The sequence below is a fragment of the Marmota flaviventris genome, chromosome 13, assembly GCF_047511675.1.
Source record: "Marmota flaviventris isolate mMarFla1 chromosome 13, mMarFla1.hap1, whole genome shotgun sequence".
NCBI classification, from domain to species: Eukaryota; Metazoa; Chordata; class Mammalia; order Rodentia; family Sciuridae; genus Marmota; species Marmota flaviventris.
The window spans coordinates 53,884,771-54,028,949 of record NC_092510.1 but is presented as its reverse complement, the minus strand read 5'-3'; the positions used below and the strand labels follow the sequence as shown (position 1 = coordinate 54,028,949).

The window sequence follows — 144,179 nt, the reverse complement described above, 5'->3', positions numbered from 1 at the left end:
GGTAGGATTATTATGATATTTCTAGGGAATAATTTGGTCATCTCCTTGCAAAGGCAAACTAATTATAAAAGAGTCATGGATTTTCAGAATGCCCACTTTTCTGACCAATTAGGAACAAGAAGTGGATGGGGCCCTGTTGTCTCTGAGCGTCAATTTTCTCTGCCCTACTTTGCACCTGGCTTCTGTGTAGGTTCTTGCAAGGAGACAAGCTCAACCAGATTAAATCCCACTCACAGCTTCACTTGTATAAAGAATCTGCTGAAACCCCAGGACCAATTACTGCTAAAATTATAATCTGATTGTCAGGCCCCAAAGGGTCTTACCTTAATAATAGTAGCCTTAATTCTCTCAAGAGGATCAGACCATTTGCATGATTAAGATGTCTATAATTTTGTCATTTCTTATGTGTTATATTAACAGAATCATATAGACTAGACTACAACCTTTGGGAGTTAGCTTTCGTCACTAAGCATATTCTCTGGACATTTATTCTGGTCATTATATTTATCACTATTTTTCTTTTTTGTTGCTGAATAAGTATTACTTGATATGAATGTACCACTGTTTGTTTATCCATTCATCCACTGAAAAGAACATGTGGGTTTTTTTTTTCCCCAGAGTTTGACTATTACAAATAAAGCTGATATCAATGTTCATGTACAGGTTTTTATGTAAATATAAGTCATCATTCTCTAAGATAAATGCCCAGGTGTGCAATTGTTGGTTCACATGGTAATTCCATGTTTAGTTTTTTAACTTACAAAGTTTCCAGAGTGGCTATCCCATTTTACATTTCTACCAGCAGTGAATGGGTGAGCCGGTTTCTCCATATTCTCACCGGTTTTTGGTGTTAAAAAAAAAAAAAATTGTTGTTTTAGCATCCTGATAGTTGTGTAGTAATATCTCATTATGTTTCAAAGATACTTTTTCAGTCACTAATGTTGTTGAATATGTTTTCATGTACTTATCTACCTTCTAGATATTTCCTTCAGTGAAAATGTCTCTTCGTAACTTTTGTTCATGTTCTAATTTTAAGCAAAAGAAAAAAATTATTTTGCTTTCACTTATTATTTATGTAATCTTTTTCTTTTATGTGAAAATGAGTTTCTGATCTATATACTTTTCTTTCTCTCTGAAGAATTTAACATTTCTTTTAAAATAGGTATACTGAAAAATTCCCTCAGTTTAAAATTAAAAAGTCTGTATTTTTTCACTTTTTGAAGGATAATTTTGCTAAATACAGAACTCTTAAGTTGGTATGTTTTACTTTCAACAATTTAAATGTTAGAGTAATTCTCTTCTTGAGAATCATGTCTGATATGATGATTCTTACTTCATTTATAGGTAAGATTATTGTTACCTTTTTTTTGTATGTACAATCTAGAAACTAGTCCTTTATTGGATATATGCTTTGCAAATATTTTCTCCCACTTTATAGCTTGTCTGTGCATTCTTTTAACAAGTCTTTTATGAGTAAAAAATGTTAATTTTTATGAGATTCAATGTATCAGTTTTTCCTTTTATAACGCACACTTTTAAAATCAAGAAAAAAACTCTTTTCCTACCCCTATATCTAGAGTTTTCTCCCATGCTTTTTCTAAGTTTAGGTAGCCTTAGTAAAGATGTAAATTTTTAAGTTTAACTTTAAGTTTGTGACCCATTTTGATTTAATTTTTGTATAATGTGTAAGATGTGTGAGGCTTAGTTTGAAGTTCAGCCCTCTCTCTAGCTCACTGTCTCTCTCTCTCTCTCTTTTGACCTATGAATGCCCAGTTACTCTAGCATCATTTATTGAAAGACTATCTTTCCTCCATTGAATTGCTTTGCAGCTTATAAAACATGAGGTGGACATATTCATCTGGAGCTTTTTCTGGGTTATTTTTATCCATTTACTTAAGTATTTGTCTCTCTCTCTACCAGTAACAGTCTTTATTACTGAAGCTATAATAAGGTCTTGTTTTGCTTTGTTTTTTTATGTACTGGGAATTGAACCATGGATACTCTATCACTGATATACACCTCCAGTCCTTTTACTTTTTGAGACAGGATCTCACTAAATTGCAGAGGCTGGCCTCAAACTTGGCAATCCTCTTGCCTCAGCCTTGTGTATAGCTGGGATTACATCCATGTACCACCACACTAGTTTAAGCCTTTTTTTTTTTTTTTTTTTTGTACCAGGGATTGAAACCAGAAGAGCTTAACCTTTGGGCCACATCCCAACCCTTTTTATTTGGAGATAGGGTCTCACTAAGTTGCTTACAACCTCACTAAATTCCTGAAGCTGACTTCCAATTTGTGATCCTTCTGCCTCAGCCTCCAGAGCCACTAGAATTACAGACATGCACCACAGTGTCTACCTAGATTGTTTCTTCCTATTTTATTCTTTTTTTTTTTTTATAATTATAAGCTATTAGTTTTTTTACCTTTCCATATAAATTTTAGAAAAATATTTTCTAGGGGCTGGGGATGTGGCTCAAGCGGTAGCACGCTCGCCTGGGATGCGTGTGGCCTGGGTTTGATCCTCAGCACCACATACAAAGATGTTGTGTCCGCTGATAACTAAAAAATAAATATTAAAAAATTCTCTCTCTCTCTCTAAAAAAAAAAGAAAAATATTTTCTACATCTATAAACAAATCTTTCTGGGATTTTACTATAAATTAGAGAAAACTGACATCTACCAGTTTTTTTTGTGTGTGTGTGGTGCTAGGGATTGAATCCAGTGCCTCATGCATACTAGCTCTACCACTGAGTTGTAGCTCCACCTTGAAAATTTACATCTTTACTAAAGCTACCTAAGATTAGGCTTTCAGTCTATGAATTTAGATTTTTTATTTCTTTTGTTAACATTGCATGATTTTTAAAATTTAAGTATTGTACATATTTTATTAGATTTAATTTTATTTTTCTTGAGTAATTACGATACTACATTTTTAGTTTCAGTGTTCACATTTATTACCAATACATAAAAATACAATTGAGTTTTATATTTTACTTTGTATTTTGTGATCTTCTTGAATTAATTCATATGTTATTTATAAAAGTTTGGAAATGTTGTATTTTGTGGTCTTCCTGAATTAATTCACTTATTATTTATGGGAGTTTGTAAATGTCTTGAAATTTTCATAGTAGATGATCGTGAGTGGTGACAGAAGACACTGTGGCCTTGTTCCTGATCTTAGGTAGAAAGTATTCAGTAAGCATAATATTAAGAAGGTCCCCCACCATTCCTATTTTTCTGAAAATTTTTATCATGAATAGGTAGTTTAACTGTGAAATGTTTTGTCTGCATTGAGTGACACGATTTTTCTTCTTTAACCTGTTAACATAATGGATTACATTCACTGGCTTAAAAAATATTAAAACAGCTTTTCATCCCTGAAATAAAACCTATCTAGTCATGGTATATAATTATTTACATATATTGCTCACTTATATATGTTAATATTTTGTTAAAGTTTTCTGTGTCTTCCTGATGTTCCAAGATTCATTCTTTTATCATTTACTTACATTCTGTTTAGGGAAAAACTTCATTAGCCATTTTTTTTAGAGTAGATCTGTTAGCAATAAATTATTTTAATTTTTCTTCATCTGATAATATAATAGTTTTCCCTTCAAACACAAGGATGTTTTCATTGAGTATTGGATCCTGGAGTTCTTTTTTTGTTTGTTTTGTTTTGTTTTTTCAGCACTTGAAAAAATACCATGCTACTTCCTTGTAGTTTCCATGTTTGCTGACCAAAAAACTATTCTTCCTGGGCATAGTGGCACATGCCTGTAATCCCAGCAACTGGGGAGACTAAGGCAAGAGAATCACCAGGTTCAAAGCTAGCCTCAGCAATTTAGCAAGGCCCTAAGCAACTTAGCAAGACCTAGTCTCAAAATAAAATAAAAAAGGGCAGGGGATGTGGTTCAGTGGTTAAGCATTCCTGGCTCAATCCCCAGTACCAAAAAATAAAAATCTATTGTATTTGAAATTGCCTTCCCTTTCTATTTATTTATTTATTTTTATTTTTTTATTTTTATCTTTGTATATCTTTTTATTATTATTATTAGTTGTTCAAAACATTACAAAGCTCTTGACATATCATATTTCATACAGTTGATTCAAGCAGATTATGAACTCCCATTTTTACCCCATATACATATTGCAGATTCACATCGGTTCCACATTCACTTTTTTACATATTGCCATACTAGTGTCTGTTGTATTCTGCTGGCTTTCCTATCCTCTACTATCCCCCCTCCCCTCCCCTCCCCTCCCCTCCCATCTTTTCTCTCTACCCCATCTACTGTAATTCATTTCTCTGTCTTGTTTTTTTTCCCCTTTCCCCTCAATTCCTCTTATATGTAATTTTGTATAACAATGAGGGTCTGCTTCCTTTACCATGCAATTTCCCTTCTCTCTCTCTTTCCCTCCCCCCTCTCGACCCTGTTTAATGGTGATCTTCTTCTCATGTTCTTCTTCCCTATTCTGTTCTTAGTTGCTCTCCTTATATCAAAGATGACATTTGGCATTTGTTTTTTTAGGGATTGGCTAGCTTCACTTAGCATAATCTGCTCTAGTGCCATCCATTTCCCTAAAAATTCCATGATTTTGTCATTTTTTAGTGCAGAGTAATACTCCATTGTGTATAAATGCCACATTTTTTATCCATTCATCTATTGAAGGGCATCTAGGTTAGTTCCACAGAATAGCTATTGTGAATTGTGCTGCTATGAACATCGATGTAGCAGAATCCCTATAGTACGCTCTTTTAAGGTCTTCAGGGAATAGTCCGAGAAGGGGAATAGGTGGGTCAAATGGTGGTTCCATTCCCAGCTTTCCCAGGAATCTCCATACTGCTTTCCAAATTGGCTGCACCGATTTGCAGTCCCACCAGCAATGTACAAGTGTACCCTTTTCCCCACATCCTCGCCAGCGCTTGTTGTTGTTCGACTTCATAATGGCTTCCAATCTTACTGGAGTGAGATGGTATCTTAGGGTGGTTTTGATTTGCATTTCTCTGACTGCTAGACATGATGAGCATTTTTTCATGTACTTGTTGATTGATTGTATGTCCTCCTCGGAGAAGTGTCTGTTCAGGTCCTTGGCCCATTTGTTGATTGGGTTATTTGTTATCTTATTGTTTAATTTTTTGAGTTCTTTGTATACTCTGGATATTAGGGCTCTATCTGAAGTGTGAGGAGTAAAAATTTGTTCCCATGATGTAGGCTCCCTATTTACTTCTCTTATTGTTTCTCTTGCTGAGAAATAACTTTTTAGTTTAAGTAAGTCCCATTTGTTGATTCTTGTTATTAACTCTTATGCTATGGGTGTCCTATTAAGGAATTTGGAGCCCGACCCCACAATATGTAGATTGGAGCCAACTTTTTCTTCTATCAGACGCAGAGTCTCTGATTTGATATCAAGCTCCTTGATCCATTTTGAGTTTTGTGCATGGAGAGAGAAGGGGATTCAGTTTCATTTTGTTGCATATGGATTTCCAGTTTTCCCAGCACCATTTGTTGAAGATGCTATCCTTCCTCCATTGCATGCTTTTAGCCCCTTTATCAAATATAAGATAGTTGTAATTTTGTGGATTAGTCTCTGTGTCCTCTATTCTGTACCATTGGTCCATCTGCCTTTTTTGGTACCAGTACCATGCTGTTTTTGTTACTATTGCTCTGTAGTATAGTTTGAAATCTGGTATCGCTATGCCGCCTGATTCACACTTCCTGCTTAGAGTTGCTTTTGCTATTCTGGGTCTTTTATTTTTCCATATGAATTTCATGATTGCTTTATCTATTTCTACAAGAAATGCCGTTGGGATTTTGATTGGCATTGCATTAAACCTATAGAGAACTTTCGGTAATATCGCCATTTTGATGATGTTAGTTCTGCCTATCCATGAACAGGGTATATTTTTCCATCTTCTAAGATCTTCTATTTCTCTCTTTAGGGTTCTGTAGTTTTCATTGTATGAATCTTTCACCTCTTTTGTTAGGTTGATTCCCAAGTATTTTATTTTTTTTTTTGAGGATATTGTGAATGGGGTGGTTGTCCTCATTTCCATTTCAGAAGATTGTCACTGATATATAGAAATGCCTTTGATTTATGCGTGTTGATTTTATATCCTGCAACTTTGCTGAATTCATTTATTAGTTCTGGTAGTTTCATTGTAGACCCTACTGGGTCTTCTAAGTATAGAATCATGTCGCCCACAAATAGTGATAATTTAAGTTCTTCTTTTCCTATGTTTATGCCTTTAATTTCTTTCGTCTGTCTAATTGCTCTGGCCAGTGTTTCGAGAACTATATTGAATAGAAGTGGTGAGAGAGGGCATCCCTGTCTTGTTCCAGATTTTAGAGGGAATGCCTTCAATTTTTCTCCATTCAGAATGATGCTAGCCTGAGGCTTAGCATAGATAGCTTTTACAATGTTGAAGTAAGTTCCTATTATCCCTAGTTTTTCTAATGTTTTGAACATAAAGGGATGCTGTACTTTGTCAAATGCTTTTTCTGCGTCTATCGAGATGATCATATGGTTCTTATCTTTAAGTCTATTGATGTGGTGAATAACATTTATTTATTTCCGTATATTGAACCAGCCTTGCATCCCAGGGATGAATCCTATTTGATCATGGTGCACAATTTTTTTGATGTGTTTTTGTATCCAATTTGCCAGAATTTTATTGAGGATTTTTGCATCTAGGTTCATTAGAGATATTGGTCTGTAGTTTTCTTTCTTTGAGGTATCTTTGTCTGGTTTCGGAATCAGAGTGATGTTGGCCTCATAGAATGAATTTGGAAGAGCTCCCTCTTTTTCTATTTCCTGAAATAACTTGAAAAGTATTGGTATTAATTCTTCTTTAAAGGTTTTGTAAAACTCTGCTGTATACCCATCCGGTCCTGGGCTTTTCTTGGTTGGTAGTCTTTTGATTGCTTCTTCTACTTCATCCATTGATATTGGTCTGTTCAAATTGTGTGTATCCTCCTGACTCAGTCTGGGCAAATCATATGACTTAAGAAATTTATCGGTGTCTTCACTATCTTCTATTTTATTGGAATATAGGGTTTCAAAATAATGTCTAATTGTCTTCTGTATTTCTGTAGCATCTGTTGTGATATTGCCTTTTTCATCCCGTATGTTAGTAATTTGAGTTCTCTCTCTTCTTCTCTTCGTTAGCATGGCTAAGGGTCTGTCGATCTTATTTATTTATTCGAAGAACCAACTTTTAGTTTTGTCAATTTTTTCAATAGTTTCTTTTGTTTCAATTTTGTTGATTTCCGCTCTGATTTTAATTATTTCTTGCCTTCTGCTACATTTGCTGTTGTTTTGCTCTTCCTTTTCTAGGGCTTTGAGATGAAGTGTGAGCTCATTTATTTGTTGGTTTTTTCTTTTTTTGAGGAATGACCTCCAGGCGATGAATTTCCCTCTTAAAACTGCTTTCATTGTGTCCCATAGATTCCAATATGTTGTGTCTGTATTTTCATTTATCTCTAAGAATTTTTTGATTTCCTTCTTTATGTCTTCTGTAACCCATTGATCATTCAGTAACATATTGTTCATTTTCCATGTGATGTAGGATTTTTCCTTCCTTCTTTTATCATTGATTTCCAGTTTCATTCCATTATGATCAGATAAAATGCATGGTATTTTCTCCACCCCTTTATATTTACTGAGGGTTTCCCTATGGCATAATACATGGTCTATTTTTGAGAAGGATCCATGTGCTACTGAGAAAAAAGTATATCCACTTGATGATGGTTGATATATTCTATATATGTCAGTTAAGTCTAGGTTATTGATTGTGATATTGAGTTCTATAGTTTCTTTATTCAACTTTTGTTTGGAGGATCTGTCCAATGGTGAGAGAGGTGTGTTGAAGTCACCCATAAGTATTGTGTTGTGGTCTATTTGATTCTTGAACTTAAGGAGAGTTTGTTTTATGAACGTCACAGCACCATTATTTGGTGCATAAATATTGATAATTGTTATGTCTTGTTGGTGAATGGTTCCTTTTATCAGTATATAATGTCCTTCCTTATCCCTTTTGATTAACTTAGTCTTGAAGTTGATTTTATTCGATATGAGGATGGCCACCCCTGCTTGCTTACAAGGACCATGTGTGTGGTATATTTTTTCCCAACCTTTCACCTTCAGCCTGTGTATGTCTTTTCCTATCAGATGTGTCTCCTGGAGGCAGCATATTGTTGGATTTGTTTTTTTAATCCATGTTACCAGCCTATGTCGCTTTATTGGAGAGTTTAAGCCATTAACATTTAGAGTTACTATTGATATATAGTTTTTACTTCCAGCCATGTTTGATTATTTATCTTTTTTTTTTTTTACTTTGGTTTGTTTCTCCATGATTAGCTATCCCCCCACCCTCTGGCTTTACTGAGGTACTTCCCACTGTTGGTTTTGGTTATTGTTTTTCATTTCTTCCTCGTATAGTGTTTTGTTCAAGATGCTTTGCAATGCTGGTTTTCTGGCTGCAAATTCTTTTAACTTTTGTTTATCATGAAAGATTTTTATTTCGTTGTCATACCTGAAGCTTAATTTTGCTGGATACAAAATTCTTGGTTGGCATCCATTGTCTTTCAGTGTTTGAAATACATTGTTCCAGGATCTTCTCACTTTCAGTGTCTGTGATAATAAATCCGTTGTTAACCTTATTGGTTTACCCCTGAATGTAATCTGCCTCCTTTCTCTTGTAGCTTTTAATATTTTCTCTTTGTTCTGTATATTGGATATCTTCATAACAATGTGTCTTGGCGTTGGTCTACTGTGATTTTGTATGCTCGGTGTCCTGTATGCATCTACAATTTGTACATCCATTTCCTTTTTTATTTCTGGAAAGTTTTCTATAATTATTTCATTCAGCAGGTTGCTCATTCCCTTGGTTTGAACCTCTATACCTTCCTCTATCCCAATGACTCTTAAAAAAGTTTGGTTTTTTTATGTTATCCCATATCTCTTGGATGTTTTTCTCGTGATTTTTTACCAGCCTTTCTGAGTTGGCTAGACTCTTTTCAAGATGATATATTTTGTCTTCATTATCTGACGTTCTGGCTTCTACTTGCTCCACTCTGTTAGTGATACTCTCATTTGAGTTTTTAATTTGGTTTATAGTTTCCTTCATTTCTAGAATTATTGTTTGATTTTTTTTATAATCTCTATCTCCTGATAAAGATGCTTATTTGCTTCTTTTATCTGTTTATGTAATTCATTTTCAATGTGTTCTTTCATTGCTTGAATTTGCTGTCTCATATCCTTTTTAAGATTCCATTCCATCTGTCTAAGGTATTCCTTGAGTTCTTTATTTGACCATTTTTCTGATGCCTCTAAGTCCTCCTGAATATTTAGGCTGTCCTGCATTGTTTGTACTCCTTTTCTTCCTTGCTTTTTCATGCTGCTCATGTTACTTCTTGTTCTGTTTGACTGCTGAGTTACTGTTTACTCCTATAAATTTATTTGATGCTTGGGAGGAAAGGTATTAGAAGGGAAGGGAAGAAATCACTAAAGAGAATGAGAGTAAACAGGTAGAATTCAAGGAAGGGGGAATAAGGAAATTGAAAAGAAATGAAAAGACAAAAGAAAAAAATAGAAAATAAAAAAGAAAAAAATTTAAAAAAATAATCAAAAAAATAAAAAAATATTTAAAAAAATAAAAAAAATTAAAAAATTTTTTTAAATGAAAATGAAAAAAAAAAAAAAACCCAAATAAAAAAAATTTAATAAATGCAGTCTTAGAGTTTGATTAACTTCTCTTCCAGTAGGTGGAGCTGTGCCCACCGGGCCAAGCTTCTCCTCTCAATACGCGGGAACCAATCACTGTGCAGCAGCTCCTCCTCCCAGACTGGGTGGGTCTCCAATCCTGAGTGCCTAGGGCCTTTTCTTGTGTCTAGTCACTTCCCCACTTTTCCTCAAGCCAGGCCCCGCTCATGGGTGACGCTCACCACAATACTGGCTACACGCCAGGTCTGCTGTTCCCGGAAGCCCTATTTTCTTGAACGACTGGGCACACTCTCCCTGTTTGCCATTCCCTCAGGCCCTAAGTTTGTGGAGCTTGGGGCTGAGAACCCTCAGCGTATTTTGCTTGCCCTCCGGTAGCCATGCCCCCAGTAGCTGGTGCAGGAGACCTCAGTTGTCAGCACTGGTGGGAGCGGTAGCCGGGGGTCCTGTGCCACTCCTGATTCCCTCGGTCTATCGCACTCACAGGAGAGCTGGGAGAGGCCCTTAAGTTTTCCCCGCTGTGTGGAGAGGGAAGGCTAGGGGGTTACACATCTGTCGCCGCTGGTTTCAATGAAGTTATCTCCTCCACCACATTCTGGTGACGTCAGTTCTCTGCCATGGTGGTATCCCATGCAAATGGCGACAGTTCGTTCCCTTTGCTGGGTGACCAATGCAACGGGTGGGTCCTGACTGGCTCTCCCAAGCCCTGTCTCAATCCTGTGGCCACTGCCTATGAAGGCTCGGTTGGTATTAACCTCCGCAGGTTCAGAAGGGCTGACCAGTTGTTTCAGCGGGATCATTTAGTGCTGAGTCACAGCGGTTTGTCTGCGAGACGCAGGCGAACGGGAGCTTGAATTCAGCCGATCCAGGCTCGGTGTGTGTTCTGAGAGGCACAGACTGTTCGCCCCAGATCCACGTCAGCTTAGAATTGCCTAGTGATCCAGAGCAAACAGCATTTAGACGGTTTAAGACTCCCTATGCCCGTGCAGCTGAAGAGGTCAGAGACTTGATCTCTCCCTTCCCTTTCTATTTAAAATATCAATTTACTCTGGCTGCTTTCAATTTTTTTTTCTCTTTGGTTTTCAGAAGTTTAGTTATGGGAGTGTAACTCAGTGGCAAAGTAAGTGCTGATCATGTTGTGAGACCCTGGGTTAAATCCCCAGCACTAAAACAGAAAAAACAAGTTTAATTATGATATTTTTATATCTTAATGTGAAGTTTTTTAGGTTATCCTATTTGTGTTTGCTCAACTTCTAGAACTGCAAGTTTATTTCTCTTGCCAAATTTGAGAAGTTTTCAGCTATTATTTCTCTGAGTATCGTATTTGATTTCTTCTCTTTCTAGAACTCTAATGACATAAACTTTAGATATTCTTTTGTGGTCCCATTCCCTTAGGCTCTCTTCATTTAAAAAGAAATTTTGTAGTTGTAGATGGACAACATGTCTTTATTTTATTTGTTTATTTTTAGGCAGTGCTAAGGATCAAACGCAGTACAGTACCTCACATGTGCTAGGCAAGTGCTCTGCCACAGAGCTACAGCCCCAGGCTCTCTCTTCATTTCTTTAAAATCTGTTTTCTCTGTTGTTCAGATTAGGATATATCTATTATTCTATCTTCTAGTTCACTGACTCTTCATCTATCCCCTCCATTCTACTGTTGAGCCTGTCACTGTGTTTTTTATTATGGTTAGTGTATTTTTCAAGTCTAAAAGCAAGAAACATATAGCTTAATGACCATTCAGTTCTCCTTTATAGTTTGTAACTTTCTATTTCTTGCTAAGTCACTTATTTCAAACATATTCTTAGTTGCTCATTAAAGCATTTTTAATTATGGTTGCTTTAAAAATAATTATCAGGTAGTGCTAACATTAGTCATCTCCAAGTTGGCCAGCCTTCCTGCCTTCCTTTCTTTCTTTTTTCTTCCAGTAGTGGATTGAACCCAGGGATCTTCTAAGACTGAGTTACATCCCCAGCCCACCCCACCCCCCCGCCTTTTTTTGAGAAAGGTCTAAGTTGCCAAGGCTGGCCTCAGACTTTTGATCCTCCTGCCTCACCTTCCAGAATCACTGGGATTACAGGCATGTGCCACATACCCAGCTTTTTGGCATCTGTTGATTTCGCTTTTTTCATTTTAGAGATCTTCCTGGATTTTGGAATGACAGGCAATTTTCTATTGCAACTTGGAATTTTCATTTGTTACACAATACTGAATCTCATTTAAACCTTCTGTTTTAGCTGACTTCCCCCTGACACTGCTCTAGTAAGGAAAGGGGAGTGGGGCACCACCTCATGACTGCCTAATGCAGATTGACATCAAAGTTACTCACCTGATACTCAAGGGGGGAATCCTCTCAACTAACAGGAAGGGGAGGAAGTCCCTCCTTCCATGGAGTGTCCATCAACATCATAGGGAATAATGGGAAGCTCAGTACTGCAAACCAGAATGAAAGTTCAGTACTCTGCTTGGCTTCCTTTAACACCACCCTGGCAAGATTGAGAGTCTTTTTTTTTTTTTAATGTATATATATTTTTAGTTGTAGATGGACACATACCTTTATTTCTATATGGTGCTGAGGATCGAACCCAGTGCCTCACACATGCTAGGTAGGCCACAACCCCAGCCCCTTGAGACACTTTTTAACAGCCTCATAAGGGTAGAAGCAGGTATCCACTCAGTCTTTGCTTATATGGTTATGTTTGACACCATAATTTTTGTTTTCTGAAGTGTTTGGCTGAAGCAGATGGTTATTATCTAAAAGTTTTCTGTCTTTCTAGGCTGCCCCCTTTCTGGTTCTGAGATTTAAAAAAAAAAAAAAAAAGATTTTTACATGTTTTAGTCTATGCCTGCTGTCATTTTGGGTTGCTGGACTATTCAGTTCTAAGTCTCCTCTCCACCTTTCAAATGTTTTTCTATATATAATGGCCAGGGTTTTAGTTGTACTCAGCTGAAAGAATAAGAAAAGTAGGGTTGGGGTTGTGGCTCAGTGGTAGAGCACTCGTCTTGCACATGCGACCCTGGGTTGGATCCTCAGCATCACAGAAAGATAAATGAATAAAATAAAGGTATTGTGTCCAACTACATCTAAAAAATAAATATTAAAAAAAAAGAAAAGTATGTCTACTTCGTATTCCTGGAAACATAATTTTATAGGAGCAGAGTTTTTATAGCCAGCTAGTAGTCTTTCCAATACCAAAGGATCTGCTGAGTGGGTGAGAGGTGCAGACAGAAAAGAGGAACAATAACTGAGTCCTGGGGCTGTAATGCCAGATTCGTGGGACCCCAATTGAACTCCAGGGGCCGAATCCGATGCAATCACACAAGAGTCTTTATTGCAAGCTCGAGCCTGGACTCACAACCATTCCTGATGCAGCGGTCCCAAAGTCCCTGTCCTTTGTCCAGTGAGATTTTATAGGTTTTGGGGGGATACTCTATGCGTCACAACATCACACAGCAAATCATTCCATACTGCGGGAAAATCAAACAACAACTCTTAACCTTGATTAGCACATTCACTGGCAGGAACAAGTTGGGTAGGGGTGATTGGTTAGTACAAGAGGTGGATTCGTTTGAACTGATCGGTTTAAGCCAAGAGGGGTGTACGTGCTGAACTACATAGTTTCCCAACATGTTATCAACCACCATAAACTATTGGGGGGTCATCTGGCATCCCAGGTATTTTCCCTATCTCATGCTGATTGGTGGTTGCTAGGGGGTTGCTATGGGTCCGCACCTAGTCTAACTGAATCAGGGACACCTGGTGCTGCAGATCTCTCCTGTTATTTGTAGACAAACAACTCAGCAAGGTGGGCATGTGGGTTTTTCCAAGGACAAGGGTCACGCTTTGCTCTGAGGTAGAGTCTGGTTTCTCAAAAATGGAGTCACATAAATTTCTCAGGGGCTCCCATTTCTAGAGGAGCTAGCAAGGAAGATTGAGAAGGCCAGGTAGGTGAGATAGAAGGAAAAACAGAATAAAGCAAGAAACATATAGCTCAATGACATTTGAAAGGACAGTTTAAGTGGGGACAAAACCCTTACTAGAACAGATTGAATTAAGAATGGGAACAAAGTGAGTTAGTTACCCAAGACCACATGTGTGTGATTCCATTTTGATGAAGTGACCAAAACAGATATATATATATATATATATATATATATATATATATATATATATATGGATTGCTTGTTGTTTGAGGCTGGGAATTACAGTTGGAATGACAATAGGAATGAGTGCTAATGGGTACACAATCCCTTTTAGGGATGATAAAAATGTTCTACAATTGAATTACAGTAAGAGCTGCAGAGCTCTGAGATATATTTTACAATAGTGAATTTTTACTCTATAAGGGTCAACTGTACGTCAATCACATTTCAATAAAACTGTTAAAGACACACTAGGAAAAATGTGAAATTTTTATGCAAGGCTAATTTTCCTTAGACAATGTGTTAACAGTCCAAAATTTTTAAAAAATGGGTAAAAGATAGGAACAGGGCTGGGGTTGTGGCTTAGCGGTAGAGCGCTTGCCTAGCACGTGCGAGGCCCTGGGTTCCATCCTCAGCACCACATAAAAATAAATAAATAAAGGTATTGTGTCCAACTACAACTAAAAAATAAATATTAAAAAAAAGATAGGAACAAAAAATACATGAAAATATCCTTAAGTCACAGGTATAGAATTCTAAAACTGGGGCTGAGGTTGCGGCTCAGAGGTAGTGTGGAGAGCCATTCTCACGCGTGACTGGGTGACTCCCGGTTTGGGTCTGAGGCTTCTGGCTGTGTCGGAACTTTCCCGGCCCTCTCCTGATGAGAGAACCCGTCCGTGTGGGGATGTGACTGACCACTGACCCCGGGGGCCCAATCACTGACCCTGACCTTGGAGTGCGGCCCCCCCCCTCAACCTTCATTGGATGGAATTCTCCCCTGAATTTCTTGTTCCCCAATAAAAGGCTACTCCCTGGCGTGCTCGCTCTCTCTCTCTCCTGCTAGCCCTGAGTAATCCTTGCTGCCCTACGGGTCGTTCGAGGTTGGAGCCAGAGAGGGGAGCCGTCTCGGACCTGGTCATAGAAAAAGGTAACTGAGTCTGTGTGTTTTATTTCGATCTCTGCTAGCTAACTTTTATGCCAAGAACCTCATTAATGAAACCAATGCGCAGGCCGCATGGTGGAAGGTAGAGCATTCGGCTAGCATGCATGAGGCACTGGGTTTGATCCTCAGTACCACATAAAATAAAGATATTGTGTCTACCTATAACTAAAAAATAAATATTAAGAAAATTATAAAACCACATTGAAATAACTTTTATTTCCTCTAACAAATAAATAAATTATAAAGTCCCAAAGTTTGATAACATTTGGCAAGACTTCAGGGAAACAGGTACTCTCACTCATTGCTAATGGGGATGTAAATTGGAACAACTCTATGAAAAATGATTTCACATACTATCAAAGTTACAACTGTGCACACACTTTGATCAGGTTATTTCTACTTCTAGTAATTGTATTACATTTATACTCCCAAACATGGGAAATGACTTACAGGAAGGGTCATTTTCATAATTGTAGCTTTATTTATAAGTGGAAATAACTGAAGACAACCTAAATGTCTGTTAGGAAGAGACCAATAATAGGCAACAAGGAAGTTTTTCATATGTTAAAGGACAAAGTTATCCCTGATATATTGTTGATGCAACAATAACCAGGAGCAGCTTAACATATATATAGAGAGGGGGTGGATATTTACCTAAAAGGAGGGTAGAAAGAATACATTTGTACCATCAAAAATTGCTGAATCTACAAACAAGAAGCTAATAAGACTATGTGGCATGAAAGGTGGATTTACTATAAATGAGAGTGAGAACCATTATCCAAGTAACCAGAGGATGCTGTGGGATCACAATGGAATTTTTGAAGATAGGAGATATTCCAGTATATTTTTAGGCTGATGGGAAGCAATCCAGACATTTAGGTTATTTTCCGACTTTTGCTATATTATTGTACCCCCCATACCCATACTGCTGGGGACCAAACCTGGGGTCTCACACATACTATGCAGGTGCTCTAACCACTGAGAAACACACCTAAATTCCTCTGTTGTATCTATCGCTTATATGTTTCCTATTCCATTAGATAAAACATTCCTTGAAAGCAAAGACCATTACTTTTCATTTCCATTTCTTGCTCCTAGCTTGGTATTGACATAAAGTAGGTGTTCAGCACATGTCGGTGGAATAGCATTGTTGAGGACTCTCTCCATGGCTGTCCACCATCCTAACGAATCCAGAACACCTCAGCATCAGGTTCAGGCTTTCATCCCCTCCCTGCAGCAAGGTCAATGTGGGTTGAAATCCTCAGAAGCTGCATAATTTAAACCAGGCAAATGTAGAGGTGAAAGGGAAGGAAGGCACTGCCAACAGAGACAGCATGAGCAAAGTCACGGCACTGAGGCAATGACAATGATGATGGCAGTGGTAGTAGTAGTGATAATGAAGATAATTCATATTCATTGAGAGTCTCCTATGTACTAGGAACTTTTTCACTTTTTTCAGGTATTGGTTCATTGATCCCTGACAAGAGTTCTATGAAGAAGGTATCGTCTTCATTTACCAATGGAGGTGATAAGGCACAAAGAAAGAAATAAGTTGACCAAGATCACATAACAGTTAAGAAATAAAAATACATGGAGCCTGTTGCAGTGGCTCACACTTGTAATCCCAGTGGCTCAGGAAGCTGAGACAGGAGGATCACAATTTCAAAGCTAGCCCCAGCAAACTCAGTGAGTCCCTCTCTCTAAATAAAATACAAAATAGGGCTGCGGATGTGGCTCAGTGGCCAAGTGCCCCTGAGTTCAAGCCCTGTTATGCACCCCCCCCCAAAAAAAAATACATGGGGCAGAAGATTGTCATGATATAGTGACTTGATATGATAAAAAAAATTTCATTCTTGCACTTCCCTGTCATCCCTTCCTCCTGCCCACTACCAAATCTTCAATAAATATATGCCAGATCTTGTTTACCACAACTCTGCAAAAACATCCCTTAGTCTCTGATCCAAGGTTAAAAAATCCATTGTAACTGTTGCTCCTGGAGATAGCTGCAGAAATAAGCCAAGAGTTTTCCTAGCTTCATTTCTTTAACTTCCGTTTCCAAAACAGTGTGGCATATTTTAAAATGTTTCTTCCTTACAAGTAGAAATTGTCCTTAAAACTTAGTTTTTTGTCTGTGTAAAATGATTTTTTCTTCCTGTTTCCTTGACTTGGGCCAGAAAGGAAACAGCTTTCTGAAACTCAAATTCATTTCTTCCCTTAGTACTTGTCTTCCTTTCTGTATTTCTACCTCTCCTTGAAGCACTGATTGCTTTTAAGACTATTCTAGGGCTGGGGTTGTGGCTCAGTGGCAGAGCACTTACCTAGCATGTATGAAGCACTGGGTTCGATTCTCAGCACCACATATCAATTAAATAAATAAATAAAGGTCCATCAACAACTAAAAAAAAAAAATTTAAAAAAAGACTATTTTAACAACACGATTTAATACAGAAAAGTGTTTTGTTTAGTCAAGATCCTGTGACTAAGAGACTTTGCCCTTAGGCCCTCTTATGGGCTGAATTATGTCCCCCCAAGAATTTACATGGGGAAGTTCTAACCCTCAGTACCCCAGTTTGCCCCTGTATTTGGAGATGAGGTCTTTTTTTTTTTAAGATTTTTTTCTAGTTGTTGATAGACCTTTATTTTATTTTTTTATATGCAGTGCTGAGAATCGAACACAGTCCCTCACACATGTCAGGCAACTGCACTACCGCTGAGCCACAACCCCAGCCCCTGGAGATGAGGTCTTTAAAGAGGTAATTAAGTTAAAATGAGGGGGCAGGGTGTAGCTTAATGATAGAGTGCACACATGAGGCCCCTAATTCATTCCCCAACACCATGTACACACAAACAGAAGTTAAAATGAGGCCATGGGAAAAATAAACAAATAAATAAAACGAGGCCATGGGGTGGGCTTAATCCACTATGACTGGTGTCCTTATTTTATTTTATTATTTAAATATTTTTTTTAGGTGTAATTGGACACAATGCCTTTATTTTATTCACTTTTTTTTTTTTATGTGGTGCTGAGGATCGAACCCAGGGCCTCTCACGTGCTAGGCGAGTGCCTACCACTTAACCCCAGCCCCAGCCCCTGGTGTCCTTACTTTAAATAAAAAAGGAGGTTAGGATGCACACAGAATAAGAACCATAAACAAAAAGACACAGAGAAGATAACCACTGACAAGCTAAGAGAGGCCTCAGAAGAAACCAACCTTGCTGACATCTTAATCTTGGAATACTAGTCTTCCGAATTGTGAGAAAATAAAATTTCAGTTGTCTCACCCACCCAACCTGTGGTACATTATCATCGTAGCCCTAGAAAACTAACATAGGCTCTTGCTTATACCACCTCATTCATTGTGTCAAACACCCAACCTCGAAACCTTAAAACCAACAGTCTACTGGGTGTCTCTACTTTATCCCCTGACCCTTCAGAGTCAGTGTGTCCAAAACAAACTTTCACTGCTCTCTGTAAGCCTGCTCTTCTTTCAGGGTTCCCCACCCATATCAGTGATGGCACCTTGGTGACAAGCCAGAATCTAGTTGTCATTCTGGACCTTATCCTCTCTCCATTCCCTTTCCTATTATAAAGTGTTATCCATTCCATCTCTTAAATCTTTATTTCTTAATTTTTTGACTGAAAAATTCATATCCAAAGAAAAGTGTAAAGAACATAATGAACACTTCTGCACTATGTTGATGATTTTCTATTTATGGTTAGCTCTCCATATCACTGGAATCTACATGTCTGGATACAACTACCTTGAATATGTGAAAAACAGTGCATCTATACTGAACATGTCATTATTTATTAAATATAGTAGAACAACTATTTACATAGCATTTACATTGTATTAGATCATTAAGAGCAAACTAGAGATGATTTAAAGTATACAGGTTACATGCAAACACAATCCCACTTTGTGTAAGGAACTTGAGCATCCATGGATTTTGTTATCCACAGGGGATCCTGGAACCAGTCCCCCACATATACTGAGGGGCAACTGTATATCTTTATTTTTTCCTGAACCATTTGAAAGCAAATTGCAAACACGATATTTCATTTCTAAATACTTAAGTATGAATCCCCTAAAAATAAAGAGATTCTAAACATAACCTCAAAATCATAATTGCACCTAAAAATTAAATTTATTTTGATAATATAAACTATTATACTATTTTAATTTTTACCAATTGTCCCTAAAATGTCTTTTTTTTCCTTTTTAGTTGTAGTTGGACACAATACCTTTATTTTATTATTATGTGGTGCTGAGGATTGAACCCAGCACCTCACATATGCTAGGCGACTGAGCCACAACCCTAGTGCCCCCTAAAATGTCTTTTTAAGCTTTCTTTCCCATCCTTACACTATCCATAATCTAATAAAAATTAATGTCTTTCACTGATTAAGTCCCTTTAGATATTTTAAATTTAGGACAGTCCCATCCCTTCTTTACCTTTTATGATACTAATTTTTAAGATCCAGTCAGTTTTCTTGGGTTGAGGATGTAGCTCAGTAGTATAGAGCATGTATGAGGCCTGGGTTCAATCACCTGTACTATAAAATAATTTATAATAATAATGTTAGTTGTTTTGTAGAAGAATGCATATCCTGGATTCGTTTGATGAGTTTTCTTGTATTTAGAGTCTAAATACCTGTACCTATTTGTTCTTTTGATATCAGTCATTGGTCTTTGAGATATTTATTTCTTTCCCACACAAATATTCTAGATTTTTTATTTTATTTTTTTGGTTGCCCCAGTCAACCAAATTATCTAAAGTACTCTTATTCTTTGAGGCATGGTATTTAAAAAACAAGATTTGGGTCCTACATGTGCTTATTGTTAGGGCATAACTGCTACTAGGCCCTATCAAACAAGCTATGAACAATATAATCTTTTATTTTTTAAAATATGAATATTGACTGACATTTCTGATTCAAAAACAACACGATGGGACTTCTATAGTATTGTCTATATATTTATATACCACAGTAGAAATCCTGGGTCTAAGACAACAATTATTTGCGCTATCTTATAATATACCAAAAATTCAGAATTGTGAGACTAACACAGCTAAATTAATAAAATTACTAAGTAACATTCATGATACCCTTGCAGTTCTTTTGGTTATTACAACATATCCCCCACTAGGGAAGTATAATTAAAATATTATATTCTTGGGTGTGGGTTGTAGCTCAGTGGTAGAATGCTTGCCTAGCACATGTGAGGTACTGGGTTTGATACTCAGCACCACATAAAAATAACTAAAATAAAAGTATTGTGTCCATTTACAACTAATTTTTTTAATTTCTTAAAATTTATTTTCATCTGATTGTTGTTCCAACTTTATACACATTGTTAGACAAACTTGTTTCTTTTTATACTTACTTTTATGCTTTTATCTTTTACCTTTTTAATTTGCAAAAAAAAAAGTTTTACAACAATTTACACAGAAGTCATAAAAAAGGAGTACTCAGGGAAGTCTTATCTCTATCCTTATCTACTGAACTCACTAAAGGTAAATAATTTAGTTTCTTTTATCCTTCTTTTGAAACAAATACATCCCTGATTAACCCCTTTCTTTCTTTCTTTCTTAAAAAAAGGGTAGCTTGGCTTTTTTCACTCAACAATATACCTGGAAAATAACTACATATTTATTCATAGAGACCTTCATCTTTCTTTTTGATTATGTTAGTATGTGTGTATATATATATGTATGTATGTATATGTATATATATATATATATATATATATATATATATATATATATATATATATATATTTCACTGTGTTGCCCCCAGGCTGGCCTTGAACTCCTGGGCTCAGGTGAGCTAACCTCCAGAGTAGCTAGGACTATAGGTGCACATTAATACACCCAGCCTGTTCTCATTTCTTACTGCAACATACCATGTTTTCTCAATCTAAGACTCAAATTCCTTTATTTTTGGTATTTTAAAAAGCAAAGCAAAGCTTAAAGCAGTGTCAAGTGAATTTCTCAACCATAAAGCAGAGAGGTAAGTTGTGACATAGTTGTTTACTGTATTGTTCTAATCGTTTGCTATTAATGCAATTAAGTTACTTGAAAGAGCAGTACCACAAGAGGTAAATTTTACATAATCTGTAGTTATTCCTTGATGAACATATGTTCAAAATTATTAAGTTGTGATGCATTTTTAAGTAAAACGTTGTCATATATGCACAAGATTGCCTGTCACACACTACAAAGCAATTAAATATGGTACACATGGCCAAGTCTCTTGGGAGTAATGGCAATTTTCAAGACAAAGTTTGGTGTAAGCCACTTATGTATCAGAAAGTACACAGATACCAAATATCCATCAGTTAAAAACTTTCAGTAGGGCTGGGGTTGTAGCTCAGTGGTAGAGTGCACACCTAGCACGTACAATCCTCAGCACCACATAATAATAAATAAATTAAATAAAGGTATTTTGTCCAACTACAAATAAAAAATAAATATTAAAAAAGCTTTCAATGGATTTGTAAATGCAGTTTTTATTTAAAAAATTCCAGTTATATTAATGAAAAGACAATACAGACAATGGAAGTGAAATCCCAGCTATTGTTTATATTCTTTAAAAGTTTTCAGATAATTCTAAAATGTATAATCAAACTACATATACAGGATTCTCACTTTCACCACTGTTATTCCACCTTGTACTATAAGTTCTAGCCACAACTAGGAAAGAAAGATAAATAAAAGCCTACAAATTGAGAAGCAAAATGTAAAACTAATTTCTATTTGCAGATGACATGATTTTATATGTAGAAAATCTCAAGCCCTAATAAAGCTATTAGAGCTGATTAAAAAATTCAACAAACTTTTAGGGTATAAAATCAACATGTTAAAAATCAGTTGTTTATATTGCTTAATTTTTTCAATACTGGGGATGGAACCCCACTTTACCATGCAGCTACATCCCAGCCCATTTTATTTTTTTAGGGAGGGTCTCAATAAGTAACCAATGCTGGAGAGATATCCTGTGTTCTTGGTTTGGAAGACTTAATATTTAAAGATGGCAATACTCCCCCAAATGATCTACCGATTTAATGTAATCCTCATCAAAATTCCAACTCCATGTTTGCATAAATGGACAGGCTGATCCTAAGACTCTTATAGACCTGCAGGGGATCCTGAAGAGCTATACCCACCTTGTAAAAGGACAAAGTTGAAGAACTCACACTACCTTATTTTAAAACTTACTACAAAACTAATCAGTACAACAGAAGCTGAGCATGATGGCATGTGCCTGTATTCACTGCTACTCAGGAGGCTGAGGAAGGAGTATTACAAATTCTTTATGTTAGCCTGGGCAACATAAAGAGACCTCAAGTAAATACAATGAGAAAGAGAGAAACCAGTATGGAACTGGCATAGGATAGACATAGAGCAATGAAACAGAGCTGATAATCCAGAAATAACCCCCTACCACTATGGCAATTGATTTTCAACAAGAGTGCCAAAATCATTCAGTGAGGGAGAGTCTCTTCCACAAATGATGCTGGAATAAGTAGATATCGACATGCAAAAGAATGAAACTGGACGCCCTAACTCACACCATATTAAAAAAATTAACTCAGCTGGGTATAATGGTACATGCCTGTAGTTCATTTGGAAGTCTAAGACAGGAGGATTGCTTGAATACAGGAGTTTAAGGCAAGCCTAAGCAACATGATAAGATTCCTTATCAAAAACAAAACCAAAAGCACACTCAAAATCCATAAGGGACCTAATGTAAGAACTAAAACCATAAGATAGAGATACATTTTAATTAGATTAGAGCTGAGCATGGTGGCTTATGCCTATAATCTCAGCAAATCAGGCTCAGTAATTTAGTCAGGCCCTAAGCAATCAGTACCAAAAGAAAAAGAAAAGAAATTGTAGGGATAAATTTTTATGATTATGAATTTGGCAATGTACTTTATAAGTTGACACATAAAATTATACATATTTATGGTATTATGTGATGCTTCTTAATACATGTGCACATTTTATGATGTTCAAATCAAGTAAGCATTTTATTGCCTCAAACATCATTTCTCTGTGGTGAAAGCATTCAATATCCTTTCTTCTAGCTTCTCTGAAATATATAGTACATTAGACAATGTATTATTAAATGACACCAAAGCATGATCCATAATAAAAATTAGAAAAAAAGAACATCAAAATTAAAAAACATTTGGCATCAAGAAAGCAAAAAGACAACTTAAAGAATGGGAAAAATTATTTGCACTTCATATATCTAGGGCCTAGTATAAAGAACTCTTATGATTCAATAAGACAAACACTCCAAATTTTAAAATGGGCAAAGACCCCTGTATGGTTTAGATATGAGGTGTCCTCTAGAAGCTAATGTGAGAAAATATAAGAATTTTCAGAGGTGAAATGATTTGAGTCATGTGAGGCTTAATCTTATCAGTGGTGGATTAAATGGGTGGGGTAACTGTAGACAGGTAGGGTTTGGCTGGAAGAGGTAGGTAACTAAGGGCATGCCTTTGGGGTATTTTGTTCCTGCAGAGCAGAGTTTGCTCTTCGCTGTCTGTTTGCTGTGTCCTGAGCTGCTTTCTTCCTCCACACCCTTCTACCATATTTTGGCTTACCTTGAGCCCAGAGCAGAGGAATTGGCCATTCATGGACTGAGACCTTTGAAAATGTGTGCGTCAAATAAACTTTTCCTCCTCTAAAATTGTTCTTGTCAGGTCTTTTGGTCTCAGCAGCAAAAGAGCTAACTAAAACAATTTCTTACATACTTTTGGTAGGATAGTAAATTGATAAAGCCATTGTGGAAAACATGGAGGCTCCTCCAAAGGTTAAAAATAGAACTACCATTTAATCCAGTAATCACACTTCTGGGCATATATACAAAAGAAATGAAAGCAGAGTCTCAAATAGATAGTTTCACACCCAGTTTCACAACAGCATTATCCACAGTACTAACAATAGCTAGGAGGTAAATGGAAGTAACCCAAATGTCCACTGACAAATGAATTACTACACCAGAATTTATTCAGCCTTAAAAAGGAAGAAAATTCTGTCATGTGGATAAACCTTGGAGACTTCATGCTCAATGAAATGTGCTAGGCATAAAAAGACAACTATTGTTTAATTCCACTTATATGAAGTATTCAGAGTAATCATAATTGTAGACAGAAAGGAGAATGGTTACCAAGGGCTGCAAGGGAGGCAGGGACAGGGGGAGGTGTTTAAAGCATACAGTTTCCCTTTGGCAAGATGAAAATGTTCTGGAGGACTGTTCCACAACAATGTGAATATATTTAACATTACTGATGTGTACACTTATAAATGATTTAGATGATAAATTTTATGTTAAGAGCCACATGTGCACACCTGTAATCCTAATGAATGAGAAGGTTAAGGTAGGAGGATCACAAATTCCAGTCCAGCAACTTAATGATACACTGTCTCAAAAAAGGGTTGGGGGATGCAGCTCAGATGTAGAAAGCTCCTGGGTTCAATCCCCAGTACTGAAGAAAATAAAAATTTAAAAATAAATAAAGGTTTGATCTTCAGCACCACAAAAAAAGATAAAAGAAATCAAGGCATAGTCGTAGACTTTGCTCTTTGCCTTACATTAACTAAACTACTTCAATAAAAATAACTAGAGCTAAGCTGCTGCATAGCTGTACACACCTATAACCCCAGCTACTCTGGAGGCCACAAGTTTGAGGCCAGACCAAGCAATTTAGTCAGACCCTGTCTTAAAATTTAAAGGGTGGGGGTGGGGGGTGGGGGGATGAGGGGGTGGGGTGGGGTGCTAGGACCTAGTTCAGTGGTAAAGTGCCCCTGGGTTCAATTAAAAACAAAGAAACAACAAAACCTAGAGCCAAAAGGGAGAATAGTTAGAGCTTGAGTAGGCATTTTTTCAAAGAATATATACAAATGGCTAACATATGAAAAAAACAACATATTAGTCATTAAGGAAATGCAAATTAAAATCACAATGAGGTATCATTATTTCACCCATTAGGATGAATATGATTAAAACAAAAACAAAATATCAAGTGTTGGCCCTGAGTTAGAGAAAATAGAATCCCTCTTACATGGCTGGTGGGAATATAAAATGGTTCAGGTGTGGTGGAATACAGTTTATACAGTTTTGCAGTTCCCTCTGAGAGTTAAAACACAGAATTACTATATGATCCCGCAATTTCACTCCTAAGTTATGTACCCAAAAGTACTGAAAACAGGTACACAATCATAGCAACCTAATTCACAATAGTCAAGAAGAAAACAGTCCAAATGTACATTGATGTATAAATGGATAAACTGCAGTCTATACATACAGTAGAATATTATTTAGCCACAAAAAGGACTGTGAAATTGATACATGCTACAACATGGATGAACCTCAAAAACATTAGAAGGTATGTACAAATGGTTAAATATTGTATGATTCTAGTAACAGGGAATATACAGAATAGGCAAATCCATAATCCATACAGGCAGAAAATCCACTAGTGGTTACCAGAGGCTGGTGAAAATGGTAAATGGAGAGTAACTGCTTAATGAGGTATAGAGTTTCCTTATAGGGTGAAGAAAATATTTTGGAACTAGATAGAGGTAGGGGTTGCACAACATCATAAACGTAGTAAATGCCACTGAATTTTTCACTTTAAAATGATTTTGTTGGGCTGGGGATGTGGCTCAAGTGGTAGCGTGCTCGCCTGGCATACGCGAGGCACTGGGTTTGATCCTCAGCACCACATAAAAATAAGATAAAAATATTGTGCCACCTAAAACTAAAGAATAAATATTAAAAAATAAATAAATAATGATTTTGTCCAGGCTGGGGTTGTGCCTAGCATGCGTCAGGCACTGGGTTCAATCCCTGGCACCACATAAAAATAAAAACAAATAAAATAAAGGTATTGTGTCCATCTACAACTAAAAACAACAAAAAAATTTTTTTAAATGATTTTGTCCACCTGGGGGTGTAACCTAGCATTTGTGAAGCCCTGCACAGCAAAAAAAAAAAAAGTAAAAATATGAAAATTTGTCATGTCAATTTTGTCACCTCAAAACCAAAAAGATTACTTACCTAAATCGGTTTTAAAATGCACAATTTCACAAAAATTCTTTACATTAATGTCAATGACAAAATAGGATTTCATAGAATCTTTCCACTTTGAATCTGAATCAGGCCTACACTCAAAAACTTTGTGATATGGAAGAAGACAATGTGTAAAAATCTTGGAAAACAAAAATTATTTTTGTTTACTTAAAATGCAGTTTTTTTTTTGTTTGTTTTTTTCATTGAAGAACACAGTACAGAGGTTCAATGTAATAAACAATAAATGGTATTTCCTTCAGGGAACTGATTAGAAGTGTGGGCTTCAGAGTTAAATCACCTGGGTTCCCAGCCTTATTCTCCTAGGAATGTTTCTGGAAGACTAATCAAACGTACAATATTTTTCTCTACATTCTTTCTGTACTACTGAGTTACACCATTGCTTTTTGAAGATTTACTTCATTTATTCTCCCTCTGCTGGCTCGTTCCATAATACCACATCCCATGAAACTAATGCACACCTGAGGCGGGATTATAAGCATTTAATAAATATTTACTGAATTAGCTGCGTCTTGAGTGTATCAGAATGAAGAAAAGACATGAGTACAGAGGACAGATCATAAACAAATCGTTTATGGGGAACCATGTTAAGTATTATAAAAGAAAATAGTTCTATACTAGAGAATAAGGGTGAGTTCTATTTCAAGTAGTGTGGTTAGGATTCTCATAAAAGGTACCTTTAATCTGAGAATCCTCCATAGCATTAGCTGGTGACAAAAGGCAAGTTTGAGACGGGAAAGTCTATGAGGTCACGGTAAGGAGTTTGACAGTATTTAAGTACAGTGGGTAAGCAAAAGCGAACACTTCCAGCAGAGAAGTCAAGCAATTTTACGACTGGAAAAGATCGCAGAGGCTGTTAAATGTTGCTCAGTGGAAGAGACTGTTTAGCTATCATGGAAGCCCTGGGTTCAACTCCCACCCCCACTCCCAAAAAAGAAAATGATCAGCGGCAGGAGAGAAAGCAGGGAAACTTCTGGAGGTATCCGACGGTTGTCTGGACTTGGGGTAATCGTGCCTGCTGATTATGCGACAGAGGGACTGGGATGTCATTCTATCATAGGAAAGAGAAGATTACAGAGCAGTTAGAGAAGACAAGCGGATGACCCAGTGTTTCAAGGAATAACAAAGCGCTGCTTTCAGAATTTCTTGCTGTGATTCGAGGTATCAGCACAAGAGTACGCCCGGAACTGGAAACCTTCCAGTCAGAGCCCGAAAGACAACACAGTTCAAGAGGAGTCAAGTTCTGGTCCAGCCTTTGGTAGCACCAGATAAAGACTGTCAGAGGCGGAGCTGGGCCTCCGCAGTGACCCAGCTACAAAGTGCAGGCGAGAGCAGAAAATTAGGCAGTGAAGGGTCTCTCACAAGAGGTTGCGCCTCATCGGACAAGCAGGCCCGCGAGTTCACCTTCCCGGCGCTGATTAACCTCGCCCCGGAAGTGCATGTTCACTTCCGCTCACTCAGGCATCTGCTAATCTCGCGAGTGCTGAAAGCGCTATGTGACCTGGGTTAAGCGGAAGCCGGGCCTCTTTTTCGTGGCGCCTTGTGGGCGATCAGCTGCTCCAAGATGAAGGTAGGTTGTTGTGGCGGGTGTTGATCTAGGCTTCGGGAACTTGGATCAAACCTTGGAACACTTCGTCAGTCCCAGCACACCAAGGTCCAGGCTCCAGGTGGAGAAGGGTGTAAGGCAGGATAACGTGTGCACTTCTTGGGCCAGAGCTCTTTGGGAAAGCGGATGGCGGACGATTACGACCGGAGTTGTGTAGTTCTGAGAGCGCCATGGTGGCGTTCCCGCGCCCAGCCGGGACAGATGCTGGCGGCGTGCTCGACCTATCCTGCTATTTTTAACTCTCTTTTACTTAAGTCGGGCTCCCTGTACGGTGGCGGTAATGACGGGAGCCTTAGGCCTCGCAGTCATTCCTCAGGGCCGCAGGGAAAACGTGCCCTGTTAGTGTTTTGCTTGGCTTGCATCATTAACATGGGGTTATGATGAGTAAAATCACCAAATATTACTGATTGAGATTGGCTTGAATGGCTTGTGGTGTTATTGCCGTTGTGGGGAGTTCTGCAGTTACCTGTTTAATTTTTCCTTCTACTTTTAATCCTAGCTGAATATCTCCTTCCCAGCCACTGGCTGTCAGAAACTCATTGAAGTGGACGATGAACGCAAACTTCGTACTTTTTATGAGAAGCGTATGGCCACAGAAGTTGCTGCGGATGCTCTGGGTGAAGAATGGAAGGTAACAGTTAACTGTGGCATTGTCACGACTGTTTTAAGAGAGTAAACGCTCTGGGAATTGGTGTTTGGAATGGGGTTTGCTTTAGTTTTCTGACTTGGGTTATCACTTTGTGAAGTAGAGTTATCACCTGATGGGGTTCTGTAGTATGTAAATGAGTTTGCCAATGCACTTACTTGACAAGTTGGAAATACAGACAAAACTTTGATCAGAAGTTTAAATTGGTCTTATTGAATTACACTTCTGTAGAAAAGAGGTGTGGGTCACTAAAGGCCATAACACTGAATTTAATAAATTTGGAATAGAAATGTTACATGTGTGGTGTTTTCCTGCAGGGTTATGTGGTCCGAATCAGTGGTGGGAATGACAAACAAGGTTTCCCCATGAAGCAGGGTGTCTTGACCCATGGCCGTGTTCGCCTACTACTGAGTAAGGGGCACTCATGTTATAGACCCAGGCGAACTGGAGAGAGAAAGCGCAAATCTGTTCGAGGTTGCATTGTGGATGCCAATCTGAGCGTTCTCAACTTGGTTATTGTAAAAAAAGGTAAGGTTTATGTTTGCTTTTTATTGAAATTGACTTAAAGCTGTTTGTCCAAATACTTTTTCATTTGCAGTATAAGGAGGTTGTTGGATTAAGATGTTTCTGTTAATTTTCTCTTTGAAGGAGAGAAGGATATTCCTGGACTTACTGATACTACTGTACCTCGAAGACTGGGACCCAAAAGAGCTAGTAGAATCCGCAAACTTTTCAATCTCTCTAAGGAAGATGATGTCCGCCAATATGTTGTCAGAAAACCCTTAAACAAGGAAGGTAGGAGATATTATGCAATTTGGACCTGCTTAATTTTTAGGAATTTGTCACTGGTATTTTGCATGCATGTAGAAAGTAGAATTTGTTCCTTTGAAGTGTAAGCATTAACTGGAGTCTGATTTAAAATAACATACTTTAAATTCATTGCTTTTGGGCTTAGGAATGATGTGAAAGTTGAAAAATTATGGGATTCTGAAGGTACTCTCACCTTAACACCCATTTGATATGTTAGAGATTCTGAGGGATTTTTTTTTTTTGGCCTATAGAAAAAATAGATGCTTTTTTTTTTTAAATCTACTGAAATTGATTAAATTTCTGGTCCTCTGACTCCTTCTTTGAAATGTGAAGAACAATAATAAAATTGTGAAAATTAGAAAAATACTTATTCCTAAATATAAAGGAACAAGCGTTTGCAATTGGTAATTCTAAGAATACATATACATATTATATGTTGGGCAACATAGCCATCACCACTGAGGTCCACATCAGTGATACATACATAACATTATTGTTTCTTCAGTCAAAGGTATAATATTTTCATTGGATAGAATTATCCCGTTGTCTTCTTGACATCTGGAAAAAGAATAATTTGGATTTTGGTTTTCAGGATATCTGTACTTAGTGTATAGTTCCAACTATTTAGGCACCTACCCTGTGCTAGGTACTATGTTAAGTGCTGGGGATGTGGTATGAATTGACAGTCTACCTTTAGGAAGCTTATGTTGCAGAAAATGTAATTGGCAAATGTGGCACTTTTCCACGATCACACCTCTGGAAACCCAATCTGTAGAAACCGATCTAGTTGACAGACGTGTTTTTAAGATGGCACCTGTCTTTTGTGGAAGGTATGGGCTTAACTATTTAGCAGAGCCTGAATAATTGAACATTTACTCTAAGATACTGAGGTGTCACTTCCACAAAGCGACTGTGAACTAAAACTACGTTTGAGAAGCTTTATGTATGTTGGGGGTGGAACCCAGGGCCTTGTGCATGTTGACCATGCCTTCTAAGTTATACTCTGACTCAATAAAGTATTCTTGAGGAATTATTTCAGTCATTTGAATTTTTAGGTAAAAAACCCAGGACCAAAGCACCAAAGATTCAGCGTCTTGTTACTCCACGTGTCCTGCAACACAAGCGCCGGCGTATTGCTCTGAAGAAACAGCGTACTAAGAAGAATAAAGAAGAGGCTGCAGAATATGCCAAACTTTTGGCCAAGAGAATGAAAGTAAGTCTTAATAAGATTTGGGGGTAGGGTGAAGCAGGACTGGCTTTTTCTATCTGTGTTTTTCACCTAGACAAAGTTTTAATTGTGTGTGTGTTTTTTTTTTTTTTAATTTTCTTTAGGAAGCCAAAGAAAAACGCCAGGAACAGATTGCCAAGAGACGTAGGCTGTCTTCTCTGAGAGCTTCTACTTCTAAGTCTGAGTCCAGTCAAAAATAAGAATTTTTATCAGTAACAAATAAATAAGATCAGACCTTCAAACTTTGACTTGTCATTACTGATTTGACATGAGTAGAAAATGGATGGAAAAACACGTCAGAAAGGGAAGCAGTGGAAAAAGTCTGCTTACAGGAGATGCATGAAATGATGTTCTTTAAATTCAGAGACTGACATGACACTAGTTGACCAGCAAAGGTTTCTTTTTGAAGATGAGTGGCTCAGGAAAGGATTCTTAATATAATAAAATATTACCTTTGCAGAAAGTCATAACTTAAGGTAAATAAAAAACTACCACCATTAAGTTGTTTTGAGTAATAAGGAGTTGACTCCCAATATAAGGAACGCTTGCAGGATCGCATACTGTGGCCCACTAGAGCACTGGCCTAGCATGCAGCAGGCCCTTATATCAGTCTCCTGCACCACACATGAAAGCTAAACTGGTTCAGTTTCCACAGTAACTGACCTGTTTAGTTCTAGTATTTATTTTTGGTAGTAGGGTTTAAATCCAGGGTCAGTTACTACTGAGCCACATTGCCAACCCTTTTTTGAGACAGGGTATCAGCTGATTAGGGCTTCACTTAGTTGAGCCTTGAACTTTGAGTTGTGCATCCTCGTCTTCCAGTGTTGCTAAAAATTAACAGATGTGTGCCACTACATCCAGCTTGGGGTAGCAGTATCTTAAGAAGGCACAAGAGGTGTATTTTCCTATAGTACAATACATTGAATCAGCTAAGTGAATCCAATAACTCATTTCTGGTTTCCTATGACTTGCTCAAAGAATTTAAAGTTTCCTAAAAGGACAATAATGGGATAATCACAAGGTGATACTCTGTTACTAAGAGTTCTGCTGTGTTGAGAGTACCTGGTTGTGATGCATAGAACATTAAAAAAAAAAAAAAAAAAAAACAGGATATTTCTTTTTTGTGTGTGCTGGGGATTGAACCCAAGGGCGTTTTACCACTGAGCTATATCTAGCCCTTTTTTTGTGTGTTTAGCCTCAGACTTCCAAGTCTGCCTCAGTTTCCTGAGTCACCTGAGATTACAGGACTGTACCATCACACCAGGCAATAACCAGCTTTCTTTAAGGAACACAAATAACCATGAAAAAACATTTGGCTCCTCTATAGTTTTCTAGGTAATTAGTTGGGTATTTCTGATTAGAATCTACAGGTATTTTGTTTAAAAAATAGTGTTAAATTTGTGTACCAAGAATTATATTAGCTACCCTATTTATGCTTATACATCAACCATGCATGTTGCTATGATCAACATAAATAAAGATAAATCATATCAAAACATAAGACTTTGCTCAACAACTAATTTTGAAAGATTATTTCTAGCGATCACTAGGATTAAGTTAAAGTGCTCCAAAAGTATATTTCTAAAATTTTCCATACTTCAGATATCTGATAGCTTTTTTTTTTCCCTGTAAATTTTTTTTTGGGGTATCAGGAATTGAGCTCAGAGATACTTAATGACTGAGCCATATCCATTTTTAGGTGCTCTTTTTGTGTAGGTGCTGAACAAAGCCTTTTAGAGATTTGGTACTAGAAACTAGTCCCTGTAGATTTAAATTGAAGGAGTTAGACTGGTTCTAAGATATAGCTAAATTATGTTATAAAGCCAGATACAGCAGTGCAGACCAAGGCAGGAGGATTGCAAGTTCAAGTCCAGTAGAGGCAATTTAGCAAAACCTGGTCATAATTTAGGGGAAAAAGGGTAGGGGTTGTAGCTCAGCGGAGAGGCATGTGTGGGGCACTGGATTTGATCCTGAGCACCATGTTAAAAAAAAAAAAAAAAAAGATATTGTGTCCCTCTGCAACTAAAAAAATTTAAAAAAAAAATGATGGAAGAGGTACACTGGGCATATATAACTCAGTGGAAAAGCCCACCTGAATTCAATCCCCAGTACTGTAAAATAATGTTATTTTTTTTTTTTTTTAAAGTTATAATTTGATCTGGTTATATATAAATGTAAAGATATCTTCAGCATACTTTAAAACATGAAGTGCACTTTGGTAATGATTTAGTTCAAACTAATAAAACAGCAAAACGATATTGGAATTCTAATGATCACAAAGATTCATACTAAACAGATTCCAAGAGCCTTAAAAACATAACAGACAAGTTAGCAAATTTAAGAATATTTTTTATTTTATTCAGCCTGTTATTTTTATATGCAAGGTAATGAAAAGATTTATTCAGTCCATAAGTGTTAAGTTGTAAGTTGCAAAAATTTACACTCGAGATAGTGCAAAAGATGCATTTTTGAAAATAATGTAGATTTACATAATGTCTGATTAGTTTTTTCACTTAGCCCTTTCATAATAAATTCAGACTAAAAGTTTTGTGTACGTCAAATTCACCCTTAAATGGTGCAAGATAGTTAATATTTTTAAGGTTATACCATTTTAGAAGGGAAATCTGTGCTCTTTAGTATATGAAAGTAAATTTTTTGTGTGTGTATCAAATGATTTAGTCTGCATAATTATAAAAGCACACATAAAACCACTTGCTTTTTAAACTATGCAGAGTTAAGGCAAACTTACTGTAATGGGCATTTTTAACAACAACAAAAAAAACATGATAAATGTCAAAGTGAGGCCATAATTTACTTAAAACTAGTGACAACAAACTCAAGCTTTAAAGTTATAAGACTTAATTTGATTCAACCTAAAAAATTATTTACAAATGCACATTTTTACTCACAGGCATATAAATCTAAATATTGTACAAGAATAAAACTTTAGTGTGCAGTGCAAGTTTATCCCACAGGTTTCAAAAGGTGATCAACAGCAACAATTTACATGCCTGAACAAAGACTTCAGGACCTAAGACAATATACACTTGCATTTTCAGCATAACTCAAAACTTACAAATAGCTTCATAAGTTATGAACTTTAGTTAATTTCATTTTGACTGTTTGACTTCTAATTTTAAAGCCCTTGCAAATTAACATGGGAAGAGGATGAAGGAAGTACCTGGATATTCAACATATCCATTAAGCAAGGTAATACATAATTAAAAAGATGAAGGCATATATTAAATTTAAAGTCAGATCAGGTAATTTTGACTACAAATGAGATTAGTAGTAGTCATTTATTTAACAATGAGACCCCTTTCAGAAAACTATTGCAACATGCAATCTAAGTTTTAATAAATACACACTTATAATATACACATACCTACACAACCCTACACATTTACAGTCATACACAAGTAGTAGCTCTTATAATTAAGATATTTCATTTGTTCGGGGGTTAGGCAAGTTTCATTTCCCATTCCCCAAACCCAACAGCTTCAAATATTAACAAATGCCTGGGATGAATGGTTTCTCGTTTCTATAAAACTACCACAAATACAGAGAAATCCAAAACAGTTCCAGCAGAAGCAGAGAAACAGTTCAGGAGTTGAAAATCTTCAATATCAATAAACTTCAGGGCATTTAAATGAGATTTTACACTTTGATATAATTCAATATTATTTACAATTCATTGTATATTGTCCCCAAGAGTTATTTCAGTTTTCACCAATTCCTAGGATGTGGAAAAACCTTGGATATTTTCAATTTATTCTCCAGCACTATATCAAAATTCTAATGAATCTCTTTAAATGAGAGGTGCTCCAAAACATTTTCTGCACCATTCCACACTAACACTTGGTGGAGCATCAATTTTCTGTAACTTTTCAAGAACCTCTGAAGGTAGACTATTGTATGCGAGTCCATATTCATTGTCAAAAGCCTCTGAAAGACATTTTCAAAAATGTTAATTTGTTAACAAAGCAAAAATTATGCATTTTGAAATGGTACTGAGTCATATTTATGTTTAAACTACATATTTTAAGGTAGAAATCACTTAAAGGCAAGTATTTACTTTTTTTTTTTTTTTTAACAGCACTATTGACCCAAGACCTCATGCACACTATGCAAGTGTGATCTCTCACTAGGCTACACCCCCCAGCCCAACAATAAATTTTTAAAAAATCATTTTAGTAAATAAAATTAAGACTGAGGAATCCCTCATTAACCAACTTACCAATATCAATATTTTCTCTTCCAAGAGACACTAATGATAAGAAGAGTATTTCTCTGTATAAACTCCTATAAAACAAATATATTTTAAAAGTGAATGGCAAATAGCATTTAAAAATATATACAGAAATACGATTTTATTTCTTAATAGTGAAAACATTAATTTCCAAATATCTAGTTATGTACCCACTCATATAAATATCCTGGCTTGGATATGCTACAGGTATATGAGATCTTTGAAGGATGCTGAGTGAAAGGTACTCTGAATTCTTTGTGTTAATATTGCAGTGTCCAGTAAGTATTTCAAACTGTGCAAGTCTTTGGGATGGGTTGTAGTTCAGTGGTACAGTGTTTATCTAACATGCACAAGGCCCTGGTTCAGTTCCTAGCACCACACACAGACCCACACACACCCATAGGAAAAAAAAGGGTGGGGGGAGGTAATGGACTTAAAGCTTCACTCCATACACAATTAAAAACAGCTGATTGGAGAAAAAAAAATGGCTGGGCATGGTGGCACAAGTGAGTTTGAGGCCAGCCTGAGCAATTTAGCAAAATCAAAATAAAAATAGAAGGGGCTGAATATATAGTGTGGTGCTACAGAACTCCCAGATTCCACTCTCAGTACTGTAAACAAAACAAAAAACCCTACCCACAAACAAAAATGGCTTTTATTTGCTTATTATTATCTTTTATACTAGGGATTGAACCCAGAGGTGATTAACCAGTAAGCCATATCCCTAGCCCCTTTCTTATTTTTTATTTGAGACAGGGTCTCACTAAATTGCTGAAGTTGGCCTCAAACTTGTGATCCTCCTGCCTCAGACTCTCAAGTCACTGGGATTACAGGCATGTGAAACCATGCCCAGCTGATTTATTTTTTTGATGCTAGAGACTGAACCCAATACCTTGAGCATGCTAGGCAAGTGCTTTACACAGTTACATTCACAGTCCACAATTTTTAAAAAACATTTTAAGTAATATTAAAACAATTTAATTTCTAACTAAAACTTTTAAAAAACAGAGTTTTTTTCTGATATTTTGCCACTCAATAAAGTAAGAAGTTAATTTTCCAAGTCAGACATGGGTCTAAAACCCTTGGACACAATGTGAAAGAGAGAGAGAATTTTTTTAATATTTATTTTTTAGCTTTTCGGCGGACACAACATCTTCGTTTGTATGTGGTGCTGAGGATCGAACCCGGGCCGCACGCATGCCAGACGAGCGCGCTACCGCTTGAGCCACATCCTCAGCCCCCACAATGTGAAAGAAAGGTGGTATAGTCTCCTATTTAATCCAATAGAAAAGGATATATCACCTAAAAATATCAAAAAATGAAACATTAAAAATAAGCTTCATGTTGGGCGCAGTAGTGCAAGCCTGAGGCTCTGGAGGCTGAGGCAGGAGGATCCTGAGTTCAAAGACAGCCTAAGCAATGATGAGGTGCTAAGCAACTGGTAAGACCCTATCTCTTAAAAAAAAAAAAAATACAAAATAGGAATGGGGATGTGGCTCAGTGGTGAAGTACCCCTCAGTTTGATCCCCAGTATACAAAATAAAAATTTTTTAAAAAAAAAGCTTCATGAAGCAATTAAAAGCAAAGATGAGGGGGAAACTAATGAACTAAACTGATTTACAAAAGGAAAAAATTAGGAGGTAATGCTAATTCTAATTTCATCTCACACAGCTTTCTTTAGAACCTTCAGAAACTATAACATGACATTTCTAGTATTAATTTCTTGCTGTAAACTACTGATGCATGAAGCAAGCTCCTCCTTAGACTGAGGAGGACATCTCTTAACAGTTGAGATTACAAGTGGATCCATCCATTTTCATGATCAAATCTTTCTCTATAACTTCTGAGATACATTGAGTAAGGAGACTTTAAGAGGACTCTGGAAACATTAGTAATACTCCATATAATTGTGTCCCCTTTCCCAAAACTTCCTCTGCAAAATTCACTTACGCTGAGATGGGAATGAGTATTGATTGAAGCACATTAGCCATCAGTAATACTTGGAAATCCGTACAGATGACATTTCAAAGGAGATACCCTGTTGGTTTTGACTGGATATTCTTATAAACTTTCTAAAGAAATGAGTGATAGAGCTAACCCTTATCCGTAAGTTTTGAATTTATATTTTTCCATCCCATGTACAAAATTGTTTTTTCCCTAAAAAAAAAAAAAAAGGGCTGGGGATGTGGTTCAAGCGGTAGCGCGCTCGCCTGGCATGCGTGCGACCCGGGTTCGATCCTCAGCACCACATACAAAAACAAAGATGTTGTGGCCGCCGAATACTAAAAAATAAATATTAAAAATTCTCTCTCTCTCTCTTAAAAAAAAAAAAAAAAAAAAAGGTTTTTACTCTTAACCCCTTTAGGTTCAATGAGAAAATATATGTGGGTATCACAGGGCCTAACCAAGCAGTACCTATATATATCAATGTTAATAAATTCACAGAAGTCTCTGTTGACGATCAGTAATGCTTCCGAAACACAACAGTACATTTTAGACATCAATAAGTTCCTAAAATTCAATCAATTCTATCAGAAATTTTTATTATGTATTTGTGCTCAATTATGAATATATATATTCAGGTAGCACTTATCAAAACAATCAGATATCTGGCAATAAGCATTTCTTTTACAACTCAAGGTATTTTTAGAAATAAGGCATATTTTTTAAAACAGAAAATCAAGGGCACCAAGTAAAAAATTTTGGATATTACCTTTGTCTTTTCATTTCTGGCTTCATTTGCTCAGACAGCAGATTGATAGGCTTAAGAACATCATTATGCTGAATACTCTGCCTAATAGTTTCAACTAAAGTGCTTGTTGCTTGTTGTTCCTCTGACAGGAGGGATAATTTCTTTTCAGAATCTAAAAAGGACACAATAAACAAGAATAAGTTTTTCCCAATTAGTAATGAATTTTTTTCCCCCAGAATTCTGTCACTATTTGTCTACCCAGTATGAACTCCCTCTTTATTAATAACATTATGTAATTCCAAAAATAAAAATTGTACATATTATACAAATAAAATTATATATTATGTTTATTATGGCATAATTCATAATATCTTTATGTAAGAGAATAATCTTTACCTGACTAAGCCTGGTATTTTCTATTCAAAATAGCAATCTAATCTTAATATATATAACTATATATTATACTTAATATATATAACTATATATATAACTATATAACATCCAGAACTATTAAGAACATTAATACAATTGGGTGCAGTGTTGCACACCTGTAATTCAGCAACCTGGGAGGCTAACACAGGAGAACAGCAAGTCCAAGACCATCCTGGGCAACTCAGTGAGACATTCTCAAAATAAAAACCAAATAGCTAGGGATATAACTCAACAGTAGAGTGTTCCTGGGTTCCATCTCTAGTACCACAAGAAAAAGAAAAAAAATTACAGATCTTATATTTCATAGATGATAAAAAGTTTTTCAGTAGTAGAAATGGAATTGAATCATATACTAATATCAAGTATATACAAATTCAAAATGTGTACTTGACCTGGAAAAGGGGAATACTTTAATGATACAGGCAATTCCAGGAATCCTACAATTTTATTTATACCCATATTAGCATAAGATGGGGATATGTATCTAATATAGCTCCTTGAACTCATTCTGAGTGCTATCATAAAGTGATACTGCATTTTTCATACAATACAGCTCTAAAATAAATTAGGTTTTTTAAAAATTTTTTTAGTTATAGGTGGACACAATGTCTTTATTTTATATTCATGTGGTGCTGAGGATCGAACCCAGTGCCTCACGCATGCTAGGCGAGCACACTACCTCTGAGCCACAATCCCAGCCCTAAAATAAATTAGTTTTTGTTGTTTTTATTGTTTTCTGTATCAGAAATTGAACCCAAGGGTGCTTAACCACTGAACTACATCCCCAGCCCTTTCTATTTTTTAATTTTGAGACAGGGTCTCTCTAAGTTGCTCAGGACCTTGCTAAGTTGCTGAAGCTGGCTTTGAACTCTGGATCCTCCTGCCTCAGCCTCTGCAGTCACGGGGATTACAGGGATATGCCACCATTCCTGGCCCAAAATAGTAATACTTCTAAGAATTAGCACCTTTCTCTAATATGACAACAAAAGGAAATCCTGGCTTCTATGGTTTTCTATCTTAGCTCTTTTCCCACTAAGTGATGACCTTTGACAGTTTTCATGCTATACTGTGACTTTGGAACCCAATCCAAATATAATAAGCAACACTACCATTTCCCCCATTAACTCAATATTTTAAATAACAGGTTTATTGAGAAATAATTTTTAAATCATACAATCTGATTTTTTAGTACACTCACAGAGTTATAACCATAAGAAACCACTAATCTATTTTTTGTCTCTACAAATTTGCTTATTCTGGAAATTTCATTTCAGTGAATCATACTATCTAGGCTCTTTTGTGACTTGTTTCTTCTATTATATTTTCAAGATTCACCCATGTTGTAGCACATATCAGTAATTTATTCTTTCTGTTGCCAAAAAATTCCATAGTATAGGGTGGGGCATGGTGGCACTTGCCTGTAATCCCACTGACTCAGAAGTTTGAGACAGCAGGATAGCAAGTTCAAGGCCAGCCTCAGCAACTTAGCAAGGCCCTAAGCACTTAGAAAGACCCTATCTCAAAATAAAAATTAAAAGGGGCTGGAGGATGTAGGTCAGTGATAAAAACACTCCTGGATTAAATCCCCAGTCCCACCCCACCAAAAAAAAAAAAAAAAAAGTGGGGGAGTTATTGTGTGGATATACCATACTTTATCCATTTATAAGATGAAAATTTAAGTTGTTTCCATTTGTTAGCTGTTATGAAAAATGCTACTACTAACATTTGTGTATAAGTTTTTGTGCATGGAATATGGTAACTCTGCTTACCATTTTGAAGGCTGTGAAATGTTGTCCACCATTTTTATAGCCTAATCAGTATGTATGCCAGTTCCAATTTCTCCACATCCTCACCAACTCTTGTTATTTTTGTGTGTGTGTGTTTTTATTATAGCCATCCTAGAAAGTATGAACTCATCTTTTTATGTTTTTTTGTTTTGTTTTGGGTACTGGGATTTGAACTCAGGGGCACTCAACCACTGAGCCATATCCTGAACCCTATTTCGTATTTTATGTAAAGACAGGGTAGGATGTCTCACTGAGTTGCTTAGTACCTCATTTTTGCTGAGGCTGGCTTTGAACTCGTGATCCTCCTGCCTCAGCCTCCCGAGCTGCTAGGATTACAGGCATGCACCCCCACACCCGGCCTCCTGCTGAATATTTATAGTAAAGTTTTTCATTATAACAAATAATCCCACAGTAAACATTATTGTGCATTGTATTTCTATAACAGAGTTGTCTCACTAAAATTCCTGAGTAGTTAAAACACATTCACATATTAAATTTAGACAATGTTTGCCATACTGTTCTTCAGAAATAAATCATTTTAGAATTTTAACAGTTTATCAGTGTTCTTTTCCTCAGCATTTGGGTGGAGTAGGTACTGGGGCTTGAACTCATGGGTGCTTTACCACAGAGCTTCATCTCCAGACCTTTCTATTTTGAGACAGCATCAAGCTAAGCTGCTGAAGGAGGGTCTCTCTAAATTGCTGAGGTTGGGTGTAAACCTGTAACCTCCTGCCTTGGCCTCAAATCACTGGGTATACAGGTATGCACCAGGATGCTTGGCTTCCCCCCACATTTCAATCTTGACTTAGTGGCAACTTAGAACAAAGCAGCCCGCACCGGAAAAGAACATCAATCAGATGCCAGCGGAAACGCCTGTCAATCAGCCAGATCTCCTGACTAATGCCTGTCAATCAACAGGACCCCCCTGGCCAATCCTGGAGTTCAGCCAACTCCCCTGACCAACTTCAAGGGGGCAAGGGACCCTAGAAACACCTTTTCCTGTCCCAAGCCCTTCCTTTCCTGCTGTAAGCCCCATAAAAGTCCAGTCCGGTTGAGCTTCCATGCGGTTTCTCCTCAGACCCTTCCCCTGTCCCCTCTGTGGGTCTGATCGAGTTCCGCCCAGGAGTGATATCTCAATAAAGCCTGTTCAGCGGCCCTTTTAAATCTGCCTCCTTTGGCCATTGCCTGCCCGGACTGATCTGACAATAGGTACAAGTTTACACTTTTCTTTTTTTAAAAAACGTAAAGTAATATTTCACTAAAATGTAAAAACTAATGTGATTAAGCATCTTTTTATGTTTGTGTTAGGGAACAAATTGTGCCCCCACCCTTTCAAATTCATACACAGAAACCCTAACCACTAATGTTACTGTATTTGGAAATAGGGGCTTTAAAGAAATAATTAGAGCTAAATAAGGCCATAAAGAGTGGGAGATTCTTATCTAATATGACTGATTGTTAGTATTCTTACAAGAAGAGAAAGAAAAACTAGGTATGTGCCTGTGTGCATACATGCATTTACACAGAAAAAAGGCTACATGAGAGTACAGCAAGGCAGCAGCCATTGCAAGCCAAAAAGGGAGACCTCAGGAAAAATCAAACCTACTGGGAAGTCCAGCCTTGATCCTTGCTAATTTCTTGAAATTTAATTCCTGTTGTTTAAGGCATGCCAGACTATGGTGTTTTGTTATGGCGACCCAAGCACACTATTACAGTCTGAAAGCCACTTTAACTTTTCTTCCATGAAATTCCTATTAATGCCATTTTCTCCTTTAATTGATGTATTGTTCTTTTGGGGTGGGGTGGGGTGGGGTGGGTGGAGTACTGTGAATTGAACCCAGGGGCACTCAACCACCAAGTCACAAGCCCAAGTCCTTTTTTTTATTTTGAGACAGGGTTTCACTAAGTTACCTACAGTCTTGATAAATTTCTGAGGTTGCCTTTGAACTTGTGTTTCCTGCTGGGATTACAGGCATGTGCTACCGTGCCCAGCTCAGTTGCATTGTTCTTAATGACTCAAAATGCTTCAAAACACAGGATGATGATCTTTTAAACTTTTATAATAATATGTTCTAAATATAAAAGATGGAAAATGAAGCCAGAATCTTTTAGACTATATCTACCCATTTAAACTGAAATTATAATCCTAAACCAACACATCTATAATACTTTTCTACTATGTAGAATTTACTCTCAAAATACCCAAAATAGTATTTAACAAACTGCCGCAGTCTGGCTGGGCACAAAATCACGAGCCACCACACAGCTTGTAGATTCAAACAGCAACTCTTTATTCCTGAACTCACACCAGCCGTCCACAATCACGTTCTGGGGAAATCCACGTTCTCTGCCCAAATCCACCTCCACTGGGCTTCTATCTCCCAAAAAATACTGTCTGAATCCCGTGAGAACTCAAGGGGAACTCAGGCAGCAGGATACGCCCTATTCCCAGCAGGAATAATCTTAAACCTAGAACCACCCTAAACCCGGATAGTCCTAAACCAGGAACGCCCTAAACTCCTAAACCGGGAACACCCTAAACCCAGATCCGCCTTGGTCCTTGAGCAAGGTCACCTACATGCAATGTCACTGCAAAATGTCCTATTTCCAGGAGTCCTTCCACTAAGCAACGTGGGGTATGCTGACAAGGAAATTGTCATACCTACTTGGCTAATGGCTCCCAGCAACAAACAAGCTACCAAAAAAAAAAAAAAAATTATTCCTTAACACACTTGAGCCCTGACATAGTTAAACAGGTCAGTATAATAACAAATCAATTTGAATTAATTAAATCTTTAAAAACAAAGCACAACAGTTTGTTTTCATCATCTCTTTAGTTCTATTCCTTCTCATTCTTTTTTGTTGCTAAATAATATCCTACCATATGCATGAACTGTATGACAATTTGCTTATCCATTTACCTATGAAAGGATATTTGGGTTGTATGTATTAACACTTTTATGTTTTTAGTTCTATTTTACTTACTAAAATTCCTCCAAGAGACATACAGAGGTTCTCCTGGTTCTTGATGAAGGTTGATATTATCCCATAAGAGTTGAATATAGACAAGTTTGCTATCCTGGGACAGAGATGATAAAGGAAGCTAAAAGAGATCAATAAAAAATATTAGCATCCCAAGCATAATCATTACCACTGGACCTAGTGAAACTTGATTATATATAAAGCAGATGAATTCTTTCAAAACTCTAGATCTAAAATTCTGAGCAAAAAAAAAAAAAAAAACATCAATTTTTATTAACATCTAATGATAAATGTCCTTGTTATTTTCTGACATATAGGTTTCTCTGTGAAGTACTGGAATGTCAACTTGGTAACTGTCACATGGTCATGTGAGAGGTTAACAACATTACAACAAATTTTAAGGTAAGACAAAGTGTAAGAGTTTCTACTATCTTATCAGCTAATTTTGCTTCAATTACTACTCAGAATAAATGAGTCAACTTAAGACTTTATAATACTTTATTTAAGATTGTGTTGTGCCTCAAATGTGGAGAGTGTTGTCTCTCAATATTCAATTTGATAAAAGAGTGCTAGGAGCTCAGTGTCTCCACTGGAACCAGGGATCTTAACACAAGCGGAAGAAGTGCTTTGGGTGTCAGGTAGCAGTTTTCATCACTTATTAGGCTTGTGACCTTACACAAATCACTTATATAACTTTTAATTATATCATCTGAAAAATAAAAATAATATGAGAGCTTTCAAATAAAGTTGTGAGAATTTCAGGTGGGAAAATGACAGTTCATCTTTGCAGCTAGATATGACCAGAAGTTCTGAACACATGGGTACATGTGGAAATATTATGAACTCCATGAACTTTAATAAAGAAGAATTACTCTTCTTCATCCATTTTTCCCTAACCTTGGACATGGAGGTCAAGCATAGCTAAGCAAAAAGAGGATCTCAGGTTCCTAACACTGTACCATCCCTGGACCACCTATCCAAACTTTTATATTGAGAGGGAAATAAATCTTTATCTTGTTAAGCTACTGTTGCTGTATACTTTCAGTAGCTTGAAGATAAGCCTCATCCTAATATACCAATGTACTATAAGTACAAAGTTAGTACCTTACCTGTATACCTTCGTTACAGTGTTCAGATGTGAGAATAAGTCCTGGCAAGTTACTAGGAAGGTCTAAACGTCTGAAATACCAAACAAGGTTCCAGAAAATGATTGGATGTTGATTGATGAAAGAGGATGTATGAATCACCTGATCACCTTCATTTTCTAGCAAAGATTCAAGTTCCTTACGAAGCACTAGAGGACTCAAATAGGGTACAGAAACAGGGGGAGGATTGGGCCTTTTTCCTAAAGGATCCTTAAAAAGAAAATACAAAAAAGTGAATATTATCTACTTAATTCTGTATGTTTAACAATACTTTTCAGTGAGATTATATTTCTCTATCTCATTAAAATCAGATTTCAGAACCACTGCTACATGCTGTAGAACATCCTAATGAATGAAAAAAACCTTAAACAAAAGACCACTTTATCTTAATTAGTTACATTTAGATTATTACAAAATAAAATTAAGAGTCCGTATTTTAACAGACCCTTTATTTCTTTTTATTAAAAAAGAAAAGAGCTCCTTTAAAATAGAGCTTCTCAATCATGTTAGTAAATACAATAGCTTGTATGTATGACTCATTTTTTTTATTTTTAATAAGAAACATTTGCATTTCACCTATTTCATATATGCATTTCACCTATTTCATATATGCGTTTCACACACCAAAAACCGTGTGATCTAATTTTCATAACTACAACAAATGTAGTATTTTTTTAAACATCTGTCATTGGCTACTTTTAAAATTATACTTAGCTCATATTCGATTCCAACAAAAACAAGGAATTACAGAACAGTTGTACAATTCAAATGAAATAAGGAATTAAAAAAAAAATACAACCCAGACTTCAGAAGTTATACAAATATTTATGACCAAATAATTAACAAATGAGCACCTTAGTATCCAGACTCTAGTCTCTGAATAGCATTTCCCTCTAAAAGGGAACCAAGAAATGGCTGATTCTAGGTCTGGGAAAAGAAATACATGAGCATGTAACATCTTGTCATATAAGAAAGCATGGAAGTCTTAAAATCTTACAAAAAGGCTACTAGAAAGGATTAATAAGCCAAAGATGAAATAATACAAACATCAATAAAGACATAAACAGAAATCGATTTTTTGTGGGGGACGGGGGAAACTGGGGATCGAACCCAAGGGTGCTTTTACCATTGCGCTACATTCCCAGCCCTTTTTATTTTTTATTTTGAGACAGCATCTCATGACAGAGTTGCTTAACACCTCGCTAATTTGCTGAGGCTAGCCTCTAACTTGCAATCCTTCTGCCAAGCTGCTGGGATTACAGGCACACATCACCAGGCCCAGCTAAACAGCAACAGATTCAAACAAAAATGCTTTAAAAAGAAGTTCATAATAATACCCTATGTTGGGGCTGGGGTTGTGGCTCAGTGGTAGAGTGCTTGCCTAGAATGTGTGAAGCACTGGGTTTGATCCCCAGCACCACATTAACACAAACAAATAAATGAAGGTATTGTGTCATCTACAACTAAAAAATATATTTAAAAAAATAATAAAACCCTATTCTCCCAAATTAACTGATATGTTGTGGAAAACACTATAGTTCCCAATTTTCTTTTTTAAAAACTGTCTTCCCAATATACTTTGCATCTTTAGAAAACCAAACAGAAGACATTACGCAGTTTTTCTTTATAGATATATTCCATTTAATAAAGAAGAAATGACAGAATTAGACTATCACCATTTTACAGTTTCCAATGAATCAATTATCTAGGCATTAGAACATTAATAGTTACTAATGCCTCCTACTGGAGGAGAATATACAGCCATTTATGAAGTTGTCTTGCAAAATTTAACACATGAATATTAAAAACCCTGAATCTGAGAAGTTTTTAGATACTAATTTATAGATTTGCAATTAGCCAAATTAGAATTTTTGAAAACTAGTATCTAAAGGCAAATGACTTAGTTTTACCAAAAAACAAATTTCAAGGGGAAAAAAAAAGAATCTGTAGATTTAAAAAGATAAAACCCTAACAATTACAAGGCATGGAGTTTGACCTTTATGCTTCAAACCAACTCCACGCACATAAATTTAATACTTTTGAGAAATCTGAACAAAGAGTAACCTGATAATGTTATTTATTTGGGGGCAGGGGTCTTTTGGTATGATAATGGCACTGTGATAAATTTTTTTTGGTTTGGGGGTGAGATCAGGGATTGAACTCAGGGCACTCAACCACTGAGCCACATCCCCAGCCATATTTTATATTTTATTTAGAAACAGGGTCTCACTGAGTTGCTTAGGGCCTTGCTAAATTGATGAGGCTGGCTTTGAACTTGCGATCTTCCTGTCTCAGCCTCCTGAGCCACTGGGATTACAAGGCATGTGCTTTTTAAATGCCTCTTTATTTAGAGTTACATACTGAAATATTTACAATCAGAATATATGTTGTTTGAAATTTCTTTCTAAACAATCTAGGAAAGGGGAATTAAATGAGGGCTTGCATAAAAGAAGAAAGCCTATAGGCTGAAAAGTATTGAAGCTAGGTCAAGGGAGTCATTACACTCCTCTGCTAATTTTTAATATACAGTTTAAATTTTCAGTTTTTAAAAGTTTAAAAAGTTTTTTGTTTATGGAAAACTCTTTATTTGTCACTTCATGTTATTAAAATGAGTCTACCTCTGGAAGGAGACGCATGCCTGCAAGCAGAAGGATGGCAAATTTGAAGCCAACCTGAGCATATTAGTAAGACTCTGCTCAAAAAATAAAATAAAAATGGTGGAAATATAGCTCCAGGGTAAAACAGTTGCCTATCTTGTGCTAGTCCCTGGGTTCAAAACCCAGTTACCCTACTCCCCCCCAACCACCAAAAAATAAAAGAGAGTGGAAGAAAGAGTCTACCACACAAGAATTATGTACTATTCCAATGCATACATACAAGAAGCACATAACATGATTACATTATTACATACCACAACTTCCTGCAGACTGTTTGGAAGACTAACTGTTGAAATGCCATGAAATGGTCGTTGGGAAAAGTCAATGTTTTGCAAAGGGCCTCCAACACTGTGACTTCGAGTCAAAGGTACATTTCGCTTTGATAAACTATTAGGCACAGATGGCACTTGCACAGTTTGGACATCTCCACTGATTTTCTTTATTTCATCGCTTTAAAAAATAAAGAATAAATGCTATGTTGGTTCTGAAAAATAATGTAAATCTGGGGAGATAAGAGTATTTTTCTACAATGAGTTTTGAGTTTATTAAATATCCTAGAAAAACCAACACTGCCATTTAGGAATTAAATTCAGGCTGAAGGTATAGCTCTGTGGTAGAGCACTTGTCTCACCTGAACACTTAAAAGCCTCCCCCAAAAGAATTAAGTTCTTTTCAAACATGTTTGTAAAACTAGTCAGGAAAACAGATGAAATGGATGATTGGTGAGGTTTGGGAAGAGGATATATGTCATAACTTTAAAAAACTAAATACCCATTCACTTTATTCAAATGTTATTTCATCTTTATTAAACAAAATCACCTAGAAATATACTGCATACAAACAGGTACAGTAGATTCATGGAGAGATATTTAATCTCTATCATGCCATGATCCACTTAAGGATAAAGGCCAGCTCTGAGTTACTTTTTTATTCTCAGAACTTAGCATAATGCTTACAAAACAACAGTCTCTTAAGAAATGTTTGGCTCAGATAATATTCAAGAGTAAAATTTATACTTCACATTGAAGAGAATATTCTGGAAATTGGCACTGATTACACTAACAAGAAAAATATTTTTTTCTGTTCATTTTGTAAAAGACCACTATAAAAAAAAAAAAAAAAAAACTAAACTTAGATCAAAAATGTTTTACCATCAGATTCATTCATTAGATATTTAAATATTAAGTGGTACTAAAACAGGAAGATTTGGCTGGGGTTGTGGCTCAGGGGTAGAGCTCTTGCCTACTGTGTATGAGACACTGGGTTAGATCCTCAGCACCATGTAAAAATAAATAAGTAAAATAAAGGTATTGTGTCCATCTACAACTAAAATTTTTTTATTTAAAAAAACAGGAAGATTTAATTTTATTAATGTCAAAACTTGTACCTACAAGAGTCTGGATGTCTTTAAAGACAGAATTCTTACAAAGGTACTTAATTTATTATAGAGTTCGCTGCACTCTATGATACCTTGATTCAACTGCATAGCTTGTTTCTTCAGTTATGGTCTGTTTAGGTTTTGGGAAATCCACAAAGTTAATCAACTCAGGTTCTGCTGAACTGCATACAGGTCTGTGCTCCAAGGGTTCACTTGCTAGAGGAAGGCTGCCACTTTGTAAACTGTCACCAGAGGTACTTGGTTTCAAGAAAAAGCTAAATATGGAAGAGAACAACAACAACAACAAATCCTGTTTAAAAAATTCTGTGAGTCCTCAAAATTTTAACATACTTAAAATTACTATATTGTAATCATTAATACATTAGACAATCCATAAGGGAAATACTGTCTGTTTTAAATATCCACACACACTCCTGTTCTTATTCTTTCTCTCCTCCTGCCCTAAAAATTTTAAATAAAAAGTTCAGTGTAGTCCAACATAAGATTGCTTCAGTTTTTGAGAACTATTGAAGAAAACTAGGAAGAAGGAAAGCAAAATACTTTATTAATTTCCTAAGTTTAAAGAAAGAAACATTTTAATATGTTAACCTGTAATTGTTGATAGTTATACCCCCTTTTTCCCCCACTTAAAAATCTCCATTTTGGTCTCTAGTCACTTCTGCTCTATTTATTTATTTTAAACTTCTCTCTTTCATTTTCCCTTTGGGTAAAAATTGGGTAAGGTCTTATAGCTCCTCTAAAAGGACGTTAGAGAACTTTCTGAGGTAAAGATAATACTTTGTATCTTGAACACAGCTTGGTTTGCAGAAATGTATTTGCTTTACAAATGGCATGTTTATTAATATTTGTTGTACATTTTATTGTATGTAATACTGACTAGTAATTAATGATATGTATACTGAAGTCTTTAGAGAAAGTCTATGAGAGTGATAAAGATATGGAGGGTTAGATGATAAAGCAAGTACAGTAAAATATAAATTGGAGAATTCAAGAGTAGACATTGCATATTCAATGAAAATAAAGAAATCTTTAGCTAGCAGTGTAGGTCAGTGGTAGAGAACATGCTTAGCATGCTCAATGCCCTGGATTCAATCCCCAGCACTCTCCATCCTCTCCAAAAATCTTTAAACTTTGCTGTAAGCTTGAAATTTTCCACAATGACATACTGGGGTGGGAAAAAAAATAGTGTTTCAGTATACCCTAATGACAAAATATTTATAAAAAAATTCTGGTTACAATAGCTTAAAAAAACACAATTAAACAAAAACCTACAAGGCACATGGAAAATACTTTAAAAGTCCTAAAGAAGATCTGAAAAATATGGAGAGATATACTATGTTCATAAATAATTAATAATAAAAGAAACATTTTCACCAAATTAATCTATAAATCTAATGTGATCTAATGCAAATAGAGTAATAAAAAAATAGAGTGTTGGGGAGGAAATGTACAACTAGAGTACAGTATATATGGGAACTTGATATATGATAAAAGTGACACCATGTATCAGTGAGGAAAGGATAGGTTACTTAGTAGATGATACTCAGATAACTGGCTTGTTATATGGAAAAAAATAAAAGTCGGATTTCTACCATCACCCATGAAAGTGGAATCTAGATCATCTTAAGAGCCAAATATAACATTTAGCCTAGCATGCACAAGGCTCAGCATTGAAAAGAAAAGATATTCCAGGAGAAAATGAGAGTGAACAACTCTCAAAACAAGACCACAAAAGCACAACTCATGAGGTTGGAAAATTACTAATTTCTTCCAAGGAAAGAATATCAAAAACATTCAATGAACTGGGATGTACAAGGCCCTGGGTTTAATCCCCAGCACCCCACCCCACCCCACCCCCCCAAAAAAAAACAACCTCAAATTAGCAGGAAATCAATTCTATTCACCATAGCTTCAAAATGAAAACAAAAACAAAGTAGAAATAAATCTGACCAGGGAAGTGAAAACTATAGAATACTGTAGAAAGAACTGAAAATGACACAAGTAAAAGGACCTCCCATGTTCATGGATAGGCAGAATTAATGTTGTTAAAATGATTCAATGCAATCTCCACCACAATACCAATGACATTTATCACAGAACTAGAAAATAAACAATTCTAAAATTAATTTGGAAGAATAAAAGACAGAGAAGAGCCAAAGCAACTCTAACTAAAAAAAGCAATTCTGGAGAGATCATAATATTTGACTTCAAATTATACTACAGACCTGTAATCCCAGCAGCTTGGGAGGCCGAGGCAGGAGGATCACAAGTTCAAAGCCAGCCTCAGAAACTTAATAAGCCCCTAAGCAACTCAGCAAAACCTTTCTCTATAAAATATAAAAAAGGAATGGGGATATGGCTCAGTGGTAAGTGCCTTGGGGTTCAAGTCCCAGCACCAAAAAAAAAAAAAAGAAAAGAAAAATTAAAAAGAAATGTTATACTACAGAGCTACTGAAACAAACAAAAAACTGCATGGTACTGGCATAAAAACACACACAGAGCAATGGAACAGACTAAAAGCACAAAGACTGGGAGTTGAAACAAGAGGATTACAAGGTTAAGGCCAACCTGAGCACCTTAGCTAGACCCTGTCTCAAAATAAAAAAGGGCTAGGAATGTAGCTTAGTGATGAGTGTGCTGAGTTCAATCTCCATACCACAAAAACAAAACAAAAATCTCCAGAGAGACACTCATCTTTGATAAAGAGGGCAAAAATAGTCATTGGAAAAAGGATAGCCAATGGTAATGAGAAATCTGGTTTTCCACATGTAGATGAATAGGACTAGATCCTTATCTCTTTCACTTTGCACAAAAGTCAACTCAAAATAGATCAAAGATCTAGGAATTAGAATAGAATCTAAGCAGCTCCTAGAAAAAACACAAGGTCAACATTACAACACGTAGGCACAGGCAATGACTTCCTTAATAAGACTCCTAAATCTCAGGAAAAAATACCAAGAATTAATAATGGGATGGCATCAAATTAAGTTTCTGAACAGCAAAAGAAAAAATTAAGAGTATGAAGAGAGAACCCACAGAATGACAGTAAATCTTTGCTACCTACTCTCTAACACAGGATAAATATCCAGAATAAAGAACTCAAACATCTTACACCCCCCAGCCCCGCCACCCACACAAACACAGATAACCCAATTGTTTAAAAATGGGAAAATGAGCTAAATGGACCCTTCTCAAAAGAAGAAATACAGCCAGATGTGGTGGCACACACCTATAATTCCAACAGCTCAGGAGGCCTAGGCAGGAGGATTACAAATTCAAAGCCAGCCTCAGCAACTTAGTGAGGTCCTAAGCAACTTGGCAAGACCTTGTCTCAAAACATAAAAGGAGTAGATGATGTGGCTCAGTGGTAAAGAGCTCCTGGGTTCAATCCCTGACATAAATAAATAAATAAATGAATAAACAAACAAACAAACAAATAAGTAAATGCATGCTGGAGAGGATGTGAGGTAAAGGGAACATCAACATACTATAATGATATATGCATACCTATGTTCACAGCAGCACAACTCACAATTGCCAAATTAAGGAACAGGCCTAGGTATCCATCAAAGGATGAATGGATAAAGAAAATATGGCATATATACAATGGAGTTTCAGCCATAAACAAGAATGAAATTGTCATTTGCAGGAAAATAGATGGAACTTGAGAACATTATGTTAAGCAAAATAAGCCAAACTCAAAAAGTCAAGGGTCATATATTTTCTCTCATATGTAGAATCTAGAGAGGAAGATGTGTGGGGGTAGTGGTGAGACATGTGTATGGAGGTGAGGATCTTCCTTCAAACAGAAAGATGACCAGCAGAGTAGAAAAAAGGTACTGGGAGAGGAAGAAAAGGAGGAGATACTAGGAAACAATATTGACCAAATTATATTGTTACATTTTGTGCATGCGGAATATGTAACAATGAATCTTACTATTATATATAATTACAATACAGCAATTAAACATCAACAAAAAAATATTCAGTGGAAAAAAATGGGCAGGAAATATAAACAGGCAATTCATAGAAAACGTTGGAATAACTAACTAGTAATGAAAAGACTCAAACTTACTTGTATTCAGAGAAATTGAAACAAAAACAGTAACACTTTTTACTCCTTAGAATATGAAAATTAGAAAAATGCTAATACCAACTGCTGGTAAGTTTTTATAGAAATGAGAATTCTTGGGCACTGTTGATAACAATTTTTTTGTATGTACTGAAATGACATACAAAAATAACCCAGTAACTTCACTTCTAAGATAAGTTTTCTGAGGAGAAAATACTTCACAAGCTAAAAGAAGATATATATTTTGCAGTATACTGCATCACTGCAGTAATAATTGCAGTAATAAAGAACTGAAAGTAACTCAAATGTTCTACAATAGGATAATGCAAAAGCCAGCATTAGCTTCCTACAAGATGAAAGGAATAAATTAAATATATACACAGTATTTCTGAAAGATTGAAAAGAAACTGAGATTTTCAGCATTATTCTAATTACATATATTAAAAATTGATAATAATACAAAACAACCTATATATGTTATACGGATATATATTCAAGGATATATCACATACAGAAGAGTTGGTATCTTTGTTGGATAAAGGAATGAGTGGAAATGGAGAAAAGAGAATAAATAAGAGGGCCTTGTCCAAAAAAATCAGGATAGTGCATTAAGAATTAAGAGTATGATCCAGGCATGGTGGCACGCACCTGTAATCCCAGCAGCTCAGAAGCAGAAATGGGAAGATCAGAAGTTTAAAGCCAGCCTCAGCAACTTAGTGAGGCCTTAAACAACTTAGTGACACCCTGTCTCTAAATAAAATATTAAAAAGGGCTAGGGGTGTAGCTCAGTGGTTAAGTGCCCTTGGGTTCAATCCCTGATACCAAAAAGAATAAAAAAGTTTTAAAAAATGCATTAAGAGTATGATTTGATTTGACCTCATGCCTGAAACTATATAAGAAAAAAATAAAGAGAAAACATCTCCAGAATTGAAGATTAAAAAAAAAAAAAAATACACAACTTTGAAAGTGCATGTATAGCATGTGCAAGTGAAGCCCTGGGTTTAATTCTTAATGATCAAGAAAAAAACAAAAACAAAAATAACTACTAAAGGCACACAATAATATAAAGTTGACCTGCTCCATAAGACAAATAAAATATTAACTATAATTAGTCAGGTCACCATACAGTTAGCAAACTCTCAATTACATAATGACTGGTTACAGACCAGCTAGTCTCCTTTCGGTTGACTAGAAGTTGCTCTTTTCACTGTAGCAGAAAGTGACAAGTTAATAGCTGAAAACATAATTAGAGTCACCAAGGCAGAAGGTCTGAAATAAGGCCTAACACTAGAGTTTTGAATTATCTATAAAGAAAGTTTAGTTCTAAGAATGAACTACTACTGATAACCACATATTAAATAAAATGGAAATGTAATCTCCTACATTACTACTACTTTCTCCTCAAATACTAAAGGTGAAGGACAGAAGGGAAAGGCAAGCCTGAAGCATACTGTAAATGATTCATTCTTGCCCCAGGAGTAGTACATTTAATGGGACACTTACCTCTTGAGGGAGCTTTTACAATACTAACCTTGCAGAGCCTCTCAAGTCTTTAAATTCTATATTGAGAAGAGGCAAGAAGTTGCTTTTACAGAATGGACATGTTGTATTCAAATTTGAATCATCTGCTGTCCATCCAGCCATAATTTCTTCATCATAAACCAAAGCTCCACAAGTTCTACACTGTGAACAACTTGACATCAAAACCTAATAGGAAAATAAGAACACTCAGAATCTCTAAATGAAAATGAACCTTAATAGGCCATTCTCTAGAATAAACAGAATTTTAGTTATTTTACTAAGCAAATTTGGAATAGTTCTATTATGTTACAATTAAAACTACCAGTATGTTGCCTTACTTACATATAAAACATCAAATGAATTCATCAAAATGACTTATTAGTCTGTCCATAGGATCTCATAGAAACCTGTTAAATGCTATTCTTAAATAAAAATGTTAACAGCACTTTATTACGGGCAGAATATAGTACTTGTACCTCCATTGCACAATTCTGATAGATGCTAGACATGCTGGTATTTTGGGATGAACCATGGTCTGATTTTTCAAAGTCCTGCCCCTTTATGCCTCTTGGAAATGAAACTTCACCTAGACAGGAATAAGCATCAGAACACATTAAGTAGGAGAATGTCCTTATGTCTTGGAAAAATGTGTTTAGGGGGAAAATATCATGAAATCTGCAATTCATTTTCAAATTGCTTAATATAAAAAGTGTGTGTGTGTGTGTGTGTGTGTGTGTGTGTAGAGAAAGAGAGAGAGGGAGGGAGAGAGAGAAACTTAATAAAAGTTAATTAAATCTGAGGACATAATTGCCCTCATAAGAATTACAGAATTAGGGGCTGGGGTTGTGGCTCAGTGGTAGAGCGCTTGCCTGGCATGTGTGAGGCACTGGTTCGATCCCCAGCACCACATAAACAAATTAAATAAACAAAATAAAGGTATTGTGTCCATCTACAACTAAAACAAAATTTAAAAAAAAGAATTACAGAATTAGAAGAATTTGAAATTCTCTCAAATTCTTAGGACATTTGGAATTTTTTCATAATAAAAAGAAAAAAAAGCAGGTCATTTTTTTTAAAAGTAACAGAGCTAAGAAATTTCAATGATAGAGCCCAAGATCTTTAAAATCTGGTTCAAACACTGAATTACCCAGAGAGCTAGATAAAAATGTACACCCCAAGGCCCTGCCCCACAAATTCCATCTTAGAAGTTTTAGGCTAAAATTTGTTAGATGATTCTGATGCATTATAAAATTCAGAAACTAATGATATAATGCACAAATACATACAACTAAAATCAAAACAAGTGACTATAATACTTGTAGGTAATACAAAATAAAACTAACAATAAGGTGTGGCTACTACTAAAAAATCTATCAGATAATCTCAACAAATGAGGTTTTGGGAGGGGAGGGTTATGAGCATTTAAACTGAAAAAGACAGGGCTGGGAAAAGAGCTCACAGGAAGAACACTTGCCTAGCATACATGAGGTCCTGACTTCAATCCCCAGTATATAAAAATAAATGATAAATAAACAAATAAACAAAAGAGACTAAATGAAGAAAGGAAAATCCTTCCCCATACCTGTTGAATAATGCAGTTTTCCAATATCTCCACTGCTGCTGCTACTGCCAAGGCTTGTGTTGCTTTGGGTAAGTTCACTAGGGACCAACCCTGAGATACTTGTGTTAGGAGATACATTTTCCCCCAAAATATGGTCTTCCAAGCCAGCTGGGAAGCTGTAATCTCTATTAATTTCCTCCTTTAATTGAAAAGAATAAAATCCCACATGCATAAACAATATCTTCTCCAATGGGAATATACTCACTCCACTATTATCAGAATTAAACTCCATAGCTTAAAACAAATCATTCATATATATGTACATGAATGTATGTATGTGTATATATGTGTATGTGCATGCATGTGTGTGTGTGCGCGCGCACGCCAGGGATTGAACCCAAGGGTGCTTAACCACTGAACCACATCCCCAGCCCTTTTTAAAACTTTGTATTTAGAGCCTCCCAGTGGCTAGGATTACAGGCATGCACTACTGTGCCCAGATCCTATTTTTTTCAAAACCATGAATTCTTCTGTTATTTGAGACTTCCCTTCCATACTCTAAAAATATTCAAGAAGTGATCTGCAATATTTAATCCATGTTGCACCACAGGTGAGTTTGGGGTCTAGTGTCTCTCAATATAAAATAAAGCAATGTTAAGAGGTCACTGTCTCCAATAGAATCAGAGATGCCAGTACAGTTAGGGAAGGGGTTTTAGAGTCAGCAAGCTTATCACCTTGGCTCTTTATCACTTATTGGGTCTATGACCTCACAGAAGTTAATTTTCTAACTTTTATTTATTATATCATCTGAAAATGTGGATAATATGAGACCTTTCCAAACAAGGTTGCTCTAAGAATTTCAGCTGGGAATCTGTTTAGCATAACAAACAATAATTTTAGAAACAAATAACATAATCTAGTTCGTAATTACCATAAGTGATTGAAACTTTAGTTGCATAGAAATCATCTCAATAATAAGTTCCAATTTATTTATTTAGGTATTTTTCTTTAAAAAGGCAAGATTTGTATTGTCTTTGATATAAAACCATGTTAATAATTATTATTATTATTATTATTTTTAGTACTAGGGATTGATCCCAAGGGCCACTCAACCACTCCTGAGTCACTGGAATAATAGCATGCACCATCCAACCAGCGACTCTTTAAATACATTGCCATTCAATGTCTTTTCCTAAAATATAGCTTCAAAAGTAAGAACATGGGCTCTAGAGTCAATATCTATGACTTCAAGTCTTTGTTCTGCCACTTACTAGTTGTATGATCTTCAGACATTAAACTTATAACTCATCTATAAAATAAAAATACTACTACTACATAGGGTTGTTATGAAAATTAAATAAATATATATGTTTATATATATATCCATATACAAAAATAAATGTACGGCTTATAACAGTACCTAGAACACACTGTGACAATTATAATAATAGCAAATATTTACAAATAATTGTCAAATTGAGACAGGAGGATCATGAGTTCAAAGCCAGCTTCAGCAAAAGCAAGGCACTAAGCATAAGCAACTCAGTGAGACCCTGTCTTCAAATAAAATATAAAATAGGGCTGGGGATGTGGCTTAGTACCTGAGTTCAATCCCAGGTACACCCCTGCCTCAAAACAACAACAACAACAACAAAAAACCTGTCATTTCTACTGAAGTACTCCAATACCACATAAAGTTATGAAAACAAAGGTAAAACTTTAATTACCTTTTTCCCATAAAATAAGCCAAATGCCCCCACTTCCACTTTTATAAAACAAACAAAAAAAAAAAAAACTAATGATTAATTCTACTTACAATGATTTTTAAAAGTCTTAATAATTTTGTCATGTAGTATGAACTCTATAGTTTAAATGGAAGAGACTTCATACACACACACACACACACACACACACGCAGGCAAATGTTGTTTTAAAAATAAAGTGCTGCTGGGTGCAGTGGCACACATCTGAAATATCAGCTATTAGGAAGGATGGCAAATTCAAGACCAGTCTGGGCAACTTATCAAGACCCTGTCTCAAAATAAAATAAAAAGGGCTGGGGATACAGTTTAGTAGTAGAATGCCCCTGGGTTCAAGTCCCAGTACTGAAATAAATAAGTAAGCAAAATAAAATAGAAGTCCTATGCAAATATAACATGACATTGTTATTAATTTCAAATATCATTAGTGCTTTCAAAGAACTAAACAATGTTTTAGGTTAGAATGACTAATGGAATTAAAAAGTGATCCTGATACTCTTTTTTACATTATGAATTTCCTACATAAATATTCAAGTTATTTTAAGAAAGAAATAGAATATGTACAAACTTTTAAAATATAAAAAAACAAAATTACTAGAAATCTTTAAATTGTACTACACATACACAAAGATACTACAAACCTCCTCATATCAGAGTACACATGTAAAACTTTCTTACCTCGTCATCTGAGTAGTTGTAGGCAGATGCTACAGCCACCCACATCTTACTGGCTACTGTTGCTGCTTGTTTCATACCAGATTTTAGGACATCTATCTTGGGCCCTGAGAGTAGATTATCCAGCTTTAGCCCTGACAAAGAATTTACTACAGAACCCAATGAGCCATGTGGTGAAGAACGAACCAATGCAGATAAAGGTGAACGATCTTTGTAAGTCCGATAGGGAGTGTGCTGCTTGAAACGTCCAGTAAAAGTTTTAGACCTGGACACTGCAGGAGAACTCTTCTCACTTTTAGGATTTTCCTGGGCTGGTGGGCTATTATCTAATGGTAGGCTTGATCTTCTCTCTAAAGGGTGCATAAATGTAGTAGTAGTAGTGCCAGATTCTCTGCTTTCCTCTCGGTGCAATTCCATACTAGAAGATTTACTACCCAGGGGACTTTTTAAGTTCATGTAGCTCTCAATTTCATCAGCCAGATTACGTGCAATAACTGGAGAAAACATTTTATCTTCAGAATCAGGAGGCTTTTCTTCTATAGATTCAGTGGCTAAAAGAGACAAAGGATCTAGTCCAGTTTCAACATCCTCCCTTTCAACAGCTTTAGCAACACCATATACACTACTTCTCTTATTCATCAGATCTTTGGATTCTGCTTTCAAGTCTCTTGACTGATTACTGTTACTATTATGTTGTTGACTATCATATGTCATCTTTGTTGTACTGGTTTTAGCTATATTATCATCAACCACAGGCTCTATGAGCTCTTGGCTTTCCTCAAGCATCTCTAGGACAGCAGATGATCTGTGCTCAGAATCCCAACTACTTTCAGAGACACGGGTCCTAGTATCAGCTAGGTGACAGCTAACATTCTCGAAACTATGAGTTCTTGCCATATGAAGTGGAGAAGACTTAGGACATGTCAATGCTGCTGTAAGAATCTTGGCATCTGCTCCCATCATGATAGCCATTTCATTTGAATTCAAATCCAAACTGCTTTTCTTAAGTAGCATTCCTGCTCGACTTTCAGAACTAAAACTACAACTCCTCTCTGGAAAATGCTTTTGTCTTTTTTCTCCTCTATCACCATTCTTCTTGAGATTAGAAACTTCACCAAAGACTGCATCTTCAACTAGATCTTGTGTAGAAAATAGAACATTTGATGTACTACCTGAAAGGGAGAGTAGAGTATTAAAAATAAATCCTTATTTTCCAATATAACATATATAAATGTTTATTGCTTTTCCGATTATTGAAAGTAATATTCCCAGTAAAGGTTAGAAAAGATTAACAAAAGATTCAGAAAATTTAGAAGGCATACAGAAAAAAATACCCTCAAAAAAACCTACTCAACCCTGTCTTCAGAAATAACATTTTAACGTACAACCTACATTTTAATTCAAATCCAAACTGCTCTTCTTACGTAGCATTCCCACTCAACTTTCAGAACTAAAACTACAATTCCTCTCTGGAGAATGCTTTTGTCCTTTTTCTTCTCTATCACCATTCTTCCTGGGATTAGAAAATTTACCAAAGACTGAACCTTAAACTGAATCTAGTATGTATGTATGTGTGTGTGTGTGTATGTGTGTCATGTGAGGATATAAGAAGTTGACAGTGTAACTGGAAGAGGGTCCTCAAAAGAATCCACTATGCTGATACCCTTACCTTGGACATTAAGGAATGAGCTGTAAGGAATTTCTGTTGTTTATAGTGTACCCAATCATATAGTAGTCTCTTATAGCTGCTCCAACTAACTAGAACACCACCCATTCATATTTAGGATTCTCAATTTTTTTTAAAAAAAAGTTAAAAGAGCACATTATAGGGATACTGCCACATCAATGATCATAGCAACACAATTCACAATAGCTAGACTCTGGAATCAACCTAGATGCCCTTCAATAGATGAATGGATAAAAAAAATGTGGCATTTATACACAATGGAGTATTATGCAGCACTAAAAAAGGACAAAATCATGGAATTTGCAGGGAAATGGATGGCATTAGAGCAGATTATGCTAAGTGAAGCTAGCCAATCCTTAAAAAACAAATGCCAAATGTCTTCTTTGATATAAGGAGAGCAACTAAGAACAGAGCAGGGAGGAAGAGCATGAGGAAAAGACTAACATTAAACAGAGACGAGTGGTGGGAGGGAAAGGGAGAGAGAAGGGAAACTGTATGGAAATGGAAGGAGACCCTCATTGTTACACATAATTACATATAAGAGATGGTGAGGGGAAAGGGGGGAAAAAAAAACAAGGGAGAGAATTGAACAACAGCTGATGGGGTAGAGAGGGAAGAGGGGAGGGAAGGGGAGGGGGGATAGTAGGGGATAGGAAAGGTAGCAGAATACAACAGTCACTAATACGGCATTATGGAAAAATGTGGATGTGTAACCAATGTGATTCTGCAACTTGTATTTGGGGTAAAAATGGGAGTTCATAACCCACTTGAATCAAATGTATGAAAGATGATATGTCATGAGTTATGTAATGTTTTGAACAACCAATTAAAAAAAAAAAAAAGTACAACGAAGCCAGGAACAAGTGGCACACATCTATAATCCTAGCTTCTTGGGAGGCAGAAGAAGGAAAATAAAAAGTCTGAGGCCAGCCTAAGTAATTTAGTGAGACCCTATCTCAAAATAAAATATAAAAAGGGTTGGGGATGTAGCTCAGTGGTAAAGTGCCCCTGTACTTCAAAATAAATAAATAAATAAATACCATGATGATCTGGAAGCTTTGAGGAAAAAAAAGATGTCTTTGATTTAATCCTTTTTAATCTTCCAAAATGGTTTCAGGGTTCTTTTTAATCTTTCAGATTAGTACTAATTGGTAATAATAATCCTATCAGTTAATCAGAGTTAATAATAAGCATTTAGAGATATTTTTGAAGCTTTTAGGGAAATTAAACCAACCTATTTTATAATTCCAAAATGTATACCCAATTTGAAAACTACTTCCAATATATAAAAAACAGATCTCTGCAAATACTACAGGCTATCTTATTTCTAGGAATTTAGTGGCACATTTATTTTCAAATTTTAAATGAACTGGACTGTCTATACTATCAAAGCCCCATTACCATCTCTTTCTCTCTCTCTCTCTCTCTCTCTCTCTCTCTCTCTCTCTCTCTCTCTAGTATCAGGGATTGAATGCACACTAGGCAAGTATTCTACCACCGAACTATATCTCCAGCTATTTTATTTTGAAACAGTCTTGCTAAGTTACCCAGGCTGACCTAGAACTTATATAATAATCTCGTCTCAGCCTTTTGAGTAACTGGAACTACAGTTACCTACCTATATCCTACCTTCCTTTCTTTTGTGTTTATGTAGGGTGTGGGGTGGAGGTGAAAGGTTGAACCCAAAGATGCTTTACACTGGGTTACATCCCTAACACTTTTATTTTAAATTTTATTTTGAGACAGGATCTTACTAGGTTGCCTAGGCTGGCTCTGAACTTTCAAACTGAACCTCCTGACTCAGTCTCCTTCATGACTGGCATTACAGGCAGCACCACTACACTTGGCTCTCCTTTTTTAAAGAAATAAATCTTCCTAGATCACGATGTAATACAAAAATAAGATGGGTATAGCAGGAAGAAAAAAACACCAGAAGCCAGACTACTTTCAGTTCAATATCCTGAAAGAAGATAAAAACCTGTTGAAGGAAACCTCTATTCTCCTTTTTCATGCTCTCTTGTTATCAACAAGGCTAGGAAAATGTGATCTGTAGTGTTGGGTTTTTTTGGTTTTTTTTTTTGTGTGTGTGTGTGTGTGTGTGTGCATTTATATGCAGATAACTATTTTCCCCAAAAGCTTTTAGCACTCTCTCTTAAACACTACTGCCCACCAAACAAACAAACAACAACAATAAAAACCCATAATCATTTATACTTGGCATCCCGGTATATGCAAAAAGAAAACCCTTTTAGTACTCCTACACCAATTTAAAAGACTGAATAAATTAATTTCTCTAAAGTTAATTGTAAATTATCTATTGTATAACTTTAGAGAAGTGAATTGTAGCTACCACTAGGAAAGGGTAAAGGGCACCAGTCAATTTGTCCTTTTAAACCATATACTTAAGCCAAGTGCAGTGGCACACACCTGTAATCCCAGCTACTCAGGAGGCTAAGTCTGGAGGATCACAAATTCAAAGCTAGCTTGGACAATTTAGTGAGAACTTGTCTAAAAAAACAAAACAACAAAAACAGGGCTGGGAATGTAGCTTAGTGGTAAAGCGCTTGCCTTTAGTGGTAAAGCTAGCATGAGTGAGGCCCTGGGTTCCCCAACACTGCCCGCCCCCACCACAAAATCGTACATTTTTTTAGAACTCAAGTGATGTGAATCCTTTTTCCATTTCCCTTTCAGAAGTGATAAGAATTACCCTGCCATACATAAACCTCCTGGGATTTCATCACATCACTGCCTCTGTTGTTAGTGAGTACAAGAGGCCATACTGTACATGGTCTACAATGAGAAAGAACAACCAAACTGAGACCAGGCACAACAAGAAAGGCATTCCAAATAACATATATATTAAATATAGATCTTTTAAAAATTTAAATAGGTCTCCCTTCGTATCCATGGAAGACTGGTTCCATGAATGGCCACCCGTCACAATACTAAAATACCTGGGTGTTCATGTCCCTTATATAAAATGACATAGTACTTGCACATAACTTAAACACATCCTCCCAATATACTTTAAATCATCTCTGAATTACTTCAAATACCTAACGAAGATGCAATTATTTTCTGATATTTTCAAACCCTAGATTGGTTAGATGGAGAACATATGGACAGGTATGGCTACTGTTCTTTTTTTTTGGGGGTGGGGTGGGGGGTGGAGATATTGGGGACCAAACTCAGGGCCTCATTCATGTTAGGCAAGCACTCGTACCATGAGTTACAGCCCCAATCCTTCTTTTCTTTCTTTCCTGCTCCCTGTCTTCCTATTTTACTGTGTTGGCAGGGTTTCACTAAGTTGCTAATAAGACTAGCTTCAAACTTGAAATCCTTCTGCCTCAGCCTCCCAGGTAATTGGGATTACAAGTATGCACTACCATGCCCAGTCCAACTGTACCTTTAAATAACAATATTTTAATATTTTCTTCAGACTGTTTATATGATTTGGGCTCATTTCTGGCTCTTTAGTATGTTCATTATAATTAAGTTGACAATTTAAAATCATCAAAGACATATATATCTGTAGAATATATTCTAAACATTTAATAACCAATATAAGTAACTTACCAGTGCTACTTTTTCTGTTGTTGACATCAAATATACCAGATGAAACTTTCACAATACTGCTGCCCCATGAAGGAGGTTCATTAGGACTCTGAGACTCTGGACTAGGTTGTGAATGTTTTGCCACAATAGCAGACACATCACACACCTCTGAAAATAAGTATTTGGCTGTTATCATTCCTAATATTGCTCATACTGAACAGAAACCTCATAGAGATTACGTGTACGTATATATTTTTTCATCAAGTAGGGGTAAATATATAACTGTTTTATTACTGGTTTACTGTATCTAGCTAACATTAGATTATAAATGTCACTAGCACTGACTGAAATAAATGTTTTATTTTAGCATTCAATAATCCTATACTGAGTGTTCCTGAGTGAATCAATTTAAGCCTCTGGTCTTTAATTCTGTTTCTCATTACTTGGTAAATATGAGAGGGACTTGCTTCTGGGTAACTCAGGAGAATAAAACAAGAAGCATTATCAAAGAAAGTATAATTTTGTATAAGAGAACAGAAGGAACATCCTGTTACCATAAACCAAAATGTTCCTCTGTGGTCTCACAAAATTTTTACAACAAATCATTTCTACCTCAATGAGTCCTGTAAAAACCAATACAACCATGAGGACTATTTTTGCTGTATTAATGAAAAACATTCACATAGCTACTTGAAGGACTTCTGGTGGAAAAGCCTTTTAAAATAAGTACAACACTAGAATACAAGTTTGATGAGTCAAATTTAGTTCTGATTTTGACACAAAGTAGCCAAGTAACTTTGACAAATGAAAACCTTAGTGGGTTGCACTTTCCTAAAACATTAACGGTAACATACAGACTCTCTAAAAGGTCTGTTAAATTTCAAACCTCAGAGACTATAATAATAATATATAGTATTATCTTATTATTAAGTAATACATACTTATTAAGTATTATACTTAATAGTACATAATATCTTGTTAGCTAGACCTTACATTCCTGAAAATGATCACCAAAAATTATTAAATAAAATAAAAAGGGCTAGGGTTGTGGCTCAGTGGTAGAGCACCTGCCTAGCATGTGTGAGGCTGGGTTCAATCCTCAGCACCACATAAAAAGGAATAAATAAAATAAAAGTATTGCATACATCTATTTAACTAAAAAAAATTTAAAAATAAACATCTAATTAATATAGGTATATTTCCTAAATAAAGTTTATAAATATCAGTACTTAACCTTCTACTTGCACGTTCATTTTAGTTACCAACTCTGGTGCTATATGTTCTTCAGGCACATGAATTTCTGCTTCGTCCTTTATAAGTTCATCCTTAGACCCATAGCCTTGGTCAGACTGACCACCTGTTACAAAGAATGCAAGCTTATAAATGTTTTTGTATACTTATAACCCATTTATAAAATATCAAAAGAAAATTCCACTGGTCTAGACAACTAAAAGAAAAGGAAGAAAACTGACAAGGCACACAGAACATTTTTTAAAACAATGACAGGAAGCAAATTAACAACAGAAACAAGAATGTCAGAATCTGAAAAATCATTCCATATTTGAAAGTAATGAACCTTAATCTCTTCACCTGGAAATTAGAGATTTGGACAAGATGTTTTAAAAAGTCTCTTGGAGGGTGTCCATAGAATGTTTCTTTTTTGTAAGAAAGATAAAAGAATGAAACACATATTATACCTGCTACCTTTTGCAAAAAGAAAAGTAAGAATGATAAATCAGGAAAAAATAAAAATGGTTACCTACAAGGGGTGGGGGAAAAATAGAAAGGGAAAAAATAAACAGGAAGAAACTTCTTTACATAAGGTTTATTATACTGTTTTTGGAGATGTAATATATTTGTATATATTCAAAATAAGTAAATCAAAATGGGGAGTAGACTTTAAAATTGAATGCCAGCAGAAACAAGTGAAAGCATTTGTACTTCATATGAAATAACCACACTGAATGAGTCAAAGAAGAATAATTTAACTTTTTTGGGGGGAGGGATGGGTACCAGGGATTGAACTCCAGGGCACTTAACCACTGAGCCACATCCCCAGCCCTATTCTGTGTTTTATTTAGAGACAGGGTCTCACTAAAGTTGTGTAGAACCTTGCTGTTGCTGAGGCTGGCTTTGAACTTGCAATCCTCCTGCCTTAGCCTCCTGAGCTGCTGGGATTACAGCTGTGCACCACCATACCCTGCTTTAAGTTAACTTTTAAACACATTATTTTGAGTATGTACCCTAAACCCTGGAGTAATAATCAAATAAAACACAGCTTAAGTTTGTTTTTCACAGGGGATGAGTGTGATAATTCTGAAATTATTTTACATATACTGTAGAATTGAATCAATGAGTAAATGTGATAATGTTTGGAAGATAAGATTTTTACTATGGAATAAGGCAGATTTTTTTTTTTTTTTAAATGGACTGAAAGAAGGTAAAGAACAATCTTATGAAATTCATTTAGAATTAAGGTATTTCCAAAGTGTACACACACACACTTTCTAACTCTGTTTGTTAAAAGCATAGAAGCAATATTACCCTGGAGACAGTGGGCATAACCCAGGCTCAGATCCTGGCTTCCAAAATCTATTCCTCATTAAAATGAACTTGGGATCCTTGAAGAAATGGCTGATTCCAAAGTTAAATCAGGGAGGGTACAAACATGAGCTTGGAACCCTTTTTTTTTTTTGACCAGAAAAGCTCAAAAACCATGTTGGGAACATGTCTAAAGGACACAGGAACAGTTAGAGACTATAATCCACTGAGTAAAATAGGAATCCATAAGTCCATACTGATAATAAAAAAGAAAAAACAGAGAAGGGAAATTGTTCTGTATACTATGTGTCATCTTGTAAATGTGGAAGTAGTGACATCACACTTTGTAACCACTGTACTAAAGATTTTTGTCTTAGGCAAGCATCATCAATTGATGCTAACCTTAAAACTGAGCTAAGAAAGAAGATATTATCACATAGCTTATTATCTGCAAGAGGTAAAATATTAACCATAGTCGGACATGATGGCACATGTCTATAATTGTAGCAACTCAGGAGGCTGAGGCAGGAGAATCACAAGTTTGAGGCCTGACTTGGCAACTTAGTGAGACCCTGTCTCAAAAAATGGCTGAGGGTTAGGCACAACAGCATATGTCTGTAATCCCAGCGGTTCAGGAGGCGGAGGCAGGAGGATTTCAAGTTCAAAGCCAGCCTCAGCAATTTAATGAGGCACTAAGAAACTCAGTGAGACCTTGTCTCTAAATAAAATACAAAATAAGGGCTGGGGATGTGGCTCGGTGATCAAGTGCCCCTGAGTTCAATCCCCAATACACCCCTACCCCCCAACCCCCCCAAAAATGGCTGGGGATATATCCCAGTGGTAAAAGTACCCTTGATGTAGGTAATATTTGCCTCTGGGATGCAATAATCTGATAAGGTTACATCACTTTTTTAGTATAGATACCCTGGATGCATAACATACCCTAGTAACAAGGAAGTATCAGACAAACCCAAGTTAAAGAACATTCTACAAAATAACCAAAAAGAATTCTTCAAAAAGGTGAAGGTCAGCCAGGCATAGTGGTACATGCCTGTAATTTCAGTTACTTGGGAGGCTGCAGGAGGAGCCTCAGGAAATCAATGAGACCCTGTCTCAAAATAAAAAATAAAAAGTATCTGGCAGTATAGCTCAGTGGTGGTAAAGTGACCCTGGGTTCAATCTCCAGTACTGGGGGTGGGAGTAGGGGAAGATTGAAGTCATAATAGATAAAGAAAGCATGAGAAACTGCCAGGTTAAAGGAGACTAAAGAGAGGGATTTAAAGTACCACAAAGGACATTAGGAACAATTGACAAAATCAGAATATAAAGTATATAAACTTTTCAATTAGCAATAATCGCACCTTGGATAAACCTCATTGACTACTATACTGCTACTGCACAAAACTAAGTATATAAACTTTTCTATAAATTTAAAAATTATTTCAAAATAGAGTTTCTGAAGTCTGTTTTGGCTTTAAAGTTCTATAATTTAAAACTGAAACTAAGTCCAGTTACTGAAGAAATCAGTTATGAAGATATCAATGAAAGAGACATAAAATATGCAGTACCTTCCATTTCCTACAACATATTACTATACAACCACTCAGACTTGGATTTGCCATATAACAAAAGAATTAAACTTCTCTAAATACTACTATTTAGAATGGCTAACAACTTCAGTTGTTTTTTGTTTCTTGGGTTTTTTGGCACTGGGGATTGAACTCAGGGGCACTCAACCGCTGAGCCACATCCCCAGCCCTGTTTTGCACTTTTTAATTAGAGACAGGGTCTCACTGAGTTGTTTAGTACCTCGCTGTTGCTGGGGCTGGCTTTGAACTTGCAATCCTCCTGCCTCAATCTCCTGAGCCTCTGGGATTACAGGCATGTGCCACCACACCTGCTTTTCAGTTGTATTTTTATTGTCCCCCTCAGAATATCCAGTATAGCAACCTAGTGCCACGAAAAAGGCAAAAGACTGAGAATAGGGTAAATTGATTAAACCCAGATATGCCTCTAGGATCTAAATTCACTACCGGGTACCAAGTAATAAGATTCCAAAAGATAATCCTTAATGAAATGAACAACTTAAGTATCTGGGCTGGAAGACACCAAAAATATCCAATGGCATCACCAGAAGCCTTACAGAAGAAACACATGATCACTGCAAATTCAGTATCTAGGATTCAGTCATTAGAAATGCAGCTAAATTGACCAAGGTGGCACACGCCTATAATCCCAGAGACTCAGGAGGCTGAAACAGGAATATCTCAAGTTCAAAGCCAGACTCAGTCATTTATCGAGGCTCTAAACAATTTAGTGAGACCCTATCTCAAAATGAAAACTATAAATAGGGTTGGGGATATGGCTCAGTGGTGAAGAGCCCCTGGGTTCAATCTTTGATACAAAAAAAAAAAAAAAGAAATATATGAAAAAGGCATTAAAGGTTCTTCCCAAAATATTGGAATCTTTATACCAATTACCTGGAATTATTAGGAGACTATTTTCTGTTAGAAAACTAAATTGCCTTTATAATGAGATAAGCTTAAAAATAAGGAGGATTAAGAGGTGGGTATCTTTCATTGTTATTATCATTCATGGTAAGCTGTTTTATTTACCAAAAAATTATTTGCTTGATTTTTTTTCGTTTGTTTTTAAACACACAAAGCCCATTTCTTCCAAAGTATTAGGAAAAAATACAATGGAAATAAAATAAGTTGGCAAAAATTTTTAAAGTCTCATAAAAATTCCTACTTGTTAATTTACAAACAGGATTGAAAACTAATAAAGTTAATTATAAACAAGATTGCACCTATAACCTACGTTGAAAAAAATTAAAAGTAGTTTTTAGACAAAAATGCAGCAATCTAGTTTTGGAAAGCATAACCAGCTCAACAACTAGAACAATGAATTAATTAATGCCCATAACAGTATTCAACACAATGATGCTATAAACCAACCTCAAAGTAAAAATTACAGCAAAGTACAACATATTTTAAAATAAGATAAATAAAAATAAGTCAGTTTTGCAAGCTGACCATAAATGTTAGTTGGATATTTTCAGGAGAGTCTAAATATGATTACCCTTATCTTAAGGAGAAAAGCCAAGAAATCGAAAATGGTTTTCCACTTGTAATAAAACTTAAAATACAACAAAATGTCTTTTCCCCCACCCTTGTTTGTCAGCAAAATTTAACCTAATAAATGGGAAATTACCTGAAGTGGTTAACATTCAAGGGCAGAATTAACGCACACGTGTATCCATAGCTTCACGTCATAAAAGTCTGTCTGCACCCCACACCATGACAGCCAAGGACAAATGCAGCACCAAGAAACAGCACAGAGCAAAAAGCAGAGCAACAAAGAGCAGAGAAAAGGAAACTTCAGTCATTGAGACAAGTTTATCAGATGAAGCACAGGAATTAGACTCAGAATTGTTTCTAAAGGAAGGCTTGAGATAATAACCACCACCACAACAACAAAAAAAACAACACAAAAAGAAGGATGTGCAACACACACATATCTGCCCAAAGTGCTACTTTGATTACACTTATTTGTAATTTCAGAGGACTGAGGTAATACCCAGAACTATGTACATAAGTAGGTTCTCAGATTTCTTAAAAATGTCCTTTAAAATAAACAAAATATGTTATCTCATGGCATGTGACTTATTTTTTTTTCCTTCTTTAACATTCATAATCTCAAAGTTCTAAGATATATTTTCCATTTAATGAAAGTAAAAAAAGATTTGCCAGTTGTGTCACTAACAGTCAAGTTCATTAGCTCACAATGCCTAACATATCATGCACTTTCACAATTTAATAATGAACAAATACAAAGAAAGACAATCCTAGAGCACTGTGCACAGCACTCCAAAGTTAATTTTATACTATAGGAAATAGAAGTGCGGAAGTGAAATTTCTTTTCTTATATACTACTTCAAAAGTGTTCATATTGCACAAACTTAAAAGAGGGCAAAACTTTTTGAAAAAGACAATATGATACTAAGTGAAGGGTTAGTAAAATACAGATTCTAGTACCTGTGCTAGAGTGATTATCAATGGAATCAAGCCTGATTAAATCTCTGACGAAGACCGTGTGCTCCCCATTGTTAGCATCATTAGAACTATCCACGCTACCGTGGCTCACCGTGTCCCCATCACTTCCACCTGTGGCATTCTGAGGAACTGAAGATAAGGACAATGGAATTCAATAACTCATGTACTGATAATTTCTGAAATTAAATATGAATGACCCACAGTTTATTTATAATCACAGAACACTTTCTAAATTTCTACAGGGGAAAAGGCAAAAATAATTTTGGACTAAGATAATCTGTTTTCCATTGTACATAAAAATATTAACCAGAATTTCATTTGAGTTTTCTACTTCATGTAATTAAAAATCCCTATGCCTATAAAGCTATGGTTCATAATGAAAGTATCTTTCCAATTACATATATTACCTGATATTGAGGATGCCAGGGACTTTTGAATGGTCTTTTTAAGTGGCTGCCTAAATTGTGCCAAGCCACGTACTACATTCCGTACCTTTGTCCATAAGAAAATACCACTGCGAGTACTGCTAGGCCATGGGCTCTCCAAAACTACCTAAAGGTAAAATAAAGGCAAAAATAATGGTCATTAAGAATATTTTATTTAAAAATTACATATATATACAAATGTGCATGTTTGTATACGTATAAAATTACACATGCACATGTGCATATATACATATAAAGAATTACACAAATTATGTGTATACATACAAACATATGAACACATCATCAACAGGTATGTGGAAAACTGCTCAACATCATTAATCAAAGAAATAAACTAAAAATATCACCTCACATGTGTTAAAATGGGTATTATAATAAAGAAGAAAGAAGTGTTAGTAAATATGTAGAGGAAAGGAAACCCTGGCATACTGTTAGAAGCAATGTTATTAGCTATTTCACATAAGACCTATGTGCATACATTTCATCTGAGTAAATAAGAGAATGACTATTATTCACCATAACTTAGCAAATTAGTACAGATTATGGAAAAGTGTGAATATTCCTCAAAAAACTAAAATAAAACTACCATATGATTCAGTAATCCCACTACTGTATTTATATTCAAGGAAATTAAATCAATATCTCAAAAAGATCTGCACCCCCATGTTCACTGTAGCATTATTCATAAAAGCCAAAATACAGAAACAACCTAAGTGTCCATCAACAGTTAAATATGTTAAATGAAATAAAACAGATGCAGAAAGACAAAAGGTACTGCAAGACACTGCATGATATCACTTAAATATGGATTCCAGAAAACAGAATAGTAGTTACAGGGATAGGGAGTGGGGACAGAGTTTAAGAAAATGTTGGTCAAAGGATATAAAATTTCAGTTAGATAGCAAAAATAAATTCAAAAGATCTATTGTACAACATGGTGGCTACAGTTAATAAGAACATATTATATTTTGAAAATTAGTAAAGAGTAGATTTTAATTGTTCTCACCACAAAAAAAAAATGTAAGTGAAAAAATGCATAAGTTATTAGCTTGACTGTGTCATTCTACAATGTATACATATTTCAAAACATCATTTTGTATATCATAAATATATGCAATTTTCATTAGTCAATTAAAAGGGAAAATAAAAACTTATGCCCCTAAAATATCCTGTAGGAGAAATTTTATAAATAATAAGATATAAAATTTCTTTAGTTTAATTTTATTTATTTATATAGGCACTTTACCACTGCCACATCCCAGCCCTTTTTATTTTGAAACAAAGTTTCAATGAGTTGCTTAGGGCCTCACTAAATTGCTGAGGGTGGCCTCCCAAGATACCGAGATAACAGGCATGTGCCACCACGTCCATCAACTTATCATTCTTAAGTATCATATATTGCCTGGTATCAACTCTACTTACCTTATTATAATAACCATAAGTAATGGCATTTGGTTTTATCTTAGCAGTTTTCATTTCAAATAAGACTCTCACTGCTAAAACAGGATGACCCCAAAGTCCACAAAGCTGCATTACTACTCGATAGCACACCTAACAAGAAATAACATCAAACCATTAGGAGGTAGCATGTTAGTCCATCTATGGACTTGTAGAGTTTTTTTTTTTGTTTTTTTGTTTTTTGTTTTGAGTGGGGCTGGGGTTGGGGGAGGATAGCGGGGATTGAACTCAGGGGCACTCAATCACTGAACCACATCTCCAGCCCTACTTTATATTTTATTTAGAGACAGGGACTCACTGAGTTGCTCAGTGCCTCACCATTGCTGAGGCTGGCTTTGAACTCTTAATTCTCCTGTCTCAGCCTCCCAAGCTGCTGGGATTACAGGCATGCGCCACTGTGCCCAGTAAGAGATTTTTAAAAAATAAATTTATTCAAATCTTTTCATAAAGTTATTAAGCATTATTTTATCTTTCATATGAATTTGAGCTCTTTCTTTCTCTCTCTCTCTCTCCCTCCGCCCTTTCTTTTTTTCTTTTTGGTACCAGGGATTGAACCCAGGGGCACTTAACCACTAAGTCACATTCCTAGCCTTTTTTGTTTTGAGACAGAGTCCTGCTAAGTTTCTTAGGGCCTCATTAAGTTGCTGAGGCTTGCTTCAAATTTGAGATCTTCCTGCCTCAGCCTTCCAAGTTGCTGGGATTACAGGCAAGTGTCACCACACCCAGCTTGATTTGAGCATCTAAGATAATTATTTTTTAAACCTATTCAATAGCATTATTAGCTATTTCACATAAGACCTATGTGCATACATCTCATCTGAGTAAATAAGAGAATGACTATTTTTCGCCATAACTTAGCAAGAAGTTATTTCTAAAATCAAATATGATTAAAATAGCTCTCTTCCCCAATCACTATGTATATACTCTATGCCAAAGGAATTAAAGACAGCAGCTCCAGGGTGCCCATTTAGGATTTGTAAAGTCATGTCTTAAAAAGAACGAGAAGAAAATTAGGTACATTCTAATAATATCAGCAAAAACTTTTCATTTTAAATTCTGATCTAGTTATAGATTTTTTGCCCCCTTTTTGGTGCTGGGGATTGAACCCAGAGGTGCTTAACCACTAAACCATATCCCCAGCCCTTTTTATTTTTACTTTTTTTATTTTGAGGCATGGTCCTGCAAAGTTGCTTAGGGCCTTGCTAAACTGTTGAAGATGGCGTTGAATTTGTGATCCTTCTGCCTCAACCTCCCACCATACCTGGCTAGGTAGTTCTTGACAGTTAATTATAACAATACTAAAAATAATTTCTAAAGGGAAAAATAGCAAAGAAAAAAGCTAAAATAAGTGCCTCCATTTACTTAACTGTTAACTAGATTATATCAGTACCTTCCTCTTACGATGATTTTGAGGCTTAAGAAAGATGCATAAAATGTCTAGCTGTCATTCACTGAATGCATTTTCTGAGCCAGCCCTATAAGTATATCAATCAATTTAACCTTCAAATCAACCTTACAAAGAAGCTAGTAACTATGATTATCATATCAGTGGTTTTCCAGGGGCAATTCTGTTCTACAGGGGACAATTGGCAATGAGACATTTTTGATTGTTATAACTTGTGAAAGAGAGAAGGGGTGATACTGGCATCTAGTGAGTAAGGGCCAGGGATGCTGCCAAACGTCATATAAAACACAGGACAGCCCCCCCCACCAAAAAAAATAATAAATAATTATGTGGGCCAAAATGCTAACAGTATCAAAGTTGAAAAACTAGGAGCTACATTTTCAGATGAATAATCTGAAACACAAACAGATTACGTAACTCATCTTAGGACAATGGTCCTAAGAGAACCACTTGCAAAAAGCCTATGTCCTGTCTATTCCCTAAAAAAGTTATTTTAAAAATCAAATGAAATCATTATTATTTTCTATTCATCAAGGATAATCAGGCCCAAGTAGGAGGTCTTAACTTCATTCCAAAGCAGTAATTTTTAATAAATATATTTTAAAATAAATAATGAGTATTAGCTTTATGAAACAGAGTAATATTACCTTTCCTGCCTAATAAATCCTGAGCATACTTTAAAGCAACTAAAAACTAAATTTTCTTAACAGTATAAAAATAAAAATTTTCTTTTAAACATTATTAAATGTTATACTTGCCTCATCCAGTGGATCCACATCTGTTTTTCTCATCTTGATAAGTATATCATATGCCTGTTGAAGTGCTCTGACCTTAGGATGAGAAACTCTAACATAGGCTGGGAGACAAATGAACCATAAACTATAACAATGACTGAACAGACACTTGGCCCACTGTGGTGGATTTGTATAACATCTCCTTGCCAATTTATGAGCTGTTTTAATCTCCTAGAAAGAGAAAAAATAAAATATTACAGTGTTTACTAAAATCTATTAGGGTTGGGGGACTGAGAAGGCAAAGGGAAAGAAATTTTTAATGTTAAATTTGACTCCCAAATCAAGTATTTCTTAGTTTTATTTTTATGAATGACTTCGTATTTAGTGTCATGTGGCTCCTTGAGCAATCTGCAAGTATATTTGCTTGCAAGCACATCTTCTAACAGACTAGAAATTCCTTAGAAAAAGAAAAAAAGCACTCTAAGATGCTGCTCATTTTTAATGGGAAAAGACAGAACTAAAACCATACTATTCCTTCTCTGGACTGTTAATTCTCTCCCTGACCAGTTCCCTTTAAAGTGTTATTCTTTTGTAGTCAACAAAGTCTGAGAAATATCACAGATCTTCCTAACAGTTTGATAGCCATGCTTACTATTTCTGATTTTCATTCTGACTTAGGTAGATTAGAGATCAAAGATTTGGGAGACTATCCAGGAATCAGTAAAACCTGAACTAAGAATGTTATTCTGAAATTGTCCATGTTTTGAAGAATCTCAAAATGTTAGTATAGAGGGGCTGGGACTGAGGCTCAGTGGTAGAGTGCTTATCTTGCACATATGAGGCACTGGGTTCAATCCTCAGCACCACATATAAATAAATAAAGATATTGTGTTCATCTACAATTAAGAAAATATTTTTTAAAAATGTTAGTGTAGAGATTAGGTATTAAAATCACTTGCTGGTAATTTATAAAATTACACACTGTGGGAAACTACAGAGCCTTCTAGATTTGCCAGGATGTCACTGCATGCCTTGCGCTAAAGATTCTTTCTGTTGGGACGTGTTCTAAATAAAAATGATACTTTTATGTTCATTTTCCTTTTGGACTGTATCTCCATGAGACTTGAAGATACAGCTAAATTCATGCCCTTGTTTATCTAAGGTATTAATGGTCCTTTTCAAGGTAGTTTAAAACACAAAAATCTGCTGAAGTTAAGAATTAGAAACTAAAATTACCCAATTTTAGAAAGCTGCCTTCATTAACCTGGTGACAATAAAAAATTATAATTTTTGTTTTCCCTCAGAAAATACTGAAAGAAACATCAACTTTATAAAATTAAGGAACACCTCAAAGATTTGGGAGACTATCCAGGAATTAAAACCTAAACTAAAAATGTTATTTGAAATTTTCCATGTTTTGAAAAAATCTCAAAATGTCCTGTACATAAAAAGGACATTTAATTTTAATTCATACCTAAACACAGCTTAATTCTCAGACTGAGCAGTAAAGAAAAATATCTGGATTGTCCTTTAGAATGTACTATCTGGTATATTGTACATTTATATTAGCTACTAGGGAAATGAAAATCAAAACTACATAAATAAACCATTTCATATCCACTAGATGACTATAATCAAAAACATAATAACAAGAAATAAGAAGGACACTGTGAAACTGGTACACTATTCATACACTATTGGTGGGAATGTAAAGTGGCTCTGTCACTTTGAAGAACAACCTAACACTCCCTTTAAATGGTTAAACCTGAAGTTACTATATGACATAGCAATTCTACTCCCAGATACATATCCAAGAGAAACAAAAACATACATCCACACAAACACTTGTACGTAAATGTTCATAGCAGCAATATTCATGAATAGCCAAAAAGTAGGAATCACCTATGTATCCTAGAACAGGTAAATAAATGTGAAATGTCCTTAAGTGGAATATTATTCAGCAAGAAATAAAGTACTGGGGCTGGGATTGTGGCTCAGTGGTAAAGCACTTGCCTCATATGGGTGAGGCACTGAGTTCAATCCTCAGCACCATATAAAAATAAATAAAATAAAGGTATTTGAAGTATTGGTACATGTTATAAAATGGATGAACCGTAAAAACATTAGTAATTGAAAGAAGCCAACCACAGCAGGCGAGGCAATGCACGCCTGTAATTCCAGGGACTTGGGAGGCTGAGGCAGGAGGATCCCAAGTTCGAGACCAGCCTCAGCAACTTAGTGAAACCCTATCTCAAAATGAAAAATAAAAAGGGCTGGGGATGTGGCTCAGTGGTTAAGTGCCCCTGGGTTAACCCACAGTACCTCCCACCAAAAAGGAAGAAAGAAAGAAGCCAATCACAAAGGAACACATATTGTACAATTCTATTTATATGAAATGCCTAGAATAGACAAATCTTTGGAGATTAGTGGTTGCCCAGGGAGGGAGAGGATGCAAGTTTGTTTCCTGGGGTGATGAAAATGGCCTGAAATTGTCGTGATAGCTGTACAACCCCATGTACATGCAAAACAAACAAACAAACAAAAAAACACCACTGAATTGTATGCTTAAGAATGGGTGAGTTGTATGATATGTGAGTTATATTGATAAAAAAAAATTTTAAGTATATTTAGTTCCCAAGGATTCCTTTAAAGCATAAACATGTGCATTCAAAAACTTTAGCCTCAATAATGGAAAGAGGCTTGTAACAAATCTAGTTAAATTCAGTAACAACCATAGTAGGTCTTCAAATGGTTGTCATGGGTGTTAATTGTATACTAGAAGCTGCATATCACATACACATATTTCACACTTTAAATTAACATGTATTATAAAGAATATCTGACCTGTTTAGTTCTTTTAGCCATGAGAGCTGGACTGTTTGTAATGCTATTCCCAGTAGGGTGTCTACTAAAACAAAGTTTCAACTCCTGTGGTCTGTCAAAAAGTTTAAGGTCCAGTCTTGGAAAATATTTGTAACTAAAATAAAAAACAAAAATAGAACTGCTAATTTAAAATACATAAACTCTTCATAGTATTCCAGTAGGTAAATATTTCTACACCTTCAATAGCACCCAGTATTGTCCCTTCAAATCCTTATATGAAGAAATTTTTCTTCCAAAAATATACAATATAGCTATAAGATACATGAATTGCCTACATGGAAACTCTGGCTCTTCCCCACCCGATTAGTTATTTTTGACCAATTCCTGAAAAACAGAAATCCCTGACACCTTACTTAACAGAGGAATTAATAATTCCTTCAACAGAATCTGTTTGATAATTTATATTAAAAGTAATATTTAGTATACTTTGTAACCATTAGGTTTTTCTTCATAAGATTACTTTGCATTGGTATTTAAAAGAAAAAAATTTCACACTACTTTTATTTTAGGAATGTACTATAATTTGACAAATTCCTCCCTGTTGGACATTATTAGCTAACTTCTAAATTTCTGCCATTAAATTTTTATATTCATTACCTTTATAAACATTTTATTTAATTTCTTAGGATGAATACCCAATAGTAGTTTTCTAGGTCAATGTTTATCAAAAGATGTAAGATTATTATGATCATTGTCAAATTATTTCCAGAGATTATAACTTAACATATACACTAATTACAACATAATGTATCCTCAGTCAGGTAAATTAAAAATGCTTCTTCCTACCAATTTGGTTTTCATTTCTTATACTAGAAAAGTGGAATATATTTTCAAATTAATGATTTTGGAATTCTTCTTAGAAATTGTCTAATTTTCTTTGGCTTATTTTCTTCTAGGAAATACTGCGTTTCCCTTTTGATTTTACCTTGTGTGTAAATAATAAGAATTCTAACTTATGGAAGTTAAGTCAAAATAAAAAAGAATTCTATAACATGAAATTAAAATAGTATTTAATTAAGTCACACAATTCCAGATATATACTCTTTATTCTCATGTAGTCCTGCTGTGATTATGTATTAAGTTCATATTTGGGGAAGGTACATTTTATACTTTCCCTTATAAGAATTCCTTTAGGAATGCAGCCTAAGAAAATAACTGTATATGTCCACAAAGATATGGACAGCAAAGAATTACAAACAAGTACAAAAGAAACTAGTTAAATAAGTCATAATAACTGTATACAATGTGATCATTAAAAATGATAAGGCACAAAAAATTTAATGGCTTGGAAAAGTGTTTGGACTCTTAAAGGCAAACACAGGTTACAAAGATTATGTACAAGATGAACTTGTAACATACAATGCATACACACATACACAGTTTCTAATACATGTAAGTATTGGTGCTAAAATGATGTATTATGTTTTCAATTTGATTTTATAAGTTTATTAACAACTATGTATTATTATGATTATAAAAATTTTAAAAAACAAATCCATTCTAATTTATTAAAAGGTTCACATTCAAATCCTATTCTTCGGGTTTATTTTAACAAAGAATGACTCCAATTCTGTAAGTTTTCTCTATCTTACTAATCATACGATTTTCAAGTTATTTACATTAGCAATAGACCTCCTGAAGAAAGTGGGAACCTAACAAAAAGTTAATTTTTTTTCTTCTTCAGAACTGAAATTTTTAAAGATTATTATAGTTAAACATTTAGGTGAATAATGATCAAAACCTGGCTTCTCTTCTAACAAGGCCATCTAATTCTTAAACTATAATACCTGCTGGCATCTCCGTATGATAATCATCTCTATTAGGTCAGTGAATTACTATTAAAAACAACAATTACAAATTACTAATATACATATCTAATAATACTGATAAGAAATTGAAATAAACTATTCAAGCAGTGCCCAAGAAGTTCTTTAAATTTCTTTTTTCTACCTGTACTTTGGTGAGAGGTCCTTTCCATCATCAGGAGGTGGCTCAGGTGGCATTATTAATACAGTATGCTCACTTTTCTGTGAATCATCTAATTCTATTAATTTGGTATCTTCTGCTAAGTCAAAATCAACCTGAAAATAATTATTTTCTCCAATTAATTTGCATATAAGCAAGATCTAATTCTGAACTTTCAACACTTAAGGAAAAAATACCTTTTCTGTTTTCTCTGTGCCTTTATCAGGAAACAACTAGAAAAGAAGAAAAGAGATTTATAGCAAAAATGTCCACTGTGGATTTAATAAATTATTATCTTAAATCCTGATTTGAACAAGAAAAAAAATCATCTTTTTGTTCCCCCAGTATTAGGCAAATACACAATATTTTACAATATATTTTTTAGATCCTAAACTTTTTGGCTAAAGCATAATATTTGTCTTGTGGCTAGCAACATAAAAACAATCTATTTTGATTAGTTCTTTCATAACCCTTATTCACATACAAAACATAACCAAACACAAAGGAAATCTGGCCTCTCAAAAAAATAAGTTATTAATAAAGACCTACATTATCCAAGTTACCTACCTAACTGGAAAATGCTGGAATATCAATGTTATAAAGAAAGGTTCAACAGTTTTAATCATATTCCTAGAGTTACAGATCACATTGATAGAATGGGAGAAAATTATTCAAGTGTCGTGTAAGGCATAAATCACTCAGGTCCCATAAAAATTAAAGTGTCATAGTATTCTATGTTTTATGGATATAACTTCAATTTTTATAAAACCTATAGTTAATAATCAGCCCCAAAAATCCACTTAGCAAAAGCAGAAACCCTATTAAATATTAAAAAATATATCAGGCATAATAGCACATGCCTGTAATCCCAGTGGATCGGGAGGCTGAGGAAGGAGGATCTCGAGTTCAAAGACAGCCTCAGCAATTTAGCAAGGTGCTAAGCAACTTAGCAAAATTCTATCTATAAATAAAAATACAAAGAAGGGCTGGGAATGTGGCTTAATGTGGTTAAGTGCCCCTGAGTTTAATCCCTGGTACAAAAAAAAAAAAAAAAAATAGAAAACATATATATAAAGAAGTCATCACTGTTAAAAAATTAAACTTCTTTAGGTTGAATAAACAAAGCTGTAAATTTTAATATACTTCCCAATATACTTCATTAGGATAAAAGAAAAATTAGCAAAAGTATTTGAAAAGGCATTAAAACAAAACAACACAGGAACATCCATTACCTATAAAACTAAATTTTTAATTTAAAAAAAAACCTAAATCATATCCTATTTATTTAAATAAAAATATGGTAACAAGACTTGAGAGTTTCAAGGAAATGTTCTAAGAACTTAATAGTTACAAATCCAAAGAGGGATTCAAAGAAAAAATTAACTATACAGTAGAAACTAGATACCACAAAAGAAAATGACTCTCAATATGAAGTCTGGAATCAATTAATCAATATTTTCCTGGCATCAATCAATCAATACTTTCCCCCTCCATCTCTCTCTCTCTCTCTCTCTCTCTCTCTCTCACACACACACACACACACAAATTATTATCTTAAATCCTGATTTGAACAAGAAAAAAAATCATCTTTTTGTTCCCCAGTACTAGGCAAATACACAATATTTTACAATATATTTTTTAGATCCTAAACACACACACTGACTGTACTGTCTTCCTCAAGATACGGAGGATTAATAATAACGATGATTACACAGTGAAGCCAAACTTTTTTCTTAGGATTGGTATGTAAGACAAAATTTTACCTTCTCTATGCAGTCATCAAAAAATGCCAATCCAGTATCTTTATCACTTACAAAACTGCATTCTTCAATGAAACGAATAAAGATCTGTGTTTTGGATAAAAGGGTATAGAATTTTGTATAGGCCCGATCCCGACTTTTTATAAATCCTAAAGAAAACAAAATTGTAATTAAATTCAAATTTTAAAGTAGAACTAAAAGTTATATTAAACATTATCTTAAGCTTTTACTTATCTATATTATATTCTCTTTAACTCCACATTTATAGAACCTTCCATTTACCACATCTAGCTCTTTCTTCCAGATTCAACCACAAAACAAAACAAAACTTAAACCATTAATCTTTTCACTGAAATATGAACGCTCTCTGAGGCATCTCCAGCTCCAAAGCTCTCAAGTAGAAATTCCTCCTTGATTTTACTCTGTGTACTCTTGAGCCAATGGTCAATATCCAAAAGCTCAATATTCTCTTTTCAATGCCACCAGATCATGTCTTATAAAAACTTATGCTGAGTTAAAAGTTCAAGCATCTGGCTAATTCACCCTTTCCCCTATTAATCACAGACATCTATTGATAAAGGAGGCTGCTGTTCCATTCAAGGAAAAAACAGGACAGTTCACTCAAAGTCTCTTCCAATTCCTACCATCATCATTCTTCTATACCCACAAGCACAAACAACACAACATTTTGATCTCTTAACTCCTTAATTTTCAATGATCCTATCATTTACCCCACCTCAAACTTTTCACTCCTATACACAGTTATACTCATTGGATTTTCTTTCCTTGCTACCATTCAGAAAAGCCCTCCTTCCTAAATTATCTCATATTTTCATGTAACTCTCAGCCCATTACAAGTAATGAGTATCCTAGCTGGGCACTATGGCGCACACCTGTAATCCCAGCAATTCAGGAGGCTAAGGCAGGAGGATTATGAGCTCAAAGCCAGCCTCGTAATGGCAAAGTGCCAACCAACTCAGTGAGACACTGTCTCAAAATAAAATACAAAACAGGGCTGGGGATGTGGCTCAGTGGTTGAGTGTCCCTTAGTTCAATCCCTGGTACCAAAAAAAAAAAAAGAGTATCTTGCCTACCTGGTTTCCTTCTACAAAGTTAAGCTACTTCCACCAAACATTTTATCGTTTGGTGAAGATATGTGGGGTAGGGTGGGTAGAGGGTTCAATGAATCCTCCAATCTACTGTTGCTTTTACTTTCCACCTATACTCTCCTGTCTTCACTTTCCTGCCTATCCAATATTAATTCCATATCCATATCCATCATTTCAATTACTTTCTTGTCAAAGAAAGTATATGAGTTCACTGATTTTTAATATTAATTCTTAAGAATTTCAGTGAATATTTCTTGGTAGCAATATAAAATGGTAGAAAATATCTTTCACTTAAATTAAAAGCAACTGTAATTTCCATGCCACTCACCTTGTCGATCAAACAATGAATCTACAGCTGTGGCTTTATTTGAAGGAGCCTCTGTGATTGGTTTGAGATATGTTCTATATCCTTTTAAAACAGATGCCATAAATCGCAAAAATGCCTCTTGAATTTCCATCTCAAGTTGTGTCATCTTTTTTTGCCAGGAGAAATCTGCTTCAATTGGAGTCATTTCAATGGCTGAACCTTCTTGAGTTTTCCGGTGAACTGACAAAAGGAAGTAAAAACAAAACTGATATTAATGTATGTATCTATTTACATAATGGTGATTGATTAGGAAATAGTCAAAATAAAGCCTATCACTTCTTGAAATTCTTCTCTGCTAACGTAAAGAAATCAATGACAGAGGCTAACCAGAAAAGGTCAAGCAGGAGGACACAAAGAATGTGCTCAAAAGATCATGAATCAGCCAGGTAAGGTGGTGGTTGCCTGTAATCCCAGCAACACTCACAGAGGCCAACCTCAGTAACTTAGCAAAACCCTGTCTCAAAATAAAAATAAAAAGTGTTGGGGATGTAGCTCAGTGGCAAAATATTGCTGGGTTCAATCCAAGTGCTGAAAAAAAAATCATTAATTACATATTAATTTTTATTACTAAAATATTATTATGTAATGAGACTCACTTCGAATAAAATATATTCTTTCACTAAAAAAATTACTTTGGGGGCTGATCCCAACACCTGATCTCTCTCCCTAAATTCTTTACCTTCACATTTACCTGTAGATAGCTGGGAATACAGTTTCTTTAAAGTGCTAAGTAGATTTTTGCATGGCTTTTTAGGTAGCTGTTTCCAGTTCATGTTCTTCTTTTCATCTGATCTATTGAATAAGAACATAATTAATAAAATGTTATTCATAATCTGCTTTCACTAAACAAAAAATTAAAAAAAGAAAGGGGAAAGGACTTTTTACTGAAGTTATAACTGATATTGAGTAGCTGGAATAAGTGATTTTCAAGAACTTCTCTTTTCATTTCAGTCTGCTTCAGTAAAATCTGCTTACCTACCTCATTCTAACCCTCCAACAAAGATTTTTCAATGTTGTAGTTAGCAATATAATACTGAATTAAAGTCTTACTTCAAAAGTTACATTTTCGAATTATACTATTTTAAATATTGGCTCTAACTGACTTGAAATCCAAGTTACCACAAGCCTATTCTAAAATACTATGTGCCTGATGGACACAATGGTGCGGGTGCGTGCCTATAATCCCAGTGATTCAGGAGGCTGAGGCAAGAAGATCACAAGTTCAAGGCCAGTCTCTGCAATTTAATAATGCCCTAAGCAACTTAATGAGAACTTTCTTGTCTCCAAATAAAATATAAAAAAAGGCTGGGGATATAGCTCAGTGGTAGAATGCCCTGGCTCAATCCCCAATAGCAAATGAATGAATGAATGAATTTAATTTAATAGGAATTTAAGTGAGGATTAAAAGTATATTTAGTTATTTCTCAGTCATTAAAAGATAAATCACAACACCATTATTCAATATAATCTATGATCATAAAATGTTAAATATGCAAAATCATAGAAATGACAGGTTTTTTTTCATTTATTACTAGTAGTAGTAATAGTAGTAGTACCAGGGATTGAAACCAAAGGCACTTAACCACTGAGCCACATCCCCAGTCTTTTTTAATATTTTATTAGCAACAGAGTCTCACTGAGTTTCTTAGGGCCTTGCTAAGTTGCTGAGGCTGCCTTTGAACTCTCCATCCTCCTGCCTCAGCCTCCCAGGTTACTGGGATTACAGGCGTGAGCTACCACATCCAGCTAGAAATGACCATTTTAGAAAGCATTAACAAAAGCTTACTTTATAGAATTTTTTTATTATAAGAATTTAACACAGTAGACACAATGGCTTGAAAAAAAAACTCTTCTTTGAAAAAACTAGCATAAATATTGGACTCATTCTTTGAAATTTATACTTCAGCTGGCAAGAAAATTAGGAAGTCTTCGATGACTAGAAACCCCAGAGTAACACCAACACCATGGCCAGATGTGCCCTGAGGATTAAAAGAGTCTTGGATTTTTTTTTTTTTTTTTTTTTTTTTTTTTTTTGTACTGGGGATTGAACCCAGGACACTTTAACACTTTGCTACATCCCCAGCCCTTTTAATGTTTTATTTTGAAACACCGTCTCACTAAATTGCTTAGGACCTCACTAAGTTGCTGATACTAGACTCGAACTTGTGATCTTTTAAAAAGTCTTCAGAGAGCAAATGCCCGTAATCCCAGCAGTTTGGGAGGCTAAGGCAGGAGGACTGCAAGTTCAGTCAGCCTCAGCAACTTAGTGAGGCCCTAAGCAACCCAGTGAGACCCTGTCTCAAAATAAAAAATAAAAAGGGCTAGGGATGTGGCTCAGTGGTTAAGCACCCGCAAGATCAGTTTTTGGTACCAAAACAAATAAAAGTCTTCAGAGGAAAGGAGACAGTCTGAGTTCCATCAAGTAGGGTATTAGAATTGAGATCTTCAAATAAAACTGGGGCCCTTATAAGGTTGGCTCAGCTTAGATTTCTATTGGGAGAAGAGGGATCTCCCCCTGAGAATCCAATAATATAGGCCTGCCAACCTTTAGGCAAAGGCTGAGGTGTTACATTATCGGCATGTTCCAAGAAATTAACTTCAAGTATTCTCTGATCATTAATGCAATCAGCACAGAATCAAACACATCCTCCCAGGAAGGACACCTGACTAATGAAAGAATTAACACTTCTATGTAAAAATATATATTTTAACATCTCTCAAAAAGGAGAATGTTTTAAAACTGATAGCAGGTCAAATTTAACCCTGATCAATTTCTTTCATTTTATGAACTTCTAATATTTTAGTGCCTTTAACCTCCCCAAATTAAAAAGTGTTGTTACTATTCAGATAATCATCAATTTGTAACCTGATCCTAACATTTACCATCTCTGTGTGGCTTTGTACAACTCACTTAACTGTTAATTTTCTTATCTGCAAAATGAGGATGATAATGTACCAACATTCAAGGGCTATAATGAGATAATAAACTGCATTTCATCTAATCTAAGGGACCATGAATTGTAAAATTCACCAATAAGAGTGAAAGGTTGGCCGGGTGTGGCACACACCTATAATCCCAGTGGCTAGGGAGGCTGAGACAGGAGGATCATGAGTTCAAAGCCAGCCTCAGCAACACAGAGTTACCCTAAGTAATTCTGCAAGACCCTGTCTCCAAATAAAATACAAAAAAGGGCTGAGAATATAGTCAGTGGTTAAGGACCCATGGGTTCAAATTCCCAGTACCCCTCCCCCCAAAAAGAAGAAAAGAAAAAAAAAGTGAAAGGATGTTGCCAATTAAAGTTTATTCAAAAGTGGGGAAGGGAGGATATAGTTCAGTGGTTAGAGTGTTGCCTAGGATAACACACTGTGTTCAATCCTCAACACTGCAATAAACAGGCCTACTTAAGTTTACTGCTTGAATGAAGGGCAAATATTAAACTTTAAGCTTAAACATCCATATTAAAATATTTAGGGAGAGCCGGGATGAAGATTGGTCATAGAATGTGAGGTTAGCATAAGGAAGACCTTGAGTTCATTCCTCAGCACCAAACACACTCATTAAATTAAAAATAAATAAAAACTAAGGGAAATAAATACATAACAACATATAACAATAAAATATACACTACATTTACAAAATTCAGCACCCTTTTAAGATAAAACACTAAAGAAACTAGGGATAGTAGGAACCTACCTCAACATTATAAAGGCTATGGATAACAAACCCAAAGCCAATAACAATGAATGGGGAAAAACTGAAAGCATTTCCTTTAAAATCTGGAACAAGACAAGGATATCCACTGTCACCACTCCTATTTAATATAGTACTAGAAATTCTAGCCAGAACAATTAGGCAAGAGAAATAAAAGGGATAAAAAAATAGAAAAGGAAGAAGTCAAATTATCACCATTTGCAGATGATAAGATTCTATACTTAGCTGATTGAAAATGTTCCACCAAAAGACTGCTAGAGTTAATAAACTACTTTAGCAAAATAACAGGTTCCAAAATAAAAATTTAAAAAATCAACAGCTTTCCTATATAACAATGAATCTGTTAAGAGAGAAATCAGAAAAACAATTCTATTTACAAAACAAATAAAATATCTAGGGAATAAATCTAACCAAGGAGATGAAAGACCTTTACAAGGAAAATATGGAACACTAAAGAAAGAAATTGAAGAATACTGAAGACTTCCCATGTTTGTGAAAAGGCAAAATTAATATTGTTAAAATGGCCACACTATTAAAAACAATGTACAGATTCAATGCAATACCCACCAAAATACCAGACATTCTTCATAGATCTAGAAAAAACAGTTCTAAAAGTCACTTGGAAGAATAAAAGACTCAGAATAGCCAAAGCAATTCTAAGCCAAATAAGCAATGGTGGAGGCATCACAATATGTGACTTCAAATTATATTATAGAGCTATAATAACAAAAACTGCATAGCACAAATAGATCAATGGTACAGAATAGAAGATACAGAGATAAACCAATACATTTACTGTCATCTGATTTTTTTTTTTTTGGTGGGGGAGGATGGGTACTAGGGATTGAACCCAGTGGTGCTTAACTACTAAGCAACATCCCAGCCCTTTTCATTTATTTTTTATTTATTTTGCTTTATTTTATTTTACTTTGAAACAGGGTCTCACTAGGTTGTTTAGAGCCTCACTAGGTTGCTGAGGCTGGTTTGGAAGTTGTGATCCTCCTTCCTCGGCCTCTCAAGCTGCTGGCATTAAAGCTACCATATCCAGCTTTTTCATCTGATCCTTGACAAAGGTGTCAAAAATACACACTGGAGAAAAGACAGCCTTTTTAACCAGTGGTGCTAGGAAAACTGGTCAAATGATGAATTGGATGTTGTGGGCTTTTTTGTTTGTTTGTTTTGGGTACTGGGGACTGAACCCAGGTACTGGGGATTGAACCCAGGGATTGAACCCAGGGATGTTTTATATTTTTTTAGTTTGAAACAAGGTCTTGCAAAGTTGCTGAGGCTGACCTCCAAGTTGTGATTCTCCTGCCTCAGCCTCCCTGGCTGCCAGGATTATAGGTGTGCACTACAGCACCTGTATTATACTGGATTTTTAATTTTTTTATATATAATAATTGAGAAAAATCTGAAATTTAAAGAGTATGGGGGGCTGGGATTGTGGATTAGTGGTAGAGCGCTCGCCTAGCACCGGTGGGACCCGGGTTCAATCCTCAGCACCACATAAAAATAAAATGCATTGTGTTGTGTCCATCTATACCAAAAAATAAATATTAAAAAATAAAAAAAAGAGTATGGAAAAAGATACACCAAACACAACTATATTAATGTTAAAGACTAATACAAAGAGCACCAGAAATATTTTTTTTAAAAAGCACATGATAGAAATACTTATTTAACTAAAAAATAGAGCAATTCTGAATGTAAGTTCACCTAATAACAAAGCCTTAATAAATAAAGCAAATGTCCAAATAACCACTGGGCATTTTTTAAATATAGTTAATATGATCTCACTTCCAAAACAACTTTTTAGCCAGATGTGATGGCTTATACTTGTAATCCCAACAACTCAGAAGGCTGAGGCAGGAGGATTCCAATTTGGAGGTCAGCCTCAGTAATTTAGTGAGGCCCTAAGCAACTTAGCAATACCCTCTCTCAATATAAAAAATTTTAAAAGGACTGGGTATGTATCTCAGTGGTAAACCACCCTAGTACAAAAACAAAACAAAACAAAAACCTTTTACATATCTTTGTTTCCCATCTACTCAGCTCCCTCCCATCCCAAAGATAATCACCATGAAGACATAAAGTTTAAAAATAATCTGTATTTCCAGCTTAAGCTGCTGGACAAGAAGAACGATTCTAAACCTTAGACACCAAGAAATAATAAGTATTAACAGAAAATATTAACAAACTAAGAAAGGAACAGTAGAGAAAACCGATTAAATTTTGTTTCATTCTTGTATACATTTAAATGTTTCATTCCAAAACTAGCAAACAAAAGTGCATATTTATCCTCTACCTCTTCTTTGCACAAGTAGCAAGCAGCACACTGAAATATGTAATTATACACCTTAAATTTTTTTATTTAATAATTTATCTTTTGTGATCTTTTCCAACATAGAAAGCATTTTCACTTATTTTGTACTGTAGAGTAGGATTCCATTGCATGTGTATACCATTTAACACAGCTGAGACACCTCAATTTTATTTTTTTACTTTAAACAAATGCTATAGTAAGTAACTTTTTTTAACTTTTTATCATTTTACATGAAATAAAACATTATGATACATTACTAGAAGCAGAAGTGCTAGATCAAGAATATATACAAGGTGCTAAGCAACTCAGTGAGACCCTGTCTAAATAAAATACAAAATAGGGTTGGGAATGTGGCTCAGTGGTCAAATGCCCCTGGGTTCAATCCCTGGTACCAAAAAAAAAAGGGGGGGGGGGGGGGGGGGGCGGGGGGCACACATTTGTGATTTTGACAAATACCACTAAATAAATATAATATCTTTAAGGTTGCTTGTACAATAGTCTCAAGTGAATACTGTCTTATTAAGCATTTCATTTTAGATTTTTTTTTTTTTTTTTTTTTTTGGCCAATCTGAAAATATAAAAGCAGTATCCAAGTGCAGAGGTGATGTTAGCATTTCTCCTATTATGGGTGAGATGTTCACATATCAATTTTTATATATTTTTCTACAAAAAGACTTCATAATCTTTGCCTTCCTTTCTTTTTTTTCCCTTTTTTTTTTTTTGTTGTTGTTTTGTTTTCTTATTTAATGAAATTATTTAACTGGGGATCAAACCAACAACTTTTTTTTCTAGGTTATGTTTATTTAATCAAAAATAATCAGAAATCTTTGCCTTCATCAGATTTTTTACTGCATTGCAATATTTTTCATCTTTGACCTTGAACATGGAGCTTCACTCCATAAATAATACAATTTTCCTGTTGGATTGTGATTCTGAAAAAAACTAAATCCAACCTGTACCTCTGTGAAAGCCAGTCTCTTTTTCAAAAGATACAGTACACTTTTGTATATGAATAAACTGAACAAAAGGTCCTCTCAGTTTGCAGGACGCTGCAATAAAAGGAATTTTTCTGACAAAATCAATAAGACATCTAATACTCATACATAGAGCCAGGGTACTCTTCACTGCCATACTTGAACCAATAGTTTTTTGCATGCTAGGCAAACACTCTACCACTAAGATATATCATATGTCCCCCTCCCTTTTTTCTTACGCTTTGAGACATGGTCTGGCTGAGTTGGCCAGACTGACCATAAACTTGGCATTTCTTCTGCCCCCAGTCTCCCCAGTAGCTAGGATTACAGGTATGAGCCACTGCACCCAGCTCCTTGCCTATTTTATTGGTCTTTTGTTTATTTCTAGAGACTCATCGTATGAAATATTTACAAAAACTTACCATATTCTTTCCTTTAAAGCAAACCTCAATAAATTAATAGTCAATAACGTATACTACATGTTCTGATCAGAATTATACTGAATTAGCATTTTTAAAATAGTAAACTCTGGCTGGTTCTGGTGGCACATACCAGTAATCCCAGGTACTCAGGAAGCAGAAGTGGTAGAATCACAACTTACACCACTTATACCTTCCAATGAACTGTTCAAAGCATTCCCTTTGAAATTAGGAACCAGACAAAATATAAACTATCACTACTCCTGTTCAACACTACACTAAAATCCTAACCAGAGAATTAAAACAGGAAATTTTAAAATATATAAGAATTATAGATAAGTATCTATAGCCAGAAAACTGAAGAGAATCTATCCGACAAGAGAATTCTAAATGTTAGGTATGAAATCACTATATATAATTTTTTTTTTTTTTGCATTTCTATACCCTAGTGACTAACAAGTAGAATATGTAAATTTAAAATACCATTTGCTGTAAGACAGTAAGAAACAATGAAAGACCTTCATAATTTTTATGGAGAGAATGTGAAGTTGGTGTTTTTGTTGTTTTGTTTTGTTTTGGAATTTGTTTTCCCTTTTATTTTGGTATTAGGGAACAAACCCGGGGCACTATGCCATTGAACTATGCCACAGCCCTTTTTATTTTTTATTTTGAGACAGGGTCTCTCTAAATTCCTTAAAGTCTCACTAAATTGCTGGTGAAACTTTCGATCCTCCTGCCTTAGCCTTCTGAGTCAACTGGGATTACAAGCATGTGCCACCTTGCCGAGTCAAAATGAAATGCTTATTGAAATTTTTTTAAAAGATCAATGAAGTAAAATACTATAATCATGGACAGGAAAACTTTATATCAAAAAATATATATCACTGGCTGGGCACAGTGGCACAGACCAGTAATCCTAGCAAATTGGGAAGCTGAGACAGGAGAATCACAAGTTTGAGACCATTCTCAGCAATTTAGCAAAACACTATCTCAAAATAAAAAATTGTAAGGACTGGGGATGTGGCTCAGTGGTAGTAAAGTGCCTGTAGGTGTGACCCCCAGCACCACCACCCCCAAAGCATTTTCCCCAAATTAATTCTAACCAAAATCACAACATAGCTTTGTGTGAAGCTTAACAAGATATTAAAATTAATTTTGAAAAAGCAAAAGACCAAATACAGTGAAAATAATTTTAAAGAAAAACGTCAGTAAAGGTGACTTGTTTTGTTTTGTTTGGGATGTGGGGAAGAAACCAGGGACTGAATCCAGGTTGCTTAACCACTGAACCCTACTAACCTCAGCCCTTTTGCTTTTTTTATGGGACAGGGTCTAAAAATTGCTTAGGGTCTCACTAAACTGCTGAGGCTGGCTTTGAACTTGTGATCCTCCTGCCTGAGCCTCCCAAGCTACCATGTGCTACCATGCCCAGCATGACTAGTTATCTCATAACTTTTTTTAACAACTTCAGGAGAGAGAACTCACATGTCATAAAATTTACCCCTTTGAAACATGCAATTCAGTGGTTTTTAGTATAGTCACAGAATTGTGTAATCAACTCAAAAATCAATTGTAGAATATTCTCATCAACTCAAAAAGAAACCCCATTCCTTTGTCCCCCAATATATCTATTCTCCCCTTTCCCTGCATCAGAAGGCAATCATTAATTTGCTTTCTGGCTCTATAAATTGGTCTGTTTGGACAACTCATATAATAAAAGGTATATCTATAATTAACCCCACCCTGCAGTTCTGAACTGGATTGAACCCAAGGTGTTCTACCACTGAGTTATATGCCAAGTCCTTTTTATTTTTTGAGATAAGATTTTGCTAAATTTCCCAGGTTGGCCTAAAACTCATGATCCTCCTGTTTCAGCCTCCAAAGAAGCTGAGATTACAGGTATGCACCACCACAATGGATTAGACGACTTAATTTTAAAGTCGGTAAGATAGTATAATACTGGTAAGAAGCTGAAATAGACCAAAGGAACAGTGTAATCCAGAAACATATCCACAGAAATAAAGAAAGTGGTATGTAATGCAGTTGATACTGAAGACCAATAGGTAACAAATGAACTAAGTATTCAATAAACAATCTGATAATAATTGCTTATCTGAAAAAAACAATGCTATCCTTAAGTAATATCTGACACTAGTATCAAGTTTAGTTGAATGAAAAACCTAAACAATGCTACAACTTTAAGACTATGCAGGACAATGGTTCACGATCTCAGGGCAGATCATTTTATATACAAGAACCAAAAACAGGGGCTGGCTCCATGGCTGAGTATGCATTTAGCTTTCATGAGGCCCTAGGTTCCATTCCTAGCACCACCTGAAACAAAACAGTAATCTATACAGAGAAACTGAGGTTGATGTAAAAGGAACACTTGAGCCCAACAGTTCAAGGCCAGCCTGAAGAACACAGAAAGATGGTCCCGTTTTTAAAAAGGCTCGGTGTTGAGCGTGTAGTTCAGTGGTAAGTGATTGCCTAGCATGCACAAGGACCTGGGTTTGATTGCTAGCACCACATATACACACACACACACACACACACACAAAAAAAAAGACAAATAATCCAACAGGAAAATGCATCAAAAGGGGGAAATAGCCAATTCATGAGAGGAATACCAAAGGGGAAAAAAATTAAAATGCTCAATTCCCTACTAATTTAAGAAATCTGAATTAAATACACAGTAAAATACCATTACTGTCAAATTAGCAAAAAAAAAATAAAAGTCTAAGCATAACAAAGAGGAATTTTATCCACTGAAGAAGGGGAAAACTTGGGAGAAAATTCTGCTTTTAAGCTATTAAGATACTTGTTCCCCACCAATCAACCAATCAGCTCTTCCCAGGATAAACTTCAGAGGAATTCTCACCCTGGTACTTAAGGATATATGTACACAATGATCAAAATGACATTGTCAGACTAGAATATAGCTCACTGGTAGAGTGCTTGCCTAACATGCACAAAGCTCTCAGTTCAATCCCTGGTACAAAGGGAAAAACAAATGAACAGACAAACCCCATTGACAATTGCAAAGATCTAGATAAAACCTAAATGTCTATCAATATTAATCTTGGGAACTCAGGAGGCTAAAGCAGCAGGATCATAAGTTTGAGGCCAGCCTAAACAACTTAGTGAGACCCTGTCTCAAAATAAAAATAAAAGGATTAGAGATGCAGCTCAGTGTTGAAGTGCCCTGAGTTCGATCCCCAAGATAAGAAACTAGAGATATACAGAAAACCATTATATATAAAAAATGTTTAAAGCATGCCAAGCAAAATCTCAATTTAGACTAATACATATAAACTGCTTTTGAAACACATGAGAATTATATAAACACCAGATCCAAGATAATGGTTACCTCTGGGAGATCACAGCAAGATTTGATTGTAGAGGACTATCCAGGGGTTTCAACTTTATTGGTAATATTTTAATTTGTCTTGGTCTGACATTATGTACATTATTCTCTATGACTTTTTTTTTTGTGGGCGGGGGGGGGGGGTACCAGGAATAGAATTCAGGGGCACTTAATTCCCAAGTCACATCTCTAGCCCTTTTCACTTTTTTACTTTTTGATATGGGCTCTCACTAAGTTGCTGAGACTGTCTTAGACTGTCTTAGAACTTGTGATCCTCCTGCCTCAGCCTCCCCAGTTGCTGGTATTACAGGTGTGCGCCATCACTTTTAGTATCTGGAGAGTTTCATAATTCTGTAAGTATAATTGATCAGTCTAAATTGACTTTAGAAAACACTATTTTTATTAATGTAAATTATTCAAAATGGCAAAATTTAGAATCTCTAAGTAATATCTTAATTCAGAATAATAAATAAAGTAAGGTAAAAATCTGAGTTACAATTTCATAGTCATTTCTAGAAGGACTACAATGATACATAACAGAATTAACTGTTTTCAGAGTAGCTTACAAACAAGAAAATGTGTACAATTACAAATATTTAATCCATTCAGGTAGTTTATTACATGTTGTAAGCAAATCTAAATATACCCAGAGTAAGGAGCTACTACAGCTATATAATTTCAAAATATATTTCTGTTTGAAAATGACTTTTTTAGTTATAGCAAATGTTTTCTTCCTTCCTGAAGATATTCTTTTGGTTCAAATACAGGTATCTTCCCACCGAATTCCACTGCTGTGACCATTCAGGCCTCACCCAAGATGTTTTATCTATTCAGTATCAATCCGAAAGAGCAAAAAATTCAAGTGCTAAAGGATCTAAGGAAGTAAAAAGAAATTTAAAATAATTTCCAATACTTCCTTCCCTTCCCCACTTTGGGGGAAAGAGTTGAGGACCGGCTCTTAAGCATCTATCCAGAATTAATTCTTTTATTAATGTGGTATGCTATGCCCTAAACCCTCAGCTGTACCACTACTCATATTTCTGATATCAATTTCTATGCAGTAAAGAAGAGATCCTTATAAAATTCAAATCCTGACAACTAAGAAAATGGTGTATCTATCACCTTACATTGTGATTAAACTTTACCTAAAACAGGTAAATCTATTTTGCTTACATATGGATTTTTAATTAAATCTAGAAAGCATATCATCTCTGAAGCTCTTAAAACAAGTGTACAGACTTTTCTTCAAATCCATATTCTTTTGATAAACCCAAATATCTCCTGGCCATTGTTAACATAACCAAATATATTTTAATATTAAACTTTTTTGTAAACTACACAAATTTCCCAGATTCTAATACCTTCTCTGCTTAAGAATTACTACATTAAACATGAAGACTTACTAATAAATTTCAAAAACAACATATTGCTAGATGTCTTCTAAAAACTGTAACTACGTATAGTGAAAAATATAAATGGGAGATAATACAAAATGAAGCAACTTACACATATAACATGTTCGTATCCAAGTCAATGCAAACAACATCTGGTGGTGGGTCATGAAGATCAAAATACCTTGAGTCAACTCCAACTATAAATGGTAAAGGTGCACTAAGCACTCCAGCCAGTGAAAGAGGACAAAGGGGAATATATGGGCATTGCCACTGAAATGGAAAGATCATCTGGAGAAAAAGTTATAAAAAATTAACCAAACTTTAAATTTGCAATGAAAATTATGTAATTAACTAATATTACTGAAAAGGGACCACTGAAAAGCAGTGAAGTCTAGTTTTTTTTTTTAACCTTAAACTTCATTCCCAAACTGAATGACTATAAAATATAACTAAGCAATACTATAAACCAATGTGATTAAAATTTTCAAGTATGACAATGATCACAAGCACAGTAAAAATGCTAACAACTTTTCATGTTAATTTTTATAATATCTATATAAAACCCACATTCCATTCTATGGAATCAAAGCAAAACTACCCTAAAAATCATAAAACAAACTTATGCTTTTTAATGCTTATGCATTGCAGCCACCTATTAATTGTCAAAACAATATCTGGCCACAATTCAACCAAGAGCACTAAGGATTTAAAAAACACTAATGTAGGAACTGGGGGGGGGGGGGTGTGTGCACACCTAATGCCAGCTCTCTAGAGGCTGAGGCAGGAGTATTGCAAGTTTGAGACCATTCTCAGCACTTTAGGAAAACCCTGTCTTAAAATAAAATTTTATTTATTTATTTTATTGGGGATGTGGCTCAGTAGTTAAGCGCTCAGTGGTTAATCTCTAGTTTAAAAAAAAAAAAAAAAGGTATCGCTCAATTGTAGAGCATGTACTTAGCATGTGTGAGGCCCTGAGTTTGATCCCAACCACATTAAAAAATACTAATATATTTAAAATTAATGATTCTCGGGCTGGACATATAGCTCAGTCGGTAGAGTGCTTGCCGCACATGCATGAGGTCTGGGTTCAATCCCCAGTACCACAAAAAATAAAAAAGAAAGAAAGAAAATTAACGATTCTCTTGGGAATAGTAAAAGTCACTTGATGCTCAATAAAAAATTGCTTGATCGTTCAAATAAACATTTTAAATAATCCAACTTCAGTGCAATATAACATCTTAAAAAGTCATTAAAAATACATTCCTCAAGAATCTTTACCAGTCTTCCTTTACAAAGCTAAACTTTAATTGTATCATATGTGCTGTAAAGAAAAAGACATTTTTGATAATTAAAAAATTTTAATCAGCTTAGATTTAAATTTTAATCATTGATGGTGAAAATTTTTCTCTCCTATTAAAATCCTTGCTTTCTTAAGACCTGGGTCAATTCTCACCCTTATTTACCACCACTCACCCCAAAGAAATACCCACAGCACTTAATTACCTCAGTTATTACAGATGGTTATTCAGGATTGGGTTTTTTTTGTCTTCAATCATTATTTACTTGACAAATATCAGAGTACTTAGTAAGTACCTAACATTGTTCTTCATGATGAGACCATAGTAGTGAATAAAAAAAAAAAAAGATCCCTATCCTCTTATCCTCATAGGATTTTAATCTACTTTTTTCTATAAAAAGTTCTACGTATTTTAGGTCTTACAAGTCATATTGTCACTGTCACAGCTACTTAATTGTTGTTGTGCATGAAAACAGTCTTAGCTAAGATGTAAAAAATGTCCTATGTACCAATAAAACTTCACTATTTGCAAAAACAGGTGAGATGCAGAATTTGGACATGGTTTGTCAATAACTGGTGCGACAGAAAGCAGCTGAAATTTTTTAAAAGGCCAGGCATGGTGGCACACACCTTTAATTTCTGTGACTCTAAAGTTCAAGGGAAGCCTCAGCAAATTAGTGAGACAGTATCTCAAAATAAAAATTAAAAAGGGCTGGGGATATGACACAGTGGTTAAGCACCCTAGGTTCGGTTCAATCCCCAGTACCTGTCCCCGCCCCCGCAAAAAAAAAAAAAAGACATAATAAATAAAATATATACACTATGTAAAAAATGATAGTCACAGGAAAGTGATTAGAGTTCAGAGCAGGAGAGAGAGAAAGCAGGTTGTATTAGGAAAATGAGGATAAAGTGACGGCCAAGCAGAAACCTGAAAAAGTTGAGGGATTTAACCAAGGGGAAGATACCTAGAGAACAGTGCTTTAAATGCAAGGAGCAGCTAGGGCAAAGGCTGCTCTAAAGGTAGCAAAAAGTGAGGTTGGCAAGAGTGAGCAAAGGGAAGAGTAGTAGAAAATGAGATCAGATTGCTGAAGGGCAGTCATTCTCATAGGACCGTGCAAGGACTTAGAAAAGATTCCCTTGAGGGAAAGATATCTTTCATTTGATGAAAGACAATTTATACCTGCAAATAAAAAATCTTAGAATAAAACTATGTGACAGCAACCTATGGCATCCTTCTCTTCACCTTTGATTTTTGCAACACCATCATAAATAGAGTCATTTTTGAAAAAGCATTCAGAGTTTCATCTATCTTTGCTTTGGGTCTCCATTAATTTCTTTTCTTTTTTTTTTTTTAAACATACTTTTCAGATTTTTTAAAAATATTTTATTTACATTTTAGCTTTCGGCAGACACAACATCTTTGTTTGTATGTGGTGCTGAGGATTGAACCCAGGCCACACGCATGCCAGGCGAGCGCGCTACCACTTGAGCCACATCCCCCTCCATTAATTTCTTAATGTTCTTTGATATTCAAATCATTTTCCTTTTGAACATGTATTGTCATCTTCACCCTTTTTTTCAGTTTTATCTTCAAGTGTTAACTTGCTTATCAAATTCTGATTTATCAATGGTTTTATACACTATTCAGACAATTCTCCTTATCAGCAACATAAACCTACATAGTCCTGCAATTTTCATAAGATTACCAATTTCAATGTGCATTTTTTCCCCCAACTGTTCATGCACTGTATTGCTGAGATCAGCCTCGGCCACAATGGGTCTGACAAAGGAGTATGGATAAACACCAACATTTAAAGGGAATATCTGAGAGGGAACTTGCTAAAACTGTCAGTTCATTAACAAATGTTTCATTACAACAACTAGTGTTTTCACATGCAACTATAGAGACCTGAAAAAGTAATAATGAGTATCTTCAAAAGCCATGTCATATGGTTATTAATATTTTCAGTTATAGAAGCATTTCTCTGATCAGTAGAGTACCTGCCTAACATGGGTGGAGCCCTAGGTTCAATCCCCAGAACCGCAAAATCAAAACATCAAAAATATTAAGTTCTTAGAGACATACTCCATTTATTGTTTTAACAAGTATTTATTTCCTGATGCCTACTCCATGCTAGACAACTGGAATAAGTGCTAACAATACAGGAGTAAACAAGAGACTTAGGAAGAGAGGAGAATCAACTACTTTAAATAACAAATGAGATATAGAATTAGAGAAATGCAAAATCCAAAGTTCTACACTATGGCTTATAAAGTCCTACATGATCAGATTTCTTTCTAAGTGCAATAAGAAGCAATCATAGAGTTTTATACAAGATACTTCATTTAATTTTTATTTGTGCTTTATATAAGAGCTGATCATTTAGATATTTTTCTATCCATAATCAAGTCATATATATTACTGGATACAATGATTAAAAATTAAAAGAGAGAAATTAACTGTGTAATTCATTTGTATAATTTAAAATGAAATTGTCCAGAGCTCTCAATGGACAGCTTCGTTTATAAGATTTATTATTATATAAATATGCAGTTTCTCACTGAAAGACTTTAAAATATAAAAAATTAGAAATTGACATTTTTCTTCAAATAGAAACCACCTTTGTTTTCTTTACACTTCCTATTTTTCTTTTTTTTATATTTTAAATGTTTTCATATATTTGTTCTTTTTAGTTATACAAAACAGTAGAATGTATTCTGACTGGTCATACATACATGGAGTATAACATCCCATTTTTGTGGTTGTACATGATGTGGAGTTACAATGGTCATGTATTCATACATGAACATAGGAAACTTATGTCCAATTTATAATTCATCCTACTGACTTTTCCATTCCCATCCTCCCTCCCTTCCCCCCAACCCTCCTTCCATACTTCCTATTTTTCTTTGCAACCTGATTACATTGAACTATTACTGGACTGGTTAATTTTCAAAGGGGCTTTCTTTGAAGGATATTTCTCTTTAGAGTGCAAATTCTCTATCAGCAATTTTGTTCTAAAAGTAGAATACTGTACTTACAGCTACAACAGCTTCAGCTACCCCAGTCAACACAGCTGGCCTAAGAGAATGCAGCAGAATCTTACTCTCAAGTAAAACCAAGAGCAGCAGTGTTGCACAATTCTCAGGACCCAGATTCATCAGCAAGGTACTAAAGTTGGCTCCACTAGAAAAAAAAGACAGAAAGAAAAGGTTATAAACTACTTCGATAAAACATATTATAATCTCCTTATTAAATCATTTCCTAAGAGAATGGGGCAGGGGAGTACTGGGAATTGAAACTGAACCAATGATTATTATGTGCTTGAATGAATGTCACAATGAATACCACACTATTATGTATAATTATAATGCACCAATAAAAAACATAAATAAATAGGCCAGGCCCAATTGGGCATATCTGTAATCTGAGTGGCTCAGGAGGCTAGAGCAAGAGAATCACAAAATCAAAGCCAGCCTCAGCAATTTAGTGAAGCCCTAAGCAACTTAGTGAGACCCTGTCTCAAAGTAAAAAGGGCTGGGAATGTGGCTCTGTGGTAAAAGCACCCCTGAGTTCAATCTCTGGTACTACAATAAATAAATAATTTCCTGAATGTTAACAGATGGAGAACCTAGTATTAATTTCAAGTCTAGATTTGCTACTTTTAAAAAATAAAAAGTAGCAAATTTAATGAGATAGTATAATGGGATGCTTTAAACTCTCTTTACAAAACAAAGGGGCTATTAATGGAGAAAGATTTTCATGAATTACAACCATTTGAGCTGAGTTCAAAAGAATGGAGGTAGCCAGACATGATGGCCCATGACTGTGATACCAGCCACTTCAAAGGTTCAGGCAGGAAAATCACAAATTCAAGGTCAGCCTCAGTAACTTAGTGAGACCCTGTCTTAAAAAATGGAAAGAGATGGGGAGATGGGGAGGTGGCTCAGTGGTAAAGGACCTCTGGGTCCTTAAAAAAGTACCACACACACACACACACACACACACACCAAAAAAAAAAAAAAATGGGGGAATGGAGAAAGATGACATATGGAAAGGCCCTGGGGCAAAATATAAATAAATAAAGTCAGTGTTTAAATCAAGGTATTGAATAGTAAGTAAGGGGATAAAAATAACATGAGATTAGGCTGAAATTGAAATGACACAATTATATTGGCATTCTCAAAAGGGCACACTGGCTGCAGGGTAGATAAAGAATGAAGATAAGAGTAAAAAGATTAATTAAGAAGTCAATCATGAAGGATAAGTAATCATGCTAGCCCAGACTAGTGATGCATACGAAAAGAAACAAATAGATACGAGATACTTAGGATGCTAAAATCTCTTCACTTTGAACATTTAGTTATGACTTGGATATGGGAATGGGAGATAAAAGGGAAAAAGGAAGAATTTCCTACATCTAATCTTGCAACTCTCTGAAGTATTACCATTTTAAAATACCACCATTACCTACCCAGGTATCAAAGACAGAAACATTAAGGTTAGCTAGGATAACAGCACACACCTGTAATCCCAGGGACTCAGTAGCCTGAGGAAGGAGGATCACAAGTTCAAAGACAACCTTATCAAGACCCTCAGCAACTTATCAAGACCCTGTCTCAAAAATAAAAAATAAAATGAGGGGCTGGGGATGTGGCTCAAGCGGTAGTGTGCTCGCCTGCATGCGTGCAGCCCGGGTTCGATCCTCAGCACCACATACAAATAAAGATGTTGTGTCTGCCGAAAACTAAAAAAAAAATAAATATTAAAAAATTCTCTCTCTCTCTCTTTCTCTCTCTCTCTCTTTCCTCTCTCACTCTCTCTCTCTCTAAAAAAAATAAATAAATAAAAATAAAATAATAAAATAAAATGAGAGGGGATGTGACTTAGTGGTAAAGTGCCTCTGGGTTCAATTCCTGATACAAAAAAAAAAAATCAAAGCTATTCTTACCTATTTTTAAAATAATAATTAACTTTGTTATCCTAACCCCTAAATATTTTAAAGTATTCTACTCTGAATAAAGAAATATATCATTTTAAATATCATTAATTGGGCTGGGGGTGTGCAGCTCAGCAGTAAAGCACTCTGCTACCATGCACAAGGCCCTGGATTCAATCTCTAGCAACTCAATAAGTAAACAAACAAACAAACATATAAATACCATTAATATTACCTTAGTGGTAAAGGTGTAGAAACTGGCTGTGATAATATTAATGCATCATGGACTGACAGCTTGAAAAAAAAGAAAAATAAATTAACCAAACCCATTTTGAAATCTAAATATTTAGATCAGGTAAAATGGAAAATAGTTCAATACACAGAAATATTTTTTTGAAATATAATAAGATATAAACTGACAGCTGTATTTATTCAGAGGTATTACATAAGTTCTTTTTAACTAAATTGTTAATTTGAGCTTTAATTCAGTTAACTGGTTAAAAAGCAGTTACTTAAAAATTTGGGAATAACTCCTTTATATAAAAGACTCAGATTTATTTACTCAATAAACTGGTAAGTATTTTGTATTTGCTTCATGTATATTAATATTTGAACTAAAATATTTACTAAATTAGTAAAATATTTACTAATTTAGTAAAAATATTTCCTAAAATAACTAAAATAATACACTCAAGATCAACAGTATCTGTCTTAATCCTACCATATATATAATGTTAATATTTAGGGAAAAATATTAAAAAGCTTGCCTCTACAGACCAGTGCTACTTAACTGCTATATGCAAACTACTATTGTCCAGGAAAAGATAATAAATATATATCAAAATCTTTAGCAGCTTTTAGGGCACTCTGATCCTGCTCCCTCATTCAAGCAATGGAATAACATCTATGGACAGGACACACACCTGTCTATTTCTATCCTGATCTCTTACAGCAAGGCGCATGTGTTACAAGCTATATACCTACCTAGGTTGGCCACTTATTAGAAAGAAAAAGAAACCAGCCTTGAGCATAGATAGATTAAAAAGCACTATTACAAATTGTTTCAGTTCCCTGCTCCAACCATGGTTCAATACATTTTTAACATTTATCCATCACTCTAAAATTAGGAACAAAATCGTAATTCTGGGTCTTATATTATTAAATTTAGCTACATAAAGGCCATGTTTGGACCAATGATGACAATGTCATGAACCAAAAATTATAATTATTCCAATTCTGCATACTTAGGATCTAAAAAAAAAAGCCCCTAAGGAAAAATGGTCAGGAAAGCTATTAAATAATAGAAATTGAACTTCATGAATGCATTGCTTCACTTCATACTCAAAAGGTCATGGGATCCACTCTACAATGACTAGAATGGCATATGCAGGGCTCTCTCAAAATGTATTTCTTTTTAATTACCTGTACAAGGATTCTTGGTCTTTGTGGTGAAGGAAAAGGGATGTTTTGCATAAAATGTGAAATATGCCTGGAAAAGAATTTGAAATAAAGATCATAATTACTTTTCTAAACTTTTTCATAGATTTTAACAAATCTTAACTATCTCTATACCTCATCTCAGATATGACAAGGCTATTAATTTAAAACTTAGGCTAAGGAAATAAATTTGGGGGCCAGGCACAGTGGCGGACACCTGTAAGTAATCCCAGCTACTCAAAGACTGAGGTGGGAGAATAAGAGGTTCAAGGTAAGCCTGGGCAACTTAGTAAGACCTTGTCTCAGAATAAAAAGTTTTTAAAAAGTAGAGAGGTAGAGGTGTAATTCAGTGATAGAGCATCTCTGGGTTCAATCCCTAGTAATGCAAAACAAAAAAAATAATTGTTTTTTTCTTTTTTTACTTTGTATACTGGAGATTGAACCCAGGACCTTACACATGCTAGGCAGGCATGCATGCTAACCCTGAGCTACATTCCCAGCCCCAAAGAAATTTCCTTAATGTAAGTAAATGTCCATTAAAATTCTGAAATGTGCGATGTACTTTCTGATACAAAGTCCATATTAATATCTCCTGTTATTACCAGGAAAATATAAATTAAAAAGAAATAGTTTTCGGCTGGGGATATAGCTCAGTTGGTAGAGTGCTTGCCTCTCATGCACAAGGCCCTGGGTTCAATCCCCAGCACCACACACACAAAAAAAGTAGTTCTCATGGGGCTAGGGATATAGCTCAGTGGTAGAACACATGCATGCAGAAAGCCCTGGATTCAATCCCCCCACTGGGGGGCAAAAAGAGGAGCAACTCTATATCTATTTTTCTGCTTAACAAAAGATTTCCATGAAAAGAGAACTATAAATTAAAGGAAAATTATCAACAATTCTGATGCTAAAACCCAAACTTTACATTTAACAAAACTCACCTTTACTAATTTCTATATCTGTTTAGAAAAATTTTATACTTAAAACTCAAATTGGCCACTTTAGTATAGAGGGTGCCCTTGTGTGTGTCTTGGTTATTAGAGAATGAAAAGAAAACCACAACACAATCTATGAGTTGCTTCCTCGGGTACATTCTCAGAAAGATTCATATTTGGGCATTCTTAACTGTCACTCTTCAATTTTAAATTACATTCAATGACTCAGGTGAAGAAGAGAGTTACGTAAAAACCAGGGTAACTGTGACTCTCCTTCCCTTTCGATTTTGCTGCTAAAGCTGGATTAACAATGAAACATATTCATATACATTCAGTTTTTCCACCAGACTTCAATCTAATCATTATACATACTTTTCAATGGGAAGAGGATGTGGTCCAGACACAGAAAGTTTGTAGATAAACATAAGAAACTTTCTAAAAGCATCAAAAAAAGGCCAGTGTGAGAGTAAACAAATGCATTTGTTTGAATTGATGGATTTAGAGATCACTTTTCTCTCCACAGGCGTCAACAAGCCCAGCTGCATAAGCTGTTTCTCTGTTAGAAGTTCCCGAGAATATGGTTCGTAAAACTGGATGGCAGCTCCATATACCTAGAGTAACAGAATTGTTATAAGATTTGAGTTTATTTTTTTAAATTAATTTCTTTTTCTCTTATGAAATAAGAAATATTTGCTGGGAGTGCAAATGAAAAGAAAAACATCTCACTCAAAATTCCATCCCAAAGATAACCAAATTTTGATGTAAATTCCTTTAATTTTTTTCCACTATATTTATACATTCAAGCACATACAGTATACAAAAGTGGACACTAACCTCTTATATTTTCATTTTAAACCACACAGTGAAATTTTTACCTACCACTTACGCTAGAGAATATACCCGAATGACCACAGTCAAGTTGCATTTGTGGTTTTTTTTTTTTTTGTACTATGGTAAAATATACTTAACAAAATTTAACCCTTCAATCATTTTTAAGTGTACAATTCAGTGGAATGAACCTTCACAGTGTTATACAACCATTACCACTGTCCACTTTCAGAATTTTTTTATCACTTCAAAGGGAAGCTGTGTATCCCTTCACAGAAATTTACCATTTCCTCACCCCCATTCCAAGTCCCTGGTAACTTCTACTCTACTTTTTGTATCTATGAATTTTCCTATTTTAACGTGCTTTGTACAAGTGAAATCATATAGTGTTAGTCCTTTTTGTGTCTGGATTATTTTGCTTAGCATGTTTTCAAAGTTCTTCTATGTTGCAGCATATATCCCTGTTTTACTCCCTTTAAAGCCTGAATAATATTCTATTGTGCATGTATACCTCATTTTGTTTATCCATCCAATTACGGGAATTGGGTTGTTTCTACCTTTTGACTACTGTGATTAATGATGCTGAGAGTGAAGTACAAGTTCTGAGTCCCTACTTTCAATTATTTTGGGTGTATACCTAGGAATGAAACTGTTGGACTGAATGATAATTCTGTTTACTCTTTGGAGGAAATGCCAAACTGTTTCCACAGCAGCAGCACCATTTTATATTCCCATTAGCAAAGTTCAAGGATTCCAATTTCTTCATATCCTCAACAATACTTATTTTCTGGGGTTTGTTTGCTTGCTTGTTTTTCTTTTTTCTTTTTTTTTTTTTTGGCGGGGGGGTAATAGGGATTAAACCCAGGGCATTCTGGCACCACTGAACTTTATCACTAGCCCTTTTTATTATTTATTTTGAAACTGGGTTTCAATAAATTGCTGAGATTGGCCTCAAACCCACAATTCTCCTGCCTCAGCCTCCAGAATAGCTGGCATTACAGGTGTGCACCACCACTCCTAGCCATTTTGAGATAGGGTCTCATAAGTTGCCTGGGCTGGCCTCAAACCTGAATCCTCCTGCGTCAGACTTTTGAAATATTTAGGATTACAGGCTTGTACCAACACAGTAGATTTTATGGTTTTTAACAGCCATCCTAATGGGTGTAAAGTGTTATCTCACTATTGTTTTCATTGCATTTCCCTAATGCATAGAGACATTGAACATCTTTTATTTTACTGCAATTTGTACTTCTTTGGAGAAATATCAACTTAAGTCCTTGGGCCATTTTTAAATTGGGTTATTCAGTTTTTGTTACAGGAGGTTTTTATATAATATATTCTAGATATAAATACCCTATCATCTGGGAATGGAGCTCAGTGGTACAGGGACTACTTAGTATTTGCCAGGCCCAGGTTCGATCTTAGAACCATAATACAAAACAAAACAAAACAAACAACAATCTTCTCAGATATATAATTTGCAATAATTCTCTCCCTTTTCACTCTCTTGATAGTGTTCCTAGATGGGAAAAAGTGTTATTAATTTTGTTGAAGTCCAATTTATCCACTTTTTCTTTTGCCCTAATTTTGCTTTTCATGCCATAATAGATATCACCAGCAAAACCAGTGTCATTAAGATTTTTACCTATGCTTTCTTCTAAAGAGTTTATACTTACAGTTCTCAAGTTGAGGTCGTTGATATATTCTGAGTTTTGTATATCTGTATGTGTGTATTTGTTCTATTGTTCATTTCTTGACCTTTTGTGATGCTGGGGTTTGAACCCAGGGGCTTGCACATGCTAGGCAAGGGCTTTATCACTTTAGCCTTGGGTTAAATTTTATATATCATATATGTATGCACATGTATACACACACATACACACACACACACACACACACACACACGTCAATTACATCTACACTTTTTACAGTCCCTGTATCCCTTTATTTTCTTTTAACCTAAGGGCCCTTAGATGGTTTTAATTACTTTCTTTTCTAAGATCATTTGGTCAAGCACCTATTGGCATCTTTGTTATTAAACAAAGTACCTCTATTTTTTCACCTCTGTCTACTACAATCTACCTTCTATTTCCATTAAAACAATTCTAATCAAGATCCCAATGACTTTCAGGGCTTAAATTTTTTTGATCTCTCTATAACAAAGTACAGCTAACATTCCTCTGTTTTGAAACTATACTCTTTAGGTATTTGGGGGGCGGGGGGGAGTACCTGGGAATGAACTCAGGGGCACTCAACCACTGGGCCACATCCCCAATCCAATTTTTTGTATTTTATTAAAGACACAGTCTCACTGAGTTGCTTAGCACCTTGCTGTTGCTGAGGCTGGCTTTGAACTCATGATCCTTCTGTCTCAGCCTTCCGAGCTTCTGGGATTATAGGCATGCACCACTGTGCTTGGCTTCTTTTAGTATCTTTGTGGCCTCTTTTTTCGATCCAACACTACATTCAATTCTATTACCCAACACTTAAATACTGGCACTCCTCAAGGTTTTAATTTTATTTGGAAATTTCATCTTTTGAAGGTTTTGATGTTTTTGTTTTCTGTTTTTTTGGTACTGGGGATTGAACCCAGGGGCACTAAATCCCTAGCCCGTTTTATTTTTCTTTTGAGATAGGGGCTGAGGCTGGCCTTCAACTTGGGATCCTCACGCCTTACCCTCCCTGGTAGCTAAGATTACAAGCATGCACTAACATACCCAACTTCAGGAATTTAACAGATGAACTAACAAAACACAAACCTTTACTATCTTAACTCCAAACTTCTATTTCTAAATAACATGACAATACCTGTAGCTGAAAGTCCCATAGGAAACATAAAACATTTTCAAAAGTGAATTCATTGCATACACACTTTTTCCAGTGTTTCCAATCTCACTCAGTGACAGCATATTACCCAGTCCCAAGTTACCCAGTCTTTAAGCTAGAAACTTTCAACTCCATGTTGACTCACCACATCTCAAAGTAAGCACTGCAACAATTCACAATAGCTAAACTGTGGAACCAACTTAGATGCCCTTCAATAGATGAATGGATAAAAAAAAAAAATGTGGCATATATACATAATGGAATATTACTCAGCAATAAAATCATGGCATTTGCAGGTAAATGGTTGGAGTTAGAGAAGATAATGCTAAGTGAAATTAGCCAATCCCATAAAACCAAATACCAAATGTTTTCTTTGATATAAGGAGGTTGATTCATGGTGGGATAGGGAAGGGGAGCATGAGAGGAATAGACCAACTCTATATAGGGCAGGGGGTTTGGAGGGGAAGGGAGGGGGCATAGGATTATTAATGATGATGGAATGTGATGATCATTACTATCCAAAGTACAGGTATGAAGACATGAATTGGTGTGAATATACTGTGTATACAACCAGGGATATAAAAAATTGTACTGTATATATGTAATAAGAATTATAATGCATTCTGCTGTCATATATAAATTTTTAAAATTTACATTAAAAAAACAAGCACTGCAGTAAATACTAACTGGTCTCAGCAAGGAGTACTTTAGTGGCCATAGACCTGCTGAATTAATAATTTGATCCATCAAAAGCTCCCCATTACAGGTGATACATCCCAGTCCATGTGACTGGCATAATGTTCTCAATTCCTATTTAATAATACAGAACTATATACAGTACGAGGCATAGGTATTATTTCATTATTTTGTACCTTTGTACATACTGTTATACTTTGGTGCTTCCTCCTGATCTATTCTTCAAAATACTGCTAAGGTATTTTGTGAATACTTTGTAAAGCATTTCTAACATCATACCCATCCCCTCCTCCAAACCAATCAGTCCTTCTCTCTGTACTTCATAAATCTTATTAGTAATTGACCATGTAATAACATGGGCCACTGTGGCACATACCTATAATCCCAGAGGCTCAGAAAACTGAGGAGGAGGATCACAGAGTTCAAAGTCAACCTCAGCAACTTATGCTTGCTTTCTTTTCTTTTCTTTTTTTTTTTTTTTTAAGACAAAGGTGCCTTTTTATTTTTTAGTGTCTTTATTTTTATTTATTTATTTATTTATTTATTTAATGTGGTGCTTGAGGATTGAACCCAGGGCCTCATGCATGCGAGGCAAGCTATAACCCCAGCCCCAACTTTGCTTTCTTTATAAGAAAAAAAAAAAAAAAAAAAGCTGGAGATGTGGCTCAGTGGTTAAGCACCCCTAGTTCAATTCCTGGTAACAAAAAAAAAAAAAAAAGAAAGCATATAATCACATTGCCTCACTTGGGCACAGAGCAATGGACTTGACCACCTATGGACTGGACTGGACCTCTGAAATCAGGAGCCCCAAATAAATGTTCCCTGCTCTAAATTGTTCTTGTCAGATATTTCATTCACAGCAACACAAAACTGAGGGTCTCACTAAATTGCTGATGCTGACCTCGAAATTGTGATCCTCCTGCCTCAGTCTCCCAAGTTAACAAGGATTACAGGCATGCACTACCTTCACCCAGCCAGATAATTTAAAGATTTTTAAATTTTCAGTTATATTAACAACTTTCAATGAGAAACATAAATGATCATTAAGCTAACAAGTTAATTTAGTTATAGGTAATGCAGTTAACACAGCACTGATCTTTATATTATGAGAGATATTTTATCTTTAATATAAAGGTCATAAAGTTACAGCATGAGACCACATATAAATTCTGTTGATCCACATGAGTCATCTGTGGTGAGATATGTTTTTTCAATAAAATTGCTTCTTTATCAACTTTCCTAAAAAAGTTTTCAATTTCCACTGTTATCTGCTTTTTTTAATATTTATTTTTTAGTTATAGGTGGACACAATATCTTTATTTTATTTTTATGGGGTGCTGAGGACCAAATCCAGTGACTCACACATGGTAGATGAGCGCTCTACTTCTAAGCCACAACCCCAGCTGTTATCTCTCTCTCCCCCTCTCCCCCCCTCCTCTCTCTCCCCCTCCTCTCTCCCCCCCCCCCCCCCCCCGTAGTACTGTGGATTGAACCCAGTGGTTCTCTACCACTGAGCAATATCCCCAGCCACCTCTCCCCAACTTTTTTTTACTTGGAAACAGGATCTTACTAAGTTGCTGAGGTTGACCTCAAACTTAATATCATCCTGCCTCAGTCTCCAGAGTCACTGGATCACAGGCAAGCACCACGGCACCCACCATCCTTTATTTTAATCTATCATTTTATGTCAATATTACTGATTTATGCAATACATATTTTATATAAGACAATATCCTGTTTCTCTGCTCTTCTGTCTTTGGTGTACTAGTTTTAGATATAGTTTTTAAAATATTATATATTTTATGTATTAGTTTATATATAGTTTTACTATCATAAAGGAGTGAGTTTACTTATTAATTATTTTTTCTGCTAAAAATTCAAAGTGTACCTTTAAAGACAACTTTCCATCAACTTTGGAAAACTCTCAACCAACAGCTCTTAAAGTGTTCCCTTTTTCTTTTCTAGTCTCTCCTTTTGCAACTCATTAAATACTTACTGAACCTTCTGATTCTCTCTGCCACATCGTCAAATTCCTTTTATGTTTTACTGTGCCACATTTAAAAATATCTATATTCCATATCACTAATTCTTCCTTTAGTTATGTCTGACCTGTTGTTTAATCCATTCACTAACTTTTGCTTTTAGGGCTTTTTTTTTTTTTTTTTGCTGTACTGGAGACTGAACTCAGTGACACTATACCATTGAGCTACATCCCCAACCCTTCTTATTTTTTGAATGGTTTCTCCAGAAAGCCTCAGAAACTCCAGGGGTATTAGCATGGACATTTCATGAGGGTACTCACATTGGGCATTATAACATACACTTAATTGTTTGTGTTTTTTTTTTTTTTTTTTTGGTACAGGGGATTGAACTCACTTGATCACTGAGTCATATTCCCAGCCCTATTTTGTATTTTATTTAGAGACAGGGTCTCACTGAATTGCTTAGCGCCTCGCATTTTCTAAAGCTGGCTTTGAACTCTCCATCCTCCATCCTCAGCCTCCCAAGCTGCTGGGATTACAGGTGAGCCCCACCGCATCCAGCAATTTAAATGTCTTTTGTTTAAATAATGCTAATATCCAAAGCTTACATCATATTAACCACTAGAATAAGAAACATGGACAAAATAGAGTTCATCAACAAGACAAAAATATACCTTTTCAGCTGAAGAACCTGTCAGGACAAAAGTTGAAAAAACTGGAAGTGGATATTTGGTTTGAGGATCCCAACATTCAATAGTTGCTCCCATAGGAAGGCAGAAAAGAGGTACAGATTCTGAGAGTGGAAAGGATTCATAGTCATCTTCTGGATACCTAAAAATTAAACCTTTTGGGAAAAGGAGGTAATGATGAATTTTCTTTGAAAGTCACTTTTCAATAAACTATATATAATATGTATTAACAGGATATTTTAATACCAAATTTCATGGAAATATCTATGAAATTTCAAAATCAATTTGGGGGATGGGGGTAACTGGGAAAACTCTCAACCAACAGCTGAATCCAGGAGTACTTAACAACTAAGCCATGTACCCAGCCCTTTTTTATTTTTTATTTTGAGACACGGTCTCTCTAGGTTGTTTAGGGCCTCACTAATTTGCTGAGGCTGGCCTTGAATTTAGAATCCTCTGCCTCAGCCTCCCAAGCCACTGGGATTACAGGCATGCACCACCACACCCAGCTCAAAATCAATTTTTCTCTTGCTATGACAGAAATTAAAATAAGCTAACAAATTTACCCTTTAAATTTTACCCATGGACTTATAGTAAATTATAACATGGAAATGTATTAAATATACTAGTCAAGACTTTTCAATCTTAATCACAATCGTAAATGTGTTTTTTTCTACATACATTAACACCTTGTGAAAAAATGGTAAGAAAGTAATAGGAAAATTTACTATTTCAGTTAGTCTTCAGAAAAAAATTCAGGGAAGGTACAAGTGTTATGAAATAATGCCAAGGCAACAGAAATTATCATAGCTCCTACACTCATGAGGGAGAAGCAGTGCAAAAGGCATGCAACATGAAAAGTAAACAAAACAGAAACCCCTGACACTGAGTACAGAGTATGTGAGACCCAGAAAGCAGGAGCAGGGAGCACTGAGAGAACCAAAGTAGCTACATGGCATCATTAATTAGCCTCTAATTTAACAACTTCTAAGTTAAAAATCTGAAAATCACTACCAGACTTTTGAGTTCATATCCAGTCTCCAAAACTCTGTATTCTAAAATAAATGTCCCTGATATCAAGTATCTAAATACTTTCACAGTTTCTTTCAACAATTTTTTTTTGGGGGGGAGGGGGTACTAGGGATTGAACCCAGAGGCACTTTACCATTGAGCTACATCCTCAGCCCTTTTTATTTTGAGACAGGGTCTCACTAAGTTGCTCAGGGTCTTGCTAAATTGCTGAGGCTAGCCTAAACCTTACAATCCACCTGCCTCAGCATCCCAAGTTGCTGGTTTATAGGCATGTACCACCATACCCAGCTAGTGATTTTGTTTGTTTGTTGTTTTTTAAATGAAACCCTCTCCCCACAAAAAAAGAAAAAACATTCTAGGGAATTATGTACAATCAACACATTACAACAATCATTAGCAGTTACATATTTTAAGATCACACTGAATTTTACAGTTGTTGCCTTTATTTTTATAGTATCAATTAAATTGTTTGATTCATTAGTATGAATGTTTTTATGAGGACAATCAAGTTTTCAATTATGGATTTGCCTGACACCCCTGAAGTAGAGTCCATTTCAAAAACTGTGCATGATCAAAAAGTAATTGGCACTGCTTCTTTTCACAAAGAAGTATTCCAGTAGTTCTTCTATTTACAACTGGAGCATACCTGTATTTTCAGTTTTTATCCCACCATACCAGTGGGATGAAGAGGTCACACTTAAATCTTTACAGCCCTTGACACTTTACTGTGCAGTAAGAATGTGGCGATAGATTTCTCAAAAACTTCATGGCAGAAAAGTTTCTCAGGCCCTCCTCTCCTCCATATAGCTGATTCTTTGCAACAAGAAAGGAAGCAAGTCCACTTTTCATGGCAAGTAACATGTGGTTTCAAATAAGACACACAAAGATAAGAGAAGGAAATATAAGAAGTAAAGATGCAGTTTGACACCTTCCTGATTGCCAAAATACAAAAGGTCAGAGAGTAAGCAGTTTCCCATTAAAGTGTTAACTCTATTAGTATAGACTGAAAGCTTTAATATTTATTCCACATAATGCTTGCTATAAAAAAAAAAGTTTAAACTTAATTAGCATATTTTTGTGTGGGAGAGGAGCATTACCTTGTGGTACGTAATGCATTTAAGAAATTTTATATGCTAAAATTATAGGTAATTCAATTTTATGAATAGATCAATTTCACAAACTACATAAGGGGATATACTTTGTCTCTTCTAGCCAAATGTTAATGTGCACCTGTAACTATAATAATAGAGACAAATCTTCAATTCACTTACCAGCTTTATATGCTATTGCATTTGAAGCAGGCACAGACTTCTTGTAACATAGAAATACACTGGAACCCCACTGTAAAACATGAATAAGTCTTACAAAAGACAAAAAAAAAAAAAAGTGAACAGAAACTGATTTTCTTGAATCTAAAGATTCAAAATCTAAAAATTTTGGTTAGTTAGAAGAGTCAATTTAAAACCTATGTTTATAGGGAAAGAGATACAGCTCAGTGGTAGAATACATGCTTAGAATGTGTGAGATCCTGGATTCAATACTCAATACCAATAAACAAATCTTTTTTTTTTATAAATGTGTTTATTGAATAGACTAAATAGCATAAAACATAGCAAAAGTCTACAGACAAAACTAAAAAAAAAAAAAAAAAAAAGGAGTGAAATTACAAAAAGCTTACAATTCTGCAATGATTCAGAGACTGTCTCCACTTGAAAGAGACAGCACGAAGTGAAGTAGGTATTAAAACCCAAGCTAGGCAAGACTTGGGTCAATGGATGTTATGAGGATATCACTTCCCATCTTAATAGTCAAATGCACATCATTTCTGCCCATATCACATTAAGCCAATATTAACTGACCTGTAACTTTTTTTCAAAATAAATCTGACCTGAACAAAATTGACCAAACTATATTATGTACATATATACCTACATATATATGTAAAAATGAATCCCACTATATAATTATAATGCACCAAAAATAATTAAAACACAAAAATAATTTTTTTAAAAAATGCTAACAGTTAATTTTAGTATTATAAAACCATAAATCAAACGTATATGTAACCAGGAACGGTGGCACACACCTATTATTCCAGCAACTCAGGAGGCTAAGGTAAGAGGATCTCAGATATAAAGTCAGCCTTTGCAACTCAGCAAGAACCTGTCTCAAAAATAAAAAAGGGCTGGGAGTGTAACTCAGAACATCTCTAGGTTAAATCCCCAACACTACCAAAAAAAGCGGGTGGGAGGAATGTGTGCGTCCAATTTTCTTCTTCACTCGAGTTGAGTCCTTTTAAAAAACAAATATGTTGCTGGGCACAAAGGTGCATGCCTATAATCCCAGTGAATCAAGAAGCTGTGGCAGGAGGACTGCAAGTTTGAGGCCAGCCTCACCAATTTAGCAAGATCCTGTCTCAAAATAATAAAAAAGGCTGGGAATGTAGCTCAGTGGTAAAGTGCTGCAGGGTTAAATCTCCAGTACTAAATGAATAAGTAAGTAAAGTAAATTAGCCAAACCACAGTGGCACACGTCTATAATCCCAGCAACTCAGGTGGCTGAGACAGGAAGACAGCAAGTATGACAACTGCAAGTACGACGCCAGTCTCAGCAACCTAGTGAGACTCTGTCCCCAAATTTATAAAAGGGCAGGTGGGGGCAGTGGGTAGCTATGGATATTGCTCAGTGGTAGAGCATAGACAGGCAGGCAGACAGATAGATAGACTCACAATATTTAAAATAAATAATGTAAAGGGATCTCTCACCCACTCTCTCTGAAATTTTTCTGTGAAGATAGGACTGAAACCCAAAAGCTAATAAAATCTCTGTATTAATGTAACACAGACAATATTAGGATTTACCCAAAAATAATCGTAAGTAAAAATCCCTGACTTAAAAGTATGCTTTTTTTCTGGATATTAATTCTGAATTTATTCTAAATTATCTAATAAAACATTATGATTATGAATCAAAAAAATTAGAGAGTTGAAAAGAATAAAAACAGAATCATAAAAACATGAAAATAACTATGTACACCTAACAGTAAGAAGTTCAAAAAGTATCCCTTTGGGGTTTGTTTTCAAATGAAACTTTGAAAGTGAAATGATTACTCTTACCATTCCACAATTTAAGTTTTTGTCAACTTTGCAGAAGGTATGAGGAGGGGTTTCTCCTTTGCTGGTTACAATGACACAGATATCAGTAACTGCCAAGGAATTCTGGGGTCGAATTAGAGGAGCCCTTCGATAAGTGATAAAGATTCTTTGTGAAGTAGTTGAACTATTGTTGACATTGGCACAGCGACCATAGGGCGTGGCTTGGATCACTTCACATCCTGGAATAAGTCTTTCTTTCCCTTCATATATAACTCTGCATGGCAGGGTGGAGAGAGAGAGACAAAGATAGATTTCAGGTTAATGCTGGTTTTCTTTTTTTTGAAACAAACAAAAATTTGATTTCTCCTATTGTTAGTCAAATCTTATTTTCAAAATAAAACTAAGATTATTGCTTTAGGAATTATAAATCTCTGAATTATTTTTCAAAATCTAGCATTTAAGAAGTATAAATAGGATTGAACAACTTAACTTTTATCACAAGATATATGAAAAAAGAAAAGGATAGCACCATTAACATTCAAAATTAATTCCTAGAAATTTTATCAAACGTTCAGTAGTTTTCACAAGAATTTCATAATTCCTGTCAATTTTTTACCTGTAACCACTTTGACTGAAAAAAATTAAATAATGTTTTCAAGAAATGAAAGACTTATAAAACCAATGTTTATGAATAAAAAGACAATATTGGTAACATAGATGAACTTTCCAAATAGATTACAAACTCAATGTGATTCCTATAAGTCCCAGCTGCTTTTATTATTGTTTTGTTACTGTTTTTTCTTATAGAAAGTGAAGTCTGATCAAAAAGTTCCTATGAAAAATGTGTGAGTCCCAGTATAGTGCAAGTAATCAGAAAAAAAACAAAGTTAGAAGATTCATATCTCTCTGCTTCAAAACTCACGATGGACCTACAGTAATCAGAACAATGTGGCACTGAAAATAGGAACAGACAGATAGGTCAATGCAACCAAATGAAGAGCCCCAAATTAAGCTCTTAATATTTACAGTCCATTCGTTTCAAAAAGATTGCCAAGTCAATTTAATGAGGAAAGCACAGTCTTTTCAACCAAACAGTACTGGAACAATTGGATATCTATATGTAGCAGTATGAATTTGGGCCTCTCTTCCTTAAACTACTGTATACCAAAAAAACTCAAAATCTGTCAACAATTACTTTTTTCCCAGAGGGTCTCACTAATAATTGTCCAAGTTATCTGCAAACTTGGGATCCCTGTTGTTCAGCCTCCCATTACAGGCATGTGCCACCATGCCCAGCAGCATCAAATACTTAATTATAAGAACTAAAAATTTTAAAACTCTTAGGAAAAAACTAGGATTAAGGCTTAGTGACCCTGTGAAACCTTTGTGACAAAACCTTCTTAAATATAACATCAAAAGCACAAGCAACAAGAAAAAGTAAAGTGAACACACATCATCAAAATTGCTAAGACTGGCTTTGAACTTGTAATCCTCCTGCCCCAGCCTCCCAAGCCACCGAGAATACATCTGTGCACCATGACACCTGGCAGAGGCAATCAACTAATAAGGTATTCATACCCATTCAAACTTCCTTTCCCCGTTCTTGAGGAAAAGACCTTCCCATTAAAAGCCAATCCAAGGCTGGGGATGTGGCTCAAGCGGTAGCGCGCTCGCCCGGCATGCGTGCGGCCTGGGTTCGATCCTCAGCACCACATACAAAGAAAGATGTTAAGTATGCCGAAAACTAAAAATAAATATTAAAAAATTCTCTCTCTCTCTCTCTCTCTCTCTCTCTTAAAAAAAAAAAATGCGAATCCAGTCACCTTTTTTTGTGGTACTGGTATTGACGTGTAAAGAAGAAACACAAAGCTAAACAGAGTGGGCAATACTATATATTTAAATGGATACTGCATAAAGATGAACTTAAGATCAACTTATAAAAAGAATCCTTTGGAGGGCTTGGATATACTCAGTTGGTAGAGTGTTTGCCTTGCAAGCATAAGGCCCTGAGTTCGATACCCAGCACCAAAAGAAAAAAAGAAAAAGAATCCTTTGGATTTGGAAATATTAACACAATGCGGACCTCACAAAAATTTCATCAGAGCTCTACTGCAATGAAGAGGATGATAAGCATAACAAGTGGTAGTCAAATACTACTGCTTGCTACCTATTATTATCTGAACAACTAGACGACATGGTGGCACACATATATAATCCCAGGGACTTGGGAAGCTGAGGCAGAAGGATAGTAAGTTCAAAGCCAGCCTGGGCAAATTTGCGAGACCCCATCTCAAAATAAAAAATAAAAAGACCTGGGGATATGGCTCAGTAGTAGAGCGAATGTTAGGTTCAATCCTTAGTACCAAAGCAAAAATGAAAAAGGCTGAGCCGGGTGCAGTGGTGCGTGCCTGTAATCCCAGAAGCTTGGAAGGCTGAGGCAGGAGGATCATAGGTCAAAGCCAGCCTTAGCAAAGCCCCAGTGTTAAGCAACTCATTTAGACCCTATCTCTAAATAAAATTTTAAAAATTAGGGCTGGAGACGTGGCTCAGTGGTTGAGAGCCCCTGAGTTCAATCCCTGGTGCCCCACCACCCACGGGGAAAAAAAAAGAGGCTGAGAACTTAGCACAGTGGTAGAACACCAATGGATTTGAGCCATAGTACTGAGGGGAGCGGGGGAACCTACTAGCAATCAATCGTTTAAAAATAAAATTAATGGTTCAGGGAAATGTAGATATGTGATGATAGTAAGGAATTAATCATTTTTAGTTGTGGTATATGGTTAGATTAAAGGAAATTGAAATTTTTTTTAAAAAAATCCGTAATAGAACAAAGGGGAAAATGGCATAATTATCTCTATTGACAAACAAAAGTATTTGACAAAATCCAACAGACCTTCACAATCAAAACCTCTCAGAAAACTTCAATATGATAAATGGTATTACTTCTGAAATAATACCATTAATATCATGGTAAACAACTAAAATCTTTCCATAGAAGATGAATGAGATAATATGTCTACTTTCACCACTGAAGTTGAACACTATACTAGAAGTTCTAGTCACAGTAATTAGACAAGTATCCAAATTGGAAAAAAAAAAAAAAGGTAAGACTACTTATGTTTGCAGTTGACATGGTCCTATATTTATTTTATTTTGCTTTTTACTGGGAATGGAACCCAGGGACACTGAGCTACATTCCCTTGCCCTTTTTATTTTATATTTTGAGACAGGGTCTCAGTAAGTTACCCAGGTTTGCCTCAAACTTGCATTCCTCCTGTGTCATCCTTCCAAGCAGCTGAGATTACATGCGTGAAGCAGCTAGTAAAAAGTAATCAAGAAATAAAAGACATATACACTGAACCAGGCATAGCGGTGCACGCCTATAATCCCAGCAGCTCAGGAGGCTGAGACAGGAGGATGGAAAGTTCAAAGCCAGCCTCAGCAACTTAGTGAGGTCTAAGCAACTTAGTGAGACCCTAAAATAAAAAGAGTGGGAAATGTGGATCAATTAAGCACTCTGGGTTCGATCCCTGCTACCAAAGAAAAAAAGATATGTACACTGAAACTCACAAATTATTGCCAAAAGAAATTAAAGAAAAACTAAAGTTTTCTTTAGTTTTAGTCATTTTAGTTAAGTCATTCCATGTTCATAGGCTGGACAAGTTAATAATGTAAACATGGCGATATTCTCCAATTGATCTATAGTTCAAATGAAATCACCGTGAAAAACACATTTTGTCTAAACAGATAACCTGATCCTAAAATACTTGTCAGGATGTTCTCTACTATCTAAAATGTCTACTTTACTAATGGCAACTATAATGAATAAAACACCTTAATACATGACATGCATATACGGTAAAGTACTATAAATATTCTAAAAGCACATCATTTTTACAGAAGAATCAATGTAGACAACTTTTTGGAAAAAGACACCTTTATAGGTGTTCCCACAAATATTCTTCACTGACTGTGAACTAGATAGATTTTAAATACTTAATGACACCTGCACTCCTAAGCTGTGTTACTCTCCTCCCAGCACTAAAAGCCAAACAGCACAATTGTATTTTTCTTTTCCTTTTTTTTTTTTTTTTTTGTGTGTGTGTGTGTGTTGTTGTTCTTTTGTGTTTTGCTTTTGCTGTACTGGGCTCAAACCCAGAACTTTGTGCATACTTGTCAAGCACTCTACCAATGAGCCACATCCCCATCCCACAAGTACACGTTTTAAAGCAAGAGTGCTCCTTTGTTAATTGAGTTCAGAGCTTAATAAAACTTCAAGTAAGGTTCTTAAAAATACAGTGTCTTTTATTATTTTATTCTTATTCTTTTGTGATTAATAAGCTTACAATAGAATTGAACTCATGTTTCAAGGTCTACTGCTTTCAATATTCTTGTTTTCTTTTCTTTTGCGGTACCAGGGATTACACTCAGTAGCACCCTGTAACTGAGCTACCCCACTACCATCAGCACTTTTAATTTTTGAGACAAGATCTCACTAAATTGCCCAGATCAGGTTTGAACTTGTGATCCTCTTGCCTTGGCCTAACAAATTGCTGGCACTACACCACTGCACCTGGCTCAATATTTGAAAGAAAATTCTAACAATTCAATTGCAATGCAAACAAATTCAGTAAGGGAATTTTTTATATACACATATATATAACTGTGTGTGTAATATATGAATATACTTGTTACTAAAGTAACAGATAATAATAAAACCATCAAGGATTTTGAATTTCTGCCACATGTACCTTAAATTAATTTTATTCCACCTCACCATAGTAAAAGAAAAGTTACCATACCCAATATCTGTAAGAGGTGGTTTATCTCTTCCTCTCTTATAACACAAGAAAAGTTCTGGACTTTTTAGACTTCCATAGTTCAAGTTTGCTTGGAGAGCTGATGGAGTGGCTTCAACACAGGTGTAACCTTCAGGTACTGTTTCCCCAGCTGATTTGATGATAATGGCAATGTCTGTAATTGGAGCTTTAGGTCCTGTTGACTTAGTATCTAAACGATTTATCTCTTGATCCAAAAGAGTAGATGTATCAGTGAGACCTGCCACAACAAAGTAGTCTGTCACTCTTGGTCCTTTGTCTTCGATCATGGCTGCTATTCTACTTCCTAAAAGAGAGGGAGACTATGCATCAATTAAATAATATACTTTATCATAACTCACTGAACATTAAAATATCTTTGAGTTAACAATAATCAACTTCCATACTTCCCAATTAAACTGTCAGAGCTGGGCACAATGGCGCATGCCTGTAATCCTAATGACTCAGGAGGCTGAGACAGGAAGACTGCAAGCTCAAAGCCAGCCTCAGCAACTTAGCAAGGCCCTAAGCAACTTAGTGACACCTTATCTCACTAATAATAAATAAAAAGGGCTGAGGATGTAGCTCAGTGATAAAGTGTCCCTGAGTTCAATCCCCAATACATGCCCTTCCAAAAAAAGAACTATCCAACTTTCAGAGATGCGTGCTTTCCCTTAAGCAAAATGCACTTAATGAACTATATTCAGAGTATTTTAAAAAGTCATATATCTGGCCTATGTATTGCAAATATTTTTTCCAAGTCTGTGGCTTGTCTTCTCAAAAGAAGCAGATTTTTTTTTTTTTAATGAAGAGCAAATTATCAATGTGGGTCTTTTCTCTCTTTTCTTTTTGCAATTACTGAGAAATTGAATCCAGAGCTGTCCACAGTGCACTACAACTGAGCTACATCCACAATTTCATTTTGATACAGGGTCTTGCTAAATTACCTAGCTTAGCCAGGAACTTGCAATTCTCCTGCCTCATCCTCCGACTAGATGGGATTACAAGCATGTGCCATAAGGCCAATTTTAATAATGCGTTCTTTTATGTGTGATTCAAATTGTATATTCCAAGATGACAAAGGTTTTCTACCACATTTTCTTGTAAGAGTTCTATAATTTTAGGTTTTACATGTAGGTCTATAATCCATTTTTTAAAATATTTTTTAGTTGGACACAATACCTTTATTTTATTTATTTATTTTTATATGGTGCTGAGGATCAAACCCAGCGCCTTGCACATGCTAGACAAGTGCTCTACAGCTGAGCCACAACCCCAGCCCCAGATCTATAATCCATTTTGAGTTTACTTTTGTATATGGTATAAAGTATAGCACCTTTAAGAAGTGGGGCCTGCCAGGCACAGTGGTACACATATGAAATCCCAGCTACTCAGAAGGCTGAGGATTACTGGTTGAAGATAAGCCTGCACAACTTACTAAGATCCGGTCTCCAACATAAAAAAGGATGGAATTGTAGCTCAGTGATGAAGTACCCCTGGGTTCAATCCCTAGTAACCACTTCCAAAAAAGTAAGACCTAGTGGAAGGAAGTTAGCTTACTGAGAAATTCCCTTGAAAGGAATATTGAAATAATGATCCCTTCTGTCTCTCTTTGTTTCCTGACTGTCATGAGAACAGGCCTTTTCTACAATGATCTCATGCCATAATGTGCTGTGCTACCACAGGCTCAATGCAACTGGACCAAATGACCATGGACTAAAACTTCTGAAACTGTAAATGAAAATAAATCTTTTTCCTAAGTTGATTATCTCAGGTATTTTTGTTGCAGTAATGGAAAGCTGATTAAACTCAAACATACATACCCCTTTTGTCAGATTTATCTCTAATTTAAATGCTATTATAAATGCTATTGTTTTCTTTTAAAATCAATTTCCATTCATTCCCTGCTATTATGCAGAAACACATTTGATTTTTTTGTATTGATCAGAAACTCTAGAATTTTTTTTAGGGTCCATCATATTTTAGTTATATAGACAATAATGTATGTGTGAATAAAGATAATTTTTTCCTTCTTTCTTTCCAATGTATATACCTTTTACTTCTTTTTCTTGCCTTGTCAGACAGGCTAGACCATCCAGTACATATTCAGGGAAAATGGTAACCAAAGAAGAGATATAAATGGCCATAATAAGATGCTTGAGATCATTAGTCACACAACATTATTCACAATAGCCAAGAGGTGGCACAAACATACAGTGTAAAATGTGTAGAATTCTGACACATGCTACAACATGGATTAACTTTGAGAACATTATGCAAAATGAAATAAGACAGTCACAAAAATACAAACACTATATGATTCCACCTATATGAAGTAACAAAAAAGTAGAATAGAGTGATGTAAAAATTATCCTTTACTCTTTATAAAAAAGAGTCTACATTAAAAACTTTTTTATATTTCAGATTTATTAATTTTATCACATAAAATATATATATATATATATATATATAAAATGACCTTAGATTATTCTAAAATAAGTTTATGAAAATGTTGATTGTAAACATTAGTGGTACACAGATAATAACATAGTCAAATTAACTAATACATTCATCAACACTCATAGTTACCCTTTGTATATAAGGGGATAAGGGCACTTTAAAATCTGCTTATCAAATTCCAAAGAAACAATAACATATTAGTAAATACAGTCATCATGGTTACATATATCCCCAGGACTTATTAACCTTATAACTGAAAGTTTACACACTTTGACCAACATCTCCCCATTTCCATTCTCCTCTTCAGGAACTGGCAACAACCCCTGGTAATCTCTATTCTGAGTTTAGATGCCACACATTTAAGTGAGATAGTAAAATATTTGTCAGTGTCTGGCTTATTTCACTTAGGGTAATGTTCTATAGGGTTTTCTTTTTGTTGTGTGTGTGTGTGTGTTTTCTTGTTCACCTTTCCAGAGATTGAACCCAGGGGCACTTAACCACTGAATCACATCCCCAGCCCTTTTTATTTTTATTTTGAGATATGGCCACATTAAGTAGATTAGACCCTCTCTAAATTGCTAAAACTGGCCTTGAATTTGCAATCCTCCTGCTTCAGCCTCACCTCCCAGCCGCTGGGATTACAGACATGCACCACCACATCAAGCCCCTACAGGGTTTTCTATATTATCACAAGTGACGGGATTTCCTTGTCTTTACAGCTAAATAATATTCCATTATACTTTTTTTTTTTGTAGACAGGGTTTCAGTTTGAAGACCCAAGTTGGCTTCTAACTTGCGATCCTCCTGCCATAGCCTCCCAAATGCTGGGGTTACAAGTACGTACTACCATGCCCAGCTATACCATATATTTTTTAACTGACAGATAATAATTGTACACTTTCATGGGGTACAGTGTGATGTTTCAGAACATTTCTGTACTCAGTAATGACCAGCTCAGGATATTTAGGTTTATCTATCTTCTCCAACATTTATCACTTCTTTCTTTGTGAGAAGAACATTGAGCAGGGAATGATGGCGCACACATATAATTCTAGGAGCTAAGGAGGCTAAAGCAGGAGGATCAACACAAGTTCAAAGCCAGCCTCAACAACTTATGCCCTAAGCAACTTTGTGATACCCTATCTCAAAATGGAAAATAAAAAAGTTTAGGGACATGGCTCAGGAGTTAAGTGCCTCTGGGTTCAATCCCCAGTACATATACACCATTGAAAATTCTCTCTTTGGAGCTATTTTGAATCATACAATACAATATTATTGACGATAATTATCCTTTTGTGTAACAGGATACCGGAATTTATTCTTCCAGTCAAGCTGTGAATTTTTTTTTTTTTTTTTTGAAGTGCTAGGGATTGAACCCAGAGCTTCATCCATGCTAGGCAATCACTTTACCACTAAACTACACTCCCAGTCCCTGGGGGTGATTTTATATTCCATTCACCTCTCTCTCCCAACTCCTTTTCTCCACTATACTCCTCAGCTTCTAGTAACCACTATTGTGTTCTCTAATTTTATGAATTCAATGGTTTCTTTTTTATTCATAGTACAGTGCAAATATGAGTTATCTGTCTTTCCGTATATGACTTATTTTCTCAGGGCTATCCATGTTGATGCAAGTGATAGGATTCTATTCTTTTTATGGATGAATGTTATTCCTTGGTACATATATGTAAGTGTATATATCTCATACTTTCCTTATCCATTCATTTACCATTGGACACTAAGTTATTTCCATATCTTAACTTGAAAAATGCTACAATACACTTGGGAGTACAGATATAGCTTCAAGATACTGATGTCATTTCCTTCAGATGCAGACTAGAAGAGAAATTGCTGGATCATATGATAGTTCTATTTTCTTTTCTTGGAGACTCTCCATAATGTCTTCCATAATGATTATCCCAAACTATATTCCTACCTAGGTATACAAAGTTTCTGCATGCTCTACATCCATGCCAACACTTTGTATTAACAAAAGCTTTTGAAGAAAAAATTATATGTAAAATTGGGGCTAGGGATATGGCTCAAGCAGTAGCGTGCTCGCCTGGCATGCGTGCGCCCCGGGTTCGATCCTCAGCACCACACACAAACAAAGATGTTGTGTCCGCCGAAAACTAAAAAAATAAAATATTAAAATTCTCTCTCTCTCTTAAAAAAAAAAAAAGAAAGAAAAAATTATATGTAAAATCAACTTAGATATATAGTTTAATAATTAATTCACTTTCCAACTATAATGAAGATAATCTTTCATAATCAAGTTCATGTCACCTTACTAGTCGGAATGGCATACATTCCAATAAATAAATTCATTAACATCAAAAAAATTATTAACTTCAATTTACAATACTCAATGTAGATCACACAATTCTTCTCATTGTAATAAAAATATATTTTTTAAACTTCAAAAATGCCTGTCTGTTCCTCAGTGTAACAAACCATGCAAAATGAATAATGGATTTTGTTTAAACCACAAAGTACAGTTTTATTAAAGTTATTTGCTACATTAAATGATTTAGAACAGGGACTTGATCATTCCTTTTAGAGAACATTATTAAGGTCAGTTACACCAGCTGGTCAGGGAACCTAAAAAACAGTCATTTCAGATGATATGAATTCCTCTTTCTCATCACAAACCAAAGTAATTCTCTACTGTCATACCTACCACTGGAAATTCTGCAAAGGAGTGCTTTAGAAAAGGTTGCAACCACAAATGCCTATAGGATATAATAACCCTGTGAGCACAGGCAATCACTGCCACTAGGGTCCATCCAGTAGTTAACTGCCACATGAACTTGGAAAAAACAGAACTTCCACAACCAACAATAAAAAATTTAAAAAAAACAGAACTTCCTTTTTGTCTTTTTAAGAAAAGCCAGAAGTCAGTTTTTCTGTGTAAATCTCTAACTTTTAAAACATTAGAAAAAAGCTGGGTGAGGGGCTGGGGTTATGGCTCAGTGGTAAAGCGCTCGCCTCACACATGCAAGGCCCTGGGTTCGATACTCAGCACCATATATAAATAAATGAAATTAAGTTATTAAAAAAAAAAAAAGCTGGGTGAGGTGATGCACACCTATAAATAAATCCAAGGCACTTTAGAGGCTGAGGTAGGAGAAAAACAAACTGGAGTCAAGGCGATTTAGCAAGACCTTGTCTCAAAATAAAAAATAAAAGAGCCAGGGATTTGGGGCGGGGGGTGGGGATAGGGAGTACATGCTTCTATGTGTGTATGTTGTTTTTGTTTTTTTTTTTCTATCTTTCTGCTAAAAAGAACCCCAGGAACAGTGTCACCCACTATCCACAAACATACCTGACACCTAGCTCTTTGTTTCTTAAAACCATTTTCCACTAAAACATACCAGAGGTCCTTAGAAAAATGACAGAACAGGGCAGGAAAGTTCAAGATACACACAGAACAACATATGCAAGGAGGGAAAATCACTTTTCTTTTTTCATTTTTATTTTTGTTTTCTGGCTTTTTGGGGGAGGGGGGTGCTGGGGATAGAAAATAGAGTCATGTACACTAGGCAAGTGCTCTACCACTAAGCTACAATCCCAGCCTCATTTGTTATTTTTATTTATTTACTTTTCTGTAATGCTCGGGATTGAACCCAGGGCCTCATGCATGCTCAGCATGCACTTTACCACTGTACTATACTATTTTTTTAGGTAGCCCTAAAAAAACAATAAAATGAAATAAAAGACTATTGCGGTTCTGTCAAAAGGACAAAGGAACTAGCCTAAAGAGTCTCTCACTAGTCAAACTGTGGACAATTTAGAAATGAAAATGAGTGGCAGGACCTGGGGATACTATACTCAGCAGTAGAGTGCAGGCTTACTATGTGAGGCCCCCCAACATGGCGGGGAAAAAAAGACAACATATTATAATCCATTATTGCCATTATTTTCCTCCTGTATATTTGTGTGTGTGCATGTGTTGTGCTGAGGATGAAACCCAGAACCTTGTGCATGTTAGGCAAGGGCTCAACCCCTAAGCCACATTCCCAGCCAACACTGATGTTTTTAAACTCTTGAGCCCACACTGACACAATAAAATGAATGAATGAAGGGAGGGGAGGAAGGTTTTTTTAACAATAGAATGTCAACTGATAAATGTAGATGGAATGGTAGAAAATAATCATTTTACAATCATACATTCAGATTCAATAAAAAATCATCAATTGTTATTAAAACTACTAGGTAGAATTTTGTTGGAAAATAGGACAGTTATACAATCTCAAATTAATTCCTAAAGATACTAATAATCATAAAGAAATAAAATGTAATACCAGAGAAATACAGCTCATATCACTAATAATTGATCAGACTTATACAATATGCCTTCTGTTGGGATGCACTATAAAGAACACAGCAGTGATACAGTATACCAACAAAAATACACTGCCTTAGCCAGGCATAGTGGGGTACGCCTGTAATCCCAGCAGCTCAGGAGGCTGAGACAGGAAGAACATGAGTTCAAAGCCAGCCTCAGCAACTTAGAGAGGCACTAAGCAATTCAGTGAGATCCTGTCTCTAAGTAAAATACAAAATAGGGCTGGAGATGTGACTCAGTGGTCAAATGCCCCTGAGTTCAATTCTCGGTACAAAATAATAATAATAATAATAATAATAATAATAATAATAATACATTGCCTTAGTCTAATCATGAAGGGCCAAGCAGGCAAGCCCAAATTAAGGGGGAGAATTCTGGGAAAATGTCAATATAATGAAAAGAAAAAGAAGGGGGGAGGTCTGAGGTACTCTTTTAAGCTAAAGAAGATTCAAATTTGAGTACCAAAATCAGTGACAACAGGAAAATGTCCAAACGTGTGGAAATTGTTTTAAGTAAATTTGTTACTTATGAGATACCCAGCTAATTGTTTGTTGTTGTTATTTCATTTGCTTTGATTTTTTTTCATGTTGATACAGTGGTTTGTACCCAGGACCTCACACATGCTAGACAAGCACTCTACCACTGAGCTACACACATCCCAGCCCGTAACACTTGGAAATCAAACACAGTTCTAAATAATTCAGGGTTCAGAAGGAAATTACAAAATGTTTTAAACTTAAGAAAACAGAAAAGATAACATACCAGGGCTAGGATTGTGGCTCAGTGGCAGAGTGCTTTCGTAGCACGTATGAGGCATTGGGTTCGATCCTCAGCACCATATAAAAATAAATAAAATAAAGGTATTGTGTCCATCTACAACTAAAAAAAAAAAATTTTTTTTTTAAAAAGGGCTGGGGATGTGGCTCAAGCGGTAGCGTGCTCGCCTGGCATGCACGGGGCACTAGGTTCGATCCTCAGCACCACATAAAAATAAAGATGTTGTGTCCACCGAAAACTAAAAATAAATATTAAAAAATTCTCTCTCTCTCTCTCTCTCTCTCTCTCTCTCTCCCCCTAATTTAAAAAAGAAAAAAAAGAGATAAACATACCAAAATTGTAGAATTCAGTTAAAGAAGTGCTTGGAGAAAAAAATGTATAGCACTGAACACTTTCATCTGAAATAAAGCAAGGTCTCAAATCAATAGTCTAAACTTCATCTTAGCATGGATGACATATGCATATAATACTAGCAAATCAAAAGGCAGGAGGACCACAAGTTCAAGGCTGACCTGAGCAATCTGGCTGGTACCCAGTACTGAACCCAAGGCAATTAACCACTGCACACATCCCCAGCCCTTTTTATTTTTTATTTAAAGACAATATCTTTATTGGAAGGCCTTGCTAAATTGCTCAGGCTGGATTTGAACTTGCGATGCTCCTGCCTTTAGCCTCCCATGCCACTGTGATTACAGGAGTGCACCACCATGCTCTATCGCAAGACTCTGTCTCAAAATCAAATTTTGAAAAAGAAAAAAAGGGCTGAGGATGTAGCTCAATGGTAGTACTTATCTAGCATTCATATGGCCCTGGGTTCAATCTCTAGAACTAAAGGAAAAAAAAAAAAAATCTTTGGGGCTGAAGCTGTGGCTCAGTGGTAGAGTGCTTTCCTAGCCATGTGTGAGGCATTGGGTTCAGTTCTCGGCATCACATATAAATAAACAAATAAAATAAAGGTCCAAACATCTAAAAAAATTTTTTTTTAAATCTAGATTTCAACCTTAAGATAGAGGAGCTGGGGTTGTGGCTCAGTGGTAGAGCACATGGCTAGCATGTGTGAGGCACTGGATTTGATCTTCAGCACCTCATTAAAAAAATAAATAAAAGTATTGTGTCCATCTACAACTAAAAAAATTTTTTTAAAGATTAACCTTTAAAAAAAAGAAAAAGATGGGCTGGGATTGTGGCTCAGCGGTAGAGCGCTCGCCTAGCACGGGCAGGACCCAGATTCGATCCTAAGCACCACATAAAAATAAATGCATTGTGTTATGTCCATTTACACCTAAAAAATAAATATTAAAAAAAAGAAAAAGAAATTTGAGAAAGAATTACAAAAACAAATCCAAAGAAAGCAGAAAGAAGGAAATCATAAAGGCAAGAAAAAGAAATAAAGCTATTCCAAGTCTAGCATGATTGCACATGCCTATAATCCCACTGACTCAGGAGGCTGAGGCAGGAGGATCACAAGTTCAAGGCCAGCCTGAGCAACTTAGCAAGACTCTCTCTCAAAATAAAAATTAAAAATGGCTGGAGATGTGGCTCAGTAGTAAATCACCCCAGGTTCAATCTCTGGTAACACCCACCACCAAAAAAAAAGAGAAAGAAATAGAAATCAACTGGAAGTAAAAATTATGTTTACTAATGTAACGGAATGCAAAGTCAATATACAAAACAATCATTTGTGCTTCTATACACCAAAAACTGGAAAAAAATTTAAATACAGGATCATTAGCAACATATAGCATCCAAAAACATGAAATATGGACTGGGGGTGTGGCTCAGTAGTAAAGCACTTGCCTAGGATATGTGAGGCACTGGGTTTGATTCTCAGCACCACATATAAATAAAGAAAATAAAGGTTCATTGACAACTAAAAAAATATTTAAAAATAAAATGTGAAATACTTAGGGATAAACTGAGCAAAATATATACAAAACTGTAAAATAAAAATTACAAAACACAGCTGAGGAAATTAAAGAGACCCAAATAAAGATCAATGAAACAGAAAGAACAAAAATACATTTAAAATTGTAAAAAGGAAACAGATTGCATATAGCTGCAAAATTACTAAGTAGACCAAATGTGAAAAAGGAAGGAAAAAAAATTCTACAGATAGCAAGATAATCTGATAGGCAATAACCCATCTCCATAACTAGATACCATGATCAGGAAAGAGCTCTCAGCAAGGGTAGCATGCAAATGGAATCATGTTAAGGCACTGAGGTAAAGAAGTTGAAAATAGGCTGGTGTAACTGGTACATAGTGGATAAGGAGAAAATAAGGCTAAAGAGATAAGGCCCCTGGGCCAGAAGAAAAAGTTTGTTTTCAGGATGTATCCTTTCCCCTCCCTCATGCTATTAGTACTATTACCAATTGCCTTCAATACCTTCTAACAGATGAACCTGCAGCCTCATAAAAGCTGCTCTCCCAGTCCATCCTTCAAAATGGAATTAAATTATGTCATTTGCAGGAAATGGATGAAACTTTAGAGCATCATGTTAAGCAAACTAAGACAGACTCATAAAGTAAAGGAATGTATGTTTTCTCTCATATGTGGAAATTGGAGAGGAAAAAGAAAAAAAAAAATGGGAGTGGGGAATCTCATAAAAATAGAAGGGTGGCCTGCATGGTGATGCACATCTACAATCCCAGCAACTCAAGAGGATCACAAATTCGAGGCCAGACTCAACAGCCTAGGGAGATCTTGTCTCAAAATAAAAATTTAAAAAGGGTTGGGGGTGTAGCTTAGCGATACAGAGCTGCTGGGTACTGACAAAGAAAGAAAAAAGGAAAAGGAAATAGAAAGGAGACCAGTAGAGTGAAGATGGGACCAGGGCAAGGGAGCAAGAGAAGAAAAGGGGAGATACTGGGGAGCAACAATGACCAAATTATATTGTTATATTGTATGCATTTATGAATATATAACAATGAATCACACCATTATGTATAATTATAATAGACCAATTTTAAAAATTTTAGCACAAACAAAACATGAAGTAAAAAATATGTAACAGTTTAAAATCCTTAACTGGCTCTTCATCCTCCCTCCCTCCCTTCCCTTCCTCATGTCCCTTCCTCCCTTCCCTTCTTCTCTTCCTTCCCTTCCTTTCTTCTTTCCTGTTTTTGGTACCAGGGATTGAACTCATGGACGTTTAACACACTGAGTCACATCCCCATTTTTTATTTTGAGACAGTCCCTCTGAGTTTCTGAGGCTGGTCTTAAACTTGTGATCCTCCTGCCTCAGTCTCCCAAGCCACTGGGATTACAGGAATGCACCACCGTGTCCAGCTTGGAGGGTCTTCTTTTGACTTTAAGACCCTCCATGACATAGTCCCCATTTATCCCTCCAGCTTAATATCCATTGCCCTCCAAAACTACCTTTGCTCATATACTAAATTACTGCATTTTAATTAAATCTGTCACATTCTTTCATTACTTTGTGCCGATTAGGAACATTCTTTGAATTTTAAATTAAATGACTCCTGGACTGTAGTTGTAGCTCAGTGTGGTTGTGACTCAGTGATAGAGTGCTTGCCTAGCATATGTAAGGCACTGGGTTCAATCCTCAGCACAACATAAAATAAATAAATAAAATAAAGGTATTATGTCCATTTACAACAACAACAACAAAATTTAAATTAAATGATTCCTATTATGTAACCATCTCTGCTGAATCATACAAAGTTGAGTGATTCTCTCTGCTTCATCTTTTGCACTATTCTATATTAGTTGTGCTATACTTATGGTACTTATTTATAGGACTATTTACCCTACTAGACTTCAAGATTCACCTTTTTGTTATGTTAGTCATATTTTTATCCCAACAGAACAGATCCTTTTTCCATAATTAAAAAAGATATAACATTTATGCTTTCAGAAATAATGAAGAAATTAAGAAATAAATGAAGCAGGGCCCAGCAACTGGAGTGAGGGAGTAGCAATGAGTCAGGAAGATCACAAATTTTATTTCAGCAACTTAGTAAGACCCAGCCTCAAAAAGGGGGTAGGGGGCAGGGGACTGAGGATAAAGCTCATAGGTAGAGTATCCCAGGGTTCAATCCCCTGTAACAGGAACTGGGAGACAAGTGGCAATAATTTTAAATTTTTGTTTTGAATTCCTTTAATCATATTATATTTTTTTCTAAGTAAAAGTTTTCACACTGACATGGTGGCACATGCTTATAATTCCAGCAACCCTGGAGAATGAGGCAAAAGGATCACAAATTCAAGACCAGTGTGGGCAACTTGGTGAGACCCTGTCTCAAAATAAAAATAAAAAGGAGTGGGGATGCAGCTCAGTGGTTGAGCACTCTTGGGTTCAATCCCCAGTACCCTGATCCTCAAAAAAAAAAGGAAAAAGAAAACATTTTCAAATACAAGCATGGTGGCACACACCTATAAGCCAGGGACTCAGGAAGCTGAGGCAGAAGGATGGTGAGTTCAAAGCCAGCCTCAGCAATTTAGGGAGGCCCTAAGCAACTCAGTAAGACCCCATCTCAAAATAAAAAATAAAAAGAGCTGGGATGTGGGTTAGTGGTTAAGCACCCATGGGTTCAATTCCTGGTTTAAAAAAAAAAAAAATCAAATACCACATTAAGCTTTTTTATATCCATATACCTACATATATATGTAAAATTTCTGGGTTTTAATTTTAAGTTTATAAGCAACGTTCTTTCCACAAACACTAAACTGTATATTTCAAATAATAAAATTAATTAATTTTGGAATGTCCTATAATCTGATGTTAAAGACCTATGGTTTTATACCAAGCAAACTATTTGAATTATTCCCCCAAGTTTTAACTCTTCAAGGAGTTTTCCATTACCACAAAGTACCCCATTAATACAAGTCTGTTAAATTGACAGTTGAAAAGAAGAGGTACAACTTGTGGTATCAGCTTACAGATGATAACATGTAATTCATATACTGTGAAAGTTTATCTGCCCTACTAAGTTTCAGCAAGCATATTAAATTGGAAATTCAAATTATAACAAACTGTTTTCCAAATCAGAAAATCAAATGAGATGAGCTGTCACTGACTCGGCAACTTTCTTTTTTACTTTACAACCTGTACTTAAGATGTAAGCACAAGACTGAAACCTGGTCTTCAAACTGAGGAGTAAAGCCAATGCAAAACCAGTATTTGTCTTGGCAGGAAACTACAATGAAAATATGAAATGTTTTGGTCTTGACTGGCCAATAAACAAAGAGCAAAGTTTCCTGGTTATTATTTATCATGCAAAATCCCTTGCATATAGCTACAAGTTAGCATTTCTGTTACAAAACTTGTTTCTTTAGAAAGAGCTCCTGGCCCAAATAACCTTCTAAGTCTGGCATCATGAATTGTTACAACCTACACACCACTGCAGTTCCTTGTAATTTAAAAAGCTTTTAAGAACAGTTTCTACACACCAACTCTGTTGCCAATTTCTGCAACTAAAAGCTCAAGTTTATACTACAAATACTATATTTACTCTCAACAACAGAATGTATTCGTTAACAAATTATACAGAAGTTGCTCCAACCCACAACTTCAACAATTCTAACATCATAGCTTTTCTATTACCCAAATTAATAAGCCTTAACAGTTGTACATTAGGTAAGGTACTACTGGACAAAGTCAACTGAGATTAGACCCCTAATCTCAATCAACTATTTTGCAACTTGGTAAAACGGGATACCAATGGGGGAAAAGTATGGACTGAGTAGCAGAAAACTCCTTGACATTTCAAAAAAAAAGAAAGAAAGAAAGTAAGCCTATGAGACAGATCATGTTTATGAACACAAATCTACAAATCTAAGTTTATTTCTGAGTTCCTAGTCTCACACACAAAAAAGGCAATTTACAACTCTCTAACAGTAATACAAAGAACAGGGTAGAAAATAAGTTTTTGTTGGTTTGGTTTGTTTTTTTTTGTTTGTTTTTCGTTTTTTGTTTTTAAGTTATAGTGAGCAAGAGAATACGTATCCTTTCATGCATAGAGATGAAGTTTTCCTTTTGCAATTAATTTCACTCTTGTAGGATGTACCCAAAAACAAAAACAAAAAAACGCAAAATACATAGCTTAACACACATAATCACCCCAAATCAAACATTTACTGAAAACTTAGTAACTAAGCACGTCAGAACTACACTCCTGTCACCCTCTAAACTGGGAAACTTGAAGGGAAAATCTACTCGTACCGAATTGTGGTTTCGGAAGAACCCCTTAACTTGGGCTTGTACACAATTAAAGCAGACTCAGGAGATCGATTTCTCAGGTTACAGTATTAGACAATTTCTGAGACAAGCACACAAGCAGCCAAGGGTTCGCTACTGGAAATTACACTCTCATATTTACTCAAGTAACTACGGTTACTGCCCTAAATTTTCCCGTGTGGAAGAACCCCACACACCATTTAAAACTGGGTCATTCCTTCTCTGCTCTGATGAAGCACGGTCTTTGGGAGGGAAAAGGCCGCGGAAGCAGGAAAAAAGGACATGACAGCATCTTCAATACAGAAAAGGTACAGCACTTTACAGGAGTCAGCACTAGAGGCTCATTCGTTGGCTTTAATTGTGTTTAGTCACTCGGGAGTTGGATGGAACCGGCCTTCGTTACAAGTCACCCCCAACAAAGCCCTAGGGATCAGCCACCGCACGGCGAGGAGGAAATGTCCTCAATTCACCTGCGACACCTGCCCGGGCACCCCCGCTCTTCCCCCGGAACCCCTCCGTACCCCAACCTCTCTGCAAACACCGCCACCCGCTGGAGCTCTCGATCCCCCGGGAGCCCCCGGTCCCAACCCCCCACCACCCGGCTCCCCACCTAGGCGGCAGAGGTCCGGGCGGTCCCTCGGGCCCAGGCCCCTCGCGCCTGCACGCCAGCGAGTCTCCAGAGCCCGGGCGGCGGCGCGAGAAGGCCCTTCCAGCCGCAGCCTCTCCCCCAGCGCACCGCGAGCCTGTGAGGACTCCCTGTCCCCCGAAAAGTAGAGAAACTAGGCCAGGAGTGCCGGCCCCGATCACTCTCCGCCTCCTCGGCGCCCCCGGCGGGCGGGCCACTCTCAACTCAAACCTCGGAGTTGCTACCTGCCCGGCGCCGTCCCGCCTAGACGCGTTGCCCCGCGGAGGCGCAACCCGGAGTTTCTCCGCCAAAGGCCCCGCGCCGCAGACTCACCTGCCGCCGGTTCCCGCGTCAGCACACCTCGTCAGCACACAGCGCCTTCCTGGGGCATGAAAGTGCCGGCTTCTCGGCCTGGGCGCCTTCTGCAGCGAAGGGCAGGGCCGGGGACTCGTTCCAGCAGCCTCGGCCGCCTCGGCCGATCTGCGCCTGCGCCGCTTCGCGGGTTGGGTCTCAGGGGGCGCCGCCCGCAGCTAGGGGTAACGGCCTAGGGCACCGACCAGTGCCCGCACCGCGACTCTCGGGGCGGCCGGACAGTGTGAACGGAGGATGGCCTAAGAGCTGCCAGCGGCGTGGCCGTCCCGACAGCTGACCGCCATGTTTCTGTTCCCTTTTTCTTTTTTTTCCTCCCCTCCTTCCGCCCCTTTCCACAGAACAGCACTTTTCCTCCCTCCTCCCTCTCCCTTTCCTACTGCGGGGGCGGGGGACGAGGGTGGGGGAGGGGTGGAGAAGGGCGGGCCAGGGCGGGGCGGGACCTTTCTTGAGCCCCGCCCCGAGGTGGGCCAAAGCGGCAGGGCCACTGCGCTCCTCCGCCGCCTCCCCCAACCTCACCTCGACCACCTTGGGGTCCGAGGCTGACCGGTGGGGTTACTCTCCGCCTCCACAATTCGGGCCAAGCGGGCACCGAGCTGCGCGGAAAGCGAGAGCTCGCGGCGCTGCTGGGTACGGTTCCTGCGGGACTGAGACTCGTCGTGAGACCTCTGGCAGGTGGCGGCTGCACTTTTTGGGGTTTTCAAAGATATGGAAAGTGGTGCTGAGTAGCTCAAGATCACTGAGGAGAGGGCCAAAAGGGACGTGGAGTTTCAATTCCCCTCCGTGACTGAGGAGTCAGGAGGCCCGGGAGAGACCCGCGCTAGAAGAGTGTTTGACCGCTGACGGTTTCGCTACTTCTGCCGAGATTTTGGGATGGGAGCTCCAAATATGGAAATTGTTCATTGAAATAATGGGTACCCTCCTGCCTCCTTAAGTGGCGACTCTTTATTTACACATTCCCATTCAGAGTCATTTCGCTATAATGCAAACTTTGCAAGGTATTTTCGACATCGTTTTAAAAAATTATTCAAGAAGAAGCAAATGGTTTGAAAAATTAGAAAATTTTGCCTCTAGGTCCCCCTCCCAAAAAAATAAATCAATAAGCTGGCGAGTTACTTCACAGATTCCATGGTAGGTCAAAAGTAGAACTATTAAGATTTGTACAGCCGGGTGTAGTGGTGCCCCCCTATAATCCCAGCGGCTCGGGAGACTGAGACAGGAGGATCGCGAGTTCAAAACCAGTCTCAGCAAAAACGAGGTGCTAAGCAACTCAATGAGACCCTGTCTCTAAATAAAATACAAAATAGGGCTGGGGATGTGGCTCAGTGGTCGAGTGCCCCTGAGTTCAATACCGGGTACCAAAAGAAAAAAAAAAAAAAGATTTGTGAATATCTGGTGAGTATTCTTGTAGATAATGATCATTTTCCTAAGTATTTATTTATTCTAATTTGGTATACATGACAGCAGCAGAAAGCATTTCAACCCATAGTACACATATAGAGCATAATTTTTCGTGTCCCTGGTTGTTCACAAAGTAGAGTCACACCATTCATCTCTTCATACATGTATTAATTAGGGTAATGATGTCCATCTTTCCTACCCACACGCCCCCTCTCTTCCCCTTCCTCCCCTTTGCCCTATCTAAAGTTCCCCCATTCCTCCTATGCTCCCCCCATTTTCCTGAGAATTACTGTCTCATTCCATTTGTATTTTTGCTGAAAAGGGTGAGGTTAGACCTAGGTCACAATTACCTTGCTGTTATTTTATTTATGGGATTCTATATTCAGCAATAGAAACTACCTTCCTAACCACATTAGCAGTCAGAATAGATTCAAGAAGAAATACATAACAGACCACACGGTTGCGCTCCCCTGTAATCCCAGCTAAAGCAGAAAGATCTCAAATTCTAGGCCAGTCACAGCAATTTAGCAAGAGACCTTGTCACAAAAGGAAAAAAAAAATTAAGAAAAACTGGGGATGTGGCTGAGTGGTAAAGGACCCCTGGGTTCCATCTCCTGTACCAGAAAGAGAGAGGTGGTGGGGGAAGGGGGGATGAGGAGTAATGAATGAATGGCAATAAAAGTTTAATGATGTCAACTGGAAGCCATCCTTGACATTGATAATCTAGATGGCAGAAGTTTAAAAAGGGGTATCACTATTTTGAGAAGTAGCTTATTGACTTCTTGTCCTTACTTCCCCAAGTGCAAATTTGTTTTAAAATATTTAAGTGGGGCTGGAGTAGTGCTCAGTAGTAGAGTACTTGTCTAGTATTCCTAAGGCTTTGGGTTCCATCCCCGGCACCCCAAAGAAAAGGTAAAAATATTTAATAGGGACAAAATTTCTTAGTTGTACATATTACAGTTAATTCTTAGAAATTGAGAACTTTTTCTTTTCTGTGGGTGTCTCTCTTTCCCCCTCCCCTCCTTCCCCATAACCCTTAAAAATGAAAAATGGAAGAAGCTAGTATCTCTACCATTTTATTAATTTTGCTTATTTTGCAGATTTGAGAAATTCTTTTTCTTACTATTTTAATTGTCCTGTAGTTTTGTTTTTTTTTTAAGAGTGGGAGAGAGAGAGAGAGAGAGAGAGAATTTTTTAATATTTATTTTTTAGTTCTCGGCGGACACAACATCTTTGTATGTGGTGCTGAGGATCGAACCCGGGCCGCACGCATGCCAGGCGAGCGCGCTACCGCTTGAGCCACATCCCCAGCCCTTGTCCTGTAGTTTTACCATAGATTTTTTCTTTTCTTTCTTTTCTTTTTTTTTTTTTTTTTTTTTTTTTGTGTGTGTGTGTGTGTGTGAGAGAGAGAGAGAGAGAGAGAGAGAGATGCTGACATACCCAGGGTCTTATGCTTGCTAGGCAGGCACTTTACCACTGAGGTACACACCCCCAGCCCTTTTTATTTTTTATTTTGAAACAGGTCTCATTCACCTACCAAGACTGGCCCTAACTTGCTACCTCAGCCTCCCCAATAGCTTGGGTTACAGGCATGCACCACCACACCCAGCTGGTAACTTTGTGTTGTGTGTGTGTGTGTGTGTATGTGTGTGTGTGTGTGTGTGTGTGTGTTACTAGAGGTACTCTACCACCTGAAGTACATCCAGCCTTTTTTTTTTTCTAAATAGGGTCTTGCTAAATTACAGAGACTGACCTCAAATTTGTGATCCTCCTGCCTCAGCCTCCCCAGTCTCTGAAATTACAGGCCCACATCATACTGGCTAATATGTGTCTCTAGTGCTCAGCATGCCATATTTTTCATCATTCTTTTTGTGCTCTTCAAAAACTTCTTAACATTGCTGGATGAGTTCAGGATCATATAAGTCACACTGTATTCATATGTCATGTTCTTTTCCAGATGCTTAGTACCTAGCATAGTAATCTATATATAATATTCTCTCAAAAAATATAAATCAGTAGGTTCTGGATGTGTAGCTCAGTGGCAGAGAGAACTTAACCTAGCATGCACAAGACCCTGAGTTCAATCCCACCACCACAAAAAAGAATGAAAAGAAAAATTTGATGAATGACTGGTATAAGTCAGGGTATAAGTCAACCTGTTTCCCTCACTACTCATCTCATCTGTAAGGTGAGTAGAATTATATTCATAAAGTAAGATCATTTGTTAATTTACAATAAGTTGTAAGTATTAAGTAGAACAGTTCAGTAACTAATACTCAGCAAATGTGACAGGATGATTCATGTTTACAACAATCCCTGCCTTCTGGTATTTACATCTTTGTGTAGTTCTTTCTCATTGAGTGTGAGGTAAGCTATTGACTAGCTTTGAATACACAGAATACATGGAAGTGGTGATGTCTCTCTCTAGTGAGATGAAATTTTATAAAAAAGACTTCAGTCTTGGATTGTCTCATCCTCTGGGATTGATGGCTCACTCTTGGAGAAGCCAGCTATCATGTTGTCAGGCATTCCTTTGAATAAATTTAAGAGTGCACTCTCTCAAAGGCGAATCTTGAAATGACTGCAAGCCCAGCCAACATCTTGGTTGCAGCTTTCTGGCAGACCCTGAGCCAGAATTACCCCACTAATGCACTCCAAGATTCTTTGCTCAAAGAAACCATGAGATAATAAATGTTTCTTCTTTCCAGCTGCAAAATTTGGGGGTAATTTGTTACATGTATTGTATGAAAAATAGTAAATGCTCGTGATTGGTAGCTCTTCTTTTAATGAATGTATCTGAATTCATTCAGTGTACGATTTAGCATCCTATAATGCTGATCCCAAGCTTAATGAGTTTGTTTACAATTCCAGTACAAGAAAGCATCCAGGAATAGTGAAAAGACTGGCTTTATCTAATGTTACTTATAGACTATCTTTGATAGTCTAGAAGAACTCATTCGAGTGTGTTTCACATAGCTGTTTGTAGTGGCATGTGCCTCTAATCCCAGTGACAGTGACGCAGGAGGATGAAAAATTTATAATGCCCCAGCAATTATAAAAACTGTGGAAGCCAGGTGTGGTGACACATATCTGTAATCCCAGCCAATTGGGAGGTAGGGGGATCACAAGTTCAAGATCAGCCTCAGCAAAATTTAGTGAGACTCTGTATCAAAATAAAAAAAATAAAGTGTTGGGGATGTAGCCCAGTGGTTAAGCAACCCTAAACTCAATCTCTGATTTAAAAAGAAAAAAAAAAAAAGAAGAAGAAGAACTGGTTTCAATCCCCAGTACAAAAAATAAATAAATAAAAAGAAAGAAAGAAAGTTTCACATTGTATTTAGAATTGCTTTAAAGTAATGCAGTAGGGATGAGGGGGAGAGGAAGTAGTGATTTAGATAAAAAAAAGATTGTATATACGTTGAAATTCAGTTACTGATACTTGAGAATTCCTATATTGTTCTTTATTTTTACATCTTCTAAAACTTTTCCATAATTTAAAATAAAGTTGTGAGCCAGGCACAGTGGCACACTCCTGTAATCCCACCAGATTGGTAGGCTGAAGCAGGTGGATCTCAAGTTCAAAGCCAGCCTCAGCAATTTAGCGAGGCCTAAGCAACTTAGCAAGACCTTCTCAAAATAAAAAGGGCTGGGGATGTGGCTCAGTGGTTAAGTACCCCAAGTTCAATCTCTAGTACCTGACTCACCCCCCAAAAAATTGTTCTAATTATTTCATGGATTCACAAGTTTGATGCTGAGGGGAATCTTTAGAGATCATCTCTTTAATTATTTAATTATTTATTTATTGGTTTTGTTGATTGAACCCAGAGACACTGAACCACTGAGTCACATCCCCAGTCCTTATATTTTATTTAGAGATAAGGTCTCATTGAATTACTTAAGTCCTTGCTAAATTGCTGAGGCTGACTTTGAATTCGCAATCCTCCTGAGCTACTGGGATTACAGGAGAGCACCAACGTGCCTGGCTCTTCTTTAATTTTTTTTTCTGGTACTTAGAATTGAACCCAGGGTCACTTTACCACTGAGCTAAATCCCCAGTCCTCTTTATTTTTTGAGACAGGGCCTTGTTGTATTGCCCCAGTTGGCCTTGAGCTTGTATAGACTGGCCTTTAATCTGTGATCTTCCTGCCTCAGTTTCCCAAATCACTGGAATTATAGGTGGGTGCCACCATGCCTGTCAGAGATCATCTGTTCTAATTAACTCATTTGCTAGATAGGGAAATTAGATACCAGCTGTTATGCTTTGGATATGTGGTATCCCCGGAAAACTCATATGTGATGGGCACAGTGGTACTCACCTGTAACTTCATCAATTCAGGAGGCTGAGGCAGGAGGCTTGCAAGTTCCAGACCAGGTTTAGCAACTTAGTGAGGCCCTCAGCAAGTTACTGAGATCTTGTCTCAAAATAAAAAGGGCTGAACAGATAGATCAGTGGTGAAGCGCCCCTAGGTTAAATCCCAATCCCCCCCCCAAAAAAGCTCATATGTGAGACAATACAAGAATGTTCAGAGGTAAAATTAATTAATTGATTATGAGAACTATAACCAAATCAGTGGGTTAATCCACTTGAATGGATTAACTTGGTGGTAGCTGTAGGCAGGAAAGGTGTGATTGGAGGAAGGAGGTCACAGAGACTTACCTTGGGGTTTATATTTTGTCCCTAGCACCTCACTCTTTCTCTCTCTGCTTCCTGGCTATCATGAACTAAGCAGCTTTCCTCCACTGTGCCATTCTGCCATAATGTTCTGTCAGCCAACTCTGGACGGTACCTCTGAAACCATGAGCCAAAATAAACTTTTCTTCCTTCTAAGCTGTTCTTGTCCGGTCTTTTTAACAAAAAACAACAAAACTTTTTTACTTAGTGTGCTAATCAGCTTTTTGTCACTGTGACAAAATGCCTGAGAAAATTAGATTAAAGGAGAATGGATTTATTTTGGCTCACAGTTTCATTCTGTGGTCACTTGGCTCCATTGTTAGGTGGCCTAAAATGAGGCAGAATATTCTGGCAGTGGGAGCCTGTGGCAGAGGTGACTGCTCACCTTGTGACAGCCATGACACAAAGAGAGATAGGAAGGGTCCCTGCATGTTGATGCCCCATTGACCTGCTTTATCCAATAGGCCCTACCTCCTACCTTCCGATAACCCATTAGGATATCTAGTCAGAGCCCTCACGATCCAATCACCTCCCGACAGCCCCACCTCTGAATGCTGCCACATTGGGAATCAAGGCTTCATTCAATACGTGAGCCTTTGGGGGACAAACTTACAATCCAAACCATAATACCCAGAGTCTCCTGGTCTCATTTTTGTTGATTTCATGTTTGAGTATTGAAAACAAAGCACCAAATTCATAGCTTCATTTATTATTTTTATTTTTTTATGATGGATACTGGGGATTGAACTATGCTATACCTTCAGTCCTTTTAATTTTTTATTTTGAGACAGCCTCTAAGTTGCCCAGGTTGGCCTCAAACTTGTGATACTCCTGCCTCAGCCTCCCAAGTCGCTGGTATTACAGTTATGCACCACCTTGCCCCACTCATAGCTCTTTGTCAATCAGGATAAGTTGCTCTAGATTTCCTGGTCTGCAATTTGGATGTGTTGTCCACTTGAAGATTGGCAGATTATTTGGTTCTAGTCTGCCACTCATCAATTTTGGAAGATATATTTGCAGGGTTTCACATTGACAGGTGCTCTTAGCCACTATTTAAGAACTTTAAACTTCACTGGCAACATTCATTGAAATATCTAAAATAGCAAAGAACAAAAAGTCTTAACTGTTATTTGGGGGAAAATTTTTATTTGGATCTGTATTTTCCAGTTTATTTTTTCTTTAACACCTAAAATTTTCTCTAATGGCCTGAAAGCAATTGAAGTTGTCCATTGATCTTACCTTAAGCCAATAAGAGAATAGTTTCACAGGACAAAATAGGAACCAGAAGTAAGAACAGAAGGGGAAAGGGAAGGAGGAAAATAGTTAATACTTATACTGTATTCCTGTATGTATATGTTTGGGGTTTTTTGGGGGGGAGGAGGGGGGACTGGGGATTATACCCAGCGGTGGTTAACCACTGAGCCACATCCCAAGCCCTTTTTATGTTTTATTTTGAGACAGGGTCTCACTGAGTTGCTTAGGGCCTCACTAAATTGCTGAGGCTGGCTTTAAACTTGCAATCCTCCTGAGTCACTGGGTTATAGATGTGAGCCACTGCAACCAACACTGTGTGTATTATGTTAAAAGCTGAATATCCTGTCATCCTATTATATGTGTAGTTGAGTTTTCAGATTTGTAAGTTTTTATACATCCTTTCATTGAGTAAACATTTAATTAAATGGGGGCGGGGGAGTACTGTAAACCAGATGCATGACTCAACATCTGTAATCCCAGCACCTAGGGAAGCTGAGACAAGAAGATTGGGAGTTCAAAGTCAGCCTTGGCAAAATCGAGGAACTAAGCAACTCAGCAAAAACCTGTCTATAAATAAAATATTAAAAACAGCCTGGGGATGTGGCTGCATGGTTAAATGCCCCTGGGTTCAATCCCTGGCACCAAAAAGTAGGGGAAATGGGCTGGGGAGATAGCCCAGTGATAGAGCACCCCAGTTCAATCCCCAGTAACACGCACATGCGTGCGCACACACCCACACACAGTTTTAAGTAAGGCAGTAGTGCACACCTGCAATCCCAGTGGCTTGGGAGGCTGACACAGGATGATTTCAAATTCAAAGCCAGCCAAGGCAATAGGGAGGTGCTAAGCAACTCAGTGAGACACTGTCTCTAAATAAAATACAAAATAGAGCTGGGGATGTGGCTCAGTGGTCAAGTGCCCCTGAGCTCAATCCCTGGAACAAAAAAAAAAATATATCTATCTATCTATCTATATATATATATAAAGTAAGAATAACATCAAGAAGCACTAGCTCTAACTCTGCTTTGTTTTTATCAAAATGACCCAATGTGGCTAGGGGCTGCCGCCTGGCCCCGGGTGGAGGCGAAGGCGGAGGCACGGGAGTTATTGGTGGGGGCGGGTTCTTCAGGGAAATGCGTCAGAGGAGGCGCGGGGAGAGTAGGGTGCTGTGGTCTCCGTTGAAGGGTGAAGCTGGCGGAGCAAGAGGATGGGCGAGCAGTCTGAATGCCAGAATGGATAACCGTTTTGCTACAGCGTTTGTAATTGCTTGTGTGCTTAGCCTCATTTCCACCATCTACATGGCAGCCTCAATTGGCACAGACTTTTGGTATGAATATCGAAGTCCAGCTCAAGAAAATTCCAGAAGTCCAGTTCAAGAAAAAGTGATTTGAATAAAAGCCTCTGGGGAAGACTTCATTAATGATGAGGCAGATGAAAAGACTTACAATGATGCACTTTTCCGATATAGTGGCACAGTAGGATTATAGAGACGGTGTATCACTGTACCCAAAAACACACATTGGTATGCTCCACCAGAAAGGACAGAGTCATTTGATGTGGTGACAAAATGCATGAGTTTCACATTAAATGAGCAGTTCATGGAGAAATTTGTTGATCCTGGAAACCACAATAGTGGAATTGATCTACTTCGGACCTATCTTTGGCGGTGTCAGTTCCTTTTACCTTTTGTTAGTTTAGGTTTGATGTGCTTTGGGGCTTTGATTGGACTTTGTGCTTGTATATGCAGAAGCTTGTATCCCACAATTGCCACAGGCATTCTCCATCTCCTTGCAGGTTTGTGTACACTGGGCACAGTAAGTTGTTTCGTTGCTGGAATTAAACTACTCCACCAGAAACTAGAGCCGCCTGAGAATGTGTCTGGTGAATTTGGATGGTCATTCTGCCTGGCTTGCGTTTCTGCTCCTTTACCGTTCATGGCTTCTGCTCTGTTCATCTGGGCTGCTCGCACCAACCGGAAAGAGTACACCTTAATGAAGGCATATCGCGTGGCATGAACAGGCCTGCTTTACATTTGCCGTTTTAATATTTTTGATATCTGTTTTCCCTTGCATCCCTCCCAAATGTTTTATTTTTTATTTTTTTGTGGATATACCATTTTATCCTGAAAATCCATTTTATTTAAATACACACACATGACTAAATATACAATAAATGCCACTAAAATTTATGTGGTTTACTCAGTGATTCCATTTCTCAAACTAATTTAGGTTCAAAATCTAGTCAGAAAGAAAGAGGCTTGACACAAATTTGTGACAGAAAATCTGCAATAGGAAATTGACCCAGAGCAAGTTCTCCTTATGTCTATTAAGACTTTTCACCAAACATACAGTAACTATCTGTTGAACCAGAAATAAATTTCTTTGGTAAACCTCAAAAAAAAAAAAAAAAAAAATGACCCAATGTGTCCCAGTCTCCACAGAGAGTGTGTTCTCTTCCCATACCTTATCAGGCTGGCACTCTGCCTCAGCACTAAGGAGGAAGGAGGGGGAGGAGCTAATCTGAGAGTCTCTTCAAGTTACTCAGCACATTCTTTATTCAATAGATTTCTTTTCTAGGCCTAAAGAAAAAACACAACTGGGCTAGGAGTGTGTAGGACTGGCTTCTCATTATGTTGGAGGAGAGCAAATGATCCTGAATGAGAACAGTCCTAACAAATCATAAAGAAGGATAGGGGTGCTTGACACAGTGCATGCCTATAATCCCCGCAACATAGGAGGTTGAGGGAGGAGGATCACAAGTTCAAGGCAAGCAAGCCTCAGCAATTTAGCAAGGCCTTAAGCAAATTAGCAAGACTCTCAAAATAAAAAATATTCTTATTTTGATGATGTAGCTCAGTGGTAGAGCACACCTGGGTTCAATCCCCAGTACCAAAACAAACAAAAATAGTAGTATAACAAACTCTTCTGAATCCACTATTCACACCTACCATTTTTTGTTAAAGAATTGTTTCTTTCTTTTTTTAAGTTATTGATGGACTTTTTTGTTTGTTTGTTTTGTTTTAATGTATATGTGGTGTGAAGAATTGAACCCACTGCCTCACACATGGGAGGCAAGTACTCTACCACTGAGCCACAAACCCAGTCCCCATCACCCACCTTTAATGATTACTTTTTTTTTTCCAATACTGGGGATTCAACCCAGAACCTACACATGCTAGGCAATTATTCTACCACTGAGCTATATCTCCTTTTTAAATTTTATTTTTAAGACAGGGCCTCATTAAGCTGTTCAGGCTGGTCTTCCAAAGAGCTGACATTACAGGTGTGTCCCAGCTCTCCTGCTTAATGATTAACTCTTGTTAATCTTATTTCCTGTGTTCCTGTACCTATTCCTCACTGCTCTCTGAGTATTTTGAACTAAATACATATCATTTCATCTGTAAACACTTCAGTGTGTATCTCCAAAAGATAAGGACTTTTGAAAAACATAATCACAAGGCCACTCTTTTTTTTTTTCTTTGCAATAGTGGGGTTGAACCCAATGGCACTTTAACACTGAGCAACATCTCCAACCCTTCTTAGGGCTTTTTAAAATTTTGAGACAGGGTCTCAGTAAATTATGGAGGCTGGCCTCCAACTTGCCACCCTCTTACCTTAGCCTTCCCTATTACTAAGATTATAAATTTGCACTACCACACCTGATCACACATATTAAAATTTTTTAATATTTTTAGTTGTGATGGACACAATACCTTTATTTTTATTTTTTTTTTTAATGTGGTGCTGAGGATTGAACCCAGTGCCTTACATGTGCCAGGCAAGTGCTCTACCGCTGAGCCCCAGCCCCAGCCCCTTAACATAATCATTCATAACTTCATTCTTAACTATAATGTCAATTAATAGTAATTTATTTTTTTTACTTTTTGGTGTCCTGGGAATTGAACCCAGGATCTGGCAAGTGTTAGTCAAGTGCTCTATCACTGAACTACACCCAGCCCCTAAAGGTAGTGTTTTAATGACAAAGAACCTAGAAATATTGATTTTTTTTTTTCATCCTTTCCCAATCATGGATCTAGTCCTTTGGATACAACTCCTGCCTGCTGGATTTGAGTTTGCCATATACTTTTCTGACTGGTGAACTCGAGTGTTGCTGCCCCAGTCCTTTATTTCAGCATCCTCTATGCTTCACAGAGTGTAGGGTGTAGGGATAATTTCCTTCAAATTCCCCACCCTAAAATGGTTCATTATTCAAATC

General features: G+C 36.2%; 2 protein-coding genes, 1 long non-coding RNA gene and 2 pseudogenes across 4 annotated transcripts; 3 read left to right on the top strand and 2 right to left on the bottom strand.

The window, feature by feature from the left end:
• The first annotated feature begins 27,379 nt into the window (after positions 1-27,379).
• On the top strand, positions 27,380-30,446 carry Rps6 (ribosomal protein S6). Its single transcript, XM_027950605.2, has 6 exons — positions 27,380-27,484; positions 28,020-28,151; positions 28,484-28,694; positions 28,815-28,961; positions 30,032-30,189; positions 30,309-30,446. The coding sequence occupies exons 1-6, from the start codon at positions 27,479-27,481 to the stop codon at positions 30,402-30,404; spliced, it is 750 nt and encodes a 249-aa protein (XP_027806406.1). The 5' UTR covers positions 27,380-27,478; the 3' UTR covers positions 30,405-30,446.
• A 2,086-nt stretch (positions 30,447-32,532) lies between these two features.
• On the bottom strand, positions 32,533-132,981 carry Dennd4c (DENN domain containing 4C). Of its 2 annotated transcripts, XM_027950615.3 has the most exons (33): positions 132,602-132,981; positions 117,844-118,165; positions 113,063-113,315; positions 111,218-111,287; positions 108,900-109,069; positions 102,266-102,504; positions 100,944-101,010; positions 99,757-99,815; positions 97,624-97,768; positions 93,397-93,572; positions 81,790-81,890; positions 81,060-81,278; positions 79,626-79,771; positions 78,060-78,095; positions 77,848-77,978; positions 75,859-75,991; positions 73,039-73,245; positions 70,840-70,968; positions 69,382-69,526; positions 68,957-69,103; positions 63,613-63,735; positions 62,400-62,546; positions 57,140-58,308; positions 54,723-54,900; positions 53,617-53,726; positions 53,151-53,326; positions 47,619-47,801; positions 46,403-46,598; positions 43,456-43,701; positions 42,350-42,467; positions 37,167-37,317; positions 34,442-34,506; positions 32,533-34,149 (listed from the first exon to the last, which is right to left on the bottom strand). In XM_027950615.3, the coding sequence occupies exons 2-33, from the start codon at positions 118,146-118,148 to the stop codon at positions 34,013-34,015; spliced, it is 5,877 nt and encodes a 1,958-aa protein (XP_027806416.2). In that variant the 5' UTR covers positions 118,149-118,165; positions 132,602-132,981; the 3' UTR covers positions 32,533-34,012. The 2 variants fall into 2 exon arrangements, with proteins under 2 accessions (XP_027806416.2, XP_027806417.2); XM_027950616.3 differs by lacking the exon at positions 68,957-69,103.
• Positions 42,668-81,383, top strand: LOC139701567 (uncharacterized). Its single transcript, XR_011704116.1, has 2 exons — positions 42,668-42,748; positions 81,218-81,383. It is a non-coding gene; the product is annotated as an uncharacterized lncRNA (long non-coding RNA).
• LOC139701654 (U4 spliceosomal RNA) lies at positions 66,246-66,325 on the bottom strand (annotated as a pseudogene).
• Positions 132,982-141,088: 8,107 nt separating the features above from the next.
• Positions 141,089-142,152, top strand: LOC114104466 (claudin domain-containing protein 1 pseudogene; annotated as a pseudogene).
• The last annotated feature ends 2,027 nt before the right edge of the window (positions 142,153-144,179 follow it).

Coding starts and splice junctions, on each gene's coding strand:
- Dennd4c (XM_027950615.3), bottom strand. CDS start 118,148: ATGATCGAAGACAAAGGACCAAGAGTGACAGACTACTTTGTTGTGGCA. Junction 43,702..46,402: donor ACAGTCTGCAGGAAGTTGTG/GTATGTAATAAT, acceptor TTTCTTTTTAAG/GATCCTTTAGGAAAAAGGCC. Junction 34,150..34,441: donor AAGAGAAAATATTGATATTG/GTAAGTTGGTTA, acceptor AATGTCTTTCAG/AGGCTTTTGACAATGAATAT.
- Rps6 (XM_027950605.2), top strand. Junction 28,152..28,483: donor CTCTGGGTGAAGAATGGAAG/GTAACAGTTAAC, acceptor GTTTTCCTGCAG/GGTTATGTGGTCCGAATCAG. Junction 28,695..28,814: donor CTTGGTTATTGTAAAAAAAG/GTAAGGTTTATG, acceptor TTCTCTTTGAAG/GAGAGAAGGATATTCCTGGA.